This window comes from Nesoenas mayeri, assembly GCF_963082525.1.
Source record: "Nesoenas mayeri genome assembly, chromosome: 5".
NCBI lineage: Eukaryota > Metazoa > Chordata > Aves > Columbiformes > Columbidae > Nesoenas > Nesoenas mayeri.
In genome coordinates, this window is record NC_137548.1 from 13,951,378 (window position 1) to 14,095,556 (window position 144,179).

General features: G+C 42.2%; 1 protein-coding gene across 4 annotated transcripts; it reads left to right on the top strand.

Moving 5' to 3' along the window:
- Positions 1-10,363: 10,363 nt before the first annotated feature.
- On the top strand, positions 10,364-100,178 carry BCL11B (BCL11 transcription factor B; the record flags this gene model as incomplete). 4 transcript variants are annotated; one of them, XM_080344837.1, is made up of 4 exons in its annotated part: positions 10,364-10,421; positions 24,058-24,426; positions 52,034-52,249; positions 98,101-100,178. In XM_080344837.1, 4 exons carry the CDS (start codon positions 10,364-10,366, stop codon positions 100,110-100,112), a joined length of 2,655 nt encoding a protein of 884 aa, XP_080200963.1. In that variant the 3' UTR covers positions 100,113-100,178. The 4 variants fall into 4 exon arrangements, with proteins under 4 accessions (XP_080200963.1, XP_080200964.1, XP_080200965.1 ...); XM_080344838.1 differs by having other exon boundaries at positions 24,061-24,426; XM_080344839.1 differs by lacking the exon at positions 52,034-52,249.
- Positions 100,179-144,179: the final 44,001 nt, after the last annotated feature.

Below are 144,179 nucleotides of genomic sequence, written 5' to 3' on the forward strand. Positions count from 1 at the left end.
ATGAATTTAATTTGCGCATGGGGTGAGGGGGATTTAGTTGGCATTGTTTTATTCTTATTCGATGTGCTCCTTTGCATGGCAAACGCTGGTAGTGTGCTCATCACTGTGCAAATAGGCAAAAGTGGCCTTGGATGTACTTTAGTCTGAGGTCCTGGTTCTGCAAACACATGAATAATCTAAAAAGCAAGAGGACTTAGAAATATACTTAAAATGACACCTGCTTTTGTCGTCATCTCTCCTTCTCCCTCTGACTACACGTCTGCTTCTGGATAGCTAATTTAAGCTCAGTATATCAATTATAATTTGAATACAGAAAGGATAGCATTTTTGTAAAATCTCAGTTTAGAGGTTAACCTCATCTGCATATATTTAGTAAAATAAATAAAATCCACTTGTGCCCTGTCCCAGCTAAGATTTAATATAAGACACCTTCTCTATCAGGAAAGGCTCAGGAAGGGGTCAGACTTCAAATGACAGTTGTTACTCAAGGGAATTGCTATTTGGAAAGATTTGTCTTAACCTGACTCAGAGGAATTTAGGTATATACTTCCACAGATGATTGTTTGCTTTGCTTATAGGTATTAACTCGCTCTCTTAAAAAACTATATTTGGGAAAACATCTACTGAATTTTTGAGCAATTTAGTGGAAGTCAGTACAATTGCCTGTAATTCTGAGAGAGGATCAGAAATTCACAAAAGGTAGAAAAAGCATATATATATATATATTATATACACACACACATACACATACACTTACATATATATGTTTGAAAAATAGATTTCAAAAAGCATTACTGGGCTTTGGTGTGGAGGCTTTGAGCAGCAGCAGGCAGTTCCTTCTTCTCAGTAGCTGCAACATCATTACACAAAGATACAGAGACGCAGGAGCCACTATTCAAATGTAGCCCCTCAACTTTGTGGCCACAAGTGGGTTCTATTTTGGTCCTCGCTTTTGAGGCTGCTTTTGATGAAGGGATCAGAGTTTTTCAGCTCCCTGCCATTACATGTTGCTGTTGACCTCTACCTAGCTTTTAGAACTTTGTTTCCATTTCCATTTTTTCAGTGTGAATGTTGGGGATGGGAATCTGTATTTTTAAAACTTTGGTGCCAGCTGCTGTGTGCTGTTGTACTGTGGCTGTCTTTTACCTCTCTTACATTTCCTCTTGTGTTTCTAGATCTGAATTGTCCAAAGTATCTGCTGGAGTATGGCCTCCGGATGCACATATTCTGGTGACCCAGGTCATGAACTGTCATATGGCAAATCCTGACTTGACCAAATCGGCAACAGCGCTTCAAGAATTATTTAGGTACCTAACAACCACTGACTTTGGTAGTAGGTAAGCCCCCAAACTGAGAATCCATGCATTAGTTTTTCTGTGGCTTGATGTGTCCCCTTCAAAATCAGTGTCTCTTCTAGACTGCCTTTTTCTTTCCTCCCCTTGGAGAAGGACTGTGGCTTTTGGCTACCCCTGTGCTGCTGTTGCGCGATTCCTGGACATCTCCTGTGGGCTGTCATAAATCTTCAGTGCTCTTGTATTTCCTGTTATCTCCAGGCAGCCTGGGTTACAGCATGGGCTGTGGGGAAGCCAGTGAGGGAGTGAGACCCTGCGATCACTGGGCAGCTGCAAATTTAAGGCTGTGCAGGGACAGGCGCAAACCCTGAGCAGCATCCACAGATGACATTGAGGGAACTTAAACTAACCTTCTTCTTGTACAGCTCAGTAGCTTAATACTGAGTAATAACATGACATTTAAATATTGGTATTGTTGGAAAAGAGAGGTAGTGATGCTGTGGGGAGATGGATTTTTAGCGATTAAGAGAACTGGCTTTTAGCCTTTGTAATCTTGACATTTTTGTTTCTGTCCCACAGCATGGCTGGTTAACCTTTCAAGGGTATAGGAACACCTTTTATGCATCCTTTTGCTCATTATTAGAAGTATCTCAATCATTACCCACCTTCACAAATCACCTGGAGATGCAAGTGAGACATAAATGCAAAAATAATATTATTGGTATTGTATTATTATTTTTTCTCAAGGAAATCACTGTTTTCCACAAAGCAGAGCACATGATTCCTTGTTTGTTGTGTAATAATAGCCTGGTGTTGTGATGGTAAGTAGGACACAGATATAGCTTTTCAGTGATGTACAGTACTCTTTCTTATCTTTAATTAAATGCTATTCCCTTGTATTGGAACATATTCTGTGATTACACAAGTTTACAGTCTCTAAGTAACTTACCACCAAATACACTAATGAAAATCAGTGCCCCAAAGCAACTTGTGTCTTTTGTCCTGCACTATCCCACGTGTCTCTCTTTTATTATTATTATTATTATTATTATTATTATTATTATTATTATTATTACTTCCAGTTTCCATTTTAAAAATTAAAGGGTTGAATTAAACACTTTTGTATGAATTTCTTCCAACCATCTCTGCTTTTGATCTAGGGACATGTACCTATCTAGCTCCCTGCCCTTCCTCAGAACAGTAACCCCTGGGGATACCATAGAGCATAGAGATGATACAATTTAATAAAGTCACAATAAAACATCCAAGGCCTTTCATACTTTTTCACTTTCTTTAACTCAATTTATTTTTCATTTCATGGACAGAGATTTAGTCCTGGTATTAGTTTATGATTTTGCTGAAAGAATTACCGAACACATACAAAAAGGAAATATTATTTTTATTATTTATTTTGTGCCATGTATACCATAGGAAGAAAAAATAGTTAAAATCACTTCAGTACCGCTGTGTTTTTCATTACAAAGTTATTACATATAGAAATTACTCCAAATTATCTGAAATGAATGGAAATTATGAGGTTTAAATTCCCCAGGTTACTGCAAGCACAGCACTGGAAATTTATTTTGTCATCTTGCTGAACATAATTGCTACAACAAAATTTCTTCCATTTTACAACCACAGCATAACTTATTTATACCAGTGTTGTTGTAATTTTACATCAATAAGTTGCATGGGAAGGAGTACACAGGTGGTAATTGAAAACAATAATTTGTAGTGGGGTCCAGGTGGAACAGTTGGCTCAGAAAAGACTTCATTTGCTACTCCGTAAATGCTTTGCATCTCTGTGGCTTTTGACTAGGGTGCTATCAAACCTCTGGTTTACCCAGCGCTGAGGTGGCCTGATCATCCTAAATTATGTTTCAAAGTGTCAGTGGAGGTGAGAGGAACAACCCCTCTGTCACTGTGGCACTGACCTGCAGCTCACATGCAGAAGCAAAAGAGAGATGCCTGGGGAGAAAGCGAAACCAGACCTGGGAAAGTGGTGAGCGTGATCCTGGAGACAGAAGCAGCATCCTCGAAGGAACCAAGGTGGAAGGAAACACAATCTGGTTCTGGGGGATGTGTGTGAGCACACATGCGTGTGCTCTCAGGGTGTTAGGGCTGACACCGGCTGTTTCCCCTGGCTTTTCTGCTCAACCACCTTCCATGAGCGTGACAATACATTGTCATTTTGTTTGTCGAAGGGAATGCTGTTATTTGATCATTTTCAATTAAGATGTGAGTAGTTGCCTGAGACATGAGCAATGACATTCACATTCATACTTTGCTCCAGTCTTTATGAACAGGAATGTGTAATTTGGGTGCAATACACAGGCGCTCCCAGGCCAGGCATCCACACTTCTATGATCCGTAATTGTCAACAGGAATAATGAAACTGCAGAGGCTGGTACTGAATCCAGAAACTGATAAATTTCCCTGTTTGAGTGTCGTTGCCCAAGTTAAAATAACGTAAAATAATAATAATAACAATGCTAATAGGTTACTATGGATATACTCTGTTTAAATAAAATAAAGAAGGAAGAACATAGAGGAATAAAGAACAAGGATGAATGAGGTGCTGTTCTCTTCTGATGTTCAGATTTGGATTTTCATGATTCACAAGAGACAGGCTGGAACATTTCTGTCATGAGTTCAAGCTGAAGATTTCATTGCCACGTTCCAAGCTTAGAGGTCTTTGTTATTTTAAACAATCCAAAGATTTCAAATCCTCTTAAAATAATCTGTGAAAGGAAAGGGAATAAATTGGTTGAAACTTGTACTTGAAAGCAGCAGAGAGCTGTACAGATCCCAAATTTCAGGTTGTATAAGTTCTGAAGAGCACCTATGGAGGAGGGGTTCTTTGTCCCTTCCACATGCAAAACAATATATCTATATCTATATATATATTTTTTTTTACAGCGAAACTAGTGTTGGTTCATAAAACTCAGCCTTTTGTACCATCAGTGATGCCATTTGTTTTCTGAAGACACAAACAATCCTTGGGTTTAATTCGTCTGGGAATACATACCAGCAAGAGAGGAATTTACCCATTTTTTTCTTTTTTTTTTTTCTTTTTTTTTTTCTTTTTTTTTCTAACCCAGGTGTTAAGTGGATGCCCGAGTAGCATTCTTAGTGGGTTTGAGAATATGATGTAGCAAATGGTATGCTTGTCTCCTGCTTACTCTGGATGCTTGTAAAGCGTTTTCCCTCTTTCTTTCCCTGTCAGCATGTGCACGCAGATGCAGGCAGTGAACACAGGATGAGAGAGGTGCTGGAGAGAATTGTTATCTGACTTCTAGAGAGATCCTCAAGTAACAAATGTAGGGGCATGTCTTTCACTGCAGTCCCTGAGGGTCCTGCAAGTGATTTCAGTGGGGACACCACTGAATTTCTACTGTCGGAAGGGCTGAAGTTTAAACAGACCAAATTCTGCCTTTAGGAATTCACCTTTTAAACTGAAGAAGGAAAACAATCCTGTGTTTTATCTGAAAAAAAAAACCCAGTATTTTGTCTTCTGCTCTGGCTTGCTGGTTCCATGACTTTTTGTGGGGTGAAGGGAGAGGTATTGTTTTGATTTTGTTTATTTTAATTGAAAAAAAGGTGTGGAAGAAAACTGGGCCCCAGCATTTGGACTGTTATCAAATATTTTTAACACTTGGGTAGAGTTGGAAAAATTATGGACTCTGCAGGAAAACAAACAAACAAACAAAAATCACAAACCAACCAACCAAACAAACCCCACAGACCATTGAATAAGCAGGGGACTCTGGGGAAGGTTTAGAATGTAAATGTTGAGGAAATCTCATTTTCTAAATTCATTCCTGGAAACATCAGGAAGTGACAGTCACCAAAAATAAGGGGACACAAAATATCTTGAAAACACAGCAAAACCTGCACTACTTTTGCCTCTGTCCAAAAAGTATTGGGAATGGGGTAGGGGATAATACATTATCTGCTTAAGCCTTCGTTTCACTGCACTCTCAAATATACCAGTGTCATGGAAAAGAAAATCAAGTGAATAAACATTGCAATTTATATATATTTGAATAGATAACAAGAACAATTTTACTGTTTGCCATAAATGAAAACCCCCACCAAATTATTCCTCTGATTGAGGCTCTGAAGCTCTGTTTATGGCTGCAAAGTGATTTGATACAAAAAAAAATTACACATTTTGAGTTATTATATCACCCAGAAATTTGATGCCACTTAACTATGTAATTTTCAGAAATGATATAAAACTACTGCAGAAAAATATTCAGGGAAGCCCAAAAGACCTCTTTTTATCTTTTTTTATGGGTCTAAAATGAGAACTCGCAGAGATCCTTGCACTGTATGTGAAGGCTGAACTGCCACCTCGGGAGCTTTATTAATATGTATGTAAATATGATCTGGTTAGATCCTGTGTTTCTGTGTCTTTTCACAAGGTGGAGCGGAGTGACTAACTAAACCGATCAGATCAACTCCCCATCTTTATGCTTTTTTTTTTTTTTTTTCCCCCCCAAGTAGCAACATTTAAAGATTCAAAGAGAATAAGGACAACAGCCTCATTTATGTCAAGATTGTCTCAAACCTCCTTCCTTCCTTTCTTCCTCCCCTCTCTTCTCCCCACCCCCCACTCTCAGATCTGTATCAAAAACAATTTACTTCTAACTTAGCATGAGCTTTCTCAGTAAAGACTGGGAAGAAACTAAAATCACATCACACTGAATCTGCAGCTCCAATTTTTCTTCCACTGAAAAGTTATTTGAGCAAATGGGGAGAAAGTGGAAATGCCTTCAAAATGTGTCCAAGTGACACATCAAGCTTATCCTCCATGAGGATACTGGGACTTCCTCTTTATATTGAAGCTACTGTTATTTATGTACATATATCTGTGCCAAATTTTAGCTAAAGAGATGGTATGATTAAAAAAAAAAAAAAGAAAGAAAGAAACACAGAAGCTGAACTTGTGTGTGCAGAGAGTTCTTGACTCAGCATGCCTTGTTGTCTATAACATAAAACAGAATATTTAACATCATATTAGCTTTGTTTCCCCTATGATAAGGACAGTATTTCTAGAAAAGAACTACTCAAATCCCTGGTTTATTATGAAAACAGAAATTATGATTACCTTAATACAAGATATCTTGTGCATAAGCGTGCTTCCCCCCCTAATTTAAACCAAGGGACTATAGCACCTTTAGAGATAGTGAAAAGCTTATTCTGTTATTGCAGATTATGTTCCCGGCTTGCCTGCCTTTTCTTTATTTATTTGGGGGATGTTTTCGTTGTTGTTGCTTTGTGGCTTTTTGTTGTTCCGGGTAGCTGCGGCTCCAGGTTTGCAGGACGGTGGCGGGAGGCCGGTGCTGTGTCATAGACCCTGGACGGCAGAGCAGGGGCCGGGGCTACAGGCCCCCTTACCCAGCTGCGGGAGCCCGCCACGGCCGCACAGCCCGGGACAAAGCGGGGCGATGTCGGGGGCCACCGCCGCCGCCCGGGGCAGCCCCCGGGGACCCCGGCCTCTCTAGCGGGGCGGCTGCCACCGGCTGCGGCGGGAGGGGGGGGACGACACCAGCGCGGGGCCAGCTGCAGATGGAGGCGGGTCGAGGGATAGGTCAAGGTTAGAAAGAGCCTGCTATTGATCTGGCTTTGAAAGCGAGACAGGGAGAGCAGAGAGACTAAAGGGGGAGCTGTGAGACAAGACATTAACAGCTTTCAGTGCTAATGATCACAAGTGCCAGACAGGGGAGGAAAGAGGAGACTGAGAAATCACTTTGGATTTTTTTTTTTTTTCTTCCCTATTGGGATGTATTTTCGGAGAAGGAGGAGGAGGAGGCAGGCTGGGGTTTCACCCCCCGCAGTCCTGCCCGCAGTCAGCTAGGCGGTGCGGGCTGAGGGGTCTCCGGCGGCCCCGCCGCCCCAGGCAGCCGGGGCGCCCGCCTGGTCAATCATTGCCGGCCCTTATCTCCTGCGCTCAGTGCCCACTGGAAGACACTGGTTAATCAACAGATGATGCCCAGTAACTTCCCGATAAGCCGCGCTCCGAAGGGGTGCAGCTTCCTGCAGCTTGCCGAGAAACGGCCGCAGCCGCTGCGAGACGGACTTTGCACCCCCGAGAGTGGAAATTCACCCCCACAACCCCCCGTGACCGCGGCCGCAGCCCCGTGGAGTGGCCCTGGGGCCGGGCCGCGCTTTGCGCGGCAGGCACAGCCACACAAAGCCTCTCGGCCTCGCCAGCCGGCAAGAGAGGAAGGATCAAAGCAGGGAGAGCAGTGAGGGCAGCTCCCATCCCCGCTGACCTGCCCGGGCCCTCTTCCCCGTAGGCGCGCAGGTCGGCAGAGGGGACCCCCTTCCCTCTGCTGCCCCGCGAGGGTGCCCGCACCCCGGTCCTCGCAGGTTCGGACACCGCTGCCCCACAGGGCCGGCCCCGGGGGTGCACCCGCGGGGCGGGGGGGCCGCGGCTCCTTCCCTCCCCTGCCCGGCGGCGCGTAGCCTCTGCCATCACCACGCTCCTTTTTCTGTGCAGGACCCTGCGAAACAAACCAAAACACACAGAGAAGAATCTAAAGAGCTTAAGAGCCGTTAAATGTCTTTTACGTGTTTGCCGTGCGTTAATAAAGGCGGAGGGCTGAGTCGGGGCAGAGTAGGGCACTGCAAGGCTGGCCCGGCGCCCACTGCCCGGCCTGGGAGCTGGTGGGGGGCCCGGCTGCCTTCGGCGTGCCGTCGGGCCGGGGTTCGGGGGCTGGCAGCGCCGAAGTGCGGGCTGTGAGCGGGCGGGCGGGTGTGGGGAGGAAAAGGCAGATTTGCTGTAGGAGGCGAGAGCGTTGCTGTTTAGCCAAATTCTACTCAAAGCTGATTAAGGGCACCGAGATGAATTCTGTTCCCTTCAAGGCTCTCATGCGATTTAATACAAAAAAATATCAATTTAAAGTGGAAAGTAAATGACACGACTGCAGAGCGGCTCTCCGAGCGCGCTCCGGGTGGAGGCTAGGTTTCTTGGGTTTCTGCTCCATCTGCCTTCAAGCCCCCAGTCCTCCCCCGCTAGCCGTTCCCTTCGCCCTGTCCAGACCTGGTGCTGAAAAGCTATTTGCACCGAAAAATGTCCTTGTCTTGGGGGGCAGAGAGAGAGAGAAGACAAATAATCGTAGGACATGGGCTGAGAGAGAGGAGGTAGAGGGGAAAAAGTTGGTTTCCAAGAATCTCGCAAGTTAGAAGCGCACGCAGTTGTGGGCATTTACCTGCGTGTGAAATAGAAGGACAAGTGCACTGAGATGCGGTCCCTGGGAACCCGGCGTCTCTCGATTCGTGGCTAAGACTTAGTTCCTCCAAGGAAAATACTCTTTGCCAGTATTTTAAGGGAATGGGGTGGGGGAGAGTGAGAGAAGAGGGTCGGAGCATGTGTGCGTGTGCGGATCGGCTGTGCGCGCGTGTCCCGCTACCATCACACTTCGGGTAGGGAGAGAGGAGGGGAAAAAAAAAAAAAAGAACAAACCACCACCACTCTCCCCAACCCACACAGATATTTGTGTTGTTGTAAAACTGTTCGAAAGAAATGCAGGGGGAACGCGCTCACCGCCGAGGAGCTGCGGCGGCACCGGGAGGGAAGAGCAGCCCGAGACCCCTCGGGAGCTGCCGCTCCCGGGCACGGACGGCGGAGAGCACGACCCAGCGCCGGGCCCGGACGGCGGAGATCGGCCGCCACAATGAGTAACGGCGAGGCGGCGGCACCGGCGGGCAGCGCGCCGCAGACCCGCGCCTCCCTCCGCCGCCGGGCGCGGAGCAGCGCGGCCTCCGGCAGCCGCCCTCGCCCCGAGCGTGGCCGGGCCGGGCCGCCGCCCCCGCCCGAGCCGCCCCCGCTGCGGCCGGCGCCGGGCGCGGGGAAGTTTGGCCGTGCGTGAGGAAGCGGATTGATTCCTTCCCCCCCACCCGCGCTTTCCTTCGCTGCCGGCGCTCCGAGTACCCGAGCGAGCAGCGCTGCACAAAGCCCGGAGCGGCTCTCGAGCCCGGCATGTGCTGTAGTTTGTGTGTGTGTGTGCGGGTGCGTGCGGTGTGTGCGAGTGGCGTTTCTTGTTCTCTTGCAGGGTACAATGTTAAAAAGCCACCGCTAGTCGCCCCCAGTGCTCCTACTCTCTGGGTCTTTTTGTCTCTAGTGCAGATTAAACGTCACGTCCGCACTTGAACTTGAATTTTATCCCATTGTACAGAGGCAGCCCCAGCCATAGAGAGACAGAGCGCTCCCAGAGAACCAGGACTCCGCCATCTTCACATTGCAATATATAATAGTAATAGCCAGCACCAGCCCAGCTGCACTGGGGGCTTCCTTCCTTCCAGTCCCAGTGCCAGGCGAGGGGGGAAGAGTGCAAAGTGGTGCAGGAGCACTGGCAATCCAAAAGCACCAGGGCAGAGCAGTGCCACTTGAACTGGGAAAGAGGAGACACAGTTTTGGCTACCCCTTTTCAAAAAAATTCTCTCTATATATCTACCCAGCAAGGGTCAAGCTCTGAATATTTTTATTTTTGGCAATTTTTTTGTCTGGGCAATCCCAATTCTAGTACTTTTTAAATATACATTCCTGCCTTTTTTATTTTTTTTCTTTTTTCTTTTTTCCTTTTTTTTTTCTTTTCTTTTTTTCTTTTTTTTTTTTTTTTTCCTTTTTTACCCTCCTGTTGGAAAAGCGCACTTGCCAATTTGCGAAGCACTCTGGAAAGAGGGAAAGAGAAAACTGTCACTGGCGGTGCTATCCTCCTAAGTTCAAGAAGAGATCTGGAAGTCCAAGTGCCAGAAGCAGTGGAGAAAAGACAGAGTGTGTGAAAGAGAGAAAAAAAAAAGAGCGAGAAAGCTTTTCCTGCTGATGATGATGATTTTTAATTGAGAGAGGATCCCATCCAGTGCACCACAGCAGCAACAAAAAAGGAGGCTTTTTTTCCTTTTTTTTTTTTTTTTTTTTCCCCCCAAGAAGAAGAACTCGATAAAGAAGAAGAAGAAAGAGGAAAAAAATAAAAAAGGAAAGAGGAGGAGGATCGCCCCCCCAACACATCACCCCAAACCAGTGCAGCTCTCCAGGCGATGCCAGTGTAAATGCCAGGGCAATGTCCCGTCGCAAGCAGGGAAACCCGCAGCACTTGTCACAAAGAGAGATTATCACACGTAAGTTTGAACTTGGAACCAGACTGAGCCGAAATCGAGAAGCAAAATTAGGGAAGGGGAGGAAGCGGCTGGGGGGGGGGGGGGGCGAGATTCCAAGAGCAACCAAAGCTGGTAAATGACTTCAGAGAGAGGGAGAGGAGAAGGGAATTAAAGAGGGGAGGGGGGTGTGTGGCTAGGGGGGATGGGCTGAGGGTGGAGGGGGGGAGAAGCCCGAAGTTTGCCGTGCGTTTTTGCAGCGGTGCGGAGGTGAGGCGGTCAGGCAGGCGGCGTGGAGCGGGAAAGGCGCTGCCGGCGGGGAGAGCGCGGCGTGGCGTGGAGCGGCGGGGGGCTCCTCCGGGGAGCGAGTGCGTGTGCGGGGGGCGGCGGAGCCGGGCGCGCAGCTGCGGGCCGGGCCATCCCGCCGGGGCTCCACCGCTCGCCCCCGGCCCCGCTCCTCGTTCCGCGCTCCTGGAGCAGCGCGGAGCGGTGGGAAAAGTTGGCCGAGCGCCTCGCTTCGGCGTGACAGCCGGGCCGAGGCGGGGGGGGCGGCGGATCAAGGTGGGCAGAGAGCAGGGGTGAAGCGGAGCGGCCGGGGGGGGTCTTAACGGGAAGCACATGGAGGCGGTGGGCCGGACGGAGCAACGCGGGCCGGCAGCGGCGGCCGCCGAGCCCCCCGGCGCGGGGAGCGGGGGCAGGTAGATGGGCAGGCTGAACCCTGCCCGCCCCAAATGCATCGCCGGCGGGGGGAGATAACTCTCCTCCAAAGTGGGGGGGAAGGCAGGAGAAGCTTGTTTGAGGCTAGAGGCAGGGCAGGGGGTGCAGAGGGGCCGGGGGCGGGAGGAGGTGTCTGTCGGAGACATGGAGCGCGGGAGAGCCAAGGTGGAGGACAGGGCTGGAGGGCACGAAATGAGGACCAGGCAGCGGCATCGGCTAGGGTGCTGGGGCAGGAGCGGATGCTGCACTTTGTCGAAGCTCCCATTGTGAAATGAAAACACACACATACCCGCCCGCCGCGCCACCCCCCCCCCCAAAAAAAAAAAAAAAAAAAGAGAAGGAAAAGATAAAGTGGGGGGAGGGAAGGAGGCACCCCCCTCCAGCTCCAGCATCCCCCTTCCTCCCCGTTTCCACCCCTAAAGCCCCGGGAGAAGGGCGAGCGCCTGCAGGCACGGTCGGGGGCAGGTCCCCGCGCCGGGCGCCCCGCTCCGCTGCTCCGCCGCTCCCGTCCCCGCGGGGCTTGTGCCGCGTGGGGGGGGGAAAGAAGTGAGGTCTCTGCCCGGAGCGCGGGGCCACCAGCGCTCCCCACTTCTCCGCTACCACCGGGGCACGGCGGGGGGGTCAAGGAGGTCCCCATTTCCCTCCTGTAGCATGCGACCCGTTTGGGGGGGTTGGTAGAAAATTCCCGGCACACCGTGGCGAGGTTTGGGGGAGCGGAGGCCGGGATGGGGCCCCGCACCCCGCCGGGAAGGCCGGCCGGACACCCCTTTCCCCTAAGAGGAGTCCGCAAGTTGCTGTGCTGCGGGGGGCGGCGGCGCACACCGAGCCAGCCCGGGGCTGAGCCGGAGCCGCGGTGGATCCGAATATTTATGTTGAGATTTTAAAGAATTTAAATAAATAAATAAAATATTCCCCCGGCTTCTCTCCCTCCCCTGAAAGCCAAGAATAGGAGCCATCTGCCAGGAGCATTTGGTGCTTGCGAGCTCCTCTTTCTTTGTTACCGGTGATAAATTTCTGTTTGTAAGATTTCCTTGGGAATCGAGATATCTATGTGTTTATCATTTTTCCACCTCCTGTGAGATTTTTTTTCTTTTCGTATCGGAGGGGCTTGGGGAGGGAGGCGGTTTGAGTCCGAAATTTCGATTTCTTAGTCTCTTTTTTTTTTTGGTGTACCTTTATTTTTTAACCCGTTCCTCCCTCTCCCCCCCGCCCCACCTCCCAGCCCATCAGCTGGTGGAACACAAATGAAGATGCATCTAATATTAAGTTATTTCTGGGGGGTTTGTTTTTAATTAATTGTTATTTTGGAGCCAGATTGGCATCACCATAAAAGGTGGATTCCCCCCCTCCTCAGCTCCCTCCCCTTCGTTAATTGCATTTTTGTTTTTAATCATCCGGTTTGGAAAATGCATTTCCCTTTTTATTGGTGGCTTCTTAATTTTTTATTTTATCCTTTTTTAAGAAAAAGCATCAACAACCTAACCCCTCTAAATCGCCCTGTGAAATTTCTCCCACTTCTTTTCTGTTTCAGTTCCGAGGATATGTGTGGTGTTGAAAGGGGGTGTGCGGAAAATCTGGTTTGTTGCGCACGTTTGAATTTATTTAAAGGGGTGAAACATTTATTTTCTCGCTGATGTTGCTGGTGGTGGGGGGAGGTGGGGTGGAGAAGAGAGACAGGTAGGTTTGTTATTCCAGTTTGATCTCCTTTTCTGATCGCTTTACTTGAAAGTAAATAATGAGGCAGGAGAGCATGAGAAGGTGCCGAGGAGCTGCGTGTACAATGGGTTTAGCGAGGAGGCTGGGGAGGAATGGAGAGCAGAGTGGTACGCAGATTCCCTCCCTCCCCTCCTGTATTTATCTGTCTCTCCATCCTGAGGAAGCTGGCGGAGAAATCAGGCTGCATACTGAACAGTGGCAGAAAAAAATGAAGGTATTCAGGGGAGGAGGAGGTGGGAGCCGGGGGGAGGGGGGGGCGCGCTGCGGCTGGGGCTAGGGGGAGCAGGGAGCGCAGGCATTTCAGCGCACAGGCGCGGAGCCTCAGCTGCAGGCTTGCAGGAGGAGGTTTCGCAATCCCCACACTCCCCGGGAAGGTGTCATTCTTTGGGGAAATAGCAGCCAGGGAGACTGTCCTCTGCAAGGGAGAGTTTGGAAAGTAGCGGGTGACAGAATGGGAAACCAAAACACTTATAACAAAATAAAGACAACCCCAAGCCAAGCCCCCAAAGCAGGGATGGTTTGATACTATTTTCTGAAATCTTGCATTTATGTCATGTTCAGCTTGGGCTCACTCTCCCTTTTTGGCATCTGTCAGGAAAGTTGCATTTCAGGATGGATTGGAGGTCTGTGCCAGGCAAGGAAGGAGAGATTGGGAGAGAGATGGGGGGAGAGAGAGAGAAGGGTTTTCTGACACTGTTCAGCTGGAGTTTATTGGGTTTCATGCTCTTGGTGTTCAGAGAAACATTCAGATCCTGTGTAAGGCAAACACCACAAAAAGCAGAGGGGCTGAAATGTAGTCGTGCTCCAGAGTTGCAGCGTATCCTTAGCACAGTGGTCTTTAAATCTGCAAAACAGGATGGCCTGTTTGTCCTTGCCAGGTTCACCCAGGCAGCCCCGTAATAGATACATGTGCAGGGCAAAAAGAAGGAAAACACTTAGAGAAGAGCAGCTCTGGACCTTTATTCAGCCGTGGTGGACAGAACAAACTTGGTAGTCGAGCTCAGTTAGATGAGTGGACAAAGCCAAAGAGGCAATTATGTAAAGAGGAGGCTGAGCTGTTGAGCTTCTCTATGCAAATAAATGTTATTTTGGTTTGATTCAAATTGCTGATTTTCCAGCTAAACATCTTTTTTTAACTCAAGAAATCTGTTTTCAAACTAGTCCTGCATTTTGTATTTGAAGGAAATGTGAAAGGCGAGAGCATGTAAAAAGCTTGCTGATAGCAGTTTTGCAGAAGGCGGCAAAGCAAGAACATTTCTGTAGAGCAGAAGTAAAGACTGGGAGGGAAAGGTTCAGTAAAATCATACAATTCCAGGTAGAAAGCCAGGTTTCCCAAGGAGGCTTTTCAGTACCTGGTCAACAGGTTCCCTAGGAAAAGTAATAATTTCCTTTATTGCTTTGTATTTGTACGTAGTCATTAGCAATAATAATTAAAAAAACCCTACAAGTTTTTGCATGTCAAAGTTTTCCAAATTGCTTCAAGGAGCTTCTCTTAAAATGCATTTAGATTTAGTGCAATTAATGCACTTTTTCCTACAGAAAAACAAAGCAAAAAAAACCCCAAAAAACAACAAAACACACCAAGGTAATACATTCTAATACAAAGAGAATGTAAGCTGTGACTGAAGAATTAGAGAGGAAATTATTATTATTTTGGAGGCAGCTGACTTTTTCATAATACCTGCATAGTTGTGCACGGAAAAGCTTAACATGTTTTTAAAAGGCATTACATGTGTTGGCTTTAAATAGGACAGGAAAAAAAAGGTTGCATGTTGTTGACTTTCACTTGCCGTTCATTTGAATGTATTTGTACCAGACTTGTGAGATTTAAAAAAAAAAAAATACTGGCACATTTTAATAGTTTCTGGTATTTTAAAATGTTTTTTAAAAACTGTTGCAGCATAGCTAGATTGAGGATCTAGGTTGTTCTGTCCTTTTTGTTTGATGTGCTCAGTGGCTTAAATAGATATACAGCGGGTGAGAAATCATTTTGCATTTTATGTTATTTGCTGGTCGGCAGATGCAGAGCATATTTTGTCAGGCTTATTTAAATATTGAGAAATAAAAGTCTTCAAGATTTTACAACCTGGCTGCCTTTAATAGGAGTGGTTGGAGCCCTTGTCTTGCGCAAAATGTATGTTTCTCTGGAGAACAAAGGGTTGTCTTGTGGCGTATTTGACAATAATTAGGACTTACAGGAGTGTGCGCTCGTAGAAGTAGTACAAATTATTGATACCGATTACCGACTCCAGTTGACACCTCTTCAGCGGCTCTTCCCGGGGCTGAGCTTCCTGCTGGCAAATCTTTTCGCTTAAAAATTGCCTCTGTGCAAGACTTTTGCTTCCCTTCCGCGTTTCCTACCTGGATCGCTTTGCGCTCCGTGCTGTTTGTTGATGGAAAAACACTTTCCAAAATAAACTTTGCTGGCTTCTTTTTTGCTCGCCTCCCGAGCCTGCCTGGTGGCCCGGCTGCCAGTGGCGGGAGATGACGACTAGGGGGAGCTCCCGGCCCGCGGCACGGCGGGGCCGCTGCCCGGGACGGGATGCGCTGCCCGGGGAAATCACAGCCACGGCTCAGGCAGTTTACGGTGTTGCAAAATGTTTTCGGTGTAAAGTTGTGGTATTGATTTTCATGCGAAGATCTATACAGCACTAGCTGAGAGGGGCTGTGAGCGAGACAAATCTATTTTTAGCCAAATTGTGGCTGAGTAATGGGCTCGGGCGGGCAGGAATTTTTAATTCAAATTATTTTTTAACAATGCCTTTTATCGTCAACGTACGATGTTTAAATTCTCAATTTGTTGTTGTCAGATAGCAATCAGGCTAATTATACCTGTACAAGAGTGAGTCTCTGTGCGTGGGGGGAAAAAAACCCACAGAGACCCATTTGTTTGTTCCAGTGGACATAAAAACACAGAGTAGGGAAACTGGAGTTCTAGGGGAAGGTGTGTAGAGCAATAAAGCAGACATACATGTACGTAATTTGGTGTTGATTACATGTCAGAAAGCCACATATATCCCTGCCGAGAGGATTTAACATTAGATAGTTTACCTTACTTTCATCATCAGACCCTTATAGCAAAAAAAATCTGCAGTTCCTGCAAACGAAAATAAGCTTTTTTTTTTTTTTCTAGAGAAATAAACACAAAATCACATCTGACATGCAGAAGTTGCTGCTGAGCAGCTCACAGGCTGCTCTGCTGGTCTTGTGCTGTTCTCTGCTGCAGTCGGCTTGTGCTTCATGGATGGACTTTAGCGGGACGCTTTCTTGCCCAAACATATAATTTTGTGGCGTACACATGGGAAGCTTTGATCGGTGAATGTTTATTTCACCTAACCCTAGAAATTCATCAGGTTATGGTATTGCTAACATAGCACAAGCATCTTCTTATTTTTATGGCACAATATGTGGATGGAGGTTATCCTGTGACAGGAAAGTGCACTTTATTCTAACCTGAAAGAGAAGTAAATTAGGTCAGACAAAAGATCAGGGCTGTCATCCGCTGTACAAAACCCCTTCACTCTTAGGTAGTGAGGGCCAGCAATTTATCTGATGATTTCTCTACTTCATTTATGTTTGAATTGAGCTAGTTGGAAGCATACAGACAGCAGCCAGCTCGTTTGACAGACCGATAAGCTGAAGAGCACAGTGCCCAGGCCGCTGCTGATGCTGGCATTCCCCAGTCGCGGGAGAAACCTTCCCTTCTCCCCTCCTGAAAAATCAAACTTTTCTGACGATGGCTTTCCTTCCATTCCACGACTGTTAACTTTCACCAAGAGAAACAGCAATCTCCCTCTCCTCCTCCCCGTCGCCTCTGCCCACCCAGCACACGCACAACCACACTCCCCTTCATCCTGCTCCCTCCTCTGCCTCCCACCCGTCCCACTCCCCCAGGTTGAAGCCTGGTAGAAAAGTCTCCCCACAGAGACCTGCTACCTGAAAATGGCTCTCTGCTTCACTGATGGAGCTCTTCCTTCTTTTTGATCGCAGTTTTGTTTCTCGAGGGTTGTGTTGCAGTGGTCGGTTGAATTTGGTCTCCCCTCAGTAGCCTCCAGAGAAAGCAGGCGGAAAAATAAATGAGGGCTGGGGGTTACTGCCTGCTTTAAAGTTAGTGGTACCATAAAAGTGCTTGGTGAAGCATCAGCATTGGCTCTAGATGGATTTATATATATGTATCTTTTTAACGAGGGAGGGAAACGACAGCAATAACTGCGTGCATTGATAAATGCATGATTCATTCAGCTGCTCTTACTACAGCACCTTCCTCTTTCATGTTTATTTACTTTCTTAAAATGTATCTGGGCAGGCTGCACATCGTTCCTCGGCACCCACGGTTACAGCCTCAGAAGCAGCTGTGTGTTCAGCTCCCGAACATCAGTTAAATTTGCTCGCTGTCCGCCCTCCCTCCCAAAATGCTGTTTCTTGCTCAGTACTGTAGACCCTTGTTGGAGCTTTAAGTAGTAGCCTCTTTCTCTTTCTTTTTTCTTTTCTTTTTCTTTTTCCTTTTTTTTTTTTTTTTTTCCAAAGGATATATAAAAAATGCCTAAAGCAGGCTATTCAAAAACAAATTAAAGCAGAGGGACACACTTCATGCGTTGCAGGCACACGCCAGTAGAAGCAGGTTAGAGAATATCATCATTTTACTGGCAAAAGTGACACCAGATCGGGGATTTGATTAATGGTGCAGCATTCACGGGGACTTAGTTCTGTATTTTTGACATATGCAAGTCTTTTGTGTAGTTGCCTCAGTGCAAGAAATTCCTTTTTTAAATTTTTTTTTTTATTCCTGGAGCAGCTGATAATTTGTGTGTGTGCTGGATTTGCCCAAGGTACTTTCCAAAGACTAAGCACTAGGCAGCACAGTATAAAAAAGGAATCCAAAGTTAAGGGAGAGGAAAAAAACACGCTGGTTTACTTAACTTTTTTATGACCCCTTTTACTAAGCCACTGGAAGAAGCCATAAATTCGCTGAATGTTATAATGAATATGTTTCAATGAAAGTAAAAAAAAAGGCTTAAGAAAATTGCATATGAGCAACAGTGTGCCGTACACAATTGAGAAACACAGTTGCTTTTGAGCCTGATATTTTAGAAAAGAACAGAGCTGTTGTGTGTTTAATACATGTTCAAAACTAATTACTCAATTTTGATCATGCCTTTAAAATGCTTGGGTAAGAATCTGTGCTTCCAATATCCTTTTCTACACCATTTAAAAGCTTGCACCCAAATACTGCTCCTTCTCCTTTTGTGGCACCGAGCGCTCCTTTCTCTCCTTGGTTGTCGTTTAGTTTTAAATAAAACAAATGTATTCACTGGGGAACAAAGCATGCTTTTATATCACATCATCACATCCCATTTTATCTGTTGAGATTTACAGCTGCTGTAGTCTATAGAAGAGCCTATGCATTTTACACTTTCTAAAGCAGTAAATATTTTTTATGAACGTATAGTTTACTTAAGAGGAGACACATCACCGCCTTCTTTACCACTGTACATAGTTTCTGATAAAATAACATATGACTAGTGTTGGAGGTTTGTGTAGATCCTCGGGTATTCTTGGCTTTTGTCCTGTTTGGGTCCAGTGTGGTTATTGTGTTGTTTTCCTTCTTCATTTCCCTAAACCCTGATGCCTTGCCTGGCTCTTTGTGGGGGTGCTTGGGCTTGCTTTGTCTCAGGTGTGTACGGAGGGTTAAACTGCTTTCCCAGGGATTTGGGATACTTCTGCAAAAGGTGTCTGATGTACCGGTGTTACAGGAGAACCCTCTCACTCACAGCTGTGCACGGGGCTCACTCAGGTGCCGGAGTGAAACCGGTTATTTCTCCCTCCCGCCCCACACCACAGGGTCCTGCTCCACTTGGTGCTGGTAACCAACAGGGGAAGCTCCAGGGGCTCCATCCCGCTGCTGCAGGCCAGTGTCAGTGCCCAGCCTGCCTCGGCCACCATTGCCACCACTGGACAGGGACACAGCGGCTGGTGTGTGGCAGCAGGGACCGGACGGCAGCGGCTCGACAGCTGCACCGGGGCCACACACGGCACAGCAGACGGAGGTTTGCCGCTGCTCCTGCCGCCTTTGTGCACTTGGCACATGCCTGGGAGCCGCTCGCAAAGAGCGGCAGAGCTATGGGCCCCGGTGTTTCTAGGACTTCCCCATCAAGTTGTCTCTTTTGGCCAACTCAGGCTCAGACTTTAATTTAAAAAAAAAAAACAACACAACAAAAACCAACACTCTGAACAATTGTTTTTCAGTCCTCAGAAAAAAATTTAAAATTGATGGCAGATAAGCAGTGCCTAGCACCACTGAGCACGATGCTGATGCAATATATAGGCTTAAGCTCAACACTGCACCTTGAAGCTGCAGGGAGCTGCAGGGAGGCTCTAGAAACGGGTTATTGATAAACTTAGATGGCGAGGAGCCCCGTCGCCTGCTTCGAGCAGCCGTTAGTCTTTGTGCAGTGAGGATCCTGACACCGATCTCGGCGATAACCCAGCTAGAGAGCGTGTGATCTGAGCTATTTCCGTTAAGCATGTTGATGTTACAGTAAATGTGACATGTGGGTGTTGATTGAAGGGACATCATTTTCAGGCCTGCTTGGGGCCAACACCCTGAAGAGCAAGTCACTTCTTTGTGCTCGCTCCCAACTAGGCTGAGCTCTTTCTGGATGTGCCTTCAAGACAGCAGTGCCTGTGTGTGGAGAACGGCATGCTCCGCACACTGCGGCAGGCTTGCGGGTGGCTTCCCATGCCTGGGCACCAGGAGCTGTGTCACCATGGCAGACCTCAAGCAGCCCCAGCTTGTCCTGGAGGCAGGTGACCCCTGAGGTAGCTCAAGCTTTGCCCCCCGCTGGGTAGAAGGTTGGGCAGTGGCTGTGGCGGAGTGCCTGGGCAGGCAGGCCACTCACCCACCATCTGCAGCAAAGGCACTGGCAGTGCTTGCCTTAACCCTCCGTTATCGATTTGTGCAGAAGCCGACCGCGGAAGGGAGGTTTGACATGCAATGCTTTGGCTCGGCACCAAACTGTTCCCCCTTCCCCCTTCCTCTGCCTCCTCTTGATACTGTGGGACAGGAAAAATACAGAAGAGAATAGGTTGGCAACTTTTAGAGCTGTTCTTACCTTGGTTCTGCAGTGCAATAAATTACTGCTGCCTGGACCCAGCCTCACCCAAACCCCGTAAACAAGCATCCACGGTTTTGTCCTTTGAGGCTTTGGAAATTATTTTTAGTAACTCAGTCTTTTTCACTATTAATGGGTACAATTTTGAGACATCTGACAGGCAGAAAGTAGTAAGCATGTGCATTTGCTTTAATATTGGGCACGAGAGTATTGTTTGTATGGGGCACATATGCTCTAATGATGTCACCACGCAGAAGTAGGAGCGCTGGTGGTTTTGCGACAGTGCCTTTATGAAATTAAAGAGTTTGTCCACTGTATTTTGGCATGGTAGGCAGCCAGAGAGCTTGGAGATGCTGTTTAGACTCCAGACAGCAAGTGTAATGCTTTTCAAAGCAAAGCAAACGATTTAGATTGTCCGGTTGCATTAATTTCCTGTAGCCATCGGATAACAGCAGTGTCAATCATGTCCCCACAGATCACCCGTCCGTGGCTCGCTGTGCTCCCTCGGCAGGCAATGCCAAGGCAATCCTCTTCGGAGGAGTCTCTGGGTGCAGGAAAAATGCTGGGCACACCTTAGTGCACCTGGAAGAACCAGGGCATGATTCCTGGCTGGAAATAGCTCGTTTGCATTTTTTTCCCCTTTTCCCCTCTAAGGGAGTTTTTTTGGTTGTTTTTTTGGTTGTTTGTTTGTTTTTCTGTGTGGCTTGATTTCTCCTTCTTAAAAAAAATAATTTAAAATAAATACTTGTGAGGAAACAACCTCCTTCCACCAAACCCAGCTACCAACAAACAGCAATAAAACCACAGAGTTAAATTCAAATAATGTGAAGCGACTTATTGGAAACCCACAGACACCAGTGGAGTCAGAACTTTAGATTGAGACCGGCCTAAATTGCCCCATTGGTATTAAAGGACTCCTTAAACAGCCTAAGATCTTGGCTGTTGTATTAACTAGGCATGACCCGATGTGTTATGGGCTGGACTTGTAGGCTTTTTTCTCTTTTCCTTTGTGGATTTTAAATCTCTCCTGTAATGTTACTTGAATATAGGTTTTTAATGGCTTAATTGAGTTGTCAATAGGAAGCTTTTTTTCCTTTTCTTTTTCTTTTTTTTTTTTTTTCTTATTCTGAGTGAAAAAAAAATGCAAATTGACATGGATAAAATGCATTTGAAGATCTATTCAGTATTTTGTTTTCCATTCTGTCTGTTTTCTTTGTTACAAATAAGGGGATGTCATATAGCTTCTGTATTGTTGGGTATATGGCTGGTCTCATGCTTAATGATTTGCATTAAGCTCAAATCAGAAATAGAGCTGAGTAAAAAAATCTTTTGACAGTTTGAAACCCAATTACTACTGATCATGAGGGCTCGGCATACCAAGAAAAGGAAAAGCTGATTTTTGGTAATGCGTTGACTGCCAAAACATGAAGGAATACCAGATGCAATTTTAAAAAAGTGCCATTGCAGAGTCCTTGGAAAGAGAGAGTGAGCGAGTGTAAGTGAATAGGCATATCTGGATTTAACTAATATTCAAATGAAGTTTAGGACAGAAAAGAAAGAATTCGCAACAGTTTAGCTGTTTAAACCTCCTTCATGTTTCGCAGGCACCTGGTCAATACCCTTATAAAATGCAGCAGTTTTGCTACATTTTCTGAAGAGCACAATTTAAATCACAGGCAAAAAAAAAAAAAAATCCTCACATCAAAAAGATAATAAAGTTGAGATCTGTGCTTCTCTTTTTATTTGTTATATGTACAAAAATGCCAAAATTCAGCCTTTGTAATTTGAGAGACGGACTTTAATCTAAAGGCTTTACAGGAATGCTAGGTGGAACTAGTTGCAAGCATTTTCCCCCTCTGTCACCTTTCTTTCCTTACGACCCTTGGTTCAGTTCCTATTTTCGTGTTGTCTTTTCCAGCTCTTTGTCCCATGTCATGTGTGTGCATCTACGTGACTGTGCCTCTGTGTGTGCATGCTTTTTTTTAATATTTTGACGCTCTACTCCCCCTTAATAGGAATTCTTCCTAGAAATAGCGTGCACACTTCTAAAGGACCCTTTTTCAGTCCTTTTCTTTTGGCTCTAAAACAATGTATTTGTAATTGGTAATTAAAGGTGCAAGCTCTCTTCAATATAAACAATATTGCTCAATGTTGGACTATTAAAGGGAACTGCAGCACTAAATAATTACCTTTTACACCGTGACATGGTGTTTGCAGGCATCCGCTGCCTTCCCAGTAGTCCCTGTTCAGTGCAGGGTTATGGTTACGTTTTCGCTAAGGCAAGGAGGCATATTTTCACGATATAAATTGGTGAACTAATTACATAGCACTGTCTTCAAACTCCTTTTAAAATTAGATTAAGGGGAAAAGGTAATTAATGTTTTCCATGAGCATTGCGTTGTGTATTTGGTAAGCCTGGTGTGGGTTAGGAAAATGAAGCCTTTCTGTGCCCATCGTCTGCTCTGGCAGGACAGCCCGTGCTGGGGCACTTTGCTGGGGTCTCAGTCCTGCTGCTGCCGCTGGTGCTGCGGCTGCTCTCTGCTTCGCCGCCTGTGAGCTCCAGTGCAACCTGTCATACATCTGGTAGAGACACCGATCAATTATTTATTCTGGAAGGCAAAAAGTGGGGGTGATTCTTTTTCTAAACTGCCTTTTTCAAGGCTCAACGATTTTTGTATCCAGGTAATACATTTCACCTTCTACCCCTTGTCCCTTTAATACTTTTTTTTTTTTTTTTTTTCCCCCAATTTTCTGAAAAGTAGGACAGAACTCCTTTTGTTTTTGATCAGGAGGAGAATCCAGATCTGAATTGTAACATCTGTTTATCTCAGTCCCACTTCTCTGAGATATTTGTGTGACTTGCTTTCCCCGGGAAATCCATAAGCAAACCACTCAGGCTAATAGAGAACATTTTTCCTCCTTTTCCTTTAATCCTGATTCGATTAGAGGTCTCACTTGCTGATTTACATACTGTTGGTTCCTCTGTTTTGTTCAGCCCAAATCCTGTAGTCCTTGCAGAGGCAAAACAGCCTTAGGCAAAAGTCAGTGGAAATTTTCCCCGAGTAAAGCCCAAGGTTTGTGTGATTTGGCAGTTACATGGCAGAACAAGAGAAAACAAACCAAAAAAGCACGTTTTGCCCTAGAAATGGATTGTGATCTGTAATTATTTTATAATGTAAGAATTATCTCTAAAATGCTCATTAAAAATGCACTTTTTATTAATTATGAAATGAGAAGTTACTTATTTCTTAGAAACTGATGCAGGTCACTCAGAAATGCTTTCACAGTCTTTTGGGGTAATGGTATGAAATCCATCAGGTCCATGTGCAAGATTAAAATAAAAAACTTTTATTAACCTATATAGCAACTGCAGACGTATTTGACATCAGTATGAGTCGAAGATTTCAGGCTCAGCCAATATTCCAGTACATTAAATAAGTGCCTAATTCTTTCTCACTGCGCACACTTTTGAAACCCCTTAACTTCTCATGAGACTATATCCTGCTTACCTTAGTCTTGCAGTTGTGTTAACGGGTGGTTGTTTAACCTTGCCGGTATCTTTGTAATGGAGCAAAGTGGTACTCATTTCATATGCCACAGGTAGCCCAATCCTGCTTGTTTGGAGCACACAAGCACTTCCCTCCTTGCTTTCCCCCACTCTGAAATAGGAGGAGAGGTTCAGGTGCATAACATTTGCTGGATGGGGCCTTAGCCAGATGGCTGGGAGATATGGTGGGAATGAGAAGGTGGGATAAAAAGAGAGGAACTATTTCAGACAGTGACTTGGGGCTTGAACATTTGCGAAATGACCCTTTGCTGATATTCTTGCCGTGCTGGCAGCAGTGTGAAAGAGCTGTCAGAAAAGCTATGCCAGGTCAGCCTTTTCATTTTTTTTTTCAGGCAGGACTTGGTTGCAAAATATATTGAAATCATTCTGGGAGAGCAGAAAAACTGAAAAATAAAAGAAAGATCTAATCAGGCTTGGCTTCTTTGGGAGGGTGGGGGGAGGCTGGGCCTCTCATGATGCATCCTTCAGAGTGTGTGAACATTCAAAGCAATCTCTTTCTCTTCTCCCCTCATCCCTTTCCTCCCTCTTTCTCCTTGTCCATGTAAAGCAGAGGCTGACCATGTGGAACCGGCACTCGCCGACGAGGATGAGAGCCTGGCAATAGCAGAGCCGGGTGGCATCAGCATCGCCGCAGGTGGGACAGACCCCGACTTGTTAACCTGTGGACAGTGTCAGATGAACTTCCCGCTGGGAGACATCTTGGTTTTTATAGAGCACAAGAGAAAACAGTGCAATGGCACTGTTGGTGCCTGCTATGAAAAGAGCATGGATAAGAGCAGCCCTCCCCCCTCCTCACGCGCCGAGCTCAGGAAAGTGTCAGAGCCAGTGGAAATCGGGATCCAAGTCACACCCGATGAAGAAGACCGTCTTCTCACGCCTACAAAAGGAATTTGCCCCAAGCAGGAGAACATTGCAGGTACAGCATGTTTTACACTCAATCAACTGCCTAGGTAATCTTTTAACGAGGGCCCTCTAGAAAGTGCCATGAAACAGAAGCTTCAGTAACAGATCTTTATAGGAACCAGCGGTCTGGAGGATCTTCAAGGCTCCACAGGGCTCAGCAGGGCTGTCCATCCCACGCTTCATTTAGCGTAGCTGTCTGCCAGGGCCAGCTCCTGGAGGGAGGGAACTCTTAATCTCCCCAAGGAGTCCAGGGGCAACCTGTACACATAGGAAAAAGCAGAAGGCGGTGGTCAGAAACCATTTCAGGAGCATCTTTAAAGAGGTAGCAGTGGTGGAGGGATAAGTGACTTTGGTGAGATGCTCAATTCAGTCCAGTTCAGACACTCTGTAATATGCAGACCCACTGGGAAGGACCAAATCCTGACTCCACTGAAGACAGTGGAATAATCCTCTTCCCACTGCCCGCACTGCCTGCAATGGGAAGAAGATTTTTTTGCTAGAGCAGGGGTTTATTAAATCCTTGCTTGTCCCCTTGATGGGGATAGACATCAGCTTCTGGTCTGCATTGCTGACTGTGCTGCCTGTCCTGGGTCTCTGCAGCTGTCTGGAGTTGGGTGGGCGACACCTGCATTCACATGCACACCCCAAATGGGGCTTTTGAATGAGGAGACTAGGGCACAGGCTGGCCCAGATGAGTGAATTACAGGCATGCCTTTTTCTAAAACACCGTGCAGTTAACGTTTGCTCTGCGGACCCCTCCAGCTCAGAGGCCGGTAGTTGGGTGATGGAACCCACCTGGTCAAGCTGCTGTGCAGCGGTTCCTGCAGAGCACCCGGCGTGGGGCTGCTTCCGACATGCTGGGCGTTTCTTTTCTCTGCAGCCGTGTGTTCCTCTGCAGCAGTGAAAGGAAGGCTCTGCTCCCTGCTAGTGTGTAGGAGTTTCAGGTTACACAGCAGGATCTTTCCTCAAATGGGCCTTTTTTGTTCAAATCAGTGGTATTCCATACAGGAAGCCAGTGGCAAATTGTCATTGCTGCCACTATTCCAGTTTCTCTAGGAATTGTCCTGTGGGATTAGATCTGACTGTCCAGGATTCTGCCTGTAGTAGAGATGTTCCCATTAGGATGTCCCCAGAAGACTTGTGAGAGGCTCCTGTCTTTACAATTGAAGATTCAGAGTGTCCCGCTTTTTGCACTGGAGGTCTCTGAGTCAGTCCCAAGCATACCTGCTGGTCTTGGCCATCATATAAATGAAGATGGGGGCTTTGAACTGCTTCAGTCTTCACATCTCCAGATGATCTATAGGCACATGCCACCCATTGAGTACCTTGTTATTTTCTAGGAATCTTTTATGGGTGCAGTCACCATCTTAGCAAGGTAGTTTTGGGGGCATTAGCAGTGGCAGCCTGCGCTGTAGTGATGTAAGCAACCCTGCTGTAAGACCTGACCTTGTCCTTTCACCATCCTTTTTCAACTTTCCCCATCCTTTTGCAGTTGTGAATAGCTACCTCATGTTGTAGCAGATTTGAGGGCTATATTTCCTTCCCTTTTGGTGAGAGCAGCAGAGATGCATTCAGGACCTTCGTTTCCAGTCTGCTGAAGGTTTCCTGAATGGTGCTGAGCTCTCTCAATAGCTGATGGTGCTCAGCCCCTTGCAGAGAGTACCCAGTGCTTAGTAAGACTGGTCCAGGAGACCCACGGTGTTGTTGCTGTCCAGATCTCACATTTTACTAATCTATGCCCAAGTTCAGTCCACAGCAAGATACCTCAATGGCTTTACTCAGTGCAGAGGTTGCTGTCCCATCCCAACTTCTGGGGGTCAGCATCAATATAACTAACGCTTTTGCCATGCAGAAAATCTGCTGGGGGAGGGGGTAATGGGGGTGTTCACAAATGGAAAAGGCATGAAAAAAAAAATTTAAAAGCCAATCTGCAGCACCTAATCTCTTTCAGACGAAACTGAATATCAAATGAAAATATGTAGGAAAGATTTTGAATTGAGAAAAATAAAAGGATTTATCATTTGACTGGCATTTTCTCAGCAGTGCACGGAGATAGGGACATCCACTAAATAGTGCAGTAAGAATGCTTTCTCAATTAGGAGCCCAGCTCCGAGATAAAAAGGTGCAGTGTCCTTCCATATTTTTTTAATAGCAGCGGATAGTTTTCAATAGTAGGATAAAAGCCTCACATTACAGCCATGGAGGGTAGCCATGAAAAACCCACAGAAGTCATTCACTGGAAAGGCTTTAGTGGGATATACCAAACCCCTTATTTATATTTCAATAGAAAGGCTTTCTGCATTAGCCAAGAAAATCAGAATCTGCATTTAACATTAAAGGTATTTCCCAGTGAGCGGCTGTAGAGCATTGTTGTTAGATTTGTTAAAAAAAGAGACTAAATACGATTTCATAAAAGGGAAACTTAATCTCTAAGGCAGCTTTCTCCCACCTCGCCACCCCCTCTCTTTATTTTTTTATTTTTTTGGTAATAATGCAACAGCCTACAGTATTTTTACTTTATATGTGACGAAAGATATTCTTAGCCTTTCTGTACTGTGACAGGAAGAATGAATTTCTTTATTCCACCAAGAAATATGTAAAATAATCCCTTAGAAGTATGGGGAGATATGTTTGTTCAAAGCATTTAAAATGTTATTTTAATCAAAGGCACAAAACACTTCTACATGCTGTGTCAGCTAAAGGAGACCATTACATTTTAACAGCAAATCATGCTCTTTTTCCCCCTTCTAGCCAGCCCCCCCACTTTGAAACTAACTTTTTTTTTTTTTTATTAAATAAAAAGGCGAAAAAGATTAAAGAATAAAAAAAACTTCAGTGGCTCAAATGTACAAAGTAATTTAATATGGTGGAAGCATTAATTATTTTAGCTTAATTGAATTCTGAGGACTGCAGTAGTTGCATTTTTGTAGACAAGCTCTGTTTATTATTTCTTTGTGTAGATTAACAGTAAAGGAAACATAGATAACTTTCAGTTATTTATTGTAAAATAAATGTGTCAATTCATGTGTAAAGCAAGCTGTTCAAAGATAATTGAGTCTTTATATTTGAAGAGGGAAACCAGAAATCACCCACTTGCCACTCCGGCTCTCTGAAATATGCTGCCACTGCTGCTGCCCTCAAATAGGTTTCAGCTCCTCTCCTTGATCTTCTGTTATTTTTGTAGACCTTCTTATTTGGTCGAAATGATTTGTGTGGCCTTCTGCGGTGTGACTAAGCAGCCAAACCATACAGCTTACCATGGCTGAATGTACGGAGGGTATGTCAAACGCTGAGCTTGGCTCTGCCATTGTACCTCTCTTCCCTCTGGGCGCGAGGATGCTGGGATGCAGCACCATGCCGAGTGTTCGCCCTGATGCAGGATGCTTCGGAATGCAGACATCTTTCCTTGCTTGCTTTTTTTCTTTATTTCTTTTTTGCTTTCTTTCTTTCTTTCTTGGTAACTCTGTTTGCTGTGGTCACTGAATGTCTCTTGGCCACACAACAGACCTTGTGCTGTTTCAAGGGAGGCAGGTAGAACTCAGGAGTCTGCAGGAATTTGCATGCATGCAACACAAATCCCAACTGACATTTCTAGGTATCAGTAGAGACAAAGGCAACTTTATCTTTGCAATCAGCTTTTAAAGACCTCCTGATAATGAAGTCTGTCATCTTTTCCTGACTGGCAACTTGCAAATTCAAGCTTTTCAAGGTGCTTTCATTTAGTTACGGCTGTTCCTGAGGTGTATGGTAGTATGTTACTGGCACTGGAAGGATGTGACTTGCTTAGGAGCAGTCTGTCCTGTAAAGTTTCTGGGTTTTTTTGTTTTGTTTTAAATTGGCTGACCTTTTTGAAAATCAGTTCTACCTCTTGTACAGAGGGTGTGATAGTATCAAACAGATGTACCAGATTGTTGCACAGCAAAACACAGGCAGGCCAATGAGTTGGCTAGGAGTTATCAGTTACTGCTGCTTTCATTTCACCGCTGGCAGGTATTTTGGAAACAATTAGACCACTGTTGTATTTTATACTTCTTTTTATCTTTCATATTTATCAGATCTTGGGCATAACCAGGTGACCTGTCCTGGCTGAAGAAGGTCCCGGGGAGGTAGCTCATGTTGTCCTTTTATTGATGGTGTCTTCTGTCCTCCTCATGGCCCTGCTGCGCTCATGGGCCATCAGGCTGTTTCTTACCAGGACTCTTTGAAATGAACCAAATTAAATAAAAAGTAATGTACAGCTTGTTTTTAATGCTGGACGGTTTCAGAGAACCCCAGCAGAGAGGAGGTAGCCTCCATGGGCCAGGCACCGCTTGGACCAGACCTCCTCCAGCTTCACTTGTTGGTCCACGTGTTCGAGACAGCATACCCTTGCAGACAGATAACCACACCAGAAGCAGAGGTTCATTAAGACAGGATAGTTAATTTCTGCAAAGATGGTGGTAGGAATGGGGAGGGGGTTGGCTGGAATTCCTCGTGCATCCCATCCCAGCCACCAGTGCTGGCCTCCATACACTGTGTACTTGAACTAGATGTGCATCGAGAAAAAAGGCTCCCTGTCAGAGACAGGATTTAACTGCAACCCCTGCTCCACGAATGTTCATTTCAGGCTTTTGAATGGTAAAACTGCCAGTGAGAGAAACTAAATAACTTGCATGTGCTGGAAGCCAGAGATAAACACCGCCGCAGGTTGCCATGAAATAGGCTATTTGATATATTTAGAATTGTTATTTTTTTCCAAATTAAGATTAGTTAAATCCATGTGTGTTGTGTGAGTGATTGTTAACTCAATGGCATGGATTATCCTTTTTTCAAATCATGACAGCTAATTATTATTGCTGTCTACCCTGAGACATTCACTTACAATGTACCATTATGGACCTGCGCACCCATATTAACTGTAGGATTCAGACAGCCATCGTGATGCCTTCACACGTGAGGCGAGGAAAACGTGAGCTGAAACAACCCGAGGCTGGTGGCAACAATGTCGGTGTCGGGAAGGTTGGGAAGAGATGTCCTGAGCAGCATCGAGTCAGCACAGAGCTCGGGGGCCAGAAGCTGCCACAGCACAGGGTCCTGCTGCCAGCACCTCTTTAGGGCTGTGGGTCTTGCAGGAATGACTTATCAAAGCCAGGCCAGGGAAAACACTACTTGAGGAAGAAGAGGCTTCCAGAAGTGTGTGGTAACAGTGCCTGAGAAACTTGGGTTGTAACTGCAATCCTTTTCGTGAGGCTTTTCCAGGCATGTTTCTTCCCTCGCATCTGCCATGCTTTCCCTGAGCACAGATTAGTTACCTGGCCTCCTCCTTCTCCTCCTCTGCAGCTTTACCAGGTATTTAGCAATGTGTTTTGCTAGTTGGTGTGGCTGAGCAGCTCGGTGGGGGGACACACAACGAAGGTGTCAGCTGCAGCTCCGTGAGAGCAGGGCTAACAAGCAAGTCTCCTGCCCCCAGGGACCTCGGCTGAGGTCCTGGCTTAGGTTCTGGGTAGAAAAACAAGCCGCGTGATCTCACCCAGCACCCTGTCTGCACCCAGGGAGGGTGGGGGCATGCTGGGGGAGCCTGGCTCTCCTCTGAGGGACAGGACACTGGCAGCTGCTTTCCCCTGGCTCACTGCAGCTTCAGGCATGACGGCGGGCTGCTGAAATATCGACAGCTTAAAGTTTTAAGGGTGACGGTGAGGCCAGGTGGAGGCGTTCCAGAGGATGTTATCCATATTTTTAGGGGTCTTTAGGGGGTCTGGTGCAGAGGGTGCTCAGTGGTGGCTTGGCAGCCCACCATTCTCGGCATGGCCCCCAGTTGGCAGTGAGAGAGGGCAGGACTGCGGCTGTTGGCACTGCCAAGGCAGCGGTAAGCACCCTGCTGATCCCAGCAAGAGTTAAAGGGGAGAAACCTGCAATTATGAAACCCTTTCTTCCCCTTGCTTGAACTCCACCGCACCCATGTGGCGTGGCTCCAGCAGCCTCTGCTCAGCCCGGCCCAGGGGCCACCAGCCACGTTCTCCCCTCACCCATCTCAGTTTGCCCCCAGCCGCGTCCTTCCCAGGGTGTGGCCCCACCAGGCACTGAGGCTTTCCCAGCATCCGCCAGAGTCAAGTGTGAAATTAATCACACTGGGCTTTAAAAACAGACCAAAAAAACACTGAGGAATATCATGCCCTCAATTCTCCCTGCTGGTTTCAGCTTCTTGTTTTGTTCCTCTCGCCATCCTGTTTTTCAAAGTCATTTTCTGTGCCCTGTGTGTGATGAGCTGGACTCCCTTGAGGCCAGGACAGCAGGTGACGATGCCAGAGGAGCAGCAAGTGGTCGAGCCCGGTTTCACCTGGGGTAATTCCCCTGAAACTGGTGGTGCCATGCCAGACGGATGGGGTGGCACAAGCTGGGACCTGCCCCCTAATGTGCGGGGTACCAAACTGTGAAACAGGAGCTTGCTGCTGTTATTTTCTCTCTCTAGTCACTCTTAGTTACAGTCATCTTTGGTTTTACATGTGACAGTGCTAGATAAAACTCTTTCGACAGAAGTGCCATTTTGCAGGCTGATGAGAGGGGATTTAAGAAGGTCATTCAATAAACGTGGCCAGAGCCTTCTCGCTCCGGGGTGGATGTGTACCGGGAGTCACTCTGTTAAGAGCAAAACTTGCTTGTTTGCACCAACTTGGCACTACCGTTTCCCTCTTTTAATTCAGTGGAAGGACTCTGGACTTCCTCAGAGGTAGAGCCTAGACAAAATGTCACCCAATAAAGTGTTTTTTTTCCTTTATTTGGGTCCTCTTGTGAAATTAGTTGGGTCATGTGTGGGAGACCAGAAACTGCGTATATCTCCACTTAGTATTAGCATGGAAAGACTGGTAGATTTTTTAGACAACAGTAATGGTAAATGATGAAAAGGCACTGGTCAGCTAGTCATTACTCATTTTGCTTGACAACTTTGTGAGCAACTGTTAGGAGTAAAGTAAAAGTAGTGCCCAACCATCCTATATACTGCTTGGGTATCTGTTTTGGTGTGACTAATAGCAATAGGCTTGTGCTCAGTGGAGTATTGACTGCAAGAGAGGAATTTGGGTGCATTCACAGGGGAATTTTGCACTGGGATGTAACCGAAGGAAAGCCAGTTCCATAGAAGTACTATAAAACAGGAAAGCTCCTATATAGAGAGAAGAAGTTGCTGTTCCTCTCCTGTGGTGAATAAATACATAAAGGCACAGAAATTGTTCCTTTGCTTCAGCAGGACAGAAGTGCTGCTATAGCATGAGGCAGCCTCCCTTCATGTCTTTTCAATAGATTGTTTTTCTGTCTCAGCCTGTGTTTGAACTGCGCTGCCTATATACACAGTGACCAAATCGGCTGTGACATAAAGGTTGAACCTTTCTAGGGTTTTTTGGAGATTGGAACATTTTTCTATCATAACTGGAGAAAAAAACCTTGTGAAGTAATCATACTTTTTGTACAAGAAAGGCTTGGATTTCTATGTCATGTCACATAACTTCAAAGGGCATAGATTTGGGGCTGAGTTTCAGCGCTGGCTTCAGTGGCTGAGTGGGAAGATGGGAGCCCAGAGGGTGAGAAATAGAGGAGGGAGGCCAGGCATAGCAATAAAACTATGTTTCTCAGCAGAGAGCCCTGGAAACCTGGAGAAACTGGGTAGCTCTCAGCCAGGGAGATGGAGGCACTTGCTCCAGCGAGAGCATCCTTTTCAGCATGGTTCCTTCTCCCTGATCCCTCCCACCCTCCAAATGGTAATTGGTGGGCTGTGCAGTATAAATGTTATAAAAAAAAAAAAAAAAAAGAAGAAGAAAAAGTGGGTGGGTGGAGTATCTAGGGATTTGGTGTCTAAGCTCAGGAGTTAAGCCGGAAATCCCAGAGATGTAATGAAAACAAAACGGACTTTTCACTTGCGCTGTGGCATTCTGGCAGTGAGAACGCTTTCGTGAGCCAATGTTTTCATTGTAGGTTTTCTCGAGAGAAGTAGTGGAAACGAATCGTTAACCCCTTAACAGGAATGAATGTGGTTGCTGCAGCGGGGAAAGGAGATCTGTCTTGGCTTCTAGTTGCCATGTTGGAGAGCTTGGGGGTGTGTGTATGTTTGTGTGTAGTGGGGAAGGTGGGGTAGATACCGCTTGTAAGGAGTTTAATAATCTCACTGGCAGATGTGAAGTGGTTACTTAGCGGTTGTTGTTTTTTCCTCTTTGCATGTATGCCTTTGCAGAAAGGTTCGAGCACGATCAACACAAACCACTGTTAAGCCCAACGGCTCTTAAACTTGCTCTTTCTTCTGGCATTAAGTAGTGTATTTCTCGAACGAGAAATGAGGGACACTGCTCACTGGTCCCTCAGCAGGGTCATAAAAGCTGCAGATGGAAAAGACCTACCAGGTAGCAGATCCCAGTTTTCTTGGAAAGCAGAAGTACAGGATGTGTGTCTGTCACAGGCTTGTTACATATATAGCTTCAAATGTCCAGCAGCTTTGGATGGCGTTCAGCCTTACAGGAGTAAGCCCCTTCATTAAAAACAAGGGAGTTTGGGGAGGAAAGGAGGTGGGAGTGATTAATCTAATTTACCTTAACAACCACTTTTGGGTGAAGAGATTGTCTATCCCTGTCCTCCATGCTCTGATTAGGCTGCATTTTATTTCGATGTTTTATTTCACCTTTTGATCATATCTGGCACTTACCATGTTTCTCTCTCCACTCTCATTAGGGTATTTTATCTGCATGTATTCTTGCAAGCAGCATAGAGCAGCAGCCCCCTGCACTAGCTAAAGAGCATCTCATCTACCCTTTAAGCATCTCAGAAGAGCAATTAAAATCATTATACCCCTTCTTCCAGCTGCCCTAGATCCTCTGGTCCAACCCTTGCGTGCAGGTTGTGGGACTCTCGGTGCTGTGCAGAGTTTGGATGTAATTGCATTGCTGCTGCACAGGGCTGTGTCTCGGCAGCTGACCTTGCTCTGCGTGTCTGGCCCCTGAATAGATGTTTGCTTTCTTTCTTCCCACTCTGACAGCTCCCCCGCTCCACAATCTATCTCCTCACTCTGCCCCAGCCCATTCCTTGTCTGTTCAAGCTGGAAAAGCACCACGGCAGCGAGGTATTTGTGGCTGAAACTGTCTTGGCAATGAGCAGAGGCTGAGGAGAGCGTTGGTTCTCCCACATGCCTCTGTTTAAAGAGGGGAAAAATAAGAAAGGAAAGAGATGCTGCTGAATAAATGATGGTTTTACATGTTTTTTTATACCACGCTGCTTGTGTAATGGTCATTTAAACAAGGTGGAGTAGTGGGGGAGGAGAGAACAAGATGAGGCTGCAGTCAGGTATTAAACAGCTCTCTTCTTCTTTTAAGACATTTATTATTTTCAGAGTCAAACCTGTAACTGTAAAAGTCTCCTTTGAATTATTGGTGAGTCGCTCAGAAGTCTTCTATTATAGCTGATGTACTTGTGCACAGGCAAAATTCACATTTCATATTAGCACCTACTTGTTTTATTTTCTTTATTAAACCAACTCCCAGCTCATTTTTTCCTTTCAATACCCGCTTTTCGTTTCCTATTTTCTAGAGTGCCCTATTACTAGCTCATAAAAAGAGTTAGAAGCTGAAGGGAAGTTTCCTGAGCAAGAAGGAATTTTCTTTTTTGGCCTTTTTTTTTTTCCTTATGGCTTGGCCTGGAGCCAACCTGTCTTTCAACAAGTAGAGAGCCATTCCAAGTTGAAATTTATAGAGCAGAGTCCAGGTTCAAGGGCTGAAGCCCGCCAACAGCTCCAGCCTCTTTGTTACTGATTAATTCTGCAAGCGGTTCAGCTGGTTTGCTCACTTCTGCCTGCTCTTCACAGCACCGCAGCACTTCCGAACGGCTGCTGCTGCCTCCCCCTCCGCTTGCCTCCTTCACTGTAGTGCAAGCCCCCAAATTCATTTTAACCCCATGCAGTCCAAGCTGCGCCACCTTGACTTTATGGTAAAATTATGAAAAAACTTTTCCTTAACTTTTCCCCCCCCCCCCTGCAGCTAATTTTAAACATCTGGAGCTTCCCATTTCACTTCAGCTCATATTAACAATTGCTTCTTGGCATTGTTTGGAACCCAAGTTCCCAGGTTTTAATTAGTTTACTCAAATGCACGCAGCAGGGCAAAGTAGTTTCTTTCAGCTTTACCTGCAAAGGACGTTTCCCGTCTCAGGGAGGGGGGTTTCCCTTGCCGAGGGATTTGAAAGTTAGAAGTTTTCAAGTGGTCTCAATATGGGGCCCCACAAGAGTGAGTGTGGGAGGTGAGGGGGAGAAACAGCAGGAAGGGAAAAAAGGAGAAAAAAACCCAAACTAAAACAAAAAAGAGTTTGGGAAAGTACCTTGAAATGAGGATGGTCCCAATCCTGTAACAGACTGGATGTCAAAGCACAACCTTATTGACGTCAATGGGGGTTTTGCCACTGGCTTTAGTGAGGGCAGGATTTCATCCCTGGCTGGCGCCGAGCTGTAGGTACGCCAGCCGTCCTCACAGTCAGCGGGATTACTGATGTGCAGAAAGTTAAGCATGTCTGTAAGCGTTGGCAGGATTAAGATCTGTGCTGGTATTTTCAGACCAAGAGAAATGCATGTGGGAGGTTTTTAAAGAAGAAAGCGCATGGGAGTTTTAAAAAAAGGAGCGGATAGCCGAGCCTGCCATTTTTAAGTGCCTTGGGGAAAAACCTAGGTTGCTATTAAAAATATCGGAGGACTAATGTGTTACTAATTGTGACACAATTAACTTCTTAAAAGTATTTGGTTGTGCATCCCAAGAAAATAAAAAGATGAGGATAAATAACTAGAAATTCAGGCCTGCATTTCAGTTTAAACATTTCTTTTTTATTAACTAGTAATTAAAGCAAGCCTAGAGGTTCGCTTTACCGTGCATATTGGTTACTCTGCTCCTAGAAGTCTACTTCAGAGTAGGTTATTTAAAGAATTAAAAAGGACAACAACAAAGAAAAGCTCAAACCCAGTAGCTGTCTGAGACCCCTATATGTGGCTTTACCACAAAGCTCTTAAATTCTTGTTTAAACATTTCTCCAGAGCTGTTACTTGAGAAATAAAAAATGTGTGCTGTTTGTCTATAGCAGATTAAAAGTTTACCTTTAATGTGACAGCTTCTCAAACCTAGTGTCGGAAACATGCCTCTATTTTATGGTATTATAAAACAGGTCTGGAGCAGAGACAATATATTTAACTAAGAAAGAACGAGACAGAATTTGTGGGTTTCTTTCTTTAATGATTTATAACTAGAAACCTTTTCTGTGTCTGTCTCTGAAACTTTTGTGCATACAAGTGGCCAGCACATGTAAACCACACTTTGAAATTTAACAGTTAACTTTAAAAAATTTTAAGTTCAGCAAAATGGCGCTATTTTTTTAGTCTATGGACAGCTCTTTGTAATGATCTGGCAGAGGAACCTGAAGTTGTTTACTTTGCTCCAAAATATTCATAATTTCAGCAGTAGAAAAGTGAAGCACACCCGAGCTCTGAGAAGACTCTCTCACATCTGCCTCTGCCTGTGCGCCGATTCCCTGGGGTCCCATTTATAACAATCTAACAAGATAGAATCTGCCTTTGAGTATCAGTAAATATGGCTAAAGATCACAAAACTGTACTCATAATTGTTCAAGACTAAAAGGCAGAATATAGTGTTTGATTAATGTTTATGGTACAGGGATTTCTTGCAGAAAGAAGTTAAAACAGTCACCCTCAGGCCTTCCTAGAAAAATCCCTGAGCCTCCCCTTTGGCCACCTCAGACTCCACTGAAGGATGCTATCTCATTGTGCAAAGTTTATAATTTAAGATGATGCACTTTATTTTTGCTTTTGAAACTGATCAAGCATGCCTGATCAGAGCTGTTTCTTGAAAGAGATGTACAAGGTAGTTTTCTGTTAGCAGCATTGTACACAGGAGTGAAGGACGTCTTTACTAACCACCAAGTGCACCCATCGCTCAGGTTGGGGGCTTTTGACCATGCGTTGTTGTGGACTGGCCTTATCCTTATCATGTTTGCTCTGTGGATGAGGAAAAACATTCAGTTCTCAGTGCTCCCTATCTGAGAATGAACGTTCATTAGAAATATTTAAGCAGAGGGAGGTTATGAGGGACCCCTAGCAAAGGCACCTGCTTGTGTTGGAAGGACTGATGAGCTGGACTGATGAGGTGTCCTTTGGCACTGGAGCCTTGCTGATGCTCTGGCTGGGGTTTGTGCTGGACAACCAGCAGCTTGTGGCAGGCTTTACCTGGGTGGGTTTGTGCACCGGGGGTGGCTTGTCCTCACTCCCTCCGAGGGGAGCTTGGGAACTCCTGTTGTCTTCACTAAAGGGAGATTTCCCTGCTGTCTGGAAAGGTTTATTTTTTAGAGTGATAGTGGGTAGAGAATTCAATACAGATGGAACTATTTCTCTTTCATTAGCTCTTTTAAGATGCTTGTTTAAATGTGTTTGCTTTGCTTTTCAAATGGTAAATGTCAGTGTTTCAAATATCACTGTTAGTAAAAAAAAAAATATTAAAAAAAATAGGTCTTTGAAAAAACACAGGCCAAGACTTCATTCAAATGCTGGTCTAAAAATGGCAAAGGTGACTCTCGGTGTGCACGAAGAGGGGAAGATGCGGAGAAGAGTCAGGGTTAGTTTACATTCAGGATAGGTCCCTCTCCTGCCAGGGTGCTGGTGAGGGTGCCCTGACTTCTGCAGTGAAAAAAAACATGCTTTTGGGAACAGGGTAAGGATACAGAGGGAAAACCCTGAGGGACAGACTTGTGTATGCTCCTGCGGAGTTTGTTTCTTACTGAGGAAACAGTGGCTTTGGGGGTGAAACACTGGCTGGGCTGGGCAGAGCGCTGTGCTAGCAGAAATACCACTCCAGTGTGCCATCATGGAAGAACCTTGGCACTTCCAATACCCTTCAATACTTCTGTTTCCCACCCTTCTGTCCCTACACTTCACCCAGTCCTGTCTGTGTGATGGCAGTGCTGAGCAGAGACTAAACCCCGTCCTCCGTAACCGTTCTCTAGGTCTGTGTAGCTTGGTGGGTAAAGCACAGGAGACCGTGAGCGCTTCTCTAACCCTGCAATCCCACCTTTGTTCCTGGGAGTGGAGAAAGTCCAGGAATATTTAGTGCTCATTGCTGTTGGTTTTAACCCTCCCATCTCTTTGCCAGCGCCAGCTTTAAACCGCCCACAGGAGATATGCAGATAGGCACTCTCATTTCTCAGATGATGCAGAAAGATGTGAATGGCTTGATTTTCCAAAGTGCCTGGCTGTATCCGGCAGGGGCTCAGGGCAGCCTGCCGTGCTCAGCATCCGTTTGGATGAGGCCACAAGCACTACAGTCCAAAATGACAGCAGGGAGCAGGTGATGGCAGTGGGGCTATCGCTGGGAGAGCTTGCCCTCTGCTTCACTGCTCGCAGCCCTACCCTTTTTGTGCGTGCATTGATGTTTTTGAACAAGCCAAATCCCTCCGGGTCTCCATGCTGTTAGCATGTTTCCCCCTTCCCCAAATTACTCAGTAAAAAGATTTGATTAAACAAATGTGAAATCACCAGCAGGACACTGGGAGGTGGGGGTACAGCCATCTCACCTGTCCCTGATCTCATGCTCTTGCAGCCCGCCCGTGGCTGGTGGGGATGAATGGTGGATGGGGAGGCTTCGTACCATTTCCCGGAGCTGCGGCAGCAGTGCCACTGTGGGCATAGCGCCAGAAGATAGCTTCTGCCTTGTAACTGAATAAGAATCTAAGGAAATTTAGCTTGCAAGTGTACGATAGGGCCCTTCTGTGTGAAAGGAGATGGGAGCCCCAGAGCCGGGTGCCTCGGGTGAGATTCTGTCTGAGTTTGGCTGGGTGGATGAGGATGCGTGTCTTCGCTGCTGTGAGTGCCAGTCCCAAGAGGAGCTGGGACTCATTTGCACTGCATCTCTGAAATGAGGTGCTGAGGAAGAGGAGGAGGCAGGGAGGAAGAGGGGGGGGGAGAAGAAAAAAATAAAAGATCTGTGACAAAATCATGCGACACCCACGTAAATATTGTTTGTATGAATTGGGTCCTTCATCTTTTGTTAGCAGCAGCTTGTTAATTAACAGCAGATTAGTGCTGCTTTCTTCTGACACATGAATATATTTTGGGCTAGAAAATACTTGTACTCAATAAAACTGTGTGACTGAACAATTCAGAAAGTACCAGCGGAGCGCCGTAATGGATTCCCTTTTCATCCCCTCCCCCCGCCTTCTCCTCCTCCTGCTCTAAATGCAAGCAGATTTCTGCAGTCTAGTGCAGAAGAGACATGTTAAACACAGCTAAATAAATCATGTTTACTCTTGGCGTTCTTAGTAGTGAAAAATCTGTTGGCTGTTTTTACTTCCTTATTTCTCAGCATTTGCTTCCTACCTGTTTTTGAGCCTGTGCCCAGAAATAGTAGTTTTGTCAAACGAGTGGATTATGCCAACCAGCAGTTCCCTCTGCCAAGGAAGCTGCTGGATCGCAAAACCTGGTGACTTCTTTCTTACAGTGACACTGAGATTCTCCCCCTTCCTCCCTCCCATATTAGAATATAAAATAAAAGTATTAAAATATGGAGAGAGAGAAAATGTAACCAGATCCTGGCAGTTTAAGAGCCCAGATTAAGGAAAGTTAAACTTCTGTTCCAGAAGCACTCCCTTAAGCTGTTTGTGGAAGTGAAAGCACTGCAGATAGCAATAATAGGAACCAGACATTTTCCCTTTCTTGTTATCATTCCTTGTCCCACTCCCCCCGCCCCAAATGGATGTGGGTTTTGTTTCAGTGTTATTATTATTATTTTTTTTTCCCTCTACAGAGAGCTTTACGGCTGGGAGGGAGAGTTAACTAAGCCTTTATTTTAACCAAGTCTTCTCACGAGGTCTGCTATTGTAGGCACTGGGTGAACTCTGGCTACCAAAGCCAAATTCTGGACAGCCCCATAAAGCTCTGGCTTGGGTGAGGGCTGCCAGAGGGGCTGAGCTCCCATTGCAAGGTGGGCTGAATGTCAGTGTGACAAAACTGTGCACAGCTATATGTGCGTGTGTAGTTATAGATATGTTTGTATATACATATATGGCACACCTACTGTTGTCTGCAGAGCCACATCAAGTGGAGGGGAGTGTAGCCCCAAAGGTAACTAATTCCATTTTCATGCAAACCTGGGTATTAAGTGCTCCTCTTTGACCTCAGGTGGTGACTTTTTAGCCTGGACCCATCCTCCTTGCTGCTGTTAATCCCAGACACCAGTGATCCTAAATGTGACTGTAACATGGATTACGAGGCTGGTGGACTCTCCCTGTTTGGTTTTAAAATTAGAAAAAAGATCCTTTTTCCCATCAGAGCTTTGCATGTATTTACTCTTTGATCACATTGGAAGGGCCTTATCCTGTCTCCAGAGAAGCTTTAGTTCAGCTTTCAGTGGTAACAGGGATCTGGCCCGGGCTGAATATTAGCATTTTAATGGCTTACTTAAAACCCTGTTGCTGGTTCGCTCACAGGGCTCCCGGCAGGAGGAAAGTCCAGCTCTGGGGTTTTGCACAGCGCTGTTGCAGGCTGCAATGCCTGCTGAAACAGAGGAGTAGGGATGGCCCATTTGTCATAGATTATTAGTATTGTCAATAATAACATGTCTACAGAAGGCAAATTAATTCCTTCTTCCACTTTACTAAGTCCAAGAAATGTCAGATCAGTTTCAGAACAAGGGAAAAAAATAAACAGAATCAAAGTTTGTATGTTATGATTCCTCTGAATTTCTGGTGGGAATACTCTGCGATAGAAATGATATTTCCATAGAGGCATTGGCTGCCAGTTTGCTTAATTACATTAAGTAGCGGTATAAACCTCGGCAGAACATAAACCTCTGTTACAGTCAGTCATTAGAATATTGAATCACAAGGAATAATGATACCAGCGCTAACCTGTTATAACAGTCTTTATTATATTAGTGATTGAAGTGTTATTTAAAAAATAAGGTTTGTTGTAGTGGTTTAGGTGTGCATGCATATTTTCTCTGATCACCTATTAAGAGACCGAAGACTGGATTTGAATTTATTATAGAGAAATAAAAGGCTTGCTTAGAGAAAGACCTATTAGATCGTTGCTTATGATTTTACAATTTGATTCCGCTTGTCCTTAAGGAAGGTTCATAATGCTTACTTCGGAAATGCTATCTACATCTAGAAAATTAGGGTTAAAAGAACTACTTTGTTGAAACTAATTACAGGCTAGTTCAGTTTTTTAGTTGGTGACATTTTAGAGATTTTGCTTGTAATGCAAGAGGTTGTAGAAAGATTTGGTTAGACCGTGATATACAGCAGTAAGCTGCTGTTTGAGTATATTGACATTTTCATCTGAAATGAAACAAAAACCCACTAGCCTTTATTTTACTGGGGTGATAAGTATGAATTTAGTATCGCTTCATCATCCTAACCATGAATGTTTGAAGAAGTTATTTTGCTGCACCTCGTTTTGCACAGTATCTCTGTATTTTTTGTTTTATTTTGTTTTGTTGTTTTGTTTTGTGGTTTGGTTTTTTTTTTTTTTTTTTTGAATACGCTTTCTTAGGTAATCAACTTCAGCTTTCATTTCAAGCAGATTTGATAATCAAAAGCCTTTTTGTGTCTTATACTTTTATGGAGAAACATGCCATTCTGTACAAATAAATGGAATGAACTGGAAGTTATGTGGGAAAAAATATACCTCAGAAAAAATGTCATGTGTGCAGAATGGTTTTTGGTTTCTTGTCTTTGCTCTCAGTTTTGTGTCATACTGAAAAGAGTTAAGGGATTATTTTTATACTGCATTTGTGTTTTACTTCTCCTGGTGTAGGGTTCAGTTATCCTGTCTAATTAGTACGTGTAACTGGCCAAGTTCTGCTTGGATCCAAGTCTTTGGGTGAAACTTTTCATTGTCCTATTTAGCAGCAGGATTGGGCACAGGCTCACAACATGCTTCCTTGTGCAAATGAAACGTCGGTTTATTATTTCCTTTTTTTAACCTACATTATAGTCTGAACTAGATTCCTCATTGCTGGTTTATTTGTCTGCTTTCTTTCATTATTGAAAAGCTGGTTAATTTTCTAACCTCTTTTCCATTCAGAGAGCATTATTTACTCAGTTGTGGTCGTGTCCAGTAAATTGAAGACTGAAGCTTTAGATCTTCAGGGTTCCCCTCAGTTGGTAGATTGTTTTACCATCTACAGCTGATTGCTCTGCTCATTTAATTTGACAGATTCAGTTATCAGACTTGGACCCGCTTGCACACACACAGCTGGATTGATTTTCCCCTGAGAGATCCAAAACTCAAAGGAAATCCTCATTTAAAAAATCTCTGTTGCTTTCCACCCTCACCATGGTTGCTCGCCCTGTTTTGCTTATTTAAGTTTGCTTGGTGTTAGCGAAATGCTCTGCTGAGCGTGAATGTCCTCCGTGCATGGGAAAAATTTGCAAATTATAAACGTGCATTTTAGTGGGAACCCCCAACACTGTTAGTGTATATTACTGTGTAATGTATGCATTCATGCTAGGCAGGTAAACTGTTTTTCACATTGAAATTCAGCACTTATAAAGTGCCTACACTTATATTGCTTTTGGCAAGGGGTGAGCCAAAAAAGCAGGAACTGTGATTCTCTCCCAGAGCTAATCGTGTCTGTGTATTAAGTTTGTCCATCTGTGCTTTGCAGGACCATCAGCATCACCTGGTAGTCCTTCACATTTCCAGCAGTGAAGCAGTTAACAGTGCTGCTGCTTGGAACATTGCTTTTACAGACTCTTTTCAGCTCCCAGGACATTTAATGAAATCAGGTGGATGTCATTAGCTGGTTTTCACAGATGGGGAGACTGAGGCACAGAGAGGCAGGGTGACTTCATCTGCCCCTCTTTCCCCAAGTTCCCCTCCCTTCCAGGAATTGTTTTTGCTACCGAACAGCTGAAGAGCTGCTAAAGCCTCAGCCTGCCTAATTCTACCAGTGATTCTGCCACTCAGTTTGCTGCTGCTACTGACTCTTGCCTATCTGAGGCTCTTCCCTGGCCACTTCATTTACCGCATTTTAGCACTCTTGACCATGCTTTTATGGTCAAACCCTCAGATTATTTGTAGTGGTATTTCTCTCTCTAGCTGCCTGTCTGTATATATTTTGCCCTTTGGAAAGAGCTCTTTCCATCTCCTGAGTTCCTTTATTAATTTGAGGGCCTGTTAAATTGTTGCAATCGTCTATCGGGGTGGTTTCAATTACATCAGGAATATTTGCTGGTATATAGAAACACGGTATAATCAGGACTAAAAATTTTAATCCCCACAAGGATTTTTATAACCATTGAAACTCCCCAGGACTTAATTACAAGGGTTGGGGAACAAACTTGGGAAAATTGATGAACTGTTTACTGTCAACCCTTTATGCCTTTGGAAAACGAACTCCACAGATCAGGGTGATTATTGTTATTTGTTAGTTTATTGCGGTAGCTTCTGGACATTGCAGCTCAGATCAGGGCACCATTGTGTGAGACACTCTGCACTCCTGGAGCGAGAGCTGGGCTCTGCTCGGAAGCGTTTGGGGCAGAACAAACCAGACACAGAGAGTGGGAAGGGGAAAGCTGAGCTCTGGAGGGGGGATGTGCCAAACTCCCAGTGGCTCCTGCCCTGGGGTGTGTGCCCTGGCCCCTTTTCCCAGCCCAGAGCCCTGTCTGCAAGACCACCATCCTGAGACGACAAAATGCTCTGGTTCCCTGTATCACATCTGTTGATATGCTGTATTTACTTATCCCTCATGATGTTTTAAGCTCGGTCCTGCCCTTGTTTCCCGTGCTCTTGCTCCTGGTTGCTCTCACAGCAGAGGAGCAAAGCCTTGCGTCACTGGGGTGGGCAGAGGGCACGGCAGGAGGATGCGATGAATGCAGCCTTGGGGGAGGCGCGAGCCCTTTTTCTTGTGTGTTTAATGGGGGTGAGCCAAGGTGCTTCAGTTTTCCCCTTAGCTTCGTGTTCAAAGTACAGACAAGGATCTGGGAGCAGGTTTGGATGAGCATCAGGTGGGAGGGGGGATGGCTGGTCCTGCAGGAGTCCTCGCAGGGTCCTGGCTCATGGTGGAGCTGCCGATGCTGCCATGTGGCACCTGGACACCCCCACAGGCCACCCACTCCAGCCCTTGAGCGAGTCCAGTGACAACCCACACCCCCATTTCCTAAAAGATGAGTTTTGGCACTGCATAAGCAGTCTCGTAGGCGTAGTGTGGGCTGCTTCTGGGGATCCACATGGTCTTTTAGGTAAGTAAAAATCTCCACAGTTTGTCCTCAACATCTGAGCCTCCAAAATGCCATGTGCAAATATGTGGACATTTCTACACAGCGAGAAGACTTGCATGCTCAAAACAGGATATTTAGATATATTAGGATATGTATTAACCGCACGGGGTGTTCCAAGCTCCGTTTATTTATCTTTGTAAAGTGCTTCCAGATCTTTGCATGGAAGGCACTAGAGAAATGAAAGGCATATTATTATTATTATTGTTATTATTGTTGTTGTTGTTGTTATTATTATTATTACAACATCTAACTACTGACAGGCAACCACAGCTGCACGCTCAATTCAAGCCACTTAAATTTAGAGGCTGACTTTTACAATACTGACTCGTAATACCTTTTCCTATTGACTCCATATGCTGAAATGTGTGTTCACCTGCCCTGCTGAAGTATCATTATTCTCCAGAAATATGTAAATGGGGTTCTTTTAAAGAAAGGGAGAAAATGTGGCATAAATATTAAGTATTCACATTTATGTGCTAGAACTCAACTGCCATTTAAGACGGGCTTCAAAGCAACCAACTGTATGAGCTGGTAGTTGCTTCTCTGTCATTAAAAAAAGAAAATGCATTGATTAAAATAAAGCCAAGGCATCTCATAGAAAAAGGATAACATTTATAGCGTTCAAGGGTCTGACAGGAGCTATGAAGAGCCCAGGAAATGGAGAGCTGAGTTTCACAGTCAAGCGCTTGCATCAGTGCGGTTGTGCACAGCCGCTGCCGCCTGTGCGCGTTATGTAATGTCACACCTCACCCGCCCACACACACCTCAAGACAACAGGCATCTTCCAAAGGGCTTGGCATATTCGGAGGAAAGACTCCCAGCAATACCCCTGCATGGTGTTTAACCTTATCTGTACTTAAGGTTAGGCGTTTCTGTATTTTTTTCTTTTTTCTTTTTTCTTTTTTTTTCCTGTTTTTCTCCTTCACCTCTCTCTCTCTCTTTTTATTTTTTTTTCTTTCCCTTTTTTCCTTTTCTTTCCTGTGGAATGTAAGTAGTGGGTTTTTTTGTATCTCAAAAAGAAGGAGCAGATATGGGGGAAAAATCCCATTAGCTCCATGATGTGTTTTCACGGCAGCTCTGAAGGTTCCGGTCATGGCCGTTTTGTGTGTTTTGTAGCATTGTCCTCATGCTGTTATTCTTACTATTATTTTCCTTTTTTTTCTTTTTTTTTTTTTTTTTTTAAGTAGAGTTGAAATGTTACATTCTGAAGACACCAGCTAATTATTAAATGGCGCTTAGACTATGCTTTCTTTAGATTTTAAAATAGGAAATAATTAACCAGAGGTTTTAAAGATCTGCAGAAAAGCCAAACAGGCCTGTGAAACCACAGGATCTAATAAAAAAAAAAGGTGAGTCGGTTTTCCAATGCCTTAAGAGTTTGAAGACATCCTAACTCTGTCTTTCGAGTAACAGAAAGAGCTCAACCACATTTCATCTTCGTATAAGGTAGCCCTGAAGTTAACTGCTTTTCAAAAAAAAGACGAAAAAATAAAAGGATGTTGCTGGCTGCTAATTAGAAGTATTTTAACTGCAAAATCATTTTAGCAGCTAATATTGTTATTATGTGCTTCAGTGTGAATCCCTAGTTGAGCTGTGAAACTGTGAGAGCTGGAACTTATCAGACATTTTGTAACATGGCTGGATTTTTGCATCGTTGTTCAGAAAACTGTGAGGAGTGGAGGACCTTTCTGGCTCAGACACGGAAAACACATTTCTTACCAACTGATTACCAGAGTGGGCAGCTGAGACCTCCTTAACCCTCCTTTTGCACTTTTTCTTTTCTTTTCCCCTGAAAATAATATTTCTTCTTTCTGTTGCGCTCCCTCACTCCTCTCCCAGACAGTGGTCAAACCCCACGGTGCACCCTCTAGACGAGGAAAGGGATTTAACGGCAGGGACTGGCCTTGGTTATTTCGAGATACTTCTGACTCCTGCCTGTTGTATACAAGAAGTTGGCGGTGCTCAGTAGCCCTTAGGCTCTCAGCATCAGGCAGGCTCCTGCTTTTGAAAAGCAATAGCCCACAGCAGACAGTGGACTTAGCCATCATTTTCCTATCGCTTTCTCACCCAGGATTCTTACTTTGTAATTGCTGGGTTGGGTTTCTCAGGGTTTGGACTTCCCCCCCCGCCCCGCATCTTATTGCATTGGTTGCTTTTATTCTCCTTCGCATTCTAAAACAAAGTGACTGATACAATATTCAAACTGATGAAAAAGAAGGGGATTTTTTCCCCGTTATTTGCTCAGATTTGAATTGGGTTATCTGCCTATCTTGTTTATAAAATTTTGTGCTGTCTTTTCTGCACAGACTGTGACTCCCAAATCTTCCACAGCTCCATTTCCATATTCCTGCGTGCTTGTTCTTTGTTAATCACTTGGCAAGCGCTTATTTGAATATTAAAAATTTCTTTAATCATCAAAGGCAGGAGCACAGCTTCATGAATATTCATATTTTTTTCCTCCTCAGACTGGATTCTAGTTCATTACCCTGCAGTAAAGCCAAACAGTCATCAATCGCGCTCATTACAGCCGCTGGCGTTTTGATTGGCTGCCTGCTGCTGGTAGCCTGCGTCCCCCATCCTCCCGCTCTCCTCCATGAGCTGTCGTGTACCTGCCAACAACAACACAAAAAATATATCAACAATGCAAGAATAAATTTCTCCGGTTGAAAAACAACTTTGCAAACTTGTCAAACAGTCCTTGTCACTTTTTTTTTTTTTTTTTTTTGGTTTTACACCAAAAAATTAAAAAAAAAAAATTAGAAGGGAGAAACTTGAGCTTTAGAGATGAATATTTGTCAAGAGAGTTGACGTAAGTTTCATTTGCATAATGACTTTGTACTTCTGCATTAATAAAATTTGCATATGAAGCCATGTTAATTACTCCTGATCATGCTTTTTGCATTCATGCATAGTAATTTTCTCCGACTTGTGAGAATTAATGTCTTGGCATGGGGGGAGGAAGGGGGGGAGTTGGGGTGCTGTCAAATTTCTGTACCAGTGCCCCTCACTCATACTCTTTCTCCTTCTTGCTCATCATGTCGCTGTTCTTGATCTATGACTTATTTATGCATTATCATTTGAAATTCTTGGGAGAAAGAAATTTATCAATTCAAAGGAAACCCTTGTCTGCCAAAACAACAACAAAAAAATCCCTATGCAAAATATAACAAGAAATCCCTTCCCTACCCTCCTTCTTTCCCCAGTGTAGCCTTTCCATTTCCAGCTTGAACAAAGTTTTAGGCTTAGCATCATGAGTTGGTGGAGGGGAATGGCTCCAAAACTGCCATGTGTGTATGTGTGTGTGCTGGGGGCAGAGGTGAAGGCTGGTGTGCAGGTGTGTCTGGTTGAGCACCGGGCTCCACGCATGTGTACTGTGGCATGTCTGCCGATGCCATTGTGTCCTTCTGCCTTTCCTGGGGGATGCTGTGTATGTCTGCCACTTGCGGGGTGTGCACGCCTTGCTCTGCTGGTTGCTGTTGGAAATGTTTGTGCATCTGTGTCTCTGTGCACGGTGTGTGTGTACACGTGCGTGTATGTGCACGTTTGCTTTGTCAGCCCTGTTGGTATCTGTATAAAAAACCATGATAGAAAGATAATAATATCAGGTGGGAAGTCAGTATAAGGGGGTGTAACACAGATGAGATAAATTCTTTTAAGAAAAGCTTGGAAAAAAATCTCTTGGAAGATTAGTGAATATATGTGTCTTTCACTTTTGGATATGTCTGCTCAAGGCTGCTGCAATGGTACATGTAAAACCCATCTTAAAACATCTGCAGTACTCTCCTTGAACACGATGGGCACAGGGCAGGGATGAGGCTGCAGTCTGCACTCTGCATTTGTAGCTGCACACTGAACAGATGTTTTTCTTTTCATTGAAAGTGAGATTTTTAATAATGGAACTGAGCTTTAGTCTCTAACCAGCTATTGATTGATTTTCCGTCACCAGACAGGCACGGAGAGACACACAGAAAAACTTGGTTCGTGCCCTGTTAAGTGGCTCACATGTCTGCCTGTGCTCCCGCCCGTCTGCCTGTGCACAGACACACACCCCAGCAAGCACACAACACCCCCAGGGATGCACCAGCTACATAGCTACTTGTGGCTGCATTTACACGCGACGCGAGACATAAAGCAAGATCTATTAAATTATAAAGATCAGGTCCCCTGGTCTGAACCATGCTGAGGTGGGACATTGTGAATGCTGCTTGTGGCTCCACCTTTGTGCTTTGCTCAGGGACTTTTCTGCAGATGTGCCAGAGGAGCATGGTGCTTTACATATACCATATCGTATGGCCAGTCATGCCTAGGCTTAGGGAGAGGGACAACAAAAGGATGCAATTTATGCCTTGATTGTGGCTTTTGTTGTGTTCATCTGGGCTCTTATACTCATTTCCATTTTCTAGGGTCATGTCCAATTTACCTTATTTTCTTCTTTGCAAGTTTAAAAATAGCAGAGAGCATGGTGCCTGGAAGTCAACATAACCTGTGAGCTACTGCCATGTACAGGCACTGAGTATACACCGAACCTGCTTAAAGCGTAAGGACAAAAATCCTCCTTTATTGTCAGCAATGCAGATGTTTTATTTACATGGTGACAGTCTCTGTGCATGTTTCACACTCATGCTACGTGCAAAACTCCCCTTCGCATCCGTGCAGAGTGAATGCAGTATATATAACTGAGATCTGCAGTGCAGGTGAGTGATTTCCCAGTGCTGGCCAAGGAAGAAAATTCAGCCTCACCCATCATGTCAGTGATGTCTGAGTGACACAGAACTGTGTGTTTGTGTCTGCTCACCACAGCCAGATGGAATATTTGCCTCTCAGACAGCAGCGCAATTCTTGCGATCTGCTTTCCCTGAGTGCCGGTTGTGGCTATGCCCTTTGTGGCAGTCAGGGACTTGCAGGAGCGTTTACTTTTTGAAACCTTTGTGCAACATGATGTGGTTGATTTGCCATAGGATTCCAGAAACTGGGTCCCCTCCCTCACCTGGTGCTGGGTGCATTGAGCAGAAAACTCTCAGCACCACTTTAGGATACCGTCTGTCTATTTACCTGTATCTCTTTTTCTTTTCATCTGTTTGTTCATTTTTGTTTGTCCATCACCTGTAGCAGTTAAGTTGAAGAATGATAGAGCCTCTGTCTTAATTTTCAGCTTTAAATATTTTCAGCTTTAAATAGTTTCAGCTTTAAATATGGCGAAAAATCCCATTGGAGAAGAGTTGGAGAGCAAAAACATGGGCATGTTCCTAGCAAACACAGGCTGAGCATTTCTGAGCACCACTGTTACTCTTTCTATAGATATGAAGAGGTATCACGTACCTAATGTGGAGCACTCCTTTTCTCCATGCCTTTCCTTGAGGCCAGTGGATATGATTTTCCTCTTCATGATTTGTCACTTGACCTGACTCTATAGGACTGTCCTGATTTGTGACAAAGAAACAAACTAGATTTAAAGTGGTAGCAAAGAGGAGGAGGTATCACCTGATTTGACTTTGCTTGTTGGGGCAAACTCAGCCTCCTGGTCTGGTAGACCTACAATCTTTGTCTCTTAGCGCTGGACTCAGGAGTGGTGGTTGGACTCCATTAGCATCTGCCAGAGTCTCTCTTTGTCCATTCTTCCTCTCCCTTACCAACCCTTTCCTTTCTGACAATAGGTTAGAACTTTTTAGATTTCTTCATACACACATCAAAGAATAGAAAAAAAGACCTGACTGATGTGTTCGGTTCCATCCACTTACCAGCAACTGGTTCATATAGTTCATATAGTTCATTTGTTAGGCCCCTTGTTAAAGTGGATTGCTGGTTTGTCCCAGTGCCTCTGTTGGAAAGCTCTTGAGGATCCCTTTGCCCAAATAGTTAGATACCTCCTGTCTGAAATCTTAATTTCCTTTCCACTGGAGAGGAGATGTATTAGATAAGAGCAGGGAGGGCCTCCTTGTACCCAGTTGGTGAGCTCTTAGCATCTTCTCAGATTCCTCAGGGCTGTGCAAATTATATCAAGTCAATTGTCAAACGAAAGGTAGGACCCACCAGGACTAGAAGAGAGGCTGTTGCTCTCAGGGTAGCATTGTGTGCTAGGATCCATGCACCTCTGCATTAAAACCCCATGCCATTTTGAGGGATTGTACCCTTGATGGACTTCATATAGTTTGTCTGTGTGATGAGCTCCTTCAAAACCTGTAGTATGGTACCAAGATGTGCAGAGGGCCAAGCGACTGCAGGACTTGTGCCCTTAGTCATGTTAGGGCTACAGAACAGTCTAGATGTGACCTGAGAGGTAGCTGTCCTATGGCCCTACTCTAAATCCTGATTTCAAGCTCACAGCTTTCCCAGCAAGGGTCCAGGCAGCTCAACATAGCCTATGATAGCCTAGTTATTTTTATAAGATTAGAAATATAAGAGACAATTGTTAAGTCATTCCAGGGAATGTCACTTTGTGCTTGTTCCCTGAAAAAAACCAAACTTGTTATTCATATATGTTACGGTGGCAGTAGGGTGGTTCATATACACATAGAAACCCGTGTCTGACATCAGATTCCACATGCCTGGCACACAGTCCTGCCCAAAATGTAACATAGGTATAATGTGGATAGTAGTTACCATTACCTGCTTGTGTAGTACTTCCAGAAAGATCAAACTATTACAAAAGCCAAAGAAATGAGCCCGCGCCCCCCCCCCCCCCCCTAATAATCCTTCCTCGTCCCACAAGCCACAGAGATGGCTTCTATTGAAAACCAGTCCTCAAAAAAGAGCACCAATTTTATCCTTGATGCTTGAAGCTTAAGTATTTACACAGGGAATTTAGACTCTTCACTTGTGGTTTTGGCAAAAGCTTCACACAAATGTTTTGCACTGGTGGTCTCTTAGCCATTTAAGATAAACGACAAAATCAAATGCAGTCCTTGCAGACTGGAGTACTGGATGCTGTGCCAAGGATGAAGTAGCCCCGTTTACCTCACATGTTAAACTGTCAGATCAACATGCAGGCCTTGTTTCCTAACTGGGACTCTCAAGGTGGAGAGTCTTCCTTAGAAAATATTACTTTTCTAGAATTGGAGGGAGCACAGATAAATATTCCTCCTTGCTGCCATGGTGTTTTTGTGTGTCTGCAAGGTGCACGTGCACGCACAAACAGAATTGCCACTATTAAAAAAAAAGAGCATTTGCCAGAAGTTACCCCACAATTAACACACATATTTCCTGATCTAAATACAGGGGGAAACTGTGGTTTCTGATCTACCACTGTGCGGTAACTGTTGGCAAATGGCAGCTTTTTAATGGTGACCACTCCACCACATATCTTCATTTGGGAACTGCCCTTGATTAGTAGCTGCCCTTTATTTAATAATTAAGTGGCAGGCATAGTTTTAAATGAAGGGGATAAGGTTCTTGGTGGATGTAAAGTGGTGCTATTCACTCAACTTCCCTTTAAACTCTGCCAATTTGCGCCAGCCAAAAATGCGGCTCCTACTCGATTCTGCATGTGTGTATGTTTGTGTGTATCTGTGTCTGTGCAGGTGTATATCGACATTTAAGACTTGCATCTTAGTTTTTTCAAAGCTGCGGAGCTCGGTTTGGACTAGTGCCAGGAGGAGCGAGCGTTTCCAACGGAGCAGGAGAAAACGCTTAAATACAGCTCTTAAATGGCAGGTGATTCCTAGAGGGGTTGAAAATAAATAATACTATTGGAGGATACAATGTCATCTTCTAGCTACCAGGAAAAAGGTTGTTCCCTTCTTTACAGGCTCAACAGGGAAGCAGCCTGGCTAATCGGGTCATGCAAAATGCACAACTGGCCGCAGCTCAAGTGGGAAGGCAGCACAGCGGCCGCCAATGCTGCTTCTGGGAGCTCGGCTCCTGGCACCTCGCTGAAGCCATTTGAGCTCTAAGTCACAGCACTTTGTCCGGGCTGGTGTGTGCAGCCCGCTTCAGCGGCGGCTGGGCAGAAAGCCTGCCCAGTTTTGTGTCGGCTCAATTCACTAACACAGCCGTAAAACAATAATCCTCCTTTTGATTTGGTCCCTGAGCAAGTGCCGGTGGCGATGTCCACTGCCTCTGACTCTGCTCCATGCCAGGGCTGGCCATCTCAGCCCTCCTCACCCCTCTCTGTGCCTCTGCAGGCCCCAAGCTCAGGTTCACGGGTCGCCCAGGTCTCTTCTTGCTCTTCTCCCACCTAGTGTGAGCCCACCAGCCTCAGCCAGACCCAGAGAGGGGATGAGACCAAGCATGTTGCGCGTTAGGCAGCCAGCCCCTGCCTCGCCTGTTTCCCCTGATGATGCCTCCTCTGTCCCTTCAAACTTAGATCCGACTGACAGTTTTTTCTATTGTTTTTTCTCCAGGGCCGTCCAGGCCTGCAAACCTGCCGGGGGCTCCCATAGCTGCCTCCTCCCACCCTCACACATCCGTGATCACGTCACCTCTCCGCGCACTGGCCTCCCTCCCGCCCTGCCTTAGCCTGCCCTGCTGTGGTGCACGTGCAGTCTCAGTTGGCGGGACTCAGACTGAGATTCAGACTGAGACGTCAGGCACATTTGGATGTCATTGTCAGTTGTCAGGTAATAGAAACATTTTTTTTTTGTTGCTATCTGAAGGTCAGTAGTGCTGCCAAGTGATGTCATCTTTGCTGTGGGAGAGCTGCCTTTGCTGGGTTGCTTGGGGAAGGCAGAGAAAATGCCTTAGGTCACCCTCCTCCTCTTCCTCCTTCCCCCTCCATGCTAGTGGAGGATGGGGAGCAGGAAACGGCCTGCGACTCCATCCATTTCCCCATCCCTGCCCTCCTGCCTGCCCACCTTCAGCTGTCACCAGCAGCCGCTGCTGGGCTACTTGTGCCATGTTGTAAACAAACATCTGAGACTCCTCACAGAATGATACCCTGGTATCAAGATTTCATCTCTCTGAGCTGTATATTTCAAGCTTAATTGGATAACATTTAACATCTGAGGTATTTTTTTTTCCTCCTTCCTTTCTCCCCCCCCAATAATTCGTATTAAAGGCTCTCCTCCATGTCCGTGTGCACACAGGATGTATGTGCTCCATGCCAATTTCTCCCTTGCTTTGAGAAAATGGTCCTTGGTAACTTGCCACACATCCCTTGCCTCTCCCTTGTCAGCTTTTCTTTTCTTTTATTCCTTTTGGGCGCCTGACTTTTGTCACCACGAGGAGGGGAAAGTGATGTGGAAATGAGGGCAAACAGAGCTAGCCAAAGAGGATATGGACATATTGTTGCCAGACTCCATCATTTCAGACCCAGCGATCTCTTTGAAATCAGTGGGTGTTTCTGAGCATGGCTCAGTTGCAAGATTTGGTCTATGATGAACTGCAGGTTGGAGAGGTGAAAATGGGGAGGGCTTGAAAGAAAATGCAGCTGTGGCAAAATCCGCAAACGTTTATGGAGCCTCGCTGTGGTGGGCCAAACCCTGCAGCCCTCATTCATGCTAACGTGCATGGAGTTTTAATAGGAGTTCTCAGAATCATGTGTGGGTACCAGAGGATTTAGAAAGACAGTAACAACTGTCATGGGTAAAGCCTTCGGGAAATGTCTCCTCATGTCCCTCTGAAGCTCACAAAACTTTGCTGAGCTCAGCTTTTTCCTTCTACAAGCAGTGGTACCACCTGGCTGCAGTATGCTATATCTCGTGAAAATGTCCCTGTACATCTCTCATTGTTGTAATAAAGCAAGACAAAAAGTTTTGCAAGAAATTTAAATTTGCATCTTGGAAACTCTCAGTCTTGAAAGACAGAATAAATTCAGTAGGAGGCTGTGAGTACTCCACATGGTCCTGTTTCCACCCTGGGTGAAGCTCAGGGTGTGTATGTAAGTCTCCTGTATGACCTGGGAGAGGATCAGCCTGTGCCCAGAAACCTGGCTTGCAGCGATGTGCTGCATGGTGCACTGCAGGATATCCAGGGGAATTTGGTCAGGCTTCCTATTCAACCTGAGGTACACAGCATGGAGGGGATGATCTTATAATCTGGCTTTGCTTCATCAACCTCAGCACACTGACCAACTGGCTTGAGACATGTAGACGTGGGCTCTTCTGAATGGTGAGTGCTGGGTCAAGAAGTCTCCTGCCTCCCTGCTTTCCTCTTGCATGTAACCAGTAAATCAAACTGGAACTGATCTCATGTTTTACTGTTCTCTCTCTTTGCTGGTGCAGTATGCAGGCAGGTGCCTTTGGTAGGTAGGTAGCTATACCAGTGAACTGAATGCCCTGGTTCCCTGTTGCTTCTGATGCCAGCAGCTAGTGGGGAGGGAAGCAAGTACAACTAAATATAGAAAAGGAAGGAAGGAAGGAAGGAATAATTTATTAAAGAACGTGGGAAGGCGAGGCTTTTGTACTTTGCGTACTTTTGAGTTCTCACTTTGGAGTTGTGTGCTGTGAGTTTTCAGAATTGCCTGTTTGCTGGGAGAGTGATGCCAGCTCTGCGGCGAGAGAGACCTGTTATCATGGCTTCCTGTAATTACTACTGCAGTCTGTGGCACTTAGAGAATAGGTTATATCAAAGTGCATGCTACATGTTTATGACAGTAGTTGGTCAAGTCCTGCGTGAAGGAAACATTTTCTTGCCTTGAAAAAGGAGATCATGTTTACTTAACCCTTTCTTAGCTCCCATAATATTCACTGTATGTGAGCCTGGGCATGGTTTAAACCATGTAGCAAGAGTTACGGGATCTTTCTGGCTCCCGAAATGTTCTGTGGAAATGAAAGAAAAGTGGGTTCTTTGTGTTGACTAATAATCTAGTGATGATCCCTGCATCATGCCCTCTTTTTTAATACAGACATTTACCACACTCGCTACAGCTTCAGAAATCTGCTTGTCTCTCTGACTTGATTAGCCTTTTATTCTGTCAGCCCTGTTCTTGCTTCTGAGGAATTGTTTCCTTCTTTGAACAAAAGCCATCAACAGTTCCCTCCTCTCCTCCTCCTTCATAATTTCTTACCTTTCCTGTTTTTCAGCATTCATTTAAGTCAGGACCTGGAGCTTTTCTGTGCAGTTCTTGAGCAGGCTGCGACTCTAGAGGCTCGAAGTTGCAGGTGCTCCAGATCTCTGCTAGGCACTCACAAACTCAAGAGTTCCAGCAGTTTCTTGCAGGAGAACCTAAACTTCTGGCTGCCGATGGGATTTGGGCACGTACGTGTGAAAACTGCATTTGTAAATCTCCAACCTAGATAAGAGCGATCACCCAGTGGTATTTGGTCATGCACAGGGGGAGTTGGCCTGCCTCAGCCAGAGCTATTTGCGATCTTCAGAAGATATGCTGCTGAGAGTAGTTTCAATCACAGTAAATGATGCTGGGAAGTCTACTTGGGTGTCCACTGTGTTGCTTGGCTGATGCTGGTCATTGTTGCCTCTCTCTTTGTTCAATTCTTTGTGTTCAGGGCACTATAGGATGAGGAATTTGCAAGTAAAGGTCTGTGTTTTTCCATGTGATTAAAAAAAAAAATCCACCACTGGAGCAATCTCTCATTCTCTTTATTTATTTATTTTTGCCTCAGAGGCTGCTGTCTACTCAACTGGCTTCTCCCGTTTAAATGTTTTTAGTGCCTATTTAATTAGAAGTTGGAATAGAGTCATGAAATTCACAGGGTTGTGTAGCTTGCATCTAAAATATAAATGGGCAAAGCGTTCATTTTGCTTTACCCCTTGCCAGATTAGGGTGCTTTTTTGAGCCTGCTTTTTATTTCTTTTCAATGAATTGCAACTGCTCAGAGTAACTGTAAAACGCGCACAGGTTTTTTTTTTTTGCATAACAGAGACATGCAAATGATTGTTGAGAGACGTAATTATGTAAAGAAAAGTATATGCCCATATGCATGCACACATACATGGCAATACTTTTTGTGGGGCTACTTTTTCACAATACATCTTCATAAGGCTCTTTTTATGATGGTGATTTATTAATATTGTACATTAAGGCTTAAATTGTCAAAGCTGCCTAAGAGATTTGGATGCCCATTTCCCATTAAAGTTAACGAGAAATGAGCTTTGAAAATCTCAGCACAGAAGTGCATGGCATTTTACAACGCGCTCTCCAAAGAAAAAAGTCTCTGCCCTGAAGATCCTGCAGTGCAAAAGCCCCAGAAATGGAATTGTAATCGGGATAAGACAAAGTGGGTTGTAATGGCACAGATAATAATTTATCCCCTAAGCCCACATTCAGATATATACCTGATCCAAAAATCTTTGGACCTGGGCCCACGAGTGAGGGTTTTATATACCTCCATAAAGATAATTAAATCTGTCCAATACACATATATTCAGCTAACCAGTGGAACTGCTTCCTTCCCACATATAGGTTGATGGAACGGGGTGGAAAGCAATTACGATACTTAGTTGCGTATATAAAAACAGCAAGTGGGCATGGACAGCAGTGATTAATGGACAGGGCTGTGAAGTTTAAGATCTAAAATAGAGGAAAGCATGGGACCATAGCTCAGAAGACTGGAACAAGCTCCCGTTAATTCAAGGAATCAGCTGTATTAGTCATTAGGACATTCTGAAAACCACACAGTCGTCTTGTAAAGTTAGTATAAATTTACCTGGCTACTGAAATTCTACTTCTTGCATCATTTAACCAGTCTGGTGTTTTCTTGGCAAAAGTTAAGGTGACAGTAAAGATAAAAGAAGTACCTGTAAGTAAATAACAGGTTTTAAAAGAATACTTTCCCCTCATTCAATTATATCACCATATTCTTTTTGTGTTGGCTTTGTAACTGTAGTCAGCCAGTAAGGAGAGCAAGATTAGACCACCCTGCTGTAAAAAGCTTGATGCAATTAATAGAGTCTGTCTAGAAAGAAGTACTATTTCAAAAACTTTTATGTTAATGATATGATATGCACTCGGCGCATTTCTTACTAGAACAAGAAGCAAGCTTTTGTTCACTCCAGACTGAGTTTTGTTAACACAGGAGGATCAATGGAAAAAAACCACAAAAAACAAAAAACCCAAAGAAGCCCAACAGTAATAAGAGCAGAGAATGCAAATGCAACCAGCAAAAACCTTCTAACTCATCAAGTCCCAGGACAATGACTGATACTCTACTCTTCACTTTTTGTTGAGTATAATCTCTCACACGCAAAAAAATCTACTAAAACTTGATGTCTGATCAGCAGTGGGTGCTTTTTTGAGAAAGAGGAATTTGGTCTATGTGTCTGAGGGTAGGCAAAGACCTATAGTTTCCCTGAGACCCTTTGTAAATGTATCTTTTTTATTTTGCTGCATAAAGAAGAGGTTTGCATTAAGTACTGGCTAGAATTCAGGGGAGATGTCCCCATTAGTCATGGTTACATGTATTTATTTATTTTAGTGAAATATTTAATGCATGCTATACTAGCATTGACTTTGTGGACAGTACTTACAGAGTGCAGGGATGTGTGAAAGATGTATAGACTGAAAACGGTAATGCATCAGTCTGAGTGTATGCATCCATCTTTTCATCTGTCTATCAATCTATGTGTTCATCCATCTATCCAAGTATTAAAATCATATGTGACCTGTCTGTCTATGCAGATCTCTGTCTCACTAGATATTAAAATCAGATCCAAACTCAAAATAGATGGATCTGATCGTGAACTGATTTTCTGACTGAATGGTGTGTTTGTCAAGAGGCAGCAGAGACCTGAAGGCAGCAAAGGGTGGCTAAAACCAGGGTGCTGCATGGGGCAGCAGCGCTGGCAATTTGAGCATGGCTGAGGCTTTGTTCTAGACAGATACCCGATTGCTATAACTTTGTAAGTCCTAATTATGTCAAGTTAAGAACCAGCAGGAGCAGTAGTGATATTTAAAGGTGCTTTAAAGTGGATGCCTGTCATTTCCAGACATCGCAGGAAAAAAGAAAAGCCCTTAATTGCAATATTAATGGGTGGAACCAAATCTGGTAGTCTTGGGACAAAAGGGTTCAAGGCAACATTGCCTGCAGTAAAGACAATGGCTCCAACATTGAGAGAGTTAACTCGATCGCATACCACTATGCTGAGCCCGAGAGTCTGAACTCTTCAAACGCTCCAAATGGAGAGCTAAATCAAAGAATCCTGTTTCAAATCCATCCAAGATGTTGCTGTTTTTCTCCTCTGACAGGAGAAGCATTTGGAAGTGCAGTTTCTTTCTTTTTTTATAGCTGTCTTAAAAAGGAGTTTGGATGTTTAGCACAGCTGGTGCTCATTACATTATGCACTATCAATAAAATAGCATGTGTAATTAATTTTTAATGCAGTGCTGTATGCAGCGCTTTAAAGCAGTTACTGTGTGGGGAGAGCCGACACCGGTCACTGACATCAGAAATATTGAAATAGAGGGCTAGATTTTGCATTTTTAAAGGGTGTGTGTGCGAGTGGGGGAAGGGTAATTCCCAGCCAGCAATTCTCTAGCCACAATCAAATTTAAAAATATAGGAACAAGATGGATGAAGGTGATTTTATAATTTGCTTATTGGAATGAATGAATTTATTTCCTTTTAGAGTTTGCTGAGTGATGGCTGGGTTAGGAATAGGTGACTTCAGAGTATAGGTAAGCGCCAGGGAACTGCACAGCAGGTGATCCATCTTTGTTAAAGCACAAACAGGCTTTGGTGGTATCAGGTGGGAGATGAGGCAAAAGGGGAGGTTACAAGAAAGCAAAGGAAGGACATTTCTTTTCCATCTCATTGAGGATTTTTTTTTTTTTTTTTTACAGGTCTTCTTTCTTGTTGTTCCCATTAATAATAAGCCCCATTTTCCCACCTTGATTCAGTAAATATTTGGGAGCTATCAATAGTTTGGAAGGCAGAGAGTAGCTTGGTTACAAAAAGGTACCACTGATGGCAAGTTGCCTGCTGCTCTGACAGAAGACCCAAACAAATCACAGAGTCTTCCTTTTCATGGCATTTGTGCAATACTTTCCAGGAGACACCAGCACAAATAAATACTGCTTTCATGGGGTGCAGTCGGCAGGGTGTGGGCACCACCATAGCTTTTGGCAGCTATTATGTACAAAAACACCTTGGTTGTCCGGAAGAGGAGCAAACCTATTTTTGAAGTTGTAGTGTGGTGCATGTTCATATTCAGCAAAGGGATGGGAATGGCTTCCATGTTTCTGCAGCAGAGTAGCCACCAGGGATGGTTTGCAGGATAGGATCAGCTTCTCCCTGCTGCCACCTCCTTCCCAGCCTTTTCAGGGAGCTGAATGCCTCTTGGTGAACACTTCCCAAGAGAAGAATTCAACTGCAGGAAGGAAGGAAGCAATCACCTACAAAGCGACAAAATTAGGGGTAGTGTTTGTCAGATGCCTTGCCTTTCGGTTGGGCAATGCACCAGCTTTCAAAGAGCTGATTTTTTTTTTTTTTATACACATACACGAGGCATAAATGTTTGCAATTATTCTTTCAGTAAATTGCCATTCATTTGTACATAGCATATGCTAAACAGTTCACTTGTACAGCCTCACCTGGCATATTCAGGATGGAGTTTTCTCCTGCCCCTTCAGTAGTAGTTTTTTGTCATCACTTTTCTTCTCGCTTTCTGTCAGACATGTGCGGATGCGTTTATGTGTCTGAGCCAGGAAGTGAATTGGGCTGTTCAGTTTGTGAGAATAGAGATAAATCTCTAGTGCACAAATACGATGCTCAGCGTCAAAGGAAGTAGGGCGAGCCATGGGGTATGGTGTAGGTAGTTGCGATAAGAACCGCTCTTGAATTCACAAGCCAGTGGGAAAGGTGGAAAAAACAGTGAAGTGTTGTACATTTTTTAGTGAAATAGCTTTATTTTATTTTAATTTTTAAAGGAATTGGTTCACATATTGCTGGGGTGTCTTAGGTTTAGGCCAGAGAACTGCAAAAAAATTACCTTATGTCCCTCCAGAGCTGCCTAATTCAGGGGACCTGGATTCTTTTTTCTTTTCTGAGTGCTTCATAAAAATAGATGAAAGGAAGGGTTCTGTGCTCAGATGGGATGCTTTATGTTCAGAAAGGAATTTGAGTCAAAGAAGCCATGCTGATGCACCTCGCATGTGCCACACTGGGCTCCTGTGTGCTGCATGTTGGTCTGTCTTTCTGCTAAGCAGTAAACAGTTGAGCAACTGTTAGCAACATACGATTTTATGCTGTTTGCTTTCTTTTGGACAGGTTTTTTCCAAGCCTTTTTGCAGCACATACAGGGATCTGGTAGGGTAGAGTACGGTATGTGCCTTTGACATCCTTATTTCCCTCTTGCTTTTTTCTTAATCCATTGCTATGGGTTCCTACTCCAGCTAACGCAACCTGCTGTAGCACAAACCGGAGAAGTCAGGTTCTATGAGTCAGTAAAACGTGTGCTTGGAATGAAACAGGCAAAAATCCCACATAGCGAGGGCTTACATTTCTTAGGAATTTATCTGTAAGAGTCAGAGGTCCTGGGACTTCTGGAATGAGGTTAACTCAGGCACTAAGCAAGGCAGTGGGGAGACATAGGCACTGGAATCATGCCATGAAAGAATGCTTTCTAAATTTTTGTCTTTGCTATTAACATAAGGAATCTCTGGCTAGAGAGAGGCCAGTCTGCAGAGCATACCTGCAGCTTTTATACTTGTTTAAATGTCGCTTGGCTACTTGGAGCCTATTGTGAACTCATTATTTTCAGTCCATCCCCTGGCAATGGGAGGGGAACATCTTACCCTTTTTGTGTGTCAGATGGTCTCCTTACCTCTCTTGTATTGACCTAGATTACTTCACTTGAGGCCCAGGTCTAAACCTGATCCTTACGTCTCTTCCATGGCTGTGTGACAAGCGTGGTTCTTCCAGGGCACGCTGTACCATGCCAGCAGTCCACTGACGGATGGGTTAGGGACTGCCGAGGGATGCTTAGCTGAGCACCTTTCTAGGAGCTGCTTTCTGACTTCAGTGGTGTTGTACTCTTATGCCAGCTGTGAACATGATCTATGGAATTCAGGGATGTACGGAAATTTAAGTAAGAATCAGAGTATTGTCGGGAAAGATGTACCATTTAAAACTGTCCATGGTGTTCGGTGAGAAAAACAAAAAATCAATGGGACATAGTAACACCTCAACATGCCAGCAGCACCCTTTGCCTGTGGGGGACCTATTTTTTTCAGTTTGCATCTCCTAACAGAGACTGAGGTTATTTTATCTCTTCAGGTTGGACAGGGAGAGAGTAAGTTCATTTATTGTGGCACAGACAGGCTTATAATGCAAAGTCTGTCTAAAAATTATGTTTGAGTGTTTACGGATTGATTAATCAAAAACCTTTATAAAAATGTGTGATCTGTCAATTCAGCTGGGAATAGGATCATTGTGGTTTTGGCTACGGAGAGGACAAGATTACTGAGTAACTTTACCTTTCTGCAAAACTTTATAAAATATAATTTTAAAATAATACATTCTCTCTGTATTTTTTCTATGTTCTCCTTAAACTGTATTAATACCTCCATTGTAAAGTCGAGGTAGCATCTTAAAAACTCTGTAGCCTACTGAAACCAAACCCTTCGCTATCATTATTAAGAAATACATAACATAGATTCACAAAATCTTGTGAAATCGCTGTAAACTCCCTCCCAATTTCCTTCGTACTTTCTCTGCACATTTTCCATGCCGAGCAGTGTGAAAACTCCAGTGATGCTGGCCCCTGCCTTCACCACCACTGTCAGCGTTCATTAGTGCAGTCGAGCACACTCATAAATGTCTTCCCATATTTAGAACCCTCTAGCCAGAAAATCTTCCCTTCTCTTCTCCCTGTTTCGAGTTAAAAACTGATGGTCAGGGTTTGAGGCTGGCACCTGTGGTTTAATTTTAATTCTGATATCATCCAGAGCTGTAAGGGAGAATGAGGATGTGTGGGAGACAGTATTATCACTGTTAAATAATTTGCTCCTTGCCCTTTCCTGTAAAGTTTGCCAGGCCATATTTTGTGATTGTAAGCTGGGACATCTTAAATTTGTTTTCTCCTTAATAGGTAAAGATGAGTGAATGCTGTTTCTCACTTTCTCCTCACTCTTTTTGTGCAGATGTCTCTACTCTCTGGGGCTGGCTGGGGCTGCTGAGGAGGTGTTAACCAGGGGATTGCATTGTCCGTGGTTAGATTTTCTCCCCTCCCTGGCAGCACGGGGGCTGTATTGCATAGAGCTCCCTCCTAGCAAGGCCCAGTGAGTCAGCATCCCACTTGCTGGGCTGGCTGATAGGAACAGGCTGCTCTGTCCTTGGCCACCCTGACCATGGAGTTTCTCCCCACCCACACCTTTCCCTTCCCCTGCTCTGTCCCAACTTCTTCCTTTTTTTTAATATATCATTTCAACTTTGCCATCAGGTAGGTCCTTCATTCATTGCTGTCTCTGCCAGTGGTCCCTGCGGTAATAATTACAGCATTTTTTCTAAAAATCAAGTGCATTTTGCACTTTTTTTCTTTTTTTTTTAAGTGGAAGTGGCTGCTGAAAGTTAACACAGCTTGCAACATGGAAACTTATTGGGCCAGCATGAATTTCCTTAATAAGCTGGGGTATGTGACAGTGCGTGCACGTGTGCCTGTGTGCTTTTTCCCCTAAACTCTGGAATAAGAGTGCTGTCTCTTTAAATCCTAACTCCAACTTTACTGGCGATTTTACAGAGCCTGGTTTCATTTATAGTGGAGCCAGACTTGCTGTGTGAGAGCCGTCCGCATGCTGGAATTAGTCTTAAGCTCGCTTCTGTGGCGTTGCCAAATTCCATGTTTGTGTTTTATTTAGAATTCTTTTCACGGCCAGTCGAATCTGTTCAGGCACACATAGGCAGTGTTGCGCCCCATGGAGAAAATAAGCAAGTTTGCGTTTTCTTTGGCATAGGCCATGGCCACAAAAGACTGCGGTCTAAAAAAACATTTTTTAAAAGCTATTTTAACCCATAACAGATGTATAAAGTAGGCACACGCATGCCAGCTTCCTTAGTTTTAATTAAAAAATAATTACAGCTTTAATGGGATGCTAGTGACAAATTTGGATGAATGGTGGGTGACATTATCTCAAGGCTTACTTCAACTAATAAATTAGTGCATTTCGCTTGGCCAGTGGTAGAGATGAAATTAAATGAAGGAGCAGATTAATATTTCTTAAAGTTACATCGAACCAAACAAAAAACCAAATAAAATAAAAACCCAAGACCCCTTCCTCGCTCTCTCACTCAGATTCCCGTTTGCATGAGATCACAGAACATGGAGGAAAGGTTATTTTCCCTGGCTGATAAATGATCTGGCCAATGATAAACTGGTCTTAGCTTTGCAAGGTACCTGCACCTTTCGTAATTTGACATCGGTAGCCACGTCATCAAATTATTGTGATTAATGTCAGCAGGCACTTCTATTTATAAATACATCTAACTAGCCAACACAGTACCTCTGAGCCAGGAAATCTTAAATATAAAACCATCCCTAGGTGCTGCATGTTGCAATGGTTCTCTCTTCATACCTCAGCTAACTGGCTGCCTTTTGCGCTGCGATGCTGGCTGTGATTCTTCACATCTTTAGGCTATTTTCAATTTGAGGCTTTTAAGGCTCACCAGAACTGGGCTAGATGTACAGCCTTGCACAGGTAACAACAGTTTATATTTATTAAGAAATAAACAAAGGAGTAATAAACATGCAATGAGCTAACCCCAGATGGTATCTCTCCTGTTATTACAGTCAGGTATATGCGGCGCTGGGGAAGGGAGAGGGAAGGATCAGCATGAGAGGCTGTGGATGTCGAAGGAAGAGAAGGAGAGGTCTGACACGTTCACTGGAGAAGTGTCTTCCTCCTTCCCATGCAAGTCTCCATCCCACCCCTGGACAGCCTGAATAGGTGCTCAGAGGAGAAGTGATGAAGCAACTAATTTTTTCATGGTGTCCAGCAGAACCTCATTTCCTCTGGACTTGCTTGTCCCACCCTGGCGCTTTCCAGCAGCAAAGGCAGTCCAGAGTGGGATGGGGCTTTCTGGATGTGAACAGACGATTGTTTTCATGATCTCTGGCACAGGCAGATGAGTATCATTTGTGTGTGGATGGCCAAACCCTGCTCACCATTCTCAGATGTATTCTTGCATGAAACTTCTCATCTGCTTAACATTTAGCACCTCCTTATAAAAAAACTCTGAAATGCTGCTGATACATGTAATCTAGGTTATGAGAGCTCTTCAGGTAGGAATTGCCAGTTTTCTGTGGCAAGCACTCTATCTTGTTTCCTCGTTAAAAACTATAAGCAATTTTTGGAAAAAGCAATTGAAGGAAAGATAGAAAAAGGAATTATCAGGTGTTTGGTGGATAGCTACGTAACTTCTCCTAGACCAGTCCAGATTTGTCTTGTGATCTACAAATGGTTTGCTACTAATCTCCATGCAAATATGTCAGTGTCCCCCAACTTGCCCGCTGAAAGCTGTCTGCCATGTGAAGCTGGGGAAACACAGTGTAAAGAAGCAACTCTGCTTGGTTCAAGCTAGTCTGGAGAATCTGAGCTCCTCAGCATGATCTACTTGATCTCTCAGGGAGGGCAGTGTCTACCCTTGGTGTGCAGGGGGTTCATTGCCTGATGACGAACCAAGCCAGACTCTCCAAAGACAAGATTCTTAGCCTTTGTTTAACTGCAGTGAAAGAGAAAGATGTTTTCCTTTGTCGTCTGAATGAGGCTTTCTGTGGTAATATTTCCCTGAGCTCGAATTCCTCATGGGTGAAAATGAAGTTCCAGCATTAAAAACATGAGTCACACAGTGCAGATGAGAGTAATTTTTGCATTCCTGGAATTTTTGGAAGGGAAACATTACATTTGCATTAATCCTTTCAATTATACCTTATTGCTAAAATAAGCCATGAGGCATTCTGCAGTAGAGCCCTTTGCTATTTGGTTTCAGCTGAGTCTTTGAAACTAGCACCTGAAAGCTTTTAGACTCCTGTGTGTCAGTATCTTAATTTTCTTTTTATGTTGCTGCACACAGGATGGTCTGATATCTTTTTTATTTACTCCTTAGGATTTTTTTGTTTAATAAATAAGGGTAATTTGATTTGTTCTGATCTGTCTCAAGTATCTAATTGCTGCTGTAGAGAATGATTAATGTCCAGTTGAAAGGATTCCACATCTATAAATGAGAATTGAAAGCAGATGTTAGTTTGATGAACGTGTGCTGCCCATTCCTTGTCTGCACTGGCTCAGAGAGAAGGCTGCTAAGATATTGCTATTTATCAAAAGAGAGATGTTAGATGCCAAATACCGTTCAGAGTCACACACCTATCATGAGCCAAGTGAACAGTTAACAAATAATGTATCCCAGGTAGTATTTTTCTATGCTTGTGAAATATCTGTACACAAGACAGCATTATCCTCAAATTGTCAGAAGTACTTGACAAACTCCAGTTCAAGAGAGTGCACTGTGAGTTGATTATAACCAGGACTTTGTGTCTCAGTTCTTACTCGGGGAGTCTGTTGTCCGAGGGCAGGTAAGTTCAGTTTCCAGAGCTATTGCCTGCACAATGCTGATTCTGAAGTTAATTCAACCCATAAAAAGAATTACGAAGCTGATACTGTTCTCTTTTCTATTTGTGGACTGGCTAGGTGCTCAAGCATTTCTGGCAAGCCAGGCCAAATGCTTTTCAGAGTTTGCTAGCTTGAGTTCATGCAGAACTGTGGAGAGCAGACAGTAAAACGACCAAAAGACTGAATTGCCTGGGCACAAGATCAGTTTTTGTAACATCCTGCCAACTTTGACGTACATTCGTACACAGTAAGTGCAAGAGCTTTTATATAAAAGCAGGTACCAACAGGATCTTTTCACGTGGGCTCTTCAGTTTAGTAATGCATGATGCGGTACAGTCCTTTCACACGTGGTGCTCTCTTGGCCGTCGGAGTTCGCCTTCCCAGCCAGTATGTAACAGCAGGTTAGCAGCCAGCGCATGTCAAAGTGGAGGAGGAGAAATTCTGGCCAAGGGCAGGCATTTCTGACAATGGCAATAGGATTGTGAGTGTTTCCAAAAAACCAAGAGATCTTTCTTTTTTTAAACCTCTCTTAAAAATCTTTCCTGGACTCCTTAAATGTTCACCAGTATGACTGTGGACAAAAGAAAAAAAATAGATTAATAGATTTAGTCACTTCGGGGTTTTTTTTGGCGAAATGGTCTTTGCATTTTTATTTTTTGTTAAATCATCATTCAGATAATACCAAGACTAGCAAAGTATCTCACAGGTGGACAGATGGAAATGTAAGGATCAACACAAATCTTCCTTGCTGTCTATAAATCAGGCTGATTTGCGATATGTGTGTATGGCAAGAGAGAGAGAAGAGAGAAGGACAAAAAAAGGTACAGAGAAAGGACCTGGAGTGATGGAGAAGGACAGGTACTGGCATCCCAGAGCTCTGGCTATGTCAGCTTCTCTGCTGCAGTCGTGTAAAAATGACAACAGAGTACTGTCAGTAGGACCTTCCATTTCTCTCGTACCTGAATAGGACTCTGTATCCAGTAGTCAGGTGAGAACAGAGGAGAGCTTGGTTTTACATTTATCTGTCTTTTCCATTTAGGGGCTAACTATAACAACATTAATTTCAAATAAAATTGTTTCTTAAAATCCTTGGCTTTTGTTTTGTGGACAGTACTGAACTGAGGAGTTAGACAATTAAAGTAACTACTGGGGTAAAACCTGGCCTTTTAGATTGTTTCTGATGATTTTTTCTGACCTATATCTACCTGACTCTGCTATAATGTCAACAGTTTCCAACTGATATACCTCACAAAGTGACTGGAAATCTGAAATTGTACCAAAATAAAATAAATGGTATCTCTCTTCCTATCAGATCATACTTTAAAGTTATTAAAACCCCAAACCTGATTTTTGCCTTTCTTTACTTGTCTTTCTCCACTGTCTTCTTAGCTTAGTTTTCTTATAGGGAAGAAATGTAATTGATGCAAATACAACTATCCTAAATTAAGCTGGAGAGATACTCATGTGCGTGATATCATCACTGGTCAGCCTGTAGTGCATGGTAAACTTCATTTCTGTGGAGGAGAGCTAGGACTGAAGTCAAAAGATGGGGCACAGCTTACAGTGCAGTCAGCAAAATATGTCAGAGTTTCTCTTGGTGTAGTCTCCTGACTGGTTGTTCCTATATCCTCATGTGGGGTAGGAGAAAACACCCTTGAGAAAGTGTGTGAAGGAAGCTATCCTTTGTAACATGGTGGCTTTCCTCATTGCAATGAATCCAGACTGCTGAATGAGCTGTGAATGTGTAATTTTTGCAGGACAAGGCTTGTCCACAGTATTTTATTGTTTCTGGAAGTGGTCACTTGAGCAAGTACACATGTGTTCTGACTCAGTGTTGATTTGCTTTGGCTGCTTCTTAGCAGGTTTTCCTGTGAATAAAGGTGTGTCTGGCCCTGAGCAAATTGTGGAACTCCCTTGTGTTGGCAGTGCAAAGGTGTAAAGGGGTTGGGAAGCACATAGCTCAACGTACATCAGAGGCTTAGCATCAGGAATCTCATGTTTTCTCTGCATGGGCAGATACTCTGTTGGCCTTACACAACTGAGGGCACGGCCCTAAGTTTTAATCATGCGTCTAAAATCAAAGGAGAACACCACATAGGCAGTGTTCCTTAGAAAAGGCAGCTTTATGAGAGCAACAACAGGCTTGCTTTACAGCTGGGAGAAAAGAAAGCATTCCTGTCCAGGGCTCCCCAATGATAACAATGAAAGGACCCTGTATTTGGCTAAAAAAGGAAAATATAGATTGAAAAATATTAAGAGTGGATTTCAGAATTTGTTATATGCTTTTATTGCTATCCAGTGAAAAGTATTAATAAGAGAAGGAGATTCTTGTATCTCATGTTCTATTCCCTATGGTTTGGGAAAACTAACTCCAAGCCTTGTTTCTCTTGTTGTATTTTCCCTGTGATCTTGGAAAAGTCCTTTAATTTCTTCATGTAAAGTCTCTGACCAATTCAGTAAGGAATTCTAAGTCTTCACTCTCTGATGGGAGTATTATGAGGGTAAAGATATGAAAGTTTCGGAGGTGTTCAAATACTGAGATAATAAAAAGCTACAGAAGTATATAAAATGAGTGAAAACAATTTAGATAAAACAATTTTTGAGGAATTGCTCATCCTGGTTTTTATTGAATGTGATGGAAATGAGACTGAGAGCCAGTGATGGTGACTGATGTTTGTCCAGCTGTTACTGTATTTAAAATACTCACAAGTGTGTAAGAGGTACTGCTGTTACTCCTCTCTGTGAAAACGGTGGATAAAATTGTGCTCTCAGGTACAGCAGCTCGAGACCATTGCAAATTAGGCCATTGGAAATCAATGGGGTTGCACATTTGTAACTGAGATCAGAATTTGGCTTGGCCTTGTGTGGTGCTCTGTGTGTTAATTCTAGCATCTAAACCTGGAAGAAATGGCTTTTTTATTGCAGCAGTGCTTGAAGAGACCCCAGGAAAGTAAGGTGTAAATATTAGAGGCTGCCAGCAGCTAGTGGCAGTTTCGGCCTAATAAACTGGAAGTAAATAACTTGGTGATTAGCTGGAATTGGCAGGCCACTTAAGCACAGGGCTGACTGGGTACATGATTTTCCCTGTTCACACCTTAGTACTGTGTAAGAGCAGGGATAGATGCCTGGAAGATATATGATCCTCAGCAGAACTTGTTCTGAATCTACCTTGACACTTCTATTTGAGAATAATCTTAATGACACCAACATCAACAATATATACTTAGCTTGAACCTTCCATTCTAAGGAGCCCAGAGCCCTTCTAATTTGAAGAGTGAACAAACAATACACAATAAAATAGAGCTCATTACAGTAAGGATAGTTTTGCGGCTCAAATGCCAAACTGAGAAGCCAGTGGAAACTGAGGTTTCTTGCTGCTGCCCCCACCACACAGCCTCTCTGTGAACCTGACCAACTCCCTTTCCCCCCAGTGTATCTCTGCAGTGGGGACGTGGAAGGGCTAATTACATGAGAGTCTCAAGTAAAAAGGTATGTGGATAAAGCAAGCAGGGCAAGAACCTAAACAGAATTATTGTGAATAGACTTGTATGTTCAGAGAAATTCAAGCCTTGGAGATCCACTATAAGAAGAAATACGATCAGATAGTTAGGGAACAAATGAACTCTTTCAGGGCAGGACATAGATGAAGTCCATGGGAGTTATCAGAAAAATCAATTGCTATTGATTCTGTGAGCATTAGATCAGGCTTCTTGCTCCCTGACTGCCATTAAGTTGTATTTCAGGAGACAACAGGGCATTTTGGCAAGGATAGTAAGAGCATGTTTGGCACAGTCCACTCATTTTTGCCGTTGCCATGCTCCTGTCTCACTTGCCTCTCTTTTTATATCTGTGAACCGTAAGTGGCAGGAGAAGATTCTGGTTCAGTTGTCATTTGCTGCCTTTCTGAGTCCCACTTTAAGCTCTAATACACAGGCTTGCTTTAACATTTTGTTGTTCCTCTGGATGACTTTACTTTTTCCTTTGCAGCAATGAAGTTCCTGCTGCAAGAAGGAATTCCCCTCTCCTCTGTAATGAAATGACCAGACTGGGTTGGCATTGTGTTCCCAAAGAAAAAAGGTTATAAAACTCTCAAACAGTGCCAGGCTTCCTGACAGAATTAATACTTCACAGTATTGTGTCACTCCTGTAGTCTCTGCTTTTCAGTTACCCATCCCTCTTAGTCATTTCATTAGTCATTATTTTTGGCAATAGGTGTAGTGATCTGATTTGATTGGAAAGCACCAGGGCACAGTGGCCAGGATTGTTACTTATGAATAGTGGCCATTTCATTGACATGTAGATTCCTAAGAATTTAAGCTGTCTACAGGGGTCAAGGAGTGTAGTTTTCTTGATGCCTCTGCTCTCTGAAGTGTAGTCTTTTGGTGGCTTAGAAATGCGGCAATAATCCTTAAAAATGCTGCAGCTTGCCTGAGATTGTGCAGCATAGTTCATCTTTGTGGTTTCTCCTATTCAGCTCTCACAGGTGAGTATGACCATTTTACAGGCATGAAAGAAAAAAGGGCTTGGGCACAGACTTGGTTAGTAAGTTCCTGATCTCTAGAAATCTGGTCTGGTCATGTCACTACATGAACAACAGGCATAAAATGAATGTACAATGGAAAGTGATTTATTTTGGGTTTGGATTAGTCTCATCATCCAGTTCAGCAGTTATCAAGTTGTCTTGCAGAAGATAAGAGTATTTTGGCCCAAGGTAGTCAGAATTGAATTGTATGACAAAAGTACATTTTAAATTCCTGCTTAGGAGGGCTAAAATGTATGCATGGAGATACTGGAGCATTTCTGGTGAAATAATGGCATCTGCTATGCTTTTAACTTTTACTGTAACTGAGAACAGGAAAAATAAATTTTTAAAAAGAGGGCACCTGAAAGATTTAAATACGACTAATTTTATCTTCTTGAGATTGAGTACTTGATACATGGAGCCTGCAAGGAAAGCAAACCAGAGTTGGCTCTACAGGGTGAATCTTTGGGTTTTGAAGAAGCCAAGAATCCAGAGTGGCTGCTTTATGTGGGATTTCTTCGTTTCTTCAGCCTCTTGGGCGAAAGTCAGAGCTATGTGAAGGTAGGTGTGTGCGGTATTTTGCAAGCAGACATGAGCTTGTTCTGCCCATGCTTCAAGCCAACTGGACAGAAGCCAGCCCTGCTCCGGAAGCCGTTCAGCTGCTTGGTGAGGATGTGGAGCCCCAGCCCCGTCTCTCTGCAGGGCTTGTTCGCTCGGGTTTGGGGTTGTGCTAACCACAGCTACATGTCCTCTACATCAGTGCTGGCTTGTGTCTGGCCAGGTTGGAGTGCAGGCGGGGTGAGCCTTTGTCAGCCTGCCAGATACCATGTAGACATACCCTTCCTCACCCTAGGTAGAAGTTTCTCAGGCACTTCATTTTCGTTGAAGTCAGCATGAGCAAACATTAGTCATCTTGAGAAGCGGTTGCCAAAGGAGGTCCTTTGTGTAATGCATAGATTTAGCAATCTAGGCATTGACTTTGCATTACTAATATTTGGTCTGCTTTCTCCCAGGCCTTTCCACTCTCTTGGTCCCTGTCAAACCCCTTCACTACTAGCTGCTCCAGTCCATAATTGCATCTGACTGCAGTGATACAGTTGTCAGCCCTGGAAAAGTCTCTAGACTTTGTCACTACCCTCCCTTAGGCAATGCAGTTTACCACCAGCCCTGAGTTGGTTTGGAACCTCTTGAAATTGTAGAGATCTCAACAGTGCCTTATGGTGATATTGGCCTTTCTTTTCACCTTGAAGAAAGGAGTGGCAATTCAGCCACAAGAGAATGAGTGACTTTAGCAAGCTGGTGTTTCTTCTTTATGGAGTATAAAAAGGTTTCACCCTAGAGGGTACAGACTATGCTTCACAGAGTAAAACAAAAAGAGTGAAAAAGAAGTTATTGGCTTGTGTTTCTGAGAGGTCTGAGCTTTGATTGGTTTCTCTAACTCAAGGAATTAAAGCAGTACATTTTACATTTCCTTTTATTGTATGTTAATAATGCACTTGTATTCCTTCCTACTTGTCTTCTAGCTGAGGAAACTTGAAGTTCATAGTGATATAAAAGCTTGAAATTGCCCAGAAGAGTTCAATTTCCTTCACTTCTCATGTGCTAGCACTCGTGTTCTGAAAAACACTCCACACGATCTAAGTGTGAAACTGTGGTCTGTTCAACCCACTAGTAACTTCATGGTGACTTTTGTCAGGTTTCTCATAGGGATTTGCATCATGAGCATTAAGAAGAATAGCAAATGTTCGTTTTGCAACAATATTGAAGTTTCAAATTGTGTTTTTCTTCTGACTGGATTTAAACCCAAATGTAAAGATTTCTAAGAAATGGAATTTTGTTTTCATTTTTTTAGGCAAAACCATGATATTCTGGTTCAAACCCAATGGCTTCTGGGTCAGTATCAATGTTGTTTCAGCATCTTTCAGATAATTTGCAGGCTGACAAACAGAGCTGAATATGGGTCTCATGACTGCCAGGGCAGGTCCCTATCTCTTCCACAGTCTTCTAATGAAATTTCACTGAAACTCAGCTCTTAACACAGGTCATCTTAACTGCCAAGAATCTTTGGTAAAAGTGTTCTGAGCAGCTCCAATCCATAGTCTTAAAACTTGTTTCGACTTTAACCATGTAAGTCAAACCTGCAATATAGGGTCTGTGGTCTCCTGTGAAAAGGAATGGGCTTTATACGTTGACAACATTGCTTGCCTGGAACAGGTACCCTCCAAGAGCTTTTTTAATGTGATAGACATAAGAAAAGCCTTCTAATTATCTCTTCCATGCCCTGCATTTCCCAGCTAGGTTCCAATAGGATCTGAAAGTCCAGACATGGGTCACTCAGACCTGGGGTGTTACGGATGCCCTCTTAGACCTGGGAGGAAAGCAGGGGAAACATACCTTGTAGAGCGGATGTGCTTCACGGTTGGAGAGATGTAACCTCATTTGTCAGCTATCACAAAACACTCATTTCATTTCCATTGCTGCAGTTTTGGCTAGAACTGTTCAAACCCCGCAGGGTTCAGTTCACAAGGTTGTATGTGAACTGAACCCTGCTCTCAGGTTGAGGAAGGGTAGGTGGAGAATCAAACCTTTCAAGTTTGCTTAGAGGCATGAGTCGGAGAAATTCACACCTTCAGAACTCCTCGTCCTCTTCGTCTACTCACACGTGCACTGAGCCCTTTAGTATTCTTTACTCAAGACTATATAGTGATCCTGGTAATACTTTAGTTGTATTTCTGGCTTTCTCCGCTGACTCACCCAAAGCTCTACACCAGGCTTTCCTCTCCTGCGGGGCTCTAGATGCTGCCACTGATGAGCTGTTACATTGTTATAAAGAACATTCAGGAGCTGCCCCACGCTGTAGGTTACCTCATTGCAGATTTGATCTTCTCTTGGTAATTCACAACTGCAATCTGCCTCTCTACCCAAGTTCAGGAGAGGTGTGGTTTATAATCAGTAGAAAATATGGTAGGGATACAGTTATGCTCAAGCTACTGAGAACAAACAGCAATGCAATATTGTGGCTTGTTAAGGCTATTTGCCTATTTCCACATCCAAAAAAAACCCAACCCAAAATCCAGTAGGCAAAATCTTATTTATGTTCTATAGCCTTGATATGGCACATGCAAGGACTCAGTGACATTTTAAATTCACAGTTGTTGTGTCCCTATCAGTGTTCCCCTTCTCGATCATTCATATTAATCCCAACTCCATTTCGACGTGTTGGCTGAATTCTGCTCTTGCTTACACCTAGTTGCTTACCAGGGATTAAATACTTGTAGTGGCAAAAGATGAGACAATAAAAGAACAGGATTTTGTGTACGCTCCCAATTACCTTAATGAGTATATATATATTTACTTTGACTGCAGAGATGTTTTAATGTGGCTCCTCAACTTGGCGCAAAGTAACTTATTTTCTTGCTACTTTCCGCAGGTATCTTAAGAATGAATAATGCAAGCTTGTGAGCAATTTAGCTGCATGGTCCTCCTCGCTTTTCTCACTGACAGTATAATTTCCCTGTTTAAGTGCAGTACAGAAGATGTGGCTTTGAACGTGTGGATTTCGGTGGAAGACAAACAGATTCCCTCTCCCTTTGACGCTAGAAATAGCAATAGCGCTGAGCAGTCAAAATATTTCAGTCTCTCATTCTAACTGTATTTGAGTGTGCCTGTGTTTCATGCCCTGTTATCATTGCAGAAAAGAATTCCCCATCCTTGATAGCTTTTTTTGGTGCTTTTTGCAAACAGGAGAGTGAAGAAGTAAGGGGGAGCTCTTCCACAACAAATATCACTGCATGCTCTGGGATCTTTTGGAAACAAACCTTTTTTTCTTTTTTTCTTTTACAAATTTATCTTCCAACGGTCCTTATTATTAAGATATACATTCTTATGAAGGGATGTTAAATAATTAAGCTGCTGGAAGGGGCAACATCAACAAATGCTGGAATATATTTAAATAATAAAAAACATCTTTAATTTTTACATGTAAAATAATTGTGGGCCGATGGCAGGTTAAGCATTCATATTTATTAAAATGCACTTGCCTCTCTTTTATAGGAAGAAGGCTGTTGTTTCCTATACTTTCCCTCAGCCTGAGCCACTTCAAGGCTTCCTTCTCTTCAATCAAAAAGAATCAATTATGCATTGTGGTTGCTTTCCCCCAAAATACTTTGATTGCCTCGTTTTGTTTTAGCTGAGAGAACTCAAGTCATTTGTTTTCTATACAGGAGGGATGAGGGATGTAGAAATTACCCAGTCTGTAACCAAATAACCTGGCCTTTAGTGCGGATTCCTACTGACTCAGAATATTGACAGCAATCAGGAGTCTCAGGCTGTTGAAACTTCCCCTCTAATTGAACTGGGAAAGGTAAACCAGTTTCAGTGCTCCACACGCTGTAATTGCAATAATTTAATTTAGCTATTTAACCTGTAATTCAGTGGTATTTATTAAAGAGCATAGGAGAAAATGAGGCCATTAGGAGCCAGAGATGAATACATTGAAATGAAAATGAACACTTCTAACTGCTAGTTGACCTTCGTTTTGTAGCAGTTTTTATTAGGCTGGTCACGGTAATTACTGGGACGTGAATCATGGAGAAAAGTGAATAATTCTGTAATGAACATTTTTATTCATTATCTCACATTTTCAGGAACCAGAAAAGTATCATGTAAAAGTATCTCCAGCATTCTCCTTTTGTTTGTTTTTTGACGAATAATGGTTTGTGGACAATAGCCCGGTGCAAAATATCACTCCACTGTGAGAATTTGTGTCATGCTAAATTGATGGGCCCATGATGCTCGGCATGCAGTGTGCGGGGTGCACTCAGGGAGACAGAGCAGTTTGTAAATCAAGCATGAATCTAACAGTAGATGTAGGATATGCTGGTCACCTGTGATAAGAGTTAGGAAGCCACACTTTGGGACAAAAGCTGGGGTATTAAAATTTTCCAGTGACTTATGCTGGGCTCTCTGGACTTGAGTTCTTTCATCCTAGCTGCTGCCAAGGAGCAATTTCTTTGTGAATAGGTCTTCCTGACCATCAGCAAGCTGTTTTGGGGAGAAAAGTCAGCATCTGTGGAGGCTTCTGAATGGTTTTTGTAAGGCAAGAGTGAGGCCTCTCCCAACACCACTGTGTAAGCAGTAGGGTCCTCTGTTCCTCTCCTGTTTCAGCACACACCAGCGTTGCCAACACCAGCCTAGCTCTGGAGTGCACGAGCCACATCCCTAGGGTTTGCTCCAGAGGAGAAGGGTGGAGGGAAAGCAGGGGTGGGTGGATTTGTGGCTCTGCCTCATGCATGGTTGCTCTGGGATGGCCATCTCGCCGGGGACCAGGGGAGGGAATCAGCACCCTGTGAGGAGGTGGGAGCCCACGTGCTGCCCTGCACTGGTGCTTGTGCATCGTGTAGCACGGTCTGCCGGGCGTCCTGTCACTGCAAACCTTCCAGCCACGTTGTTTCATTAAATCTGCTCCTTTGCTGTAGCAAATTGTTTGGAGTTAGTGTCTCGGCAAGGAGGAGAACGGGCAGCGTTTTGACAGTTGCGCTGTGATTGATATTCTGTTCGCTGCTCTTGAACACTCTGACACTCTGATCGTTCTTTTTACCACTCTTGTTTTCTTACTAGTGTTATTAAACCAGCCAGACTCTACAGGGACCTGGCCTCCTGCACTCCCATAGTTCACAAGATCTGAAGGGGTTTTTCTTTTGCTTTTGTGGTCTATTTTTTTTTTTTTTAAGTCTTTTTTTGTTTTGTTAATTACTGCACAATGTAATGAAATTTAAGTTCAGTGAGAGCAGTGCTATGAGGAGGGTTACTCCCCATGCTCCCACATATCTGCACTTTCCCTGGCCACAGTAATTCTAAGATGGATGAAGAGGGTGAATTTATTATTTGTAATTATTCACCCTAAAGAGGATATTAACAGTTCCAGGTTCGAAGCTCTGCATGCTGGAGTTGATCTTTGCTAGGTATTCTTTTCTCTACTTAAAGTGGCCAATAAACCTACACCAAGCAGCAGTGATGAAAAACTCCAGCTGCACTAACCTCTTAATTTCCAAAAGTGTGTGTTTGCTTACTTGAAGCTAATTTTCAGCCTGACTTTGAAAAGGAGCATAGGTCTCATTTAGCTTTAAAGTGTCTCAGTGTTGCACATTCCCCAGATAGCCTTCCTAATTTCTTTTACTGTCTCCACTTTGAGGCACAAGTCGGTCCCTCTGGCAAATCTCTCATGGAGACTGCCATGAACTTGAGGTTGGGTATTCAAATGGATGAGTCTGTATTCTGTGGGTTTAAGGTGGTAAAAACCAAATGGAGTTCTAAGTGGTAAGGTGTGAATATTTTCAACATTCACCTGGGGTCATAATTTGACATGACTTGAAATCTAAGACTGTCTCTGCTTATGCAGAGACACCAAGGAGCTGGGCTGAAAAAAGGATATGTGATATTTTCCAGTTGACTGATTTTCTGGCCATATCCCTTTACCTGCAAGTTACCTCTTACGGCGCAGCCTAGAATCCCAGCCTGGTAAAGATGCCACTGTTTGCACTGATTTTCTCTACCTGATACTGATTCAACCTCTACCTTGCCAAAGAGTCTAACCAGAATGCTTGCTGGGGATTGGAAAGCACTCACGTCACTTTGAAATTTGGCAGCATGATCTCTTGGCAGAATGCCAAGTTTTTTGTGGAGGGTTTAGTTACCTGTGACTAGTTTTCTTTAGCATACTGCCACATTTGTCCCGGCCCCTGTTGCTAAATGGAGATGTACAAATGCATGTCTGACCACTCCCATTCAGCAATCAGCCAGAAAACTTAATCTTAGGTCAACCTGATAGGGTTGACTTTTATTACTAACAGGTTTCATCTGCGGTGGCTAGTTAACAATTATGGCTGATATGTGAATGCTGACTCAGTATTGCCAGGATACTAAAGGGTTTGAGAAGGCTTATTATAGCTCAGAGTTTAAAAACAATTAGAAGATTCTGAGTTGCACTTCTTTTAAAGACATTTATTTGCCTTGTTCATTCAAATTGGTAGAACTGAGTGTCCTTACTATAGCCATTCTCTTTGTAATGCAAGAGTTAAAAATCCTTGCTGTACATTTTTCTACATCTACATCAAATATACTGTAGTGGTGAGGGTTGCAGGCATACCTGTACAAATAAGTATACATTCAATATATTCCTTTTATATTTAATATATATTTTATACACACATGTATCAGCACATATAGGTAGATAGGCAATAAACAATTTTATCATTAAACTTTTGTTTGGAAGCAAATGCCAGTCTGTGGTAAATGGTATTCTTTTTCTAGCATAGGATCTTTTTAAGCCATAGACTTTGCCACTGGGGACTGTAGTATGAGATAATTGACCTCCACATGAGTTATGTGTCCTAAGTCTAAAGCAAGGGCGCACGTGGTGGCATCAAAATCAATTATCTCACAATTCATCCCCCAGTGGAAAGGGCTACTACAGCTAGAATAGACCCACAAAAAAAGATTTAGATATTTTAAAATGTTTTCAGTGACTTAATTATTGCAAATAATGTTATTGCATTATGCAAAGAAACAGAATAATGGTGGTGGATTAAACTGTGCTATGTGCACCTACCGATGTATGAGCACTCACTAACTGGAGATGAAATCTCATTGGGGTATCAATGATGGAGTATCATCAAGGCTGAATTAACCTGGCTACCCTGGCTACCTCCATTGCTGTCATGCAGGTGACTGTCAAGTAGATGCATCTTCATTTCCTCTGTGGTCATCATTTGCTTCTGTGTGTCAGGGAGCAGCACAAGTAATGGACAGAGCTTCTAAGCTCTGAGGACAAAATTCTACCTCCATCAACCATTGCAAACCTTTATGAGGGTAAAACTACCTGGAGAGAGCAAAGGTATTTAACTCTGGGATGGCGTCTCCGGTCAAAGCCCTATCACCCAAATGATCACAGCTAAACTATCATGTACTGAAACTATGAAACTCTTCAGTTGCCCAGTTGCTTGGTTACAGGATCATTTGTCATCTATTCTGGTAGCAGGGTGAGAGGTGGGGGAACTGGAGGAAAGGGGGGAGAAGATTACATGTGCTGTTGAAAATGCAATGAGCACATCCGATCATATCTAATTCCCATTTATATTACTGTGGACATCCCTACTGCCCAGCTGCCCTCTCAAAGACTCAGAGCTATGGGATTTTTTGATGCATGAATGAAGACTGGGAAGAGGGCCAGCATGCTGTTCATAGGCTTCTTCATCATTTATTACCTTCTAGTTTTAATTGTTTTCCTGCTTCTCTTGAGATATTTATCTAGGAGGAATTGTACTATGCAATACAGACATGCGAGGTGGCAAGTGAAGATTGCTTGTTAGCTCAGTGCACCGTACGGTAGATGGATCTTAATAAAATAGAGAAGACTATTTACATTAATAGAAGGGGGCCATTTGTAAACCTTTTATTACTTAAGTGCACAAGTTTGACTCCTGTTTGTCAATTATAGAGGTGTGGGCTATATAATAATCACCACATTGTCTGTATCCTTATAGTAATGAAAATCAGGTCTCTCCATATGCCTCTGCATTGCGCCCTATTGTGTTTGCAGGGCTACATTTATCTCTGGTAAAAGGCTCTGGTAAATTTACAATAGGGCAAAATTTGGTCTACTTAATTTATGACTAGTATTTCAGCAGTGGAAAAACTAAACAGAAGCCACCAGAAGAGAGCTTGATGACAGAAGGTAAAACAAAGGGGATGTTGGCAAAGGAGGGAAGGATAATCAGTGAGGAAAATATAGGAATGCAGTGTGTGTATCATAAAATAAGATTTGAAGAGGTGAGTTCAGATCTCTGGCTGCCTCTAACTTCAATGGAGCTTCACCATCCTTTTCTGTGGGCAGCTTTCACCCACGCTGCCGTTTGAATTCCCATGTCAGAGCCCAGTGGCTTTGTCGCAGGCAATACCTCTGATTACCTTTCATGATTCCCACGTTACATTTATAAATATGTATCATACGCATTTCCTTGCCCCATCCTGCTGAAGCTGTGCGTGCCATGGCCACAGCCTTTCTTCCTGCAAGAGCTGGCGGTGGCTGTGAGGGGGGCAGCACACAGCCAAGGTGTAGAGGAACTTGGTTGGTGCTCATTCAGCCTCCAGCTCCAAGACCTGACACAAACACATTGGTGTACCTAGGGGAAGGAGTGAGTAGCTGTGTGAAATATAGCTCCAGCCTTGGCCTTTTGGTGCTTTGTGTTTCCAGAGCACCGTACACTGTTCCAGAGATGGGATAAATCACTCTGAAGCTCCAAGGAAGGTCAAGCCCATAGGCTGAAAGAGTAGTGACCACTTTGATTGAAGTTCTCTTTGATTTGAAGAATAAAAAGATGCAAGTCCCTTGTCATGCTTTGAGGACTAGAGAATTAGGGGACCTTTCATGCCTTTGTCCCATTTCAGTCTTCAGGAAGGCAAGGTTTATGCATTACTCCAATTTATTTTTTCAAACACAAGAGTGCATTTGAGAACAATGGTGTGTGCTTTGGGGCTTGGAAGAATTAAAAGCTACTAAATGTAGATCTTTCTCAGTGGAGGAAGTGGCTCTAGAAACTGGCATTTTTTAATTGATACCTCAAAAATTAGTTTACTATTTCTCCCAAAACTTCAGTGACCTTGAGTGTTTTTCTCACCTCTTGGAGGAGTGGATAGAGCTGCTCATTTCATCATCATGAAAGTTCATGTCATTCACTGAAGCAGTCAGGACTTCTCTGTTTATCTGGTACTTAGCAGTCACTATTAGTTAATTGGGAGAGTATTTGTTGACTTTGATCTGCTGAGCAGAGTCCATGTTGCCAAGTTCAGTAGACTAAGCATATACACCAGATTTATCCATTCCTCATCCATCTCGACAAAGGGATAAATATTGACTCAAGTGTTCGGTCTTGTTTCTCTCCCACCTCTCCTCCCGGCAAAACCCAATGAACATGTTTTATGGATAGAGCCAGATGACCAAGCTTAGACAAAAATACCTTGTGCTTGAAGATATAAAATGTTAGTCTGAGTAACAGGTCATCTTGCCTGAGAAAGCACACATCGTTAGGTCTAGAAAGATGATAATATGTAATTTATAAATATGTATCATATGTATTTCCTAATGACTTAGGAAAAACCTTTTTCCGTCATATATTTTTAATTGTATAATGAACATTAAAGAATGTGAATCAGCTTGATTTAAAAATACAAAAGAGCTGAAGTACCCTAATAATAAATCCGTAGGTGTGTGTTAGGAAAGAGATGCAGTTCGCGTGACTGATGAGATATTAACAGTTTTGACCTGATCTCTTGGTGACTGATATTGATAACACTCATTTCTAGAGCACACTGAGGCTCCCATACGGCACAGCCTCCGTTGAGGTTGGAGGGGGTGTGTGCAGCTCACGCTGAGTCCAGAGTTTCTAAATGGGGTACTTGGAGCAACCTGATTCATTTTTGTGAATCAGAGCTGTAAATTTAGAAAGCAGAAAATGCTTTGTTCATAATGCTGCCCTGACTCTGGTAATGCAACGTTATTTTTGCCTTGTACCCTCAAGTGCTCCTTCTTGTCTGAGACGCCGTTGGCTTGGGGCTTCTCTTAAGGATTTGCTAGCCTCAGAGTTAGGAAATGTTTTCCTGATAATCAGCCTACACAGTCACTGGCCCTATTAAATCCCATTACTTCTTGTTATACCCCAGTGGAATCCCCCAAACAATTCCTTGGCATCCTCACTGTCTGTCCTGTCAGACACTCCTGGATGCTTATCTGGAGCCTCCTGCCAAACCCTGGTTACAAGTCAGCCTGATTGCCCTCTTCTGTGCATATCAAGGGCCCTTCTTCTTCTTTGCATCCCATATCTCTCAGTTCCATTTATTCTGTAAATCTGACATGCCATGGTGTTTTGGTTAGAAAATAACTTCTCAGAGTTAAGCATCTGCCTAAGATTGATAAAGGCAAAACAGTCCAGACTGATGGTTGTCAATTAATCCCTGTCACCCAGCTCTGTCTGCTGGCCTCAGGGGTTGTAGAGCAGGGAAGGTTCTTGATCACTGTCCAGGGACAATGACAATGAGCTGTGGAAAATACCCTTACTTCTCAATTTGTACACTTCAGTCAGCCTTTGTTATGCACATGGGCCAAATTCAGTCCTCAGTTTCACCATCCCAGGGTGTTCTTGAAGTCAGATTCTGATACATAGCAAGACTAAATGGGAAAATATTTTTCCACTGAACAATAACCCAAGACTGTGTATAATTCTGTGCACCTTGCTAATTGGAGAGTGTTGTCAAATTGGAAGTAATTCAGAGAAGAATAACAAAAGCGATTAAAATGTTGACAGGATTGTTTCTTAGGGAAAGATGAAAAGAACTAAAAATATATGAGCAAGTTAAACAAGGAGCAGGTAGAGGGAATATGATTCAAGTAACAAGGAATATTGGAGGTGATTCACTAGTGTGACACCCCCTCCATCCCCCCATTTCCAGAAGGTCTGAAGTTATGAAGTTCATGAAGCTAATGGGTCCTCACCATCTGTTTGATGCTACTCACCAGGTGCATTTTCAGAATGAGAGCTACAGCCATGAATAATAGGTAAACTGAACTATGTGTGAAATGAGCGTTAGGAAAAACTTCCATACCATGACTGATTTTCAGGTTGTAGAGTGTTCTTAAGAGGTAGAAAAATGCCAAGTTTCAGCGAAGTACTCATAAACTCATCTCCCAGCGTTTGGTGAATACACCTCTTTCAGTTGAGACATTTAAACCTATGTTAGACATTAAACCTAGACTAGGAACAGAACAAGAAACCATTCAGTCCATCAGAAATCAAGAGCAAACAAACTAAATGAAGATTGGTTTGGGAAAGAGTTGCCATATCTGACTTGTGCCCAATTTTGAAGTTTTCCATTAGCTGTTAGTTAGAAGACAGTCTCCTGTGGAACTGGCAAGGATTTGGCTGAGGTAAGAATTGTGTGAAAGCAGAGAGCCTGATTTTGCTGTCCATATCTCTAGGGAGTATGGCAGCGATGGGCTGCTGCTGTGACACACTCAGGTTGCACTTGGCAGTACAAGTGTCCCCGTTAAGTGCACTGTGAGTTAGGCAGCAGATCTAAAGCAGGCAGATGTAGTTTCTCACTCAGAGTGGATGAGGTGTGGAATTCATTGCTGCAGGACATCACAAAGGCTAAAAGTAACAAATGGGTTCAGAAAAGGATTAGCCAAAATCCAGGAGATAGGTTGGTGAGTGGTTAATAAAAATGCTAATCTGGTCTGGGTCAACCCCTGGCACTGAAAGACTCTAAATCATTGATTGCTAGGAGCTGGGAGGTCTGGATAGGGTCAATTGTGAACTTTTTTCAACCTTGATCCACATGCTCTTTGCCTACACTACTGCTGGTGGCCATGATTGAAAATGGGGTCCTGCACATGGGCCTGACCCAAGGATTTTATGTTCTTACGTGAGCAAGAGTGAGCATCTGGCTGGTGGGGGTCCCACTGATTTCACTCTGTCCTGAATGAGACCTGGAGGTTCCAGCCCAGGATGCCACCATTTCCCCCACAGGCTTCCTGTGTGAAGCCAGTGCAGCAGTTGGGGCTGGCCTGAGTATCCTTTTCCACTAGTTTAACTAAAGCGGTCTTTCAGACAGATAATCCAGAATACTTCAGGGTATAGATTGTTTTAACTGATTGCCACCCTATTTTATCTGACCTGTTTTAGCATACCTATAAAAATTTACAGTGAGGAATTTCCTGGTACAGCCAGTTTTAAGCTGACAGAAATAGAGGCTACACTGGGGTTTGTATTGGTTAAAGGGAGTCATTTTGATTAAACTGGTGCCAAATTCTGTGTGGACAAATCCTCATATTGTATGAAACCCACAGATCCTCCCTTTCCTCTGACAATCATATCAGGCTGGTGAGTCCTGTGGACCCAGTCTAATAGAAATGAATTTTTTACCATGCAAATCTTATTATCTAAAGTGCCAATGAAACTAATGGGATTTTGGATAGTAAAAAATGCTCTGTATGTGATACATAGTTTGGAATATCAATTCATTGAGGGGTGGAATGTAAGGAAAAGGAGCTGTTATTGCATGCGATCCTTTGTGACTTTTGAGGACCTGTTCCTCCCAACAGCCCTCAGCTCCCCCTTGATTTCAGTGGGACCAAAGTGGTGTTTAGCACCCTGCTGAAAACACTAGCTCCTTGCAGAGTTTCGTTTTCAAAATACACAACTAAGTGTCTATTTGCTTTAAAATTCATTTGAGGGAGGAGAACAGAAAAAAAAGATCTCAAACACTCCACTCCAAGGACAGACATCTAAAGGAATATGTATTTTTCCAAAGGGAACCATTTTTGCCGTGGAGGTCGGCTGAATGCATCAAAACCACAGCATTTGGATATATTTTGACAAACCCTGTATTAAAAAAAAAAAGAAAAAGACTGAATCTATTTAGATAACGTTTTAATTTATATTTATATAACATTTTAATTTGCACTCTTCCCCAAATATGCTCACACATCTATATATATATATAGATATATATATAGTGTGTGTTATATAAATGCTAGCATGCTCAGGCTGCCAACCGGTGTGACAACTCTCAGGCTGAGGGCAGTGTCAGCAGATAGATCCAAAGTTAATAACTGAAGTGCTGCAAACACTACAGCCTTTAAAACTGTCTCCTATAATTCCTATATGTTGTGGTAACACAGCACAACTTGCAGAGGATTAAGCACCCATTGCCGTTGGTTGTGAAGAATTCCTGCCAACTTCTCTGGGAGCTTAGTTCATGTGTATGTTCAAGCCTAAAATGTTTTAAAGTAAAATCTTTTTAATAACAGCATTGTGCTGTTTCGATGATGATGCTGATTACTTGGTCTCCTGTCACCTTGGAAGCAAAGATGCAATAAACGATACCTTTATTTTTCTATTTATTTTAATGAAACACATAGAAAAGGCACTTTAGAAAAGTGGAGGAAAGAGGAGGTCAGATAAAAACAACTGCAGTCTGATGTTCGTTTTTGTGGCGTTGATAGTTATTATTCCCAAAGAAAATAATGTCCTTTTTTATTTGCTTTTAACATTTCGCCCTTGGCATCTGTTCCATCCATTGTGGACTAACCTAGACTGTTCTCTGACGATGAGTTAAAGCGAGCACTTACTGAAAAGCATTCTCTACTTAATTACTTTTCCTTCTTCTGGAAGCTATTTTTTTTATAGTCACATGTTAATTGTCTATTAGTAGGCCTTTCTGATTAGTTGAAAACATAATGAAACCTTTGTAAACAACGAGGAGAAAGAGAGAGAGGGAGGGAGGGAGCGGGAAGTGGGGAGAAAGGGACAGGGAGAAATAGAGGTGTGAAGTGGGGACTGGACTGGGGGGGAAGGTCGATGAATTTTGAAAGGCAGCAATAATGCCAGTGGAAATTTCTGGTTGAGTTTTTTTTGTGTGTGTTTTTTTTTTTTTGTTTTTTTGTTGTTTTTTTTTTTGGTGTGTGATTTTTTTTTTTTTTTTGAACGACACCTTCCCTCGCCCAAATTAATCAACTTACTTAACGAGAAATGAGATGCATGGAGATGCAAATTGCTGCCGATCTCCAAAAGCCGGGTGGCAAAGGCAGCAAGTTGGAATGGCATGGAGGGGGGCTGAGCCGCAGCTGTCCACTAACAAGTCACTCCTATTTGTAAAGGGCACGGAGCTGAATAACGGTTTTGTTATTGGCTTTCTCTCTCCCTCTCAGCCTTAGGTAGAAATGCTGCATTTGTTTCCTGCAACCATTTCAGTGAGATAGATGTCCTCTTTCGTCTCGCCTGCAGCTTTGATTCTCACAGCGGAGCCCTGTGCTCCCCGTGCACCCCAGCCTCCTCCGACGGGGTGGGAAATTGGGATGCACGAGGACCACGGGCTCAGGTGCAGGGTCTCAAATACGCAAAGTAATACCAGGAGTTATTAAGTTATCTGCACACCCCTCAGAAGGGGAGGATTTTTTTTTTTTTTAAAAAGAAAATAAGCAGTACTTAGGACCCAATTCAGTGATGCTCGGAGCCCAGCCAGAGTGGATCACATTCAGTGAATCAGCTGAATTGGGCCCTCTTTTCCGAGATTTTTTTTTTTGCGTTTCCTGGAAAGCTGCTTCTTAAACACAATTCACATTGGTTGTTTTTAAAAGGACTATGCTCTGTTTGCAGCGCTGGATTTTGAACGGGCAGAGTCCCCCCGCCCCGCTCCCCTCCTCCGCCCCCACCCCCTTCTGTTGCTGCTTTAAAGAGCTGTGCTTACAGGGATTTTGCAGCTCTCCGTGTGTTATTAGAAAACGTGTGGCTGGGACGGTTAAAATGGGAGTGCTACTGTATGCAAGAGCAATGTTCACTGTAAGCAATCCAAGGAAATCCTGCCAAGGCAGTATATGAACAGCAGCCAAACAAAACACAGGCGCCTTTCCAGTGAAAACCAGCACACTTCTGCAAATAGAGGAAAAATTGACTTTCTGATTTGGAGTGTTTCTACAACTAAGAAGAATTACTACAGCGATTGTTCTAAAAATATTTTTCAGCAGCACATTCTCAATGGGGTTGGGATGCTTAGCATTGTTTAATTATGCTTCTCTTAGGTGATCAGTCTGGATTGTATAGAAATAAAATACGAAGTTTTTAGGATTTTCCTTCAAGCCAACATTGGCATTATTTTTTGCAACATTATAGTGGCATAAAACGCCACCTATTTAAGGAGCAAAAATTGTATTTTTATTTTTGCATTTCAGGAGGTATGATTGGAAATACATCTTTAGCAAATTCATAGTAATAGATTGCAATGCAACTGCTTAATCTAGAGCAAACCCCAAGATCCTTCTGTAACTGACAGGTTTTATTTTTCATATGAGGTATTTTATACCTTCCTCCTACTCTTATTCCCCCCGTGCCCCGTATTTAGACTTTTAATGCTTCTGCTCATTTTGCTGTTTCATTCACCCAGTCTGGGATTTTCCTTTACAGGACTTTTGAATCCTGTATGAACCCTTTAGTATAAGATGTGTCCGCAGACATTCTGGCATTCAAAAAATTGCCATAATGATGGAAATTGAATGGGATTCCACAAACTTGTTTGTTGCCAAGAATAAATATGTTACTAAAAAAATAATTTTACTAGCCTCAGCTACATTTTTTTCAAAGAATTCTTAATAACAGAGTTTAAGAATGCAGTCAATTTATCTAAAGTGAGTTAATGAAATAGGATACATCTATGGAGAATTATTATTATATTTTTTTCCTTCCAAAATCCAACATAATATCAGCATAAGGAAAAGCAACAAAGATTGTCAAAGATTAATTTCAGTAATGTGTTTATCCTATTTCAACTGTTTTTCTTTTAACTAAAGAGACAAAAGATGCTTTACTAGATATATCTCCATTTATTCTTCTAAAATATTTACAGCTTACTTCTTTAGGCATATAGCTGCTGTGAACTCACTTCTCTTCTTTTAGCTACATCACGACAAACCAGATTTATCCCTACATTGAAGACAGTGCCTTGAGATTAACAAATCCCAGTGTGGAAGAAGACCCTCATCCAGAGCCCACTGAAGGCAGTGAAAAGATTCATATTGACTTTGTTGGGCTTTGTATTGGGATATCAAACTTTCATTTCATCTTCTTCTTTTGAATTTAACTACTAATTTTCAGGGTGAGATACTCTCTACTTTAGAGAAATGTTACAGTTATTCTAATTTATTATACTAAATTAACTGGTGCTGTATTTACCATTCAGGCAAAACTCGAAACTGTTATATATGATTCTCCCAAGACAGGATTGTGTTTTTGAAGGTCCAGTTGGAATATCTAAGGAAGTACAGACCTCTGCTCTATACTCAGCCCCCTTTCTCCTTTGTTCATAGTGCTATGTTCACAGCCAGTCTTTACAAAGAGCAAAAATGGTATATATATATATATATATATATATATATACACACACAGATACATATATATGTATATATATAAAAATAAAGCTTGAAAAGGTAAGCATTTCTGCCTTGAATGTGAGAGATGTCATCTGCTGTGTTTAAATTAGGACATGGAAGTTATGGCATATGCCGTGTCAAAGCACAGCAGCGCAGTTCTGTATCTTTAAATGTTGATGCATAACAGTGAAAGCAGGTGAGATCTGGCCCCAGGTGCTGGCTGCTGCATGCATTGCTGAACAATTTTTAAAGGATACAGATTGGGTGGTTGGAGGAGGAAAAAGTAGGTCTTTTCCCAAATAGACTTTTTTTTTTTTTTTTTTTTTAAAATATGTTTTAGGTTTAATGCAATTATTAAAAAATGATCAACTTAGGCTTCATGCATTCCTCTAATAGCAGCTCAGTATAATCCAGTCCTGACCTGGCTCCCCCTGACGTGCAGTGTTAGTTATCCTGGAGCCCCAGTTGTGCCAAACAGGGGGAAGATATTGTTGAGACCATGAAACTCATTTCACTGGTGACTGTACACAAATGTCGAATTAATAGTCCTTCACAGAATTACTCTGAAGGGAAAGTTTGGATGCTGAAGAGGTTTCCAAGGATTGCTTCTGCTTTCCCTGTCTGCACATTGAGAGCCCACATGGCTTGAAAAACAGCTCCGCAGCAAAGTTTTTGCCTTCATTCCTTTCAATGTAAATCCAGTTTTCAATCATTTTACCTTCAAATCCCTAGGTTCAAATTCTGCAGTCACTAGAGATGAGATATCAAGGTAAATTTGCAGATAATTTGGATAGTGGTCTGTGCTGAAGGTATGTAGCTTCTCAACCTAATTAGAGGTGTAGTTTGTTGCAGGCAAAAATTATTGATACACAAGGAAGGTTTTATTTAGAGACATCTGTAGGTTGGCAGCTGTGCCAGCCATGTCTGTTCTTCTAAGTAACGGAAGCCATGCAGCTGGGAACAGCAGTGTTGTGCTGACAAGTGTTGGGAATGTTGGTTGAACTGCAATATGAAAATATTTTCATTATTTTTATTATTACTATTCTGCAAGAAGACTTGAGATGTGTGCCTGCCTATGTCTCTGTGTGAGAGCAGATGAAGTAGAGAGGGAGGGCTGTTACTTTTATTTTTTTTTCAGTCGCACCTCCTTAGCATTTTGTACATATCAGCATTCTAGCAGAGCGATTTGCTAATTGCACTGGAAGACCCACTTTAAATTCAGGAATACTGAAACTTTGAAACTGTAACATTTTGACTGGCGAGAATGACCAGTCTTCTTTTCTGTTTCGCAGTGAGCTAGTTGAAGGAAGCTGGCATTGTCGCAGAGTGAAAGCTCTGCAGAAGTGCCGCAGGTTTTTCATATGGAAATGTGAAATAATGGGGTGATTAAATAGAGCTGTATATTAAAGTACATCTGACATTAGAATTAGCATAATGTGCTCTAGCCCTAGGCTGAGTACTTTATTTGCCATCTGCGTCGGACCAAAATCCCCTGGGGAAGCGCTAAAATATTCTGAATAAACTCAGCCCGAGTTCTTATTGAGAGTAAAATACCATTTGTGGCACGTCGTATTGATTCGTCTTAATTGCGGTGCAGAAAAGAACATTCAGTTGCTGATGACTTTTGTACTCTGTGACAAGTCGGCTGGAGTTATTCTAACACTGCAGTTGGTTAACCTGAACAGACTGTTGTGCTCAGAGAAGGAGAAAACCTTATCTTCAGTAGCATAAACGACAGTATCATCTCCTGGCTTCACTCCTTTCTATTTCGATGCAGAATTTTTTTTAAAATTATTATTATTATTATTTCCTGAAAACAGCAGCCGATGAACTGAAGGCGAAATGGGACTGCATTGAATCAGTCCAAGAAAATTCACATTCTTACCTAGTTACTCCCCAGTCTCCCTCCCCACACTCACCCCCACATCTTCTTAAAAAAAAAATCCAGAAACATCTGATCAGCTTTCATCCAAGGGAGTGAAAATCAGTGGAACTTGTCCTTGAGGATCCATCTCCGGAACCATTAGTTCAAGAGATTTATTATGTATATTTTGTAAAAAGCTGTGGCTTCTCCTGTGCATAAGCCCACAGTCTTAGTCGATTGTAATGGTTTGATTTTTGTCAACTCTCCACTCAAATAGGTTGCTGAATACCTTTGAAAAAGTGCTTATAACATGCATAAAAGATAAATATTTCATCTGAAGGAAAATACTTTGATGCTCCATGCAATTCTGTAACATTCATAAGGTCCAGTTTTTACCCTATAATTGCCTATCATTATACACAATTTACATATTCAAACATTCTCTACAAACCTTAGTCTAGCATGTTTTTATTACAAATTCAGATCAAGGGAATAACCTTTAACTTCAGAGACAAATGAGACAAATTTACAAGTGCATGTCTGCTGTTTTCTTGTGTTTTATAAATCCCTGCAGACCCGAACACTTTTGCTATAACGCCACTCAGAACAATATACATATATTACTACTTGTTTGTAGTGCTTCGGTAATGAGTCCCCTTTGTATTAGATAACCTATATAATTCAGCATCTAGGCTCTCCATAACGTCAATTATCTCCTCATAGCTAAATGTACATTCCATTAAAACAAGATTTACAGCCTTTATAATACTTCTTAGGACTGAACGTGGAGATTTTGTGGATTTAGAGAAGCAGAGATGGGAGTTAGCATTTGTTAAAGAAGTAATGAATTAAAACAAAAATGTTATTTCATTTACTAGCTATGAATAGGCACCTAATACCCTTAAGAAATAGTTGCAGTAAAACAGACTGAAGTACTCCTGGGGAAAAAAAGCAGGAAAATTTGTTTTCACCCCTTGGCTTTTTTATTATTTCCTAATTTACTCTTTATTTTTCCATTATACGACATGGACAATTTCCTTTATGTATCCTCTTTTAAGTTCCTATTCAGATACTGATAATTCTTGCTTGTAAGATGAGAAAATGGCACCTTAAAAAAGTCGGTGGGGAAAAAAAAAAGCACACAGCACTTGCCAGTTTTCAAACAAAACTGCTTACAGGAAACCGATTTAAAGGGAAGCTGCTGGCATATTTCATATGTTGTAGAAAAGACTGACATTATTTCAAATGCATTTGAATACTGTATGCAAAGAAAAGGCCTAAAAGTGTCCTTGAGCAGTACAAGGGTTTTTCGTGAATGCTGTAAGTAGGATCCTATATATTAAACCACCAGCCATGGGTAGTCCTACGGTCTTTTCATCTCATGAGTGGGTACATTTCCCCCCCCTCCATTAAATACCCCATTTTTGCTGATAGTTTTCACAATTTTATGCAGCAGGTTTGTAAAACATCCTTTCAGTCTCCTAGCTGATGTCTTACGTTTAGAGAAACTAATAGACACAAAGCTGTTTAGATGCTAAAGGTGGAGTCAATTGAAACTGTTGTATCACAAAGGGCTAATTTAAAAGTTAACTCATTCACTATTGATCTTTCAATATTGATTTTCCTGTTTGTTCTTTACTTTTCACACTTCGCCCTTTCTCTGATTTATAAATTGCCTTTGTATTTTAGAATTTAACACCAATTAGAAGAAGGTGTTCAGAGATGACAAGCATGTATTTTATCTCCCATTCTAACAGTGTTTCTGGGTCAAAATCACTGTGTCATGGGTTCTATTTTTTGCTATGCATTTTTCTTTATTTTTCTGCACTAAGTAAAAGCACTTCTTATACTTCTGTAGGCTGAACATTAACTTGCAGTAAGCCACAGGCTCTTTTAAGGAATGAGAAATTGGACATCCAGAAGGAAGTTGCCCAAAATGACTATTGACATTTTATAGCTAAAAATATAATATTGCCATTTTGTAATGCACTAGAAATTAAACTGAGCTGTGCATTTGGCTCGTTTATGTGAATCTGGCAGTACAGATCTGAGGTATGATTAAGTCTCACAGAAAATGGGACTATTGAACACAAGCTACATCTTCAGCCAAAGGTCGCCTGTGTCCATTAAGAAGCAGGAACCATCTGTTTGTGTTATGCATGGCTGTAGTCTGCCTACAGTCTCCTTTTTAAGTATAAATGCCAGAGAGGACATATAAAATGCTTCTGGGGAAAGTTTAATGAAAAAAATTCACAACTTGGTATATTTGTATAAGTCAAGATCCTTCTTTGTCATAACCTGGTATAGCTTATCTGGAAAGATTTGAAGTCTGCAATGGTGGTCATCGAAGCTACTTCGAATTCCTAGCAGGTTAATTCAAATCAGAGTTTGGCTAAGAGTATGATTTTAAGGTATCGAGTTGATATCTCTGAAGTCTTTCAAGGATTTATGCTCTTTGTTCTTGGAATTATGAAAGGATTGACTGTAGACAGACAGCACGACAGTCTGACTTCTCAACTTTGTGAATGGTAATTAATCTGTTTGTTTTCCACTTGTATGATAGATAGTTCATTTGACAAATAATGTATTTATTATTAAAAGTATGATAAACAGACAATTCACAGTCCTGCCTGATAGAAAATGAACACTGCTGAAAAGCTTCAGAAAATAAAATAGGTTCCCAAATGGGGCAGCATTTAATCCACCAAAGGCAGAGTTTGGCAGTTGTCTTTAGCAAAGAAAGAATTAAGAGTACATTACTAACAATAGTGTAATATTAATATACTTTAATATCGGTGTCAACCAGTGCTATTGTAGATCTTTTTCAACAGGTAGAAAATGCTGTTGAGAATATTTGCATCATTAATTGAAATCAGTGCTGGGAATGAGAGTGTCTTGGAGGGTTGTAGGTTCTCTTGGTATAAAGCTTCTTGCATAATCTCTGCAGAGAACTTGCAGTCTCAAAGTAGAAACAGGATGGGGAAAGCTGTAAAACATGCAGGCAGTGTGTAGGAGAAGAATATTGCATGAGGTCGTGATTTTTCTTCTGTTTGAAGATGGCACTGGAGGAGACAGGCTGTTCAAGAGGCGAAGTAGAAAAAGAGAACCGGGCCTAGTATTGGAGGAAACAGCATTCTGTTACTGAGGAGTAACACATGTGAGACTGCGAGCACCTTGCTAAGCCATAAAACACCAAGTTTAGTTGCCAGTTGATGCTTACTTTATGAATTGGTAGGGATAGTCCTGGTCACCCTCCGCAAGATGTGCTGCAGGATTCTTTTGAGCCCTTTCTTTAGACATGGCAGTGCAGGGATGGATGCACTGTCTTAGCTCTGGGTATTGATAGAAGCGCTGTGCTTGTTTTACATCTTCAACTTGTGCTGCCATCAAAACAAAATTAAAATGAAGAGAGGTATGAAGTGAAATGGTTCCTTTGCATTTGGTGTTTAAAGCTAGTGATTGGTGTTGGACTGGCAGTGGTGATCCTCACACAAGCTTAAACCCTACTTCACACTTGTGTCTTTTTTATTGAGATTGTCAGTTCTTCTGAAATCGAGGTAGCGGCATTTCCAGTCACCCCAGAGAGGGTAAAACTATTGATATTGGGTGTGTTCAGCATATATTTATTCAGTTATAAGTAAATATTCTTGCTAACTTGGATAATTTAGAGTGGTAACACAGCTTATAAAACTTCTTCAGCAGAAATATCTATATTCAAGATATTTTTGCATACCAAATCCAGCATCGGGTATGAACCGATGTAGTTCACACTGCAGATCCACACTGCAGACACCTGGAAAGTATTTGGCCCTTGTCTAGGTGACCTGTCAAACCACGTATAACCATATATTTTCTTCACTATGAAACACTAAATCTTTCCAGTATTTAATGCCCTTCTATTTAATGTCAGCTGGTCTTATAAGGAGACTTGTTAAACTAGTGTTCTCAATTATGGCATTTTAATTTAATAATAATTCAATTAAAGTTGTGTTTTTTATGGAGCATCCACGCTACCTTTATTGGTATTATTAGAGTAACCATCATAATAACAAGGGGTAATTATTTAAACGCTCATTAAAAACCAAGCAGTGGAGAAGAGAGTAACATTGGTAGAAAGATTGTAGGAACATGATACATGTCTGTTCCTGAGCACTACAATAAAAGGTGTCCTTTCTTTAAAGCTTGCAAGTTTCTACTTTTCCTGGACTTCTAAGGGTGCAGTAAAGCAGCATTAAAATTCCTTTACATTTTTATTGCTGCTGTTGTAACTTTGTAACGGGAACCAGAAACATTATCTGGAAAGTATTGCTAGGGGTAAAGAATGGCAGTGGTTATGTGGACCTGACTGCAGATCCTCACCGCAGTCCTGGCGGGGGTTGTGGGTGGGTGATTAAAAAGGGAGAGAGTTCATTCTCTGTTACAGCTAATGGAATTATTCAGGCATGCTGAGGGGAGGATTCGTAAGGCACTGGATGTCACTGTAGCCCAGTAGAAAATAATGAATTCTCAACAGTTATCTCACACTGATTATTGTTTGATGGTATCCAGAATAACTGAGGATATTTTGAGGAAAATTTATCTCCAGGGCAAAGGCGCTCGGCATTCAGGATATACAGAAACTCGTGTATCAACTGGGCCAGGAAGAGCTGCGTATCACTAAATGATACAAGTCAGACTGCAGAGGACAGATAAGTCAGGGGATTCAGGCTGCCTGGTGCGGCAGGATGAATGTCCACAGACCTAGGCTGGTCTTGGTCTGGGCTAGGTAAACGGAACTGTCTTTAGTCACTGCCCACTGTGAGGGCACAATTTGGGAGGCAGGATCTGAATTTAGCTTTGTTTTGTGCTGTTCACGAAAGAGAAAAAAGCTTATTATTGCTCTGACATTTTGAGTGGAACATAATCTGTCATGCAGTAATGGAGGGAACACATTTTAATATTTGTGGAAAAGACCATCGTTTGTCATAATACACAAAACCAGCAAGAATGTTCAATAAGTTCATAGTTTATAATTACCTGGTTATGGAGAAGATACTAGAGAGATTTTTAATCTACCATTTAAAAACATAACAAGATCTAATGGTTCGCAGTTGAACTCGGCAATTTGAATCAAACAGAAGACAGGTTTTTTGACACTGAAGGTAGTCAGCCATTGCCACAGACTACTGCTATACATTGTGAATTCTCTCTCACTTGGCATTTCCAAATCAAGCTGGGAAGAGAGTGCTAAAAGACATTAAGTGGATCAACTGCAAATCACTGGGCTGGATGATATCTGAATGTGAGGTGTGGATTTAAATTGTTTCCTGTGTTTTTCATGTACATGCAGACAGGAGAAAATATTACGATCTTAAGTTGCAGGAAGAAAGATTTATATTAGCATTTGGGGAACCTTTATGATGGTAAATGAGAGAAGGAATGAGGTAGATTTTGGGGAGGTTGTCGACTCTCTGTCTGGGTGGACTTTGAAGTAGGATAATGGAGCATCTGCCGTAGTTATGAATAGATGCATCGATACAGACATCCCTTAGGTCAGGAATTGGACAAAGGCAACTCTTAAGATTTATCCCAGTCCTCTCATTCTTTAATTTCACAGTCCTTCCTCTCCTTCACATCTATACTTCTGAACCTATGCGCCTGTGTCTCAGTAGGATCCAGGCCTACAAACCTATCTCATGTCTGAACTCCAGTGGCAGCATCTGGCTTTAGTGCAACCTTGAATCTACTGTTGACTGCCCGGGGCTTGTGGCCTGGATGTCTCACCTCAGTATGTACACCATATCTACCAACTAATGTAAAGATAAAAAATTACGCTTGAGCCATCAGCCCCCAAAATCATGCCTAGTGACAGATTGTAGGGTTGAATCCATATACAGTTCATTAAACAGTATTAATGAAGTCTCAGCTTGTGCTTAACTCTAAGCACATGAATAATTTCATCACTATCCAACAGAGCACTTCAGCCCATGCTTAAGTTTCACGGATTTTGATTACTCACATGCTCGAAGTCAAGCACATGCTAAAGTGATAAAGACTACATATGGCAAAGCCTATATAGCTAGTTGTCATAAAGTGGGTATTTAGACAGACTTCATGCAGGTGGCAAGGGATTAAGATAGCCATATATCAAAAGTAGTCTTATAACAAAGAGTTTTATAGTGTAGGTGCACTGCATTATTAAATATAAGGATCATTCTTGAGCAATATGTGGCTGTTTCTGGGCATGTTTAAAATATTTAGCAAGTTTTTGAATATCAAAATGTTCGGAGTGGATCTTCAAAGACTTTTTGACATTGTTCTGTTCTTAAAAGTGAGCATCTACACTGCTCAGGGCAACTTCTAGGCAAGATAACCATGAAGTGATAATGTGGAAAAGAACATTTTATTTTACTTTTTTTTTTTTTTTTTTAATGGAGAGTCTGGAGAGAGTCTGTGAGGGTTGTGAAAGTTTATATATATATACATATATATGCATATATATACACATATACACATATACACAAGCATGCACACACAGACACTTGTGAAGCAGTCAGAGACTGGTAGCCAGGTAGCCTGCAGTTAATTTTGCTGTTGTGTTGGGGTCTCCTGAAGAGAAGTGTTAAGGAGCACAAAAGCTAAACAAAACAGAAGAGAATACTGCTAGCTTGTAAATTTTAGATCACTAATAGCACTAATTTGCTCCATTTGAAAGAAAACTAAAAAGGAGGAGGATTTACTGTTCTCACTTGAATTTCACAGAGGTGAAGTTTTGGAGAACAAAACAAAACAAAACATCTCAGTTCCATGTAACATGTAGCAGCAAGCATCCAGCCAGCTGCCATTTTGAGGGTAATTTTTTTAATCAGCCATTTCAGTTTTAGATTGGCCTTGATCCTCAGCCTGCTCAGGAATTTTTCTCCTTACATATGTGCCTTTGCTGAAGTAAATGTGTTGCTGTTGTTATCATTGTCATCTAATACACAGCTGCTTTCTTCCTCCTGTCAACTCTTGAGCTAAGCAAGGAGAATGCGTGCACACACACACACACTTAATTTTTTTAAAGAAAAAAACCCACAACAAAAAAAGAATGCATGCTGTGACTTTAAAAATGAAAGAATTGAACAGCTGTGGGTAATAAATCGATTAATTAGAGTGGATAAAATGAAGGTGAAGGGTGCAGAGAACTCTTTAATTTGAAGATATATGACCTTGTAAGATCCTGCACTTCATTGGCTATTAGATCACACTTCAGAGGGGGCTTTATTAAAATCTATTCTAGGGTGAGCTGAGGTAAAACATATTGTTAAAAAAAGCTTTTGACAGAGTATGTTATATACTTTAGTCTGCTTCAGTGATTTCTGTCACTTTTTATACTACACATGTTGCCGCGCAAGAAGTTAAAGGTCTAGACATTTTCATAATATTTCTGTTTGAAACAGAAATTTAAATATTTGAAGTAATAATGGGAGCATTTACTGTTGCTTTGGCTGCAAAGCTGACATAAAACTCCCTAACTGCCTCAGTGCTGAGTAGATTTTTAAGGGATAATGTATCAATTCCTTTCTGTGTTTGTATGTGGCTTTCGTTAATGTCAATAGCAGTTATGGGCACTTTTTCCAAGCTGAGTACAGTTCCCAAACTTGTGCTTTTTCCAATAATGGTTGTTAGAGATTAATCAAAGCAACGTCCTGCACGATGCAGTGTGCAGGGCTGCGGCACGGGGCCTGTGTCAGCCAGGCAGAAACCCCTGCTGTGTTACGAACATTTTTTCTTGGCTGTGGAGAGCCAGCTTCTCCAAAACAGGGGTCTGAAGCTGCTGTTCACAGAAATAGCCTTACTAAATCAATAGGAGTGTGAGGAGCTGCACGACATTTATCACCTACCTTTGTAAATAAGTCTTAATCTGATAGATGCTCTTTCCTTTACACTTTTATGGATGTTCATTGGATGATAAGATTAGATAGACTGACAGGCTGATAGGTAGGCAGATAATCTTCTAGCCTTCTTGTCTAAGGTGCTGTAGGTTTTGTTAGCAGCAGCCATTCCTGCAACAGCCAGAAGAGGGGAATTCAGTCAGTAAGGATCCTGCTTTGCCTGCTGTGCCTGAGCTGATTTTTTTCTTTTTTTTTCTTTTCTTTTTTTTTCTTTTTGACTGCTATGAGTCATTCCTCTTTACAAAGGTAGTTTCAATAATATGATTCAATTCACCTTATAAGATCTTTAGTTTCAAGCTCAAGTAACAGTCTTTTGTGAATTGCAGTTCCCCCCATCTAGAAAAGGGTTGTGTAGTTCAGCTGTGGAACTGAGCCCTGTGGATGGGCTGGGATTGGGCTTCGTTTGGGTCATTACGCAGGTACGGGTCAGGTGGGAAGCTTGGTGCAGGCTTTGAAATTGCAGGAAGTTTAGTGCCTTTAAGTGCAGTGGGGCCATCTCTAGCCAAAATATGTGCTTTCATAAACAAACAAACAAGCGAGAAATTAATTTTAGATTTTCCAGAATGGGTAGGTTTTTTTTTTTTTTCTTTTTTTTTTGAGGAAACCTCCTCCTTTTTTAAAAACAAGAACAAAAACAAATCCTGGATCATGATTTTCAAGTTGACACATATTGATGAATTTATCAGAGTCTTGCAGAGGCATTGAAAAAAGGAGGCGGGGGGGAAGTGCTTTTTGAAGGTAGCACATAGTTTATATTGTGCCCAGGACTGGAATTTTCTAGCTAGCAAAATTATGACTGTAGTGCAGACTTGTTCACACGTGTCCTTTATGTAAAACTGAATCAAGGTTAAAGGAATGCTTTCCACCTTTATGCAGCCGCTCAAAGAGGCTAGAAAGGCAAACAGAACAATGTTTTTGGCTCCGGTGAGCATTTCTGCATTGGAGGGCAGGCTCAGGCTCAGAAATTCTTGGGACTCAGTTCAAGCATGGCCCGACATTTGTTACTGTTAATTGCAACTGTGTTGTCGGCTTTGATTATCGAATGTTTCATTTGAGTGGCTTTTTGGTGTTTTGGCAAAAAGAATGTCAAAGTGGTTTATGCAAGGGTACGTTTTCCAAGCTCCTGTTGACTTGAATAGGACTTGAGCAGCTAAATACCTACATAGTATTTCAAAAATGGAAGTGCTGGCATGACTGAAGCATGTATAAATTAAATTCAGCAAGATCTCAGAGGACTACTACATGGAGTATTTAAAAATATAAAATGAAAGAGTGAAAATGACACTGAAGCTCCTTGCAGGTGCCTTGTAAAACCTACCACACTGCATTTTCCTCAGGTTTTGTCTGTAGTCATAAATCCCTTGAAACAAATTCCTTTTTGCAGAATAAATGTGTGAAAGTATTTGGATCCTTATGCATCATAAAGGAAGGTTTTATTTGCAAGTTAAAGGGTATAAACCTATATGGCACCAATGCATATGTGTGATATTTGTCATACATGTTAAGTGAGTGAGTGTGGTGAGTAAATGTACTGTTCAACAATTTATATCAGTCAATACATTGCAATTAAGTTCTTCTTTCAGAAATGCCAAGAAGGAAATGTGTTAGCAAAATAAAGCACATGCCAACTGTATTTAAATGTTCTTCACTATATTATTTTTTGAGTGCTCTTTCTGTTTTTCTTTTATAGGTAAAGATGAGCCTTCAAGCTATATTTGCACAACATGCAAGCAGCCTTTTAATAGTGCTTGGTTCTTGCTTCAGCATGCCCAGAACACACATGGATTCCGCATCTACCTGGAAACAAGCCCTTCAAACAGTTCCCTTACTCCACGCATCACCATCCCTCCTCCTCTGGGACCGGAGACTGTTGCACAGTCCCCGCTGATGAATTTCCTTGGAGACAACAACCCATTCAATCTTTTGCGGATGACAGGACCCATCTTGCGTGAACACCCTGGCTTTGGTGAGGGTCGGCTCCCAAACACGCCTCCGCTGTTCAGCCCACCGCCTCGTCATCATCTGGATCCACATCGCCTTAGTGCCGAAGAAATGGGGTTAGTTGCCCAGCATCCCAGTGCCTTTGACAGAGTTATGCGTTTAAACCCCATGGCAATTGAGTCTCCAGCGATGGATTTCTCCAGAAGGCTTCGAGAGCTGGCAGGAAACAGTTCCACCCCTCCTCCAGTCTCGCCCAGTCGCACCAACCCTATGCATCGCCTATTGAATCCTTTCCAGCCGAGTCCTAAATCACCTTTTTTGAGCACCCCACCACTGCCCCCCATGCCCCCCAGCAGCACTACGCCTCCCCAGCCTCAGGCCAAGAGCAAGTCCTGTGAATTTTGTGGGAAAACGTTCAAGTTCCAGAGTAACCTTATTGTGCACCGACGCAGTCACACAGGAGAAAAGCCCTACAAGTGTCAGCTCTGTGACCACGCTTGCTCCCAGGCCAGCAAGCTAAAACGCCACATGAAAACACATATGCATAAAGCTGGCTCCATGACGGGCAGGTCAGACGATGGGCTGTCCACCACCAGTTCCCCTGAGCCGGGCACAAGTGAGCTCACTGGAGAGGGACTGAAATCCAGTGAGGCAGATTTCAGGAATGAGAGCGATCCTTCCCTGGGCCATGACAATGAAGAGGAGGAAGAGGAGGAGGAGGAGGAGGAGGAGCTTGAAAATGAGAGCCGTCCAGAGTCGAGCTTCAGTATGGACTCGGAGCTGAGTCGTAACCGAGAAAATGGCTCCAAGTCGCTGCCGGATGAGAAATCCCTTGTGCTGGGAAAAGTAATTGAGAATGTAAGTCTAGGTGCCATCCAGCAATATAATGACATGCTAGCTGAAAAACAGAAGAGGAGTAGCTTCATGAAAAGGTCTTCTGACCAGCGAGACTTGTGTCCTCGAGACCTCTGTCAGAGAGATCCAGGTGATGAAGACTCAGTGGTAGGAGAGCTAGACCGCACCGAGGAAGGGACAGTCAATGGAAGAAACTTTGGCCCAGGTGAACCCTTCCCAAACCTGTTCCCTCGCAAGCCAACGCCTATCACGAGCCCCGGTTTAAACAATTCCTCTAAAAGAATAAAGGTAGAGAAAGATTTGGACTTGCCACCAGCAACGATAATACCTTCCGAAAACGTTTACTCCCAGTGGCTGGTAGGGTATGCAGCGTCGCGGCACTTCATGAAGGATCCGTTCCTCGGATTCACAGACTCCCGACAATCCCCCTTTGCGACCTCTTCCGAGCACTCATCGGAGAACGGGAGCCTGCGTTTCTCCACCCCGCCGGGGGACATGCTGGACGGGGGGCTCTCAGGGCGCAGCGGCACGGCCAGCGGAGGCAGCACCCCCCACATCAGCGGTCCCGGCCCCGGGCGACCCAGTTCGAAGGAAGGGCGCAGGAGCGATACATGTGAGTACTGTGGCAAGGTCTTTAAGAACTGCAGCAATTTGACGGTGCACCGTCGGAGCCACACTGGAGAGCGGCCTTACAAATGCGAGCTCTGCAACTATGCATGTGCCCAGAGCAGTAAGCTGACGCGCCATATGAAAACGCATGGCCAGATAGGGAAGGAGGTCTACCGCTGCGACATTTGCCAGATGCCCTTCAGTGTTTACAGCACCCTGGAGAAACACATGAAAAAGTGGCATGGAGAACATTTGCTGACAAATGACGTCAAAATTGAGCAGGCAGAAAGAAGCTAAGGCCCCCCTCCCCTCCCTGCCCCCGCTAGGTTAAATTTCAGGGGTCTAGGTAACATTTTATTTGTACAGTTTAACTATTGCCAACTGAGAGAAGATGACCTAACTTGCCTCCGTAAACATAACTTAGCATAACTATGGTAGGTGCCAGACTTGGGCACTTAAAATATAACCTGTGTCTACAAAGTTCTATTAAACCCGAGGGTTGATTAAGGCAGTAAAAATTGTGGAGCCTTTTAACTGTGCAATAATTTCTGTATTTATTGGGTTTTTGTAATTTTTTGGCATGTGCAGGTACTTTTTTTTATTCTGTTTAAATTTCTTTTAAATTTTGTTGGGTATCCCTTTTTAATTTTACCCAGTTGTAGCCTGAGATTACTTGCATTGTAGAGGAGAGAAACATATCTTTTTAAATTATGATTTTTGGGCCGCTGCTTTGTTGAAATTTAAGCTAAGCATGTGTAATTTCTTGTGAAGAAGCCAGAAGTTGAACAGAAATATTCCTTTGTTTCAAATGTTTTTTTTCCTCTTCTAAAATAATCTTGAAGATTAGGGAAAACAAAATTGTACAGCGGATAACAATCTTTAAAATGAGCACTTTCTTTTGGAATTGGATTGAATATGTAGCACTGACAATGTCGCTGACGATAGAGGCCTTTTCTAAATGGATTTAATCACTAAAGTTATGGCAACAAGAAAGACATAGGTGCAGAAGGCAGCTACATTAAAAAGCAGAAACATTCTTAATTGTGCATTACTATTCGATAGTTTCTTCCTCTTAAAAACTATGGCAACATAATGGTGCTATTTTGTCACTTTTTGGGGTGTCATTCCTTCTCTCTTCCCCTCCTGCCACTCTTCCCAGAGACAATAACAGTACATCTTGAGTATTGTAGTATTTTTTTTTGAACCTCAGAACAGCAAAATGCCATCTATTTTATTTTTAAACTGCAAATTCATAAATCTGAGTTCAGGATATCTACTTTAGTCCAGATTTGCCGTAGTTAAAATAATTATTAGAGGATGAGAAAGTGTGAATTTCTCAATGAAAAGCCTCAACTCATAGGCATTTGGTTTATGAATGGAAATATTTTAACTATCTTATGTGATGTATAATGATGCTATTATAAGGAAGGAAAAAATAAAGTCTAGTTGATTTACCTGTCTTGGCAACATTCTGCTTCTACTGAAGTCACTAAGAGTTTTCCCCTTGACTTAATTAGGAATAAAATGGAATTGTATTCAGAGAAAAGCATTAGACAGAAAAAAAGTAAAGAAAAATGCACCTGCTCTACTTTCAAATTCCAAATTTTTAAAGCCCTTTATGACTAATATGAACAAACAGTGGGCAATTATGGTTAGAGATTTTAATTATGTTGACCCGCACTTTAAATCTTTTGTTTGTTGTTAAGAGTGAAATGGCTTCTCAACAAGAAATTACATCATATTCGTCTACTTGGCCCAAAGGTGGGTTAAACTGTAAGGGAACAGCTGAGATTAAGTGTCAGTGTTGCTAAGCATGGCATTCACAATACTGGCACTATAAAGAAAAATAAATAAAAATAATTTATTGGACAGTTTTTCTACTGCCATTCAATTTGACGTGAGTGCCTTGAAAACTGATCTTCCTATTTGAGTCTCTTGAGACAAATGCAAAATGTTTTTGTGAAATGAAAAGACTTTAAAAAAAAAAAGTAAAACAAGAAAAGTACATTCTTTAGAAAAAAAGAGCCACATTTACTTAAAAAAAAATTACTGGTTGAAGATAGTGGACATGAAAATGCCATAAGACCCAATCAAATGAAGATGTATACCCAGCACAACTTCGGACATCCATTAGCTGAATTATTCTCAGCCTTTTTTTTTTTTTCAGGACAACGCTGCTTAGGAAATGGAATGGAAATGATTTACTGCTGAATTAAAACTCAAATGACACAAATTACAAGTTGTTATCATTGAATGAGAAAAACAATTCAGGAACAACGGCTAATTTTTTTAAGAGTTAAATTTAGTGCACTCTGTCTTAAAATACGTTTACAGTATTGAATACATACAAGGGTAAAAAAGAAATTGTGTGTATGTGTGTTTGAGCAATCTTTTTTTTTTTCAAAGTTTGCTTAATAGGTTATTAAAAAAAATGCCATAATGGCCATGTGTATATTGTTTTCTTTTGGTGACGGGGTTTTAGTATATATTATATATATTAAAATTTCTTGATTACTGTAAAAGTGGACCAGTATTTGTAATAATGGAGAATGCCTGGGCATTTTACAAAACCAGAAAGAAAAAAAAAAATACCTTTTCTTTTTTCCTTGAAAATGTTGCAGTAAAATTTAAATGGTGGGTCTATAAATTTGTTCTTGTCACTGTAACTGTAAAGTCTTGAGTTTTAGTAAATTTTTTTCTGCCTTGGGTGTTGAATTTTTATTTCAAAAAATGTATAGAATCTCGTATTGGGGGATTAAAAGGTGATTGCTACACCATGTAGAAAAAGTATGTAGAAAAAAGTGCTTAATATTGTTATTGCTTTGCAGAAAAAAAAAATCACGTTTCTGACCTGTACCTATTTTTCTCTTTTTTTCTCCCCTTCCCCCTTCCTTTACCCTTCTGGAATGGATATTGATATTGGTTGATTCATATGATGTAGGCACTTGCTGTATTTTTACTGAAGCTTGTAATTTTTTAACTGTACGCTTGTCCTTTTAAAGGGATTTAATGTACCTTTTTGTTAGTGAATTTGGAAATAAAAATAAAAACAAACAAACAGGCTGCCATAATATATTTTTTTAATTTGGCAGGATAAAATATTGCAAAAATAAAAAAAAAAAATTTGTATGTGAAGTCCTTATTGTACAGGAAAAAAGGGGGTTGTTAGACGACCTTTGAGTAAAAGAAACAAAACAAAATAATTAAGTGCTTTTTTATTTTTAATTTTTGCTGTTGTCGTTCACAAATAATTTTAGTTGTATATATATTTTTTTTTTTTTGTCAGAAATGGCCTACAAAAAAGTGCTGTTCCCACAGGGCCCTATTTAACTTCAAAGTTGCCTGGACCCCTTGCATCAAGGTTTTACCAGGTATGGTTGAACCAGGCTGGATGGTTATTGCCTATTTGTGTGAAATGAAATTCAGTTCCTGTAAAAGTGTCTGGGGTGACATCCTGCAACTTCTCCAGAGATTTGAGAGAGGAGGAGACTTTTTCCCCCTTCCAGACAAGAAGATGTCCAACACGTCTTCCCTCTCCTGGCCACCCCCTACTCACTGCTCCCCGCACCCTGCCAGTGTCTTCCTCTGGAAGAAAGTAGTTTTTATAGCAAACAGTGAGAGCTATTGCATCCACCTTGAGATAAAATGGTACAATGGGCTGCTGGTGGTACAGCTGTAACTAGGTTGAAGTAAAATTGGTCCAGGCACAGCCCTCCTCTTCCCTGTCAGAACAGGACCTACTCTGTGTACAGGTCTTGCCAGTCCATGTTATTAGCTGCTTTGCTGCTGTTCACTCCTAATTGTACATTCCATAAATTTCTGAATGTTTGAGGGACTGGGATGAAATCCTGTGCCTTTTGATTTCTCTATTCTTTGCTGTTCTTTCTCTCTCTCTCTTTCTCATGCTCTCTCCCTTTTGGGTCGAGGGGAAGACAGGTGGCAGAAGAGGCACTGATGCTCTAGTGAAGGGGAGAAGGAGAAAATGCTCACCGCTCTTGCAGGAAATGACGGTAAAACTTAAACACAAACAACAAAATTAATACTGCCATGCCAAATTCTTCTGCTACTTTCATTGGTGCAGAACTGGTGGAGCATTTCAAGAGGCATGGGTGTGACAACAGGGAGAATTTTGTCCAGCTACATAACAGATAGATATATGTCTTCCTGGCTTGAACAATGTACACTTAAGACTTCTGGACAAATTCTGGATCTCAATTAAACTGATATAAATCAGGAATTATTCATTGCACTCAGTCCAGGATTACTCTGGCATAGCTGGGTCTGGAATGTGGTTCCTTAAAGGCACATTTTAAATTTGGTGAAAATGCAGATCTCTGGCATTCATATAAATCCAGAATCATGTCACAGAACTCAGCAGAATCCCTTGGACATGCATTGGTGTAACGAAGATCAGAAGTTAACCACATACTTTCAGTCCACAATTCATTGATTTAAGAAAGAATTTTAGCTTTCATTTTAGTGTAAGTTGCTTAGGTTCTCCAGTTTTCTTGTTGTTTCTAATTATCCAGGATAGCTAACACCAGCAGTTGTCTAATTTTGTGACTTGAATCACTGAAACTTACAGTAAGTCACCTAAAAGCACAAGGGTTGTGTTTCTGCGGACTGTAGTGATAATGAAATGGCCCTCCTTTTCTTCTTGCTTAGAAGAACTGTAGTTTACTAGGCCATAAGCACAATATAACATAGATATAAAATAGCTAGAATGCTGCCATATTTCTCTTCACAACTAAAACAGTTTTTTTGTTATTATTTTAGGGTTGAATTTATTACTTCCATTGTGCCTAGTCCTGCTGCCTTTGAAGTCCAGAGGAAAACTCTGGTTGACTGCCTTGGCAACAGAACAGGTCCAAGAAACTAGTTTTAGAAAGAAAAATACCATTTTTTAAGGAAAGGGTCAAAAAATCAGCATTTCATCCCAGTCCTATGTAAAAGACAGTCCAAGGTTTTGTTTATCACAGGCAAACTCATTTTTATGGTGCTCTTTGTATTTTAGAACTGCAAAGCAAAGTAACGTTGATTTAAGTTGTTTGCATTTGTACCGGCAAGGCAAAATATTTTTATTACCTTTTTCTATTACTTATTGTATGAGCTTTTGTTGTTTACTTGGAGGTTTTGTCTTTTACTACAAGTTTGGAACTATTTATTATTGCTTGGTATTTGTGCTCTGTTTAAAAAACGAGAGCACTTTTTTTTTAATTATGGATAAAATGTTGAGATGGCTGGAGGTCATTTCAATATGGCTTAGTGAAATATTTATTGTTCCTTTTATTCTCTGTACAAGATTTTTGGCCTCTTTTTTTCCCTTATTGTCACAATGTTGAGTTCAGCATGTGTCTACCATTTCATTTGTACGCTCGTTCAAAACAACGTTTGTTCCAGTTTCAAGTTATAAAAATAAATTGGACATTTGACTTGATCTCCAAATCTTGTCTTTCCTGTTTTTTTGAAATGAATGGGTGGGAAAGGGACGAAAGAAGGGAGTGAGGAGTTGAAGCTTCAGTACAGATGATAGAGCTTGTGCCATATTTTCTGTCAGTTCTTGTGGGAGCCAGTCGAGTGAGAATGTTTCTTTGAGAAGGACACATGAGCACCTGCATGATGCTAAGCAGATGCTCAAGTCCTGCTTACATTCCTTGTATGTAAAGTATTTCCTCAGTTTGGGTCTTCAGACGAAATGGTAGAATAATGCTCAAAACGGTCAAATTTCTTATACGAAATTGCGTGACGTTTGGGGCGATTAGCACAGTTTTCTGAAGACAGTGAGGAGAACGCTTTTGTGTTTCTTTCCATCCCCATTAACTTAACTGTGTGCTGCATGAACCTAAGTTTGTTAATGTGTTTTGCTTCTTGGATGAAAGTGCAAACAGGGAGAGCACTTACCAGTTAAACCAGGAGCTGAATTTGGGCCACAGACTATGTATTATTATGTGAGAAGGACCAAAATGTAGCTGCAGCTAAGCATCTGCTCCTCCTCCTCAGCTAGGGACAAAGGCATGCACAGTTAGAGGCAGAATTTTGTACAATTTGCAGTCCGAGGATAAGAGCTGACAGTTACAGACAGTGCACTGGGGCCTGATACTCTATCAAACCAACCTGTTAGCAAATGCATGGAAATCTTAAATGAGAGAATTGTTATTCAAACCATTTTGGAAAGCTCAGGAAAAATTTGGAGTGTTGGAGACCAGATTCTGATTTCCTGGAGGCCCTGGTCCAACAAACCATGTAACAGGCTTGTGATTCAAAGCAGGTGGGTGATTGAAATTCATTTCAAAGGAACTGCTCCTGGACTTTAAAGTATTTGGCTCAACTCGAAAGTCAGGAGGGGAAGCTAAGTGGTTTGTGCTACAGAAGAGCTTCTACAGATGGTCCCTTCCTGATCTCAGGCTCCCTGAATCTGCAATCTAAATTTAGGTATGTGTGTAAGTGTTTTGCTGAATCGAGGCTTCAGAGTGATATAAAAGTAACAGGCTTTGAAAAGTTGCACTCATGAAAAACCAGTGAAAATTAAATCAGAACCCGATGCTGACAATTATATTGGGCAATAGTTCACACTGTAATTCCCAAAATGCCACATTCATTTTGAATGCCTTCTGCAGTGATCTGTAAAGGCTGTTACATTTTACTTCTAAATTTTGTACAGTTTGCATTTGAATGGGGTGGTTTTTGGCACCCCATAAACATGACTTCACTCTAGTGGAGCTTTACACTGCTGTGTCATTTTGTCAGCCTGAAAGGCGTTGCAGGCCTTGCAGATGTTGATGTGGTGTTTGAAGATTTAGCGGCAGCAGCCGCTGCTGTGCATCCTGGCTTGTGGCCGCAAGGATCTAGAGGGATGAGAAGACTTTCCATGCATTGCTTCTGCAAGAGGAGGTGGTATCTGCCTGGCAAGGAGAAGCATGGACGTCCTGGAAGTGACAATGCCTTAACTCATCACTTCTGGATCTGCTAGAGCTTGTCTGTCAGAGCTGTGATTACTCACACAAGTTGGCATGAGGGAAAAAGAAGGATTAGGCCCTTTTGACAGGGGAAATGTGAGAAATCACACAAACAAGGCTGCAAACAACTGAATCTAAATAAGCCTCTTTGCAGCAACCTCGGGTTGAATGCTCCTGTTTCACACATGCTTGTGTAATCCAAGAAGAATTCTATTAAAATCAGTAAAGGAAAAAAGTTCAGAAAAATCTTTGTGAAAACCAAATGTAACTAATGGACTTCAAACTTCAGCATGAATTGAGAGGTACTTTAAGTCAATGTTGTAACTATTATAATGAAGAAATATTATAAAGGTGATTTAATTTCTCAAGGGCCTTATTCCTCGCACTGATTCTACACCATATTACTTCTTTACATTCAACAGATTTACTCCTGATTTACTTAAGTATTCCATGGGATGGAATTTGACTTAGTGGTTTTACATACAAAACATGTACATAAAAGATAAGAACATATAACAGAATAGCAGTGGCCATTGAACTCTAACTCCATAATAGAGATATTTCCATCAGAAAGTGGAGTCAAAGAGTTACGTTTACCCTAAGGACAGAAAAACAACATGTGATCTGTATGTCCAATTAAAACAGCTTGAAAACTGAGCACTCAAAATGAAAGGCTTTTGAACAGACCAATAATTATACACCAAAATCATTCAGGAAATAATTCTGAATAATGAACATATTTGAGAAAATTGTGATCTATTTGCAGACAACTTGTAAGCAAAAAAGAGGCAACATTTGCCTAATAGTTGATTTGCTCTGAATTATTCTCCCAGCTCAGCTAAACACTGACCTTTAGCTACTCAATGACAACATGCATTTCACTGTCTGACAGATGACAGACCGTTCTCTGGGATAGACTCGTAGAATCATTTTGGTTGGAAGAGACCCTCATGATCATCAAGTCCAACTGTTAACCTAACATTGGCACTAAACCATGTCCCTAAGGACCGCATCTACGGGGATCACACGTGTTAGAGATGGAAGACCTATTCACTCTTTTTGCCCATCCACTACTAATACAAGACTATTTCTTTCAGTACATTTCCTAAGCAGGACATTATGCAAGACATTATGCAGATCATTATCAAATATAATTTTATACCTACCCATTGAAAAAAAAAATTGGCTTGTAAGTAAAGATTCTTCATCCAGTTTTGTCACTGTCCGTTTCCCCATGGGTTTAATCACAGGATATAACGATATGGTGCTACACTTATTAAGAACTGACACATGCTTTGGGGCTTAGCTGAACTGTAGTTTGAGGGTGAGGATAGTTCCAAAAAATGTTCTAATTCTTCTGTTTCCCTTACTAATCAGGAGCCCATTGTGTTATACAGACAATGCACTGATTTACATATTACTTTTTCTGCACAAAAGTTACATGTAGGTTTCCTTTCATGTGTATCTATATATTTATTGCTTATTCTGTCAGGATATCTGTGAAGTACCTCCTGGGCAAGTGAAAACCACTTACATGTTTTCATGTGCAGTTGGCAAATGCCCGTGCTGATTATGGTAGAAGTCAGAGGTATCATCAGAGAACATAAAAACTAATGAAAATGTGAAGGGAAACAATCATGTTTTAGTGATTCCTATAAACTATCTAGGAATTGCAATAATACAAAAATACACATGGCTCTTCAAACATGTTTTAAGCATAAAGAATGGATGTCCAATGACTAAAAAGCTGTATACATGTGAGTGTGCAAAAATTATGTATGCATCTCTGTGTACGTAACTTAGATACAAATTTCAAGTGTACTTCTAGAAAGCTAGAATATAGTATTGATTTAATTTGAATTTCTCCTAATTAACAGACAAGTGTAACTGAGCTCATTTCAGACTGCAGCACTGTAACCTTAAGACTGCCAGTTACTTTAGTAAGGCTGATTTAAAATGGATATTGCAATGATAAATGAAGACCCCTTACTTCCTCTCTAGAAATCTCAACTGGAGTAGCCATTGCATATGGGCAATGTCCATATAACATTCTAGTAGACACTATTAAAATTCCTAGGAAGCTGTTTTTTACTGGAAACCAGGAGATCATAAAGTTCAGTGACTAGCCAGAGTAATTCAGGGCATGCAGAATTTCCACAGTACCTAAGTACTGCTAGGAGGTATGTTTAGAGTTCTTCTCTTACTATAATTATTAATTTATATGAAAAGATGGATATACTACCTGTGTGTTTGGGGGATGTGGGTCTTCACTTATTATGGTGCACAGGTCTTCCCACCGGAGTGAGGTGTGGAGAGATGAGTGAAACTAAGATATATTACAAAAGCTGAACAGACATGGAAACACTCCAGAACAAACTCTTATCATTTAACTCTCTGTGGTGTAATGGTGAGAGCAATTTTCAGAGTGAAGGGGTCTGGAGGAGTAAAGTCTTCATATGATATATTCCCAATGTGAACCATCTGCAAAAACAGGGAAAATTGATATTGATAGCAATAGTAGTTTCTATTCAGGATGTGGCTGCAGCAATCTAAGCAGAAACCAGGTACTTATCACAGAATACTTTGAATTCTTAGCAATGATGTAACATAATGCAGCTTCACTGAGAAAAGCATCATTCCTGCAAAATACCCCCAAATAACTGACCAAATGAAATGATACAATTACAGAATTAGAAGAGGAGAGGGAAGAAGATGTTAAGAGATATAAACAAGGGAGAAAATCATGTTTCACGTGTTAATAATGTTCAGATGAAAGGAATGTGTTGGAGGATCATTGATGAATCAAGCCTGTTAGACATTTCGATATACCTAAGTGAAATGGGAATTTAAATCCCATTTTAGATGTACCTTGAGTTCTATGACCCACTGGTTTTTAACAAGCTTTGCATTGTCAAATGACTTTTTGAAAATAAGGCAGTGGTTCAAAGTTATTTTAGCAAAAATCTTGTGTCATAGATAGATACTATTCTGCTTATATTCCAATGGCTTAAATTACTACTTTAAATACCTGAACACTTTTGAACATAGAGAAATTGGAATGGCAGATTCACGCTGTCTCAGTTTGTGACTTGGTCACATTTTTACTAAAGAGAGACACAACTCCTAACTCCCCATATTTCAGGTCTAGAAACTCATCACTGTACCCAACAGAGAGCAGAAATTCAGGGCAAACAGCACACGGCCACGACAGCGGTCTAACCATTTCACTAGGTATGAAAACTGTAGTATCATTTCCAGATCAATACATCTCATGAGTGTTCTAGTAGTCCTATGGAGAAACTCTTGGAATGACACCCTAGTGGAAATCTGTCTACAGAAGGTTCAAATTTAGCTTTATAATTTGGCACATTGCAAAGACTCTTGAAGTAATAGTATGAAATCTTTGCTATTTAAAATGCCCAAACTACCAGCAACTAAAAACATGAACTTTCTTGTTCAGGAAAACACATTTTGAGGCAAAAATCATGTTTCTGTATAACAAATGTTCACTGATGAAAATGTTTCTATGTATGTACCAGTTTTGAAGTTTGATATGTGAAGCATTTGCATTTTTCTCCTCTGCCATCGTTTATCCTTTCTACAAAAGAGTTTCAGGACAGATAACATGGGTACTCCTCATCTACTCTAGTGCAAAGTCAGGTAGATTAACCAGTTCTCTGCTGACAGATCAGGCTAGTCTGACTAGAGGAGAGTATCTCAGCAGTGCAATTTCAATTGGCACATCTTGTTCTACAATGGATGATTGACCATGGCTGTAGAATGTCTTGTCCACCCATGGTGCTATGGTGTTCCAAAGCAGACAAATGCAGAACAGGAGTAACAACCAGTGAAAATGGGGATATGTCTATGAAGATCGATTCTCTTCCCCGATGTGGATATGAAATCATATTTCTTTTTTTAGTAGCAAGTTAGAGAAATGTAATTTCTAGTTCTGCTTTGTGGGGGGAACAATCTAAAATGAGACATTTCCTGCTGTAAGTCAGCATTGCTCTGTTGTGTCATGGCAGATAGGCTTACTTATCACCTGAGAGTTAATTTCAAATCTGTGATACCCACCCCAGCTTGGTAAATGGCTTTAATATCTGATGTATTTTTCAAAATGTCCAACATGTTTCTCACATTTTTTAAAGCAAGAAATGTCTTAAACCAAATTACCTTGATTGCTTTGTGATCCTGAGTGTGACTTCCCCAGTAAGTCAATCCTCAAAAGGATTGTAGTAGAAAGTAGTAACTCTTGGTAAATTAAGTAGACTGTGCATGTCAGTAGGGACTTCTCTGATGTATTTGAATGACCAGCCAGCAGCAAGAAGTTGCTTTTTTGTCATTTCAGTCTGACATAATCTCTGAAGCAACTTTTCCAAGAAGTATGTACTTGTCTTGATATGCAGAAACTCTGGCCACAGAGCTCACGTGATTTTCCGTACTTGGAGACTGTTTCTTTTGTTAGCTGCTATTGAGATGTGATTTCATGTTACCACTTTAATCCTAGTGATGAGTGATTCCTCAATGTAAAATCAGTATGTTTCTCTTCACCATGCTGTTTTCCCACAGATGAGGCTTTGGTCATTCGTTCTCTGGCCAAGCAAGACTTGACATTGGCTTCCCCTAAGCTGTTAATGTGAACTAATTTGTACAGGTGATTGTGCCTCAAGGGAAGTTTCTTGATTCCTGTGAAACACTCCTGGCCCAGAGGACTGGTGATCTGTTTCTGCAGTTCTCCCACACCACAGCTGCATAAGCAAAATAGGAGCTTAAGCAAAAATGAATTCAGATCCTCTGGGTACAAAGGACACTAGAACAACCTGCATAACTACAAGTAAAGTGTTGCATGGCTTGCCTCTGTGCCTACCAACCACACATCGTATTTCAGTTTGTTCAAATTCCTATATGCTCCTGATTTTCTCTTCAGGGTACCTTTTCTGTTCAGGGAGAGAAAGAGACATACAGCCTGAGGGGAACAAAGCCATCTTGGAGAAGCCACTCTCAAAATGCAACAGGTTTTAAGAGGTCAGTACTGGGAGTAGTTATGTGCAATGTTCCATTAAAACCTTAGGTGTTGGCCTGGAGATAGCACTTATTATATTTGCATATCAAACCAAGCTGGGAGAGATCAAAAGTATGTCGAAGGTTGGTGGTGGTGTTCAAAGCGATTTTAATATCTCACTAAGTTCACTAAACAGCTGTTAGTCAGAAAAAAAAAAAAAAGGATATGAAGGATCACAAGTGACAAGAAGACAGCAACACACTGTTGCAAAACAAGGCAGATGTGGGATGACAGTGTGGGATGTATCAACAAGAGAGTAGCCTGCAAATGATGTAATGTAGTCTGCCCACTCTGGCCAGCATCGGTGAGAACTTTAGATGACCATTTGTAGGTTCAGTTCTTATGATTCAAGAAAAACACAGGGCAGTTGGAAGGTTGTCCTGAAGGGAGAAAATAAAATGGTCAGGAGTCTACAGTGTATGTTTGATGAGGAAACATTGAAATAATTTGGATGGTTTATCAAAGAAAAAGAGCAGAAGAAGGAGCCGACGTGAAGGAGGGAGATAACTCTTCTCAAGTAGGAGAAAACATGTTGTAAAAATGTTCTCCCCTTCATGGCTTCATATGCCTCCATGGTACCTGGAAGAAGAAATGTAGCCACTTCACTTTCACAAGAAATTTCACCTTATGCCACTCTCAAATCCTTTCTTTGGAAAACCCTTCCTTTCCTCACAAATCAGTGGTCATGGCTCCCTTGACTGGCATCTTAAAAGAGGAAAGATTCTTTAAAAATGTTTACTAAACAAGGGAGTTCAATGGCAACACTTGCCTTCACCCAGGATTTATCAGACAGACTTGTGGACCATATTCAAACCTGGTGTAAGCTAGTGCATCATGAGCTTTGAAAGAGTTCCTCCTTCTTCCACCAGACCCAAATTTAGACCTTAATTTAACTCAGAGAAAAATGCAAATTAGCCTAATTAAACATACAGTTCAAGCAATCAGGATACTGGTTTTATACTATATTGAACTATTTTAAAATATCAACGTAGGACAGTTAAAAGTAAAGGGGGCAATTAATGTCGTTCCCTGGAAAGGTGTGAAAGGTACCTGTCAGGTTTCATTAAGTGTATTTATTCTTTCCCTTCAAATTGTCTCTCATTTTAGCAGACCGCTCTTCTGGGTTAATGGTGACAGAAGACAGCAGCACTGCTGTAAGCATCCTACACAGCCAATGCAGCTTATTAGTGAAAGACAGAGAATCCTGAAAAGGAAATACTTTATTGTTGATGCTTCTGAAATACCCCATATGCCTGTACATGTCTCAGAAAAGCAACAGTAGAGCTTGCTACCTCCGGCTTTGTGAGAGACTTAATATCTTTGGGCAGGACATATAAACAGTAAGAGAAAACAATTTATTATAGTAGCTTTATGAATGGGGATCTGAAGCATAGAATAGTTAAGTTACCTATTCAAGGCTATAAAAAAAAATTTGTGAAGTAACCAGAAGTTTTGTGCAGATCTCCTGAGTCCAACTCCGGTGAATTTTGATCCTGTTCCTCAGTCCTACAGGAACATCCATCCTTTGGTAGATTTGTTGTTATGGCAAGCAACATCCGAAGGTGTAAGAAAATCTGTTTTTCCTATACAAGGTTCACCCAGAGCTTATCCAAGTCATTGAAAAATCTCCCACTGGTTTCAATGGGTCAGCTAAAAACTGCAAAGGGCAAGGCCATCTTCCCATTTCGGGGTGACCCCAGCATGACTGTGTTGGACCACGATGTCCTGCCTGACCTCAGCCACCCAATACACCTGTCCATCACTGGGAGAGCCTGACTTGCCATGGAGAGCGAGAAGGAGCTGGGGGCAGTTTTCCTACTGAACTTGCTGCAGCCGGAGGAGAAGAGGTGATGGACAAGGAGGATCTTCCTGTATTCCCTGGAAAACCTGCAATGTGCTTTGTGTGTATTTGTGTGAGTTCCTCTGGAGTGAGTACTGCAGGGCTGTGATCACAGCTGTACAGATTGCAAATAACCAACAAATGTGAACAGCCGTAAGTCTCTGAGTTATGACCTTTGATGGTGGAATAGATTTCCCTTGTGATGCTGAAATTCTTTGACAGCTGAACATGACTCCAAGTTTACATGTTCTGTCAGGCCAGCATCTCTCAGGGTTTGTGGTTAGGGTGGCCTTGGTGGCAGTCACTGTTTTCAGTTCAGGCCATGAAAGAGATTCTGGGCCACAGCAACAATTCTTCAGATATTTCTCCAGCTGAAAATATGCACATCTCTGAGCCTGACATTTTCTTCTCAGTAGTTTTTAATGTTACACAGATTTTTAAGAAGTATAATTTATGCCAGTGATGTTTAATGATGCACCTTTAAGCAAAGATAAAATACTACCCCTGTTGCTTCTGATTTAGCCTTTTTGGCCTGGTTGCTGCAGATCATTTTAGCAAGGGAAAGGTTGTCTGCAGTATGAATCCCCCAACCAGTGAAACTACTTTGTCTTAATTACCTCAGGACGAGCGAGTGCCCCTGAAGCAATCATCTTTGTTTGTTAACACACCCTATTCGCTGCACTACTCCCCATAAATAAAACATGACCAAGATTACAATGTCATGTTCCTGTGGACTCCAGACCCTGGTAACTGCTCAAGTAGAATGCACAAAAACATCCCACAGCAACCCAGTGCGTATCGAAGGGCATATCGAAGGGATGTTTCTCATTCCTAAGCAACCACATGCATACGGGCTTCTAATATTAAACATGATGCTTGCTTGAATGCTAACAGGACGTATAAGACATACTCTTTCTCGCCTTTGTCGTGGGTAAACAACAGATCCCATGCCAGATCTGTAGCTGCTAAAAATCAGCAGAAGCTCCAAGATCTGGCCTAAGTGTTTACCCTCTGTAGATTGCCTAATTGGAGCCCATACCCACACTACCAGCAATTACCCTTGGCATTTGTGAGAGAGAGTTGTAGGTGATGTTAAAGAAGTTATAAGAATTTGCAAGTGTTTTGTCTTGTTTTTCTCTTGTTTTTCTCTGTAATTGTCCATTAGTGTTCTGCTAGTGTTGCTGTGCTCCCCAGGCAGGATAGCCCTTGATTGCTTAGGCTAGGACAAATTAATGTTATAAACAAATAGTCTGGCCTCTTAAATATCTCGGAGAGTGAAGTAACAGGTATCAGCTGTGAAATAGTTTCCCAGGCTTTGATTCTTAGAGGCAAAAATAGAGGGTTGTGTCACTTCTGGACTGAATAGTGTCTTAATCTGTGGTTGATCTCTGTTAAAATTAAGGGTCACTGTAGGGTTAAAGGTGGTTTAATGGAGGTTAAGACAAGGGCAGTGCAAAATCACCTCCCCTGAGTATAATTTAACATTAGAGTAAGAGAAGCCCAGTTAGCTCTGAAATGCTCTCCTGCTCATTAGAAAGAAGACATATTTTGCTGCCATCCTTAAGGGGATTTGGCTATTGGTGCAGTGGCGACCTGGGCCAGTGTGGTAAGACAGAAGGGAAGAAGGGCTGGTCTGACATCTGGCACCTTCTGCCTGGTCTGCTGGGCTGCTTCAGAGACATGTGACTTCAAGAGGCTTGAGGAGAGCTCTTCTGACCTTCTGGTTATATAGGTCACTTCTATTGCAGAAATACTACATTACACCTGCATTGCATATCTGCACATGTGTTGGGCCCAAATAAGTTAATTTAAATGTACTCTCAACTCTCACTTGCCCTCTTTTCTTAAAGAAATAATGTTTTCCATTCTACTCTCATCTATCTCTAAAAAGCCCCCTATTAATCCTGATATGAAATTGTCTTCTGTTGGCTCACAGATTATCTACAAAGACCATTGTTGTTACTTGCTTTTTTCAAGTGGTTTAGCATGGTTCTTATTTGGAGGAGGTTTCCAGGGGACATTTAAGATATGGAAAGAGGACAATGAAGAAAAGGTCTCTTCAGACTGTGAAAGAGATATCTGAAGTCTCAAATTGTGTGGGTGGATAGGGATGGATGAAATGATGCTGGCTCGGGAAGGTCAGAAGTGGTTTTCCATATAGCGTGCAGGTAAGCTGCAGAACTCCTTGCTGTATATTTCTAAAGGTTTATGTGCCTCAAAGGAGATGTTATGCAAGCTTGTAAAAGAGAAACCTTCTGAGGATTCTGGAATACACAGAAACCACCTCTGGCCTAGGAAGGTGTTGAACCACAAGGGGCTGGAGGTTGAAAGATGATTCAGAGAAATGTTGTACATATTGCCTTGATTTTAGCTGCTTCAGATGCACCTGTGTTCGGGCACTATTGGAGAAAGAAGATACAGACCTTTGTTCTGATCTCACACATTGCTCCTATGGTCATACTCAGAGGATGACAGGAAAATCCATATGGCTGGTGTTATAGACTGGTATATGCATTTCATGGCACCATTCTAAAATTTTCTGAAACAATCTTCAAAAGCTCTCCTAGTTGAGGACATCTTGTATGTTTGCAACTGTGATGCTGTATTTGTTCATTTAGAATATCTCTGTTTCTGTGGTCCACATTACACACACACACACAGAAACATGCTCTATGTCCAGTCTCAGCACCTCTGCTCAAAAAATCAGTTGTGCCAACTGCCCTGGTGATTTCTGTGAGAAAGACAAACAACTCCTGCAAGGGGAACTGACATCTTTTACACAGGACACTAAACAGACATCAGAAAGGGCACACTGCTGTCTGACAGGCTGTTCCACGGACTATCAAAGGCAACTGCCTGCCAGTGCCTTGACCTACTGTACACTTTAGTCAGGCCACGCATTTCATTCATTTGTGATTTCAGAGGTGCTTTTTTGAAGGCAAAAACCTCTTTTCTTGGCTAGTTGCTCTAAACGCAGGACTCTCAGTCTCTGTAGAATACTCCAGTTCTTTTAATGATTTGTGCCCTGTCACTTACAGAGTTCTGTCTTTTTCCCAGCACTGCAATAAAATGATATTTGCCTCTCTTGTGCTTTCTTCCTACTACTGTACTTTCAAGTTTTGTTTTGTTTGTTCAGTGTTGTCTTGATAAATTCAATATTGTTCTTCCTGGTTTCCTCTCTCATCTTTGTCTTTATATTGTTGTCCTGATTTACAAAAATCTGCTTTATTTCTTGAGCTTAAATCTCTATATCTGCCTTCTTATCTCTTGCAGTTGCCTTGTTTCCTCAGATACATCCCTGGCTTTTATCTGGCATCTTTCAGCTTCTCTTGGCAACTTCTGCTAAGTGTCTTCTATTTTCTTCATTTGTAGCATCATTATTCAAGTGGGTTTTACTTGGAGATTTGCTGACTTTCATCAGTCAAGATGGCACACTGGAAGTTATGTAAGCACTGTTTTTTTTTATTTAAAAGCTATCAGGTTAAAATGTGTAAAAAAGAAGGGCGTGAAAAAGAAGGTTGATGGCCAAAGCCATAGAAAAAAAGAACAAATCTCCATATTGCATCAAATCTGTATGTCTTTAAATATCCCCAGCTGAGGGTTTGGCCCTGGCTGTTAATTCATTTATCTTGCTCAGAGACCTATCATCTGTGGAATATTTCAGTCATTTTGCAGCTGGGGAGAGAAACCTGTTGGGGCAGATTTATGTGTCCGTGCAGAGGAGTCAGGATACTGTGAACCTGCCTGTGCCCAGGTGTGCAGCGCTGCGGGTGGAGCTCCTCAGCTGCTTCCCTCTCCCACGGGCAGGTGTGTGGGCAGTGGCTCGGAGGGACGGCTGTTCTGCCAGGGGAAGGGCTACGGGCTGCTGCTGGGAGAAGCTGGTGGCAGACAGCACTTTCTGCCCTGGAGAAGATGCAGGAGAGGGACTGTGTGCTGGTGGGGCTGTCTCTGAGCTCCTCAGCCTCCCAGGGCTGCTTCTGGGCTGACTTGCCACCATCAGCTACTGCTCTCCGGGGGCTGCACCTGGAGGTGTGATCTGAGCCGTAATTTGTTGATGAAAGGGTCTCATAATGCAAAAAGTCTGAGTTACTGACCTCTAGGTCCTGTTAATTAAAGGCTCGTAATCTAGGAGGAAGGAGGACCTGAAAAATCACATTTTGTTCTACATGAGCGTTGGTTTTCAGACGCCACTGCTTTCACATGCTGACACTAGGGGAGACTCCAGACAGACCAGCAGAGTTAACAGACAGAAACCAGCCTTGTAAATCTGAACTGCCAGTTTTTGCAACAATGAACAAAAATGTAATTGTTTAACCAAATGTATGTGTCATAACTTGGTGACCTCAGTGAATATGCTTTAATTAAGTCCTTTTGTTACTTTTCACCCTTTTCCCCCCAAGCAATTCCAAGTTTTTGAAAACAGCCAAACAAAGTCTGTTGTGGTTATTATGTATCTGACAGAACTGTGAATGACCCACAACTATAAAAACACAATACACAAGCTCCCGTCTTTGGCTTTTAGGCAGGACTAGTCGTAGCCATTGCTTCCAGTGTGATGTGCTACAGTCCTACCCTAGGGCAAAGCTGTGTATGAGCTGCTCAGCTACTCTGAGCCTGCACATTTCTCCTGAAATCAGGGGGGATGAGCTGATGCATATCAGTTCAGGATTTGGCCCAAAGACATTTGCTTTTGCCTTGAGAAAGGGACAGTCTGTAACTGTATCATTCACGTTGGAAACCTGGCCTAAAGGCATGAAGCAAAGGAGATTATAGGAGCTGCAGGTGGGATGGAGCTATGGAAGCCCTTCAGACAGGTTTGAAGAAAAGGTTCAGGTGATGTGGAAGATGCAAAATAGGGGTTAGAACAAAAGAAGCAAGGAGAGAATGAGGAATGCATGGGAAAGAAATCCAGGCCAGGGAAATGGGAAGGTGGTGGCAAAGAGCAGGGCTTTGTGGGAGGTGAGGGTTAGCAGAGTGGTTAGGTGGGTTTCCGTGCTGGGCATCAGAGCAGAAAGTGGGAAAAGGTTTGGAAACTGGAATTACTCATTTCCCAGGTGGGATCATAAGGCATAAGAACACCAGGAGGTCCCAGCAAGGTGGGAAGTGGTATGATCTGAGGCAAAGGGCTGAGTGATGTGTGTTTGAGTGGCATTGGTGAAGTGTGTTTGAATTTTCATTGTAGAAGCAGGTGCAGGAAGGATCTTGATTGAACAGGTAATTATTCTGCTTTTGCAGAACTATGAAGAATTTTCTAAACTCCAAAGAGGATCACAGAGAGGTAGACCATTGAAAATAACTAAGTGGATGATCTCATTCCATTATTTTTGACTCCATATACCATTGATAATTAATTTGTCTGACACCATATTGATTTTCTGTCTCTTGTTTCATTGTCAGTGTTTTGTTTGCAATATATAACTGGTAAAGATACAATTAACCCTTATTGCCCTGTTCAAACATATCTGTGCATGGTTAGAAGCACAACATGAATATGATGCCTTGAAATGGTGCTTGCAATGTACAGTAAAATGTTCATGCCCATATAAATGAAAAAAAAAACAACCAAAAACTACAAGAGGGGTGCTAGCATGGATGAAGGTAGAGCCCCCCTGTTTGGGGAACACAGTACATACCTCATAGTGACTTTATTCCTGTTTCACCCATATCTAGGACAAAAGATCTGTACAAAGTATTTCACTGTAGATTTTTTACCTAACTGATTAGCATTTCTAAGGGAATACTTGTGTTCAAGCCAAATCAGGATACTTTGCATTTCTTGAAAGAGCTTCCCTTCTGATAACATGAAAAACCTTGATATGCATACGCTAAACATGTGATTCTATGTTTTTTCTTGGTGGCCTGACACTGTTTTCATTGTCTTAAATGTAAGCTTTCTTGCTCTAGAAAAATTAATTCTGTTTTGAATCTCCAGGATAGCTAGTATGGGTATTTACACACACATTCTCCCTTTGATTGAGGTTTTCACTCCCACACTATGAACCTCAGCCATCAGGAACACCAGTTCTTTTGAGTAATTTCCAACAGAATAACCAAAATGCTAAACCCAAACAAGTAGCAATGATCTCCTGTGCGCCTTCTCCTCTGCACTGTCAGTTCTTCATGGCAGAATGGCTTTGCTTTGCCATCAAAACACACAGAGTCAACTGGAAACAGTCCCAGAGAAGCACCTTCCAGCCACGATGAGAGTGCTCACAATCCTCTTCTCCTCCAGCTGTTCATTCTCCTGTAACTCAGACACCCGGACCTTCCAAAATGTTTAATCCATCTGCAATTTCTCTGACAACTGCCCAAAACTGTCCTTCCTGGCTGCCAACAGCTATCAATATATCCTGGACAAGCTGACTAAACATCCTCCTTCCTCTCATGATACATGCCAGCAATCATGGCCATGAGGTGTTGTCACATCTTGAGACTGCTCCTCCTAGTTTTTACATAACATTATGGTCTAGAGGGAGTGGAGTCCTTCAGTTCATTCTTATTTGTGAGTAGTTCTGTGGTTAGTGTTGGTGTGATTTGTGTTCATGCTGGTATGAGGAAACTGACGTAAGAGCCTGGGCATCTGGGAGGAAGAGCAGGCTCCTAGCTCTGAACTTCCAGCCTCTGAACACATGGGAGTTCAGTCTTAGCCACCAAAGCTCTCTCCTGAAATTCAATGGTCTGTACTTTTGTTGCAGAGGTTGCTTCAGGTGTTATATAAAGCTACTGTATCTATATTTTCTCTTGTTGTCATGGTTCATAGTATGAGGATCATTAGGTTTAGTAATTTCTAATCAGAAATGGACACAAGACACAACTCCTCACTTGAATTCTCTAGGGGACACCTGGGTTTTATCCACTGAAGTTTGTGGAAAGCTACATAGATGGCATTCTGGTAGTGGACACTCTTCCATTTGGGTAAAGCTTGTCTGTGAAGGAAACACAGCCTTACAAAATATCTCCATCAATTAAAATAAAATCCTATGAAGCTAAGGACCATCACAAGCCTTACAGTCTTCCACTCCAAGTGTGAGACATGCTTTGTGACCTTCCTTTATCCAGTATGCAGCAACATGTGCAGACAAAACCAGAAAAAAAAAATCCCTAGGAAAACAAGAGGCCTGGCGCCACATACTCCTTCTCCATGGGGAGATGATGAGAGAACAAAGAACATGTGATGAATGTGAGACACATCTCCTAACGTGATGTCCTCAGATACTGAGATGGGCAAGTATCCAAGTTTTGACAGGACAGAAAGACACCTGAATTTCTGCGATGGATTTCAATGGAGAGCGAAGATGATGGGGTGAGTGTTTTGGTGCCACGGTGTTCTTGCAGTGAATGTTCATGGATCATCAAATTTAGTGGTTAGTATAGACATGTTCTCTTCTGGACATCTCATGGCATTCCTGCCTTTATTAAAATCATGTGTTGTACTGCTGTGCTTTTTTTTTAATTTTATTCTTCCTTGTATGTAGAATGTCCTAGTTTGACTGCTGGTCCGGTGGCTATTTTCCAGGAAAACTGTTTTGTAACAGCTGGCGCATGTTCCTTGACGTTGTCTCATAGACTATCAGAGTTGAAAGTCTGCCTGTAATCATGTAATGGAGACAGGGCATGTTTTTAACTTACATAGCAAGGCTGAAGCTCTGACAGCAAATATCACTTTCCCTACAGAGAAAGCTATAGATAGGCAGAAAGAAAAAATAATTGTGACCAAAGGAAGAAATTCTTCAGTTCTGTTTCCACATTGAGTGACTTGAAGTCTGTTGGTACCTGATGTGACTACTTGCCTGTGGGAGATAATTTTCACATAGAAGGATTAATAATAACCAATTCCAATACTTCCCAAAATTAGGAGCTGTTTTCAGCAGGGAAAACAAACTTCTTTGTTGATTTTTGGAAGTGGAGCTGTGAAGAGAATCCTCCTGGAAATTAAACTTCAGATAACAAACAGCCATCATTTAATACAGTCTCATGTAAATCACTCAGGGAGAACTGAAATGATAAAGTGTTTTTGGAATTTTCTGCCCATAACCATCAAATCCATCAGATCCAATCTTCAGCTATTGTAGTACTGTAAGAATAGTGGAACGTGATACTTTTTACAGGTTCTGAAAACCTGACTTTGTGATTTTTCAGGGTGTACAGGAGAGAGTAGTTCACTGGACAAGTGACATATTCAGGGGAAAAACAATTGATGGATTTCTTTGTCCCTCTGAGTCTTGCCTCAGTTGCTGGGGTTTGTGGGGATGTGTAATGGGAAAGCCGGGAAGGGTTGTTGGTTAGCACAGGAGCCGCCTGTATCCTTCCTTTCTTCATCTGATCCTTCTCACATGATTTACATTGTTCTAAAAGGACAGGCCAACAATTCAGGACACAGCAGCTTCCTTGTTTATCATCTTTTTGAATTTGAGTTGAGAGAGGGCAAGTTCTGGCCTCAGAAGGCTGAGCCTAGCTCTAGTTGCTTTCCTATTGCAAGCTGTCCTTGCAGTCTGAGGCTGAGAATCAGAGGCTCAGCTCACCATAACACTGCTGGACAGGCATGTCCTGCATATCCAAATCTGCTCATCACATTTGCTTGTATGGGTGTCCTCAGCCCATCAGTTTTGTTCTCTTGTGTTTCATCCTCCCCTGCAGAAGACAGCTGGCTTTCTGGGTGACATCTTCAACTAGATACCTGCTGAAATGAGACATGCTGTTCTAGCAAAGATCCAGTCTTTGCCTAGTGTAAAGATTCAATCTGGAAAGTGGACTCTAAGGCACATAATTAAAAAGGAAGTTGAAAATTATTTAAACACGAGTCTTAGCAGGGGAAAGCTGTAATGTGAATGTGTGTTTTAGCTCACTGCAAATATTTAGTGGCTGTAGATACATGGAACGAATCCGTTGGCTTGGCTTCCTCTTGGAGGTGGGTGCCTTGATATGGTGCGTGAGCTGCACTCTCATTTGACATGTAGGAGGACGTAACCCTGCTGAGCTGCAAAAAACGGGACATGGTAAGCAGTAGGATAGTCGCCTGCCTTCTTGCAGTCAGCATATTTGGGTTCATTATCAGCTGGGCTTATTATGTCAGGTTTAATGTTTTGCTAACTGCAGCTGACTGGAGTGTGGCTGGCTTAGCAGGCTGGCAGAGTGTTCATGTCTGCCCACATACAGCATATAGACATGCTTCATTGTTCCTATGCTGTGAGGAGGTTGGTCTCAACAGCAAAGTTAATTCAAAATATTGGAATTTTCAGTTGTAGATAATAAGAAATGAAAGTGTTAGATTTTGTGTCACAGTGTACAAAAACACTATGGGAAAAACATCCTGCATTGTTCCTGCAGATCAAAACAAAATAAACAACAAAACAAAGGCCTGCAGAAGCCAAAGGAGCTGCTGGAGAAAAATGTGAGATCCACTTTAAAGAGAAAAAAACCCCAATAAGTCAGTACAGCACTAACAGATAACACAGAAGGTGGCAAGTAACATTTCTCTTCAGAACCCCAGACAATGCCTTCTCTTTTAGAGCTGTTGTCATTTCATTTGAAGGACATTAGTACCTTCATCTTTACTGCACTCATGGGAAGAAAGGAGAATAGGCAGCACCTAGAAGTTATATTTCCCTGAAAGGAAGTATTAAGGTTTATTAGGTAAGCTAAAAAGGTGAACTAAGAGTGAAGTGGTGTCCTTGGTGTTTGATGTTCAAGCACAAAAAGAGAGAGAGCCAAAGCAGTGCATAGTTCAGGTTTTAATCCTTCCTACACATACTGTGTCTTTCCTAATGTGCTTTTTGCTGTACTTAGCATAGCAACATTAAATGTGGTTAGCAGAATTTTCTTATAAGCTTAAAATTCTCATCAATTATATAACTTAACACTGCTTCATACCAAGTTCTTTCTTTTATAGTTTTTGTGAGCTTCTAACTTGCTTGGAGAATTAAGGTGTTTTCTTCTGGGTTTAAGAGTTACTTTTTTCATGCCAGTATTGTACAAAGTCTTGTGTTTACCTTGCAGGCATCTTGATGTTGGTGCCAATGCAATTTATTCTTGTGATGATAAGAGACTGGCTTGTACGTGGTTCTTCTGTTAGCAGGGTGTTTTGAAACTCTGTTCTGATGTTAACTGGTTGGTTGTCTGCTATGTTCCTTTCCACATCCTGCTGACTGAGTTGCAGTACTACCTTCATGTTAATGTCCTGAGTTTGTAATAAGTGTGTATCTGTGATATTTGTGAATAATATACCCAGACACTGCTGTGCTACATGATTGAAGCTTTATCTGATCAACACACGCATCTTCCTCACAAATATATTATTTCTCCTGAGATTACATTTGATCCCAACAGGGTCTCCTGATGGTAGTTTTGAGATGATGCTAGTTCATCAGCTATTGTGTGCTTTGAACTTTGGAATTCTCGATTTTTTGTCTTACTTATCCTTTTACTGTGGGTTCTAATAAAGCTTTTACAACCAAGGGACTATAGGCATGCATCCATGCATTTAGATATCAACCTAGTAAGACCTTATGTGGGAGACAACTTCTCTGTCTTTTCTTTTCTCATTGAGGTTTTCTGTAATAGGATGGAAATTTTTTCCTTTCTCTACTTGACCAGCTTTCACATTTCCTGCTAAATTGCACAAACTCATTGCGAACAAACTAGTGTCTATTGTCTGAAATTACACAGCGTGGGATAACATCCATGATGAAATGCTTTACTGCTTTGTTTGGGATGGTCACTGTGGTTGTGTCTGACAGTTTGTCTCATTTCCAGGAGGACGGTTTTATATTAAACAGTTTAGCATGAGCGTATCCCTTGTTTTGACCCAATCGCTTTTTCTCGAGATGCTGCTCTCTGCAGTGCCCTGGCCAAACTCCGAGTCAGGGAATAATTTTCTGTCTATAAAAATCCCTCTTGAAGTTACAAATAATCAAGTCCTAAAGACTCCCAAATTCAAATTGTCAGGTTGAGGAAATATCAGCTTAAGATAAGAAGAAGAAAGCCTGAGATGTTTGTTCCTTTTTCTATTCTTCTAAATTTTGACGAAATAGAACTTTGTTTTTTACTTAAAAAATGGAAAATGTTTTGGAATGCTGAATATGTTTCTCCTGTTTTTTTGATATATCCTATGTTTCAGGCAGCTGTTGGGGCGTGTATCTCACAAATCAATCTGTATTTCTATAATGAAAAAAGATGTTATGATATTGAACTCTTACACCATCCTTTAATGAATTATCAATTTAAAATAACTTTGTTTGTTTAATTGACATTTTGATCAAAAGTTCTTTTTTTTTTAAGTATTGATCAAAAGACGAAAATACTCACTTCTCATTTCTTCAGTTTTCACCAATGGAAATGAGATTTTGTTTCCATGTAAATCCTTTAAAAATAAGATTTTATCAGTTTAGTTGTTGCATAACTAAAATTGCCCAATCATCTCCAATATTCAAGTAAAATATTTGCAAAATGTCTGCAATGAAGAAGGAAGGTATGATTTATCAGCAACATTTGGCTTGTATTTGAGCAAAGATGCCTGTTTATCAAGACTGCATGGAATCCCAAGTCACTGGGGAAAAAAAGAAATAGACACACACACACACAAAACCCCACAACACAACAAAAAACCTGAAACAAATGCATATTGGCAGGTTCATGAGAATGAAAAGGGAAGTAGGAAATTTAAGTATGTATCGTACTGTATGGAACAAAATATTTAAAGGTTGACATGTTATTTTTTGGAACGAGAAAAATGGAATTAGTGACAAGTCCCTTTGAGATCCTTTGGGATGGAAGATGGCACATAGTGGCAGGATGCACATTATTTGCTGTATTATTATAATCTTTCTAATTGTTCAGAGAAATAAAATGTACTTTGCTTGCCATCCTGTCCCTCAAATTTCCATGCCCTCTTAGAATATGCATTTGAACAGTATAAAATGATGTTTTGGCAAGCCCTGTTGAAGATAATTACACAGACACTTTATTTAGGTCAAAGCAACTGGGACTGCAGTTTCTTCTTCCAAGTTCCTAGAGATTGTTATTTTTGCAGAGGGGTCATCTACATAACTTAGAAATGAAGAGGCCCTTGCATTGTATATTAGGCTTTTTATTTTTTTTCTTCCTCTTTGCCTTTGATCTGCATAGAATGGGGAAAACCTCCTCCAGTTTGAATTTCAGAATTACATGAATTCTGAGTTTAGAGAATCACAGTGTGCTGGGAAGAAAAGGGAGAGCTGGTTTATCTTCTATAATGCTTTCTATACAAAAGGAAGGAAATATCTTAACAGCATGTTGCAACAATAAGTGCGTTGTGCGTGCGTGTGCACATGTGTGTATGAGTGCACGTGTGCTCATGCCTCCAAGTTTGTGGTTGGAGTTGGAACATCGAGACCAACTAATAAATAAAGCTCTGACGGGTTGTGTTAATCATTGCTACTCTTGGAAAACCACTTTCATAGGTTTTAATTTGTAAATCTCATGCCTTACTTAGATGTTTAGAGCTCTCCTTCTGGGGAAACATTTTGTAAACCACATGTGTCATTTATTTTCTGTAAACAGAGGAGGAGAATTTTTGGGTTCTCCACATTTACAAGGTAAATTTGCAAATTTGCAAAAGCCAGTTCCAGGCTATGGACTAAAAGTTGCAATTACTGATGCATCCTAAATAGAGCATGAGGCTTGGTTTAAAATAAAATTGCCAGTAAAGTAGAAAACTTGTGTGATGTGCAAGCATAGTAAAAGCTACAGCAATTCACACATCATCCAATTCAGTGATGTTCCGGAAGTGGTGGATTTGGCTCACACCTTTTCCATGGTAAAGTATTGGCTCAAGAGTGATGGGATGTCATATGTGTTGATAGTTTCCAAATAAATTAGAGAACTATGATCTCTTCATGTGTTTCCACTAGCTGCCTATCTGATGTGTTCCATATAAAATTATTAATTAGCAGGACATCATGGGCATAACTCCCTTAGTGCCTGACATTACAATAGATAATTTCCCTTATTTTTATATAGGCCTTATAGAATACCTGTATACTTATTCGTATCTATAAAAGCATAACTGTATATTTTATGTATATGTTATTACTTCTGTATTTGTAAAAATAATGTATTTATATGTTAGCTCAGAATATTTCTTTATAAATATAAAACATCAGAAAAGCTTCTGTTGTCTTGAGAGTACAAGTAGAAAACGTTTTTTTTTTTAATTGCCACAAAACTCCAAAAATCCTTCTGTAAAACTGCAGCTGTGTGGTGCTCTTTGGCTGATAGCCTGTGCTATGGAGGGATGGCAGCAGGCTCCTGCTGTTACATGCTAAATGAGTCCTTCCTTGGCTCAGTGCTGGAAGAATATTCTCCTTCAGTCATATATACATTTATATATATATTCATTTTTGGAAAAGAATGGAAGCTTTCTTTATTCAGAAACAGAGAAATGTAGCATATTAGCAATTAACTTCCTTCTCCAAGTGATAGAGGAGTCAATGAGCAGAGGTGCTATGCTGGGCCTTGTTCTCACCAACAAGGAGAGACTGATGGGGAATGTGAAACTCAAGGGCATCCTTGGCTGCAATGACCATGAAATGGTGGAGTTCAAGATCCCTAGGGCAGCAAGGAGGTTGCACAACAAGCTCACTACCCTGGACTTCAAGAGAGCAGACTTTGGCCTCTTCAGGGATCTGCCTGCTAGAGTACCATGGGATAAAGCCCTGCAGGGAAGAGGAGCAGAAGAAAGCGGGTTAATATTCAATGACCAGCTCCTCCAAGCTGTGGAGTGGTGCATCCCAACTAAGAGGAAGTCGGGGAAAAATGCCAGGAAGCCTGCATGGTTGAGCAAAGATCTCTAGGACAAATTCAAACACAAAAAGGAAGCCTACACAGGGTGAAAGCAAGAACAGGTAGCCTGGAGGAATACAGAGAAATTGTATGAGCAGCCAGGGATCAAGTTAGGAAAGCTAAAGCCCTGGTAGAAATAAATCTGGCCAGGGATGTAAAGGGCAATAAGAAAAGATTCTATAGTTATGCTGGTGCTAAAAGGAAGACTAAGAAAAATGCGGACCCTCTCCAGAAAGAAATCAGAGACCTGGTTACTTGGGATATAGAGAAGATTGAGGTACTCGATATAATTAATTAAGGATACCTTGGTGTGCTTTTTTTGAAAATACATGTACCACAGGAATGCTGAGTTCTATAACATCTCATGTTACTTGTCTTCAGAATTGCTTTCCATTCTTTATTTCCTACCTTATGATAGATGTAGAAGCAGAGGGATCATCTAAGACCAAAAGGAAAAGAAGAAAAGGAAAAAACTTTGCTAAGATAAAGGAAGTCGGTACAGTCCTTTATTTACTCAATCAGAGGACTATATGGCTGTCCTGTGAAGTGGAATCATTTAATTAGGAGATGGTACAAGTATTCAGCCGAAGTGCTGCAGTTAAGTTCTGTAATTGCCACATGGAGCATCAACTGTGTCTTCTTGTATGCTGTCTGCTCCTATAAGATTACATCAGTATGATCTATTGTGCCATCAATATTACTTCGCATTTTCAATGGGAACTCCAGTGAGACTCTGCAACCTTGTCAGACTACTGAATGACTTGAAGTTGAGTTGGTTACAATAGTATCAATTATTATAAAGGAAAATTATTAAAAGTTTTATCTGCCAAAATTAACTTTGGAATGTCATTCAATTAGTAGCTTTGATTGAAGTACCCCAGGATCTAGAGAGACTGTGTTTTAAGTGGGCAAATGAAATGCCGTGGTGGTAACTGCAAAGTAGTTGTATAAAGAAGGAATCCCCTGTGAAATCCTTGTCTGTTGATGTCCATATATCTATGGACAGGATGGCACAGGCAACCAGAAATATTTAAATCATTTGCGAGAGTCGTTGAAAAAGGATCAGCTCAAGGAAGATAAAGGGAATATTAGGAACAATTAGGTAAATAGTAGAGGAAAAAATCCTGCATGTTTATGACATTTCTGTATCTTAAATACTGAATGCAGTTATGGTTATCCTGTCTCAAAAGGGACAAAGATACCTGGAAGTGGTAGTGAGGAATGTGATGTGTTTTACCAGATGCAAGAAGGCCTTCCATACTCTGTAGAATGGAAAGGGAAAGAGTTGGAAGTCTTAGCTTGGAAAAGAACTCAAGGGATATGACAGAAGTCTGTAATATAACTAACGTTGCAGAGAATGTGATTAGGAAAGGATTAGGCTCTGTTTTTCACAATCCAGTGGAATTATTAGGTTTAAAACAAATAAAACTTCCATTTTTGTACAGTGCATAATCAAATCAGAGAATAGAAAAAGTAAAATATAAAGTAAAATAGTGAAAAGTAAAAATGAGTTAATAAAAGAATTAGACATATTAATCGAAGTCCAGTGGTGGTTAAACCATATGTATCAGAAGTAAACTGCTTCACAGGGTCTCTAAAACTGGTTGAGGGAAGCTGGGAAGACAAATCGGAGACAAGGCCCAGCCTGGAGCTTCTGGAGCATCCCTGATGCTTGTCCAGACATGCATCACTGGGCACAGTCTGGGTAGATTGTCATCTATACCAGGACGGGATTTGTGTTCTTATGTCTGGTGTTTAGAAATCTTATACTAGATTTATGTTATCATTTTTATTATTTTTTTTTTTTTTACCACTTTGAGACCTTCTGTGTACTGCTTTTCCCACCATCTTAGGTCCAGTTGAACAAATCTGGGAGACAGCCCCTGTGCTAATGGGGTTTCAGTATAAAAACAAGCTGTGGGAAAGACCATGGCTATCTGGAGAAGTGACTTGCCCTTGCTCACACAAGCACTGAGTGCTAGTCAGGAACAACTTTATCTATCTGTGGTGAATTCTTGACCTTGTTAAAATTAATGTCATAAAAATCTTTGGTTCCAAAAAGAGTTAGCTCTTCACCCTTTGTAATGAAAATTCTGTAGACATTAGTTAGTACACTGTATTCTGAATTATGATATATATTAGAATAGGCTAGTCCAGGCTAGAAAAGTAATTAGAGACTGCTCTTTCCAATTAATGGAAGCCTATTTACCTTACCTTCAGAAACTCTGAACTGCTTCCATCACTGTGCATGATACTTATCACAAGCTGCCTTGGTGATTATCCAGTAAGGAGCTGCAACTTTGAACTCACAGGGAGCTCTGAGAACCCAGGAGATGTAGGAGACAGTGTGCATCTAGCAAAAGCAGTTTTAAAATAAGTTAATCCATTTTTCAGGTATGCAGATTCCTGTCCTACATGTTGGTGCTCCAAGTCTCACTGTGTCTAAATCTTCTACCTGCACAAGTTAACTTCAGTATGGAAAACCCCTGGGGAATATAGCAGTGCCTGTGAAAGGGGGACCTGGATGTTCTTGATTATGAGATGTATATCTCAGATCGAGTAGGAATGGTTTTAATCCAGATTATGACATTTGTATTCTTTTAAAGTTAGCCTGCATAAGGGAAAATTTATTAGCATCCCAAATCTATGGTCCAAAAATTATTTTCTATATTAAGATTAAAATCTTCAAGTTAATTTTATTTTTTTTTCCTTGGTTTGCTTATTCCTTATGATATTTCTCTTGTCCCAGTGCATGTAATGAATAATAATCTTAAGTCTTCAAAATAACAATAGCACTTGGATTTTCTTACACATTAACTGGACTACATTTTTTGAACACATGCTAGAGATTTGTAGCCATATCCTTGTGAAAACTCAATCAAAGGAGCTTTGTTGATTTACACAGTCTGAAGATTTTTCTCTGTGTTCTGGGCTTTGCTGCTAGCCCCAGATTTCATGCTACAAGAAACCATGAGAGTTTCCGCCATCACTGTATAACTGGCTCTATGCTTCCAAAAGCCAGGGGAAGGAGAAATACAGATGATCTGGAGAATATTAGTAGTAGAAATTGGTCATACAAAGTGCAAAGTACTTCACTTAGGACACAATAACAAGAATTTCTGCCAGAAAAAGGAGACTCATTTAGACAGAAGACATGTCTGCGTCTCAGACATTGCAGACTAACACAAAGAGATCTACCTGAGCCATTTGGCAATGATGTGGCTGTGAAAAAGGCAAATGAAATCCCAGGTAAGACATACCTAGTAAAATAGCAAAATATTATCAATACTGCATCTGGAATAGGATGTACAATGCAGTTCTCTGCACTCTTCCTGAGTAAAGAAAGATTAATTTAAATGGGGGGAAATTGTATGAGTGAATCTACTGGGAAGACAGGGAAACAATCTGTCTCAGGAAAAGAGATGGAAAAACTTGTCAAGAGAAGCTGCTGTCCTAACTCTGCCCACTTTCCTGAGAGCATTCTAACTTCTCAGGCAAAAATGGTATCGGTATCACCCAGACCACCATTCTGTGTTCAAACAATGGCTGAGAGCTACATGTAGACCCTTAAAACAATCACTTCTCAAGTCCTTTGATATTTCACAGCTTGCTTTCTCACAGATGAATTTTAATACATCTGTCAGTCTTCTTTAGGTAGGAAAAGTAGCATACAGTATGCAACACTGAAAGTATTTCCTACCCGCTCTCCATATGGATGCTGTCAGAGTAAGCTGCTTCACTTAAAGATATTCTTAGTGGGAGCATAACAGCATCCGCGTGAAGATCGAACACGGGATTAATTCTCCCTAACGGTAGGTGCCTAAGGTGCTTCACATACAAGCCTAGTTGTATCCAGAGGGCAATCAGATCTTAGGTGGATTGAAACACCCTGGAGGGATGTCTCTCTCTTGACTAAGCAGTGTGATTTGGCACTCGGGGTTGGTGTCTCAGATGGTGTCTCTGTAATATCTCATAGGTGAATCTCTCTCCCTTTCGTGCAGAATTGTTGGTGTGCTGCAAATTCTTACCTCAATGTGAAGCAATGTCAAGATGAAGACGAGGCCAGCATCAAAGAACAAAATCAGTGGTTGCCTTGTCACTGATTTGAAGGCAAGAGGATTTGGTTTAAATTAACATTCCTACCCAGAGTATGGCTGCTTAAAATGTATATCTTACCATGAATCCCTTCCTCTCAGGGCAAGAAGATGGTAGTTAACTGGTTCTAAGTTTGTTTACTGGTCGCTTCTACATGATTAATTCAAGCCTCTGAGGAAGAATTACTTCCAGGTTGACTTTTCCACTGGTTGGAATCTCTCCTGTCAGGATTATGAAGCTGTCTCCCACACAATTTAAAAATCTCTTTGATGTAACCTGTATCTTGCTTTAGCTGCACGGCAAATATCTGGGAAATTAAACTCTCCGATGGGGAGAGTATCCTGTGGTTACAAGTATCTTGAGAGCTGGTCCAAGAATTATAATTCTTGCTTTCCTCCAGTCTTGGTGATCTATAGCATTTACCTCCTGTAGATTCCTCTTTGATTTTCATTCCTTTTGTCTTTATCCAAGAATTTCACTACCTTATTCTCCATTTTCATATTGTCGTCTGCTGGCATTGGAGAAGTTTTTCACATACAAAACCATCCCTCCTCTGTCTCTTCCCATTGTATCTTTTCTATATAAATTGAACCTGTCTGTACTGATATTCCGGTTATGAGAATTATTTTACAAGGTTTCACTTGCACTCATATTTTCAATTCTTTAGTGATATTTCTAGTTATTCTTGCTTGTTTCCCATACAGAATTTCCATTCACATAAAGCCACTTTATGACTTCAGTACTTTTATTATTCATCTTCTATTTCAGAGCCTCAACTTCTGTCTTATTTTGTGTGTTGAAAGCACACTCTGGATTCCTTGGGTTAAGTAAAAGCTTTTCATTTCAGCTTATTTTTAAACCAACATAACAAACCAATTTTGCACCTGAGAAGTTGTCACTCTATCTGTTTTACCAGAGACCATCTAAGCAAAGAAGCCATCTCTCATCACAGAAGATGGCTGAATACCCTTTGATTCTAAAATCTTCATGCTGTGGGAGAACATAGTGATTGGTGTCTCATATCTGTCTTCACTTTTCTTTGTCAGTGCATTCTATTGGAAGACTCTGAGAAAAAATCACCTGGGTTGATTTCAGCTTCATTTCTTTCCCTATTTCTTTTCCTTGATCTCTGAGGAGGTCTTTCATCCTCCCTAAACAAAATTATAGCTGTTCCTTAAGTCAGAGATTGCTTATCAGGAAAAAACACACACACACACACACACACACACACACACACTTCCCTTCTAAAGAAATAAATAAATAGAATAAAACTAGATACATATGGAACAAATGTTTCACATTTCTTCAGTTATCAGTATGCTAATGTCCATGCTCTGCAGTATCGCTGTGGAAATACTGCAGTATTACTGTGGAAACAGTGATGTGGGTTATTAAAAGAGATGATCCGTTGTCAAATGATTGCCAAAAAAAAAGAGGGGTCAATTTCTTTATGATTCTTCCTATTAAAAAGAACAGCAGAAAACTGAAAGTCCAAGCTGATTCAAATTGTTGCAGATTTTGAAGGCTGAGCTCACAGCATCATAATAAAATTGCAGCCCCAGCACTCCGGGAAACATTCTTGGGCTGTGTAGGATCGCTGAAGGGATAAGCAGAAATATTATTTGTATTTTAACAGATAAATGTCAGTTAGCTGCTTTCCTGTTTTAACAGGGAATTTGAATTATGATTCCTGAGTTTTTGTGAGGTTGGTTCACTTAGCAGCACTCTTTGATATTTGTGAAATGCCAGCTTTCTATGAATATAGGAGTTTGGCAAAGAACGAGAGAACTATTCATTAAAATTCAAAAGTACATAAATGACAAATAAGGAAGTAATTTAGAGGATGTATTTGGCATGTGGGGTATGGAAACTAACCAAGTAGCCTACTGCAACTTTGACTATATTTGAAGTTCTGTGTTTAACTCATCCTTCTGATCCCAGGCTGCCTGGAGTCTGCAGAGGAAGTGTTTCCAGTCCTGTGAGAGGCACCAGGTGTGCTTTGTACCCAGGTCAAGGGATGGCCTCTAGACATTCATGAGGCCATGGGAAAGGCTGAAGAGCTGGGCCATCTGCTGCCTGTGCTCCATGGGCTTGATGGAAAGTGACAACACTGACGTAACCAAATGACAAATAAGGTAAATATAAGTGATGTAACTAAGAGCTTTTTTTTTTGTATCTATTGCCACATGAGGCCAGGAATGGGAGTTGTCCAACTGATGGCAATTTTTTCTCAAGAAAGGACAAAGGCAACACAATGTTGTATTTCCACAAGGATTAGAAGAGCTTGCTCTGTCTCTGCTGTGCTTAGAGCTGACCTGGCTTTGAAGATCATCTTGAGCAGGCCAACTTAAGGAGGGTTTTTGCCTTGCCTGAGCTAGAAGTCCAGGATGTTGAACATTCATTGCTATTTGTACTTGGAATAGATAGATGAAACCTATATTGGGATCACCTGTATGTGTCAACTGCGCTGTTGACATGTGGAAACAGTAATTTGTACTCAAACTCATGTAGTCTACCAGGCAAAAAGCATCTCAGAGACATCAAAACTTCCTTTGCACGAGCAATTATCTTTGCATGCCACAATGATTGTGCCGACTGCATCTCAGAGCTGTGTTGCTGCCTGGAGTTTGCAAACATGCCTTAGCTCCCTTTTCACAGGCAGTTGCTTTCATGGGAAAAAGCTAATGAGTTCAGAGGCAAGGTTTGAAAATATGCAGTACCATGAAAAAATATTGCAGAAGACAGCAACCCTAATCACAAAGAAAGTGAAATATCAATCTATTATTACTTCTGATAAGCTCATTGGTACACACTAAAGTCAGGAATTACCTTTACTTGCTTGCATGCCATTTTAGGGTACACAAACTGCACGGTAACTTCATTGTTCACAATGGTAATTAAGTCACTACATTATCTCATCACAGTGAGTCACTTAACTGGCATCACTGCTGCAAGATGGGAAAATTTACCAAGCTGGAAAATTATGGGTCAGATTAACTCCTAGTGTAACATTCAGAAGTATTATGCCCTGAATACATTTGGCCCACCCTTTATAAATGAGATTGTGTTTAATGTGCTTCGGAGAGGAGATGAATCAGACGGCCTGTTTGAAACAGAAAAAAAAAAAGAAAAAGAAGAAAAAACCTGTCTCATGCTTTTAGTTTGCCCATTCCTTAGGGGAAATGGCTCTTGAAGTTGTGGAAATAATCCCTTGTTTTTCCAGAAAAGGCCTACCTGCAGCTTCAGCAGTAGATCACCAAGAGAATGTATCTTCTGTACCAGGTCATAGGAGTTCAGTGCAGAGTTGTACAGTAGAAAGAGCATGCCTGCAGTCTCTTAAAGACATCAGACTGCTGCAAGTCAGCCATGCACATGGCCCTGAAGGGATATCTACAAGGTACTTAGAGCTATAACATCACTTGCAAAGGTCTGAGATGGGAATCGAGTCTAAAATATACAATTACATTTGAGACATGTTTTAAACAGGCCATGAATATCTGCTTTTGAACCCCACCATGACTGAATTTTCCTTTTAACTGTTAAAAATCTTTTTAAGAAGAAGGAAAACAGAAACTGTTGATACTGTAATATCTTTTACTGATGACTTGCGTTATCCCTGAGTGACAGCTCCTTAATTCAGTTGCTGGAAAATATGGACATCATGCCCAGGTAAACATTCATTAACTTTTCTTGACAGCCCTTTTTAAATTAAAGAAAAAAAAAAAAAGGCACTGCAAGTGGTTGCCAAATTTGGCAGCTCTGATCTTGTCCTGACTCTCAGCCCAAGGGGCGTTTACCAGATTTGGTTTCCGAGGACACTGGTGTGCTCAAAGCAAAGTGGGTGCTGCTGCCCCTGACAGGATGGGGGCTCTGGTGGCCACCACCACGGTGGTGTTCCCAGGTGGGAAACATGTGGAGCAAAACCCCTGGGTGGGTGCAGAGTGATGCTCTTGGGTTTGAGTTTTGTGGAAAGAGTTAAGTGTTCAAAGACGAGGGTTCAGGGAAGGAGAGTCTGAGCCTGTTGAACTTGTTTTTCTCTCCCCCAGAGCTGCCCAAGTTTACAGTCTGTGGCGCTATCTGTAGAGCTTCAGACAGCCATAAAAGGGAGGCAGAGAGGTTCCCTGACAAAAGCCTGAAACCCTGGTATCTCTTTTGTTTTCACCCTCGTCTATGGCCACTGACATTACTCCCTTACACCACGGATGGATAATAAGCCCCCTTCTCAGGAATAGAAAAGCTCTTATACATTTTAATGTGACCTTAGACAGTGCTTTTCAGAAATCACAGGCACATCTGACTACACTTGAGGTTGAATTGAGCTAATGGCATTCACCTCATCTTTAGATGCAAAATTGGAAGATAAAAAGACCTTGATGTGAAAAGGAAAGGGGGGTTGTGGGGAGCAGGGGTGGGGGGAAGAGAAGCAGATTAGAGATATTGCTTAAAAATCTTATGATTGCTAGCTGATAACGAAATGTCTCCTTCTCTTTCTAAAAACCCTATGGGCTTGCAAGATGTCCTTGCACTTTTATTTTTAATGATAGAATCTTTTTATTCCCTGGCCAAGGAAATTTCAATGTTGCTGCATATGTGGCCAGGAGATATGTTGACCTTTAGCAAATCTTATTTTTAAAATCAGATGGAACAGTTATTGCAATATTCCAGCCCTGTAAGATTAAAAAAGAGCTTTCTTCCTCTGTAATCAGACGTGGATTAAATTTATTAAAGGTGCAGTATCTCTTTTTTAAATGACACTTGCCAGTCATACTGAATTCTAATAAGCCATTTGAAGATTTTGTATCCTCCTGCCTTTTTTTTTTTTTTTAAAGCTGAGACCACGGCATTATAAAAAGAGTGGGATAACTTATTTGGCTAGCAAAGAAACTTGATGTTAACAGGAGAAGGGCAGCACACAAAAGAAAGCAGCTGAAACATTAATGAATTATAATGCTGAGCAATGAAACATGCAAAGGAGCGTGCAATGAGGAAATTCAATGAGGAAAACACAATTGAAAGACCAAAGTAAGTCTACTCAGTGAAAAGGTGCAACTAGCAAAGAAAAAGGCTTAAAAAATCAAGTGGTGAGTTGGTTATAATAATTTTAGCACTATTCCTGAGCAGAACTGTCTGCCTGTTCACTGCATATGCCCATTTGAGAATGCGAGACCAGTCAGTCCTATTTGAATGTGTTTGTATTTTTTAAGTACAAAGGGTTGCTCTGGGTTGTCCAAAATATAAGTAAAGCTACAATCCTTTCTCTTAGAAGTGTACAGACTGACTAGATGGGTTCCTTGGCACTGCTGAAATTTTCAAAGCAAATTTAGGCAGTTATTCAGCAGCTTCTATTGAAGTGAATCTATTTTGAGTCTTCCTTGAAAATCTTAACCTCTAAGTGCGGGTGCAAAAACACGGATGGCACAGGAAATACGAAGTGTACAAGGACACTCAGCAGAAGTTTCTTGTTAAGCATATACATCCTTTCAAAATAATTAGTAGAGCCCTAATTAGGGACCTGATCTATGCTCTTTGATTGTGCCTATCAAGGAAGTCTTTCTGTCTGACCTTCCCAGTCCTACTTAGCCAAAATTTTTGATGGTTCTGAGAGCTTCTTTTGCAGAATCCATCCGGATGTGTGATAATCACGGTGGCCATCCTCATGGCCAAAAAGGAAAATTCCAGTTTTGCACCACTGTGTGAAGAGCCCTGTGTTGCTGGAAGTGGTGCAGCCCAGGGCTCTGCCAGGCGTCTCGTTCAGGATGGAGCTGCAGGTGCACCAGTGTCACTGTCCCTTCTGCAGCAGCCTGAGGAGAAGCCGTCCAGTGCCAGGTGCTGTCAAAACACCTTCTAGTATCCTACTCGAAACTTCCCAGCTCTCTTTCTGGTTTCTATCGCTTATTACCCAGGAGATGCCCATTATTGGAATTATATATGATAGCGTGATACGTAGAGCCAAATGTATCCCCAGGGTAACTTTGCTGACACTAGTAGATTAGCATGTGTGATAAATTTGGCCATTCCCATGGTGCAAAACCTCTTCTTTTTATCCTTAAATAAACATTAATTAAAAACTTTACATACATAAAATATATGAAAGGAAAAAACAATGCCCAACTGCTCCTGCATTAACATCAAGAATATCACAACAGCAAAAGTTAAAAAATTAAGTAATTCAAGCTAGTCTGGAAAATTGAAGCATCAATGCCAGCTAACAGGAGATGAGAATTAACTACCTGAATGCAATTTGTTAGTCGTATTGTTCCCTTATGATTTTTGTTATACATAGGAAAACAGTTCTACTTAAATTGTGTGATTTTTTTGAACCCAGATGCTGTAGGAGCCTTAAAACTTTAAATCAAAATATTTTATCTCTTTCTTTCTTTCTTTCTTTCTCTTTCTTTCTTTCTCTTTCTTTCCTTCTTCTTTCTTTCTTTCTTTCTTTCTTTCTTTCTTTTTCTTTCTTTCTTTCTTTCTTTCTTTCTCTCTTTCTCTCTTTCTTTCTTTCTCTCTTTCTCATTTCTCTCTTTCTCTCTTTCTTTTCTCTTTCTTTTCTCTCTTTCTTTTCTCTCTTTCTCTCTCTCTTTTCCTTCCTTCCTTCCTTCCTTCCTTCCTCTCTTTTTCTCTCTCTTTTTCTCTAACTCCTCTCCTCTCCTCTCCTCTCCTCTCCTCTCCTCTCCTCTCCTCTCCTCTCCTCTCCTCTCCTCTCCTCTCCTCTCCTCTCCTCTTTTTCCCTTCTTTCTCCTTTTTTCTTTTCCACTCTGCTGTAGCAGATGGGAGTGCCTAACATTAGGCCCGTGTTCTTGTCATAATTTTCTAAATAAAAATTATTATTATTAGAGGGTGGTCCATTATTTCCTATATTTTAAAATGTATTTTAAGTGGCTTTTATGATATTGTACAAGGCCCCAAGCACTTCAGTGGGTGAGCACTTTATAAATAAAATTATTATTATTATGCTTAGTGCACATGTCAGCAAGTGTTCATAAGAAATAAGTGACTGGTACCCTTGCCCTCCAGAGACTGAGAGCCTTATTTCTTTAACTTGACTTTCACCGGCCTGAAGTCTGGGTAAGAATTAGAGTCACTTCTAATCTTGTTCTTCCTATTGGCACAAGAAAATGAGCTGTCATTGAGTAGCACTGGCAATGAAGGGCCATTTTTATAATTCCTCTACATCATATGCTATAACCACATTCCCCTTTTTTAATTTCAGGATGTAAAGTTGTCAAATGGGAAAAAAGATCTCTTTCAAATTTCAGTGGGACCTTCTGGAAGATTCGTGTGTGTTGTGTGCACGGAAGGGTGGATGGACTGGCAGAAAGGCAGAAATAATCTTAGATTGTATTAATGTTAAAGCTTAATAAGCAATTTGGTGCAGTATATGGAGGAGGTGTTGGTCATAAGTTCTGATTGTGTAGTTTATGAAATCTGCAATTCTTTAATAGATAATTTTTTTCCTTTAGATGAACCTAACAGAGACATGATAATGTAAGCACTGCTAGTTACTCTAGGTTGGGATTTAAGATTACAGCATTTAGTAAGATTATATATTTGATGAACAAGGCGAGGTGGTGTGTGTCAGCCTTTGAAGGGGTTACCTCGCTTAGAAAGTAAGTATTAACAGCATCTCAGCCCTACCAAGATTAATGTCAGTGGAATCAAAACTGGCATTAGCAGAGCACTGTTGTCAGGAAGCTCACGACAGTTCAATAACTTTAACACACTGGGTAGATTTCAGTGTGTGTGTCAAAGACTAGTACTGCTTAAAAAGGCATGTGGCAAGTGGGAAGTTTTAATATAAAGATCATAAAAGATTTGAATACCAAATGTACGAGTGTTGAGTATTACTTGTGGGTACTTGAAAAGAAAACAACTTTTTTTTTTCTTCTTTTTTTTTTTTTTTTTTTTTCCTCTTTTTATGGTTTTACATGGGGATTCCCATCCATGAAGAACTGGTGCAGGAGCTTAATACAAGCTGTGTATCTAATATCTTACATACATACATAACTGTAGATGAACCCAATAAAAAATGTGGTTTGTTAGCTAATTATAATAGGAAGGATATGTAAGGGAGGATGAAAAATGCTTTTGATGGGTTTGTTAAACATGATGCTATATGCCTTGGGTTTTATTTTCACTTTTATGTTTCTTTACTTTTTCTGTGGCAATATTAAGGAGTCCAAGCACCATAAAAAAACTAACTGTAAGTGACCCTTTACTGACCTTTGAAGCCAGAGGAACAATGATGAAAGCCGGTGATAAGTGTTTATAAATATCTTTTTAGGGGCACTTAAAGAATTACACACGAGGCCCATCCTCTTGTCCACCTCCGTTCCTGGAGGAAGAAACAAAACAAGCCCAAGCTTCCCGTTAACAGGGACTCAAAGGCGGGTGCCGCTCCGCTGGTGCTGCAGAGAAGCGGGGGAAGCGGGGCCGGGGGGAGCCCGGAGCGCGGCCGCGGGCAGCCGGTTCTGCCCGTCCGCGTCCCCCACCCCGCCTCGGAGGGTCCTCCCGCTGCCGGCTCTGCCCGCGTCCCCCCACGGCTGTGCCGGCCCTGCCCGCCCGTGCCCCCCACTCCCCCTTTGCGGGTCCCCCCCGCTGCCGCCCCGCGCCCTCCACCGCGTCTCAGGAGATGGTAAACGGGGACAGGGATTTGTTTTCGAACCGACTGAGAAGCTGCTCTCCTCTCGCCCCCTGCAGCGCATCCGAGAGTGGGGTTGCCTGGGTTTAGGAGTGATGTAAACTAGGAAATATTTTATTTTTTCGGCTTGCTTTGTCAGACCTTTTGAGCTGAAAGCAGAAGACTGTGCTCTATGCAGTGTCTCGGTCCAGGTCTGGTTTGTGTACGTGTGCGCACTGTGCGATTCTTATTCTGAATTGGGAGCTGCGATTTGACACAGATATTAGTGCTTCTTAGGAGGAACTCGGGATTAATTTCTATGAAACAGATAGTAGTTTAGTTTACAAGTCAAATACAGATAATATGTTGTGCCGTGTAAATTTGTAGGAGTGATAAGTTTGGGGATGTTTTTTTCTGTCTTTGGGAAAGGAAGAAAAATATATATTCATTTGGGGAGGGGGATTTATTGTTACTGTCCTTCCATTAATTTGTCTAACTAAAATATGAAATCTTATAAAGCTAAAATGAAATAATATAAAGACTATAGTGTGCTTGTTTGCCTCTGGTATAGGCTTTTTACAAATAAAGGATTTTGGCTGCAAACGGTCTGAAATGATATTTTAGCACAAGCCTTAAACCGTACACTATTATTACCCATTCCCATACTTGTCTCTATGTATCTACAGATATTTTTGCTGTCCTTGCTACTGTGGAAACACAGTCCTTTTCACAGCTTTCTTTTCTGTAAGTTACTGGGATTTGAAAACCTAAATCTGACTTCTGGTTCCTCCTGATTCTTTAATAGCTGCCTCTGCTCTGCAGTTTGGTACTGAAAATCCAGAACTACTGGGAAGGCAAGATAAATAAATAAAGAAAAAATTTATTTGCTTTAAATGTATGAAGTGTTCCAATAATTTTAAACAGTTTAATTTAAATTTTAAACTGCAAATCTTCAACCTCTAATCACTTCTAAACTGAAGTGGTTTTAACCAAATGTGAAGTGCTGCAGAGTTTGAAATGATTAAGCCTGGAGTAGATGACTGTAAAGTTTGGAGAGGGTTTCAAACTATATTTTTTTTTTTAAAAACAAGCACTTGCAGAGCATTGAACTATTCTGAAGAAGGCGGGGGACTGAGGGGGAAACTCTATTAGTATTGCAAGACCAAAACAGTGAAGAGATCGAAGCATTTGAATGTTTTCGGAAGTACAATGCTCAACATCAGGCTGAGGCAAACCTAGAAAGCCCCTCCCATCCCGAGAACCCTGGTAGGGCCGGGGGTGTGCTGGGCGGTGGGTGCTAGGCAGGGTGGGTGCGGGGTCTGCAGTGCCCGGGCTCCTGAGCTGCGGGCAGGCGAGCCTCGGCGGGGCTCTGTGGAGAGGAAGGTATGTGTGCAGCGGGGGGATGGATAACACTTCCAAATTCGCAGCTATGTTTTTAGGACTCCTTCCAGCATTAGTTTCTCTTCAACATTTTTATTTTAGGGCTTTCAGTCTTTGCATTATGTGTTTTTCCTGTTTGAGAGAGGGAGTAAGAAACTTAAACTAGAATTCAGAAGCTGGTCCAGGACTCTGCTCCAGCTGGAAAAACACATGTGCTGGCATTCAGCTCCTGTAAGCTCCTTTCTGACTATTTTGAATGCTGGCATTGTTACAATAGGCAGGGGAACAGCCATGATAGCCCAGGGTGACAAATTGCTCAGTCTTGTGCATATATGTTTTTGCCTGGCTGGTTTTTATTAACATGTAAGCATCGTCTGCGGACTGCACGTTCTTTCCCTTTCATTTTCCTGACCCCGTCCAGTTCAGACGACTGACAGATTCACTATGTGATTTCCAGCTTTTGATGATTAACTTTTTGACAGCAGTCCTTATCTTTTATTTAATATTATTGTGATGATTATAACAAAGGGCTGCATGTTGGGCAATGTGGAAATTAGACTGGTGCTGCCTCCTTAACTCCAGTGATAACTTTGTGTTAATTTAACAACAAAACAGAACACAAATTTATGAGTTAAATGAGGAAAAAGGGGAAAACTGCCGAATACGATTGTTTGTGTTACTGCAATAGGCAGCTATTTTATGTCAATAGGTAGCTATTTTATGCCCTGCTCCTTCAAGGACTTGAGTACTTATTTAACTTTCCTCAGGCGAGTAATCCCATTGATTTAAGTGAGACTACACATATGTGTGTAAGGGCCAGAGCCTTATTATGCAGAGAGGATGTAAATAAACATCAACTTTTCCCCCTTTGGTTAAATGGAGACTCTTGTAAATGAATGAAGCCAAATGAACAAACAGAAAACAGATGAAAGAGAAAACATCCCTTCTTCCTGAAAGAAAAAGGTTACATGCATCACTTCAGATTTGGCAGCGTCTTGTCTCTTACAGACTCTGGTTTTGTTTGCTTAGAGATGGCTGAATTACTATTTTTGATACCTCTTAGGACCATGTGCTAGAAAAGGGTTCTCGTCAAAGCTTCCCAGTGGGGCTGGACAAGATCTCTCTAGCACGCTCTGCGCTCTCCAGCAGGGACAACAGGGGAAGCGGTGAGGGGTAATATTTGCTGTGCAGCCCCTCTTTTGCATAGGAATTTGCATGAAGGATGTAAATACACTTTGCGTGTGCAAATCAGAAATAGCTGCTTGTTGGGCACTTGCCAAGGAGAAAGGCTTTGGCTTTGCAGCTTGCTTTCACTGCTGGCCCAAGAGCTTAAATCTCTTGTCCTCTAGGGTTATTAAATTATCCATGTCTGTTGCTCTATGTTATATTTGTTCAGTGTTGCTGTCTTTCCTAAGGGTAGATGCTGGTAGAAGGACTCTAGATGCAGAAGAACAATTTCCTTTCTACTCCAGGATCTGCTTGGTAGAAGACTGACTCCTTGATTTCTCAGCCATTCTTTCCCCATGTGAGTTAGATGCTGCTTTGTTGCTTTGATTTGAAACAGCTGCTAAGGGGATGTTTACCACTGAGATTTTGGTGACAAAATGGAGATTGCATCCTCAAACACCCTGACAGACATGTCTCCTTCCTTCTATGCCTTGCAGGGAAGAAGGTGAGGTTAGCATTAGGAAATGCCTCTGGGGGTCTTATGGTAGTAGAAAATATTCCTTTGCTTTGGGAATTCAATACTGGCAAGCAATGGAGGCATGATATCCCCTTTTCACCACTGAAGTGGAGTGAAGGGGTCAGTTCAGGGCAGAATCCTGTTTCCCTGTTTAGCAGATGTTCTTCTTTTGTGCATTGAGATTTTTCCAATCAGTACATCTTATGATTGGACTCAAGCAATACAAGATAAAATCAGTCCTGTTAGTGGGTGGAAAAACAGTCATGAATGTGTGAAAACTGTCTGGGAACATCCACGCTCTTCATTAAGGTCTTTGAGTACACTGAGGCTGATGGAAAACCTCCTGCCATCTTCTCTGAACTTCGAATCAGGCTTGTACATGGATTTCAGTGATCAGCAGAGGTCTTGTTACACATTGATGTCTTGGCTAAATGCTGGAGGTTGACCTCTAAAGGTACAAGGTCTGAGCTGTGACAGCACAAATTAAGAAACTGGGCTTTTATTTTTCTGGCTAAAGCAGACTCATATCCTATAGACTGACTGCTGAGGAGGACGTTTAACAGACTGCTCCTCTGTGAATCTGGTCAAAGCTTTTGTGCTGAAACATTTCTTCTGTTAAAAACACACTTGTTGGCACTGAGACATTTCAAAAGAACAGGCCTGTTCTGACATATCTTCCAAATGATTTCAAAACTGGACAGCGAAGCAGATTTCCATCAAAACCAGCCTGGCTCCTCACTGTTCCCTCTCTGCTGTCCACCCCGTGGGCTGTCTGGGCTAGAGTGGTCCCAGACGTTGTCACTGCTGCTGGTGTGACCCTTCTGCAGCCCCATGGTGCCCTTGCAGCTCCCCATGCTGGGCACACCTCTGTGGCAACAGAGGCCATAGCCAAGACAGAGGTGTCTGTGC